Here is a 144,179-nt window from a genome sequence, read left to right as displayed (position 1 = left end):
AAGATGCCCCCCCCACAAACGGGAGATGATGCAATTAAACTACCCCCAATCTTTGGAAGATTTGGAACCTCCTTGAAAATTGGTATTGTTGGGAAATCTACCTTCTTCAATGTCCTAACCAATAGTCAGGCTTCAGCAGAAAACTTCCTTTCCTGCTCTGTTGATCCTGATGAGAGCAGAGTACCTGTGCCAGATGAAAGGCTTGATTTTCTTTGCCAGGACAACAAGCCAGCGTCAAAATTCCTGCCTTTCTAAATGCAGTGGGTATTGCTGGTCATGCAGAAGGAACTCACAATGGACAAGATCTGGGAAATGCCTTCTTATCTCATATTAGTTCCTGTGATGGCATCTTTCAAGTAACACGTGCTTTTGAAGATGATATCAGGCCTGTTGAAGGAAGTGCAAATCCTATTCAAGATATAGAAATAATGCACCAAGAGCTTCAGCTTAAAGATGAGGAGATGATTGGCCCCATCATAGATAAACCAGAAAAAGTGGCTAGGAGGGGAAGAGATAAAAAAACTAAAGCCTATATGTGACATAATGTGCAAAGTCAAATCCTTAGCCCATTTTTAAACAGGTTTTGTTTGTTTTTAGAAAATTGTGCTTTAAATGGAGAAGAACTCTCACCTCCAAAACTTCGGACGAAAGATAACCATGGCTTGAAATTCTAAAGGAAAAGAAAATATTTCATGATCTTTCAAGGTAGGAAAAAGGGAGGTATTTAAAGCATGTTAGGATGTCCTGTACAAATGTGTCTGTAATATGCTAACACTTTCCCCCTTCTCCACCTGAAAGCAAACCAAAAATCAAAAGTAAATTCACCAAGTATATTTTCAGTGGAATTATGAGATAGGTACTATGGACTCCATTTGGATAAAGACTCTCAAATATAACTAAGTAAGAAAAAAAGTAGGACAAGTGAAAGTGATAAAATGCAGCATAAAAGCTACCTTTTAGAAAGTATATGATTTTTATTTTAACTAAAATGATAGAAAAGTTTCCATGTGAATGAGTAGGAAACTGATTTTAGGAAAAATGCAGTGAAAAATGACCACTAAATTATGTGTCCATGGGGGAGTTCTAGGGAATCTGGTGAAAAGACAGAAGCAGAGTGAAGCTACCATGGAAAGACAGAACGGTTGCTAGTGAAATGTAAGACTACTGCAACTCTGACCACGTGTGTTCTCCAACCTGTACACAGCTTAGGAAGCAGAAAGTAGAAACCTTTCAGGTCTGAGGTTTTGAAGAACAGATGTTGGAGATGGCAGAGCAATTCGTAATTTAGGGGGAAACCCCAGGAGCAAGGGAACAACAAAAAGGGCAAGCCCCCAAATCGTGAGTATGAATTGCCCAAGTCCTTGATACTCTAGGGAGCCAGGATATTAAAAAAAAAAAAAAAAAAAAGACAGTAGTATGTAAAGTTGAAATAACTGAGCAGAGATATTAGCTGCTGCATACTGTGGGAGAGCCCGATTCTGCAGTTTGATTCTAAGCATATTATAATTTTTAAAAATTCCTCAAAAACAAAGAGAGTCCAGATTCACTGTAAAGTATTATCTGAAGAGCTTATATATTCAACCAAAAATTATTAGACTGGCAAAGACACAGGAAAATTTGACCCACAGTTAGGAAAAGTTAGCAACCCTAGAAAGGTTCTAGACATTAGATATAGTAAACAAAGCAGCTGTTATCAATGTACTCAAATAATTAAATGAAAATATTATGATTGTTACCATCATAACCAGCTAGTTAACATTAATAATAGTGAGAGAGCAAAGGGGAGGCCAGACATTGTAAGCATGGTGATCTGGGCAGCTTCACCAGGAAGCTACAAGCTTCACACTCCCCGGGGAACCACTGGCCATTTCCCTGAAGATCACTGGGGGGAGGGGTCAAACGGGAAGATGGTGCATGAGCAGTGAAGTCAGGGTGACCTAAGGGAGGTGCTTGCTTATCAGTCTATAGGGTGGTACTACTGTGAGCAAGCCAAATCCTGAGTGCTAAATGGTTAAATTCTCAGTTATAAACCCCAGACTAAAAATTCTCTCTTGCTTGCTTGCTCTTGAGCTCCTGTTTCTCACGTGCTCTGTGACCTGCGTTCGCCCGTGTGCCTCCATAGCCATGTAGCCTTAGCAGCCTCAGGGCCCATGGTCATGCAGGCCCTACACGCAATGGACTGCAACTGGGAACACGTAATTTTAAAAATAAATCAGTAAATTATTAGTAAACTTAGGAATTACTTCATTATTTATTAGTTTTGCCATGCATGCATATGATATACAAATATCAATAACCTTTACTTGTTTATGCTTGTGAAGTTACATTTACAGGGGATAAACTCACCCCAAGATATTACATATGTTTTTTTAAAAAATTTCAAAGAGGAAGGGAGATTAAGAGAGAGATAGAAACATCAACGATGAGAGGGGATCAGTTGCCTCCTGCACAACCCACACTGGGGATCAAGCCCGTAACCCGGGCATGTGCCCAGACTGGGAATCAAACTGTAAACTCCTGGTTTATAGGTCAATGCTCAACCACTGAGCAATACTATCCAGAGTATATCTGTATTTATATTAACTTATCATTCTTATTCTTATAAGTTTCTATGTTAATTGTTGTGTTTTAATTCAGTTATTTTTTAAATATATTGTATTGATATTTTACAGAGAGGAAGGGAGAGAGATAGAGAGTTAGAAACATCGATGAGAGAGAAACATCGATCAGCTGCCTCCTGCACATCCCCCACTGGGGATGCGCCCACAACCCAGGTACATGCCCTTGACCGGAATTGAACCCGGGACCTTTCAGTCCGCAGGCTGACACTCTATCCACCGAGCCAAACCGGTTTTGGCAAATAATTCAGTTATTTTTATGAGAAAGTTGATTTTATCATTTTAGTTGCTTATGACTAAGTACCTTTATGTCAGGGTGTCCTCAGTATTAATATCTTATTTTGAATCACCTCTCAAGTGCCTAGAATATGCCTACATGCATATTTATATCAAGAAGATAGTATAATCTATGGGGCCATTATGTGCATAAGAGAGAATTTTGATTGAAAACTTTTCTTTTATCAAAATAATATCCTCTCAAAATGATGAAGACTTTGTTTCATGAGTTTTTAGTCTTTATTTCTATAGATTATTGCTAGTTTTATTTTGTTCGTTTGTGTGTTTTTTTGTAGAAAACCATTTTAACCTAGCTTGAATATTGTGGGATTGTTAATTCACCTTCAAAATTCTAAAATTTCGCCAAGCTGTCAAGTCTTGGTCTTTTATTCATCTTACTAGAGGCCCGGTGCACAGATTTGTGCACTGGTGGGGTCCCTCAGCCTGGCTTGCAGGAATCGGGTTGAAACTGGCTCTCTGACATCCCCCGACGGGTCCCAGATTGTGACAGAGAGGTTCTCAAATGACACACCCCAGAATTGGGCTCCCTCCTCTCTGGTTCTAGATGTGTCACCCAAGAACTTCAGCTGCCAAGTCACCACAGCTTGGAAGCTTCTGCATTGAGGGTCTGCCCCCTGGTGGTCATTGTGTGTCATAGCTACTGGTCAGATGGTCGCTTAGGCACCTAGGTTCTCCTAATCCCTTAAATCTAAATATTTACGTCTTTCTCCATCTCAGAACAGCCCATCTTCCATTGTGCCCTTGATGAGAGCTCCACGTGGTCCACTCGGTCCTTTGTTTCTGTAGGGCCTATTATATGCATATCTCATCTTCTGGGTCTGTATCATATCCTTTCTCCTATTAGTTTTATCTCTTTATCCTTTTCCTTTGAGCTCTTTGAGAATTTCTCACTCAAGCCTTCTCCTTTTTTCTAATATCCAATATGGTGTCAGTTATCTGCATTGTAATCTGGCTATTCTGCAGTCCATGTCACGCAGCATGTTACTAATAATGTCATATTGTCCTCTCTTGGACTAACTTCTTTTCAAACCGAGATATTTGTTAGAATTCCCCATATGATTCTCCTTTCATAAACAACAGTGTATTTTCCAGGGTCTGGCAATAGTTTTTGCTTTTTCTCAACTGGCATCAAAAGGTTTATGCTTGCTTTGCATTAGGATTTGTGTCTTATGGGAGACTGGGCAGAGCTCCATTTGCATCTTCCAAGTCTACACAAAGAGAAAAAGGAAAGGTCCTTAGCCATTCTGTGAAAGAAGAGAAGTAGCTGCAATCAGAAGCTAAGAATGTTGCCACTGTTTCTTTCGCGAGTGAGGTAAGGAAGCCTAAGATTAATCGGGGAAGGGATTTCAGTGTTTGCCTAGTACACTTGCTCTCATTCACAGCTAGTGTGGCAGTCTGCCCACTTCCACCTGGCATGGCCACCTCCAGCAATTCAAGTCGTACCCTTCTTGTTTCCTAGAAAACCAGAGCCCTGCTAAAAATAGGTGTTTTTAAAGAATCAAACGTTAAGAATATTTAACGTGAGCAGCCCATGGCGCACTCAGAGAAGCATTTAAAGCAGTTGAGTTCTCCTGGGTACTGGGGGAGTTAAACCCTCCCACTTTGTTTCATAAGGACGTGGATTGACTATTTGCAAGTACTAGAACAAAACAGGGCAAAGAGAAATTGGAGCCCAATCAAAAGCCAGTGACCACACTGGCAAATTAGTGTCCCTATAAGCTGAACCAGGATTTAATTGAAGTATACATAAAGCAGGACATGCGTAGACAGTTCATGTGACTTCCCAGCAGTCTTCTGGAAGTTGTCTTTGATGTTTACCAGATACAGCAAGCAGGTCCTTGAATAACGTCATTTTGTTCATTATAACACTGATGAGAAGAAGAACAAATCATTCCTGATCATGGCCACTGTGAGGAGTTTGCACATTCTCCTTCTTATCTGGGTGGCTTTCCTCAGGACTCTGGTTTCCTCCCACATCCAGTGATGCGCATGAGGTGAATTCATATGCCCGTGGCCCCAGTTTGAGTTTGGATGTGAGAATGAGTGGCTCTGTGATGAAAGGCTTCCTGTCCATGGTTGGTTCCTGCCTTGTGCCCTGAGCTGCCAGATCAGCTCAGACCATCTGTGACCCTGAACTGCTATAAGCTGGTTGACAAATAATCTTTCTTATTTTTATTAATATTTCTTAAATATATGTATAGCTCACATTTATATGTGTGTTTAGTATTACAAATGTTTTGGGTTTTTATTTAGAAGTTTGGTGATGTTTTTGTGACCATTAAGATCCCATAAGAACTTAACTCTTATTTGTATCAATTAGTAAAATTGGTTTTGTTATACATCATTTGACTTAAACTCCCAGTTTCCAATAACCTATCATTGACATTAAGTGAAGACTTACCATATTATGTTCCAGAGTCAGATACCTGTCTGCCACACCTCCAGCTGCCTAATGCAGAGGCCATTCTGGAATACTGACATCGATATCTGTAGGGGGGAAATGGTCAATACACAATTAGGAAATAAGTAACTGTTCCAACCATCATGGCGTACATATGTCATTTGATCTAATTTGACTAGATTTACACTTAAATATTTTAATTATATGTACCAAGTTGATGAAATATGCTTTAAATTGTGCTTAATAAAACTTAAGGCACATTTAAAAACCTTAAGAAATATTTGTTATTAAACTGCATGTTGAAAACAGCTGTTTTCATTGAAGCTCAGAACTTTATGACTATTCTTTTTTCTCTCCTTCATCCTTCTCATTCTCTCTCTCTCTCTCTCTCTCTCTCTCTCTCTCTCTCTCTCTCTCTCTCTCTCTTTCTCTCTCTAGCTTAGAAAATCTGAATGGTATACTTGTCACATAATAAGAACACGTTACAGGATTCTGTCTATTATCTTCTATAATTTATAAAGCTTAATTAATTTTATTAAATTTTACACATAAATCATTATTGCAAATAGGTAAAAGATATTTTCTAAGGAAAAGTCAGTAGGTCAACATTATTATTATAAACCAAGTGTAGCAGAAATTATCTTAATAAAACATGAAAAATTGAATCTAGAAATATGAATTAGAAAGATAATCTTGTCCCTGAAATTAATAAGGCTGTACAGAATGTAAGCTGTTTCCCATGTTTGGAAGCTTTCAAAATAATTCTTACAGATTAAATAAGTGAAGATTCAAATGTCATAATTCCAATATCTGACTCTATATATTTCTTAAAAAGTGATAGGACTATCAGATTCTCCTGAATATAAATGTGCTTCTACCTTGCAATTCTGGTTTTGGTTGTGTTGTTGTTGTCCATGTTGTTACTGCTGTTGTTCTAATTTTAGAAAAATCAATTTGTGCCTGTCTTGACCATAAACCAAGTGGTACTTCTGCAAGACCACAGGTAGACATGACAGGGTCCTGTGGCATTTTCTACCAAATAGCTGGGGCAATCATATTATCCTTCACAGAAATGTAAGTTGGGAACCTACGGGGGAAATCAAGCCTATATTAGTGAGAACTAAAGCTAAAATAGTGCCATGAGGTAAATTTTGGGGTCATCAGGGTCACACTGAATTAAGTTTATGAGGAAAAAGAAACTCCAAATAGGAATAAGATACAAGATTGCGAATAAGCAGGAAGTAGGAGGTAGAGCTGTGTTTTCATCATGTCTCTAATCCAGCATACTTGAGTTTTAGGAAAAACTTTAGATATTAAGCCCTAAGTCTCTTTGGGAATGGCTTGTGGGGAAACCTATACATTGAATATTTTTAGGTGGCCTAGATGCTATAACACATTTTACATTGGAGGGCAGGGTGATCCAAACAAAGGAAACAACTAGTACCAAGTCCCTGATGTGAAAATAAATTCAACGCCAAGGAGAAACCAAGGTCCTAGGATTTGAAAATCACACAGGAAAGCTAACTGCAACCCAAAATTTCTTTACTCAGAGTATATTTCTCTTCCTAAAGGTATAAAAAAATCAGATAATATGCATGGATTACATGGTCTATATAAAATCAAATTTGCCTACTCTGATAGCCTCAGTAATTTCTATTGTAGAAAAAAAATCCTACAAAAGATAGGAGCATTAATGAAATGGAATATCATGAAAACCATGTAATGAAGACGCATTTACTAATACAGGAAATGTTAATCATATATCATAAAAAGTAGATTTAGTAAGAGTAATTAGTTTGCCTTTCCCTATAGTACTGCCCTCAAGGTATTAGAGACGTTTGAGGTATGTATGCTTTGGTTTGAGCATATGCTCAGAAGGCAATGGGCCAGTAGAGTATGGGGATCCTTATGGAGTGAGGAGAGCATCTGTGCTGGAAGTTGGTCTAACACTGGATGTGGGAACCCAAGTAAGGTGAGAAAGGCTTTTGTAGAAGAAGGTGGTCCAACTTGGGGTGCAGAGCCCAAGAGGACTTGGGAGGCTTCCAGGTAGGGATCAGCCTGGTGAGGAGTGTCATCCCAAGTGGGGAAAACAGCTCCCTGTACAGGAGACAGTGATGATGGTGGCAGATTAGTGCATACAGAAAAATTGATAAAATCAGTAAGTACATTAAGAATAATGTGAAAAAGGAGAAAACTAGGGAAAATCTTATGGTGTTAGACAGGAACTAGAGATATCAATGTTAACACATGGTTTGGATAGATGATAGACTAGATTAGATAGATAGATAGATAGATAGATAGATAGATAGATAGATAGATGATAGATGATAGGATAGCTATAGATATAAGTGATAGCTATAGATATATAGAGATACACATAGTGTGTGTAGGGGGGTGTGTGTGTGTGTGTGTGTGTGTGTGTGTGTGTGTGTGTGTATTGTGTGTGAGTATACCTAGCACCCAGATCTTGATTTCTAGTACCATTCTCTACTAAAAAGAACCAGGACTCTTCTTTTTTTAAAAAAAATGGCTGGCTACCCTGGCTGGTTTGGCTGTGTGGATAGTGTTGGCCTTCCAACTGGGGGATCCCAGGTTCAATCCTGGTCAGGGCACATGCCTGAGTTGTGGGCTCCGTGCCCAGTGGGAGATGTGCAGGAGGCAGCCAATTGATGATTCTCTCTCATCATTGATGTTTTTTTCTCTGTCTCCTTCTCCCTTCCTATCTGAAATCAATAAAAATCTTAAAAATAAATAAATAAATAAATAAATAAATGGCTGATTTCAAGCTGAAATAAAGTACAAGGGAACCTGGAATATATCACTGTGTCAGAAAGTACCAAAAGCTCAAACAATAATGGGGACATGATAAAAGGGCACAGAACCCACTGACCACCTCTGAGACCAGCTGAGCCTCAAAATAAATAATTATATTAATGTATTATAACCCTTTGAATAAAATAGGAACCCATGGCTCTATGTTAATTAATCATCTTAATTTTAATTTGGATAAGAAAGAGGATATTTATATTATTTATCATAAAAACTTTCTCTATGCTCAGATTTTTTCCTTTCTTGGTTCTCCTCTGCTACTAACCTAACCCCTTTCTCTTGGTATTTCCTGGTCACTGTCCTCAGCCATGAGCACTACTTACACTACATAGTCAATGAACACACTCAACCAACTTTGAAACTTAGAAGCTCTCCTTGACTCTCCCTTTCCCTAAACTCACACATCAAAAAATAATCATGTTTATTAATTTTTTTTACCATTTCTCAAAACTTTACTATATATTCCAGCTGAACAATTTCTGTTAGTACAAGCTTAGGTTACTGCCTCTTTTCCAGCCTCCCTTCCTCTAGTTCATTCATTAACTTATTCTGACATTCATTCATCAAATATATATTTAAATCCTATTATGCATTAGCACCTAACAGATAGCCCTTCCTCTCACATGTTAATGGTGATTAATGAACTAATTTAATAAGTAATTACAAAATTGGCCTTTACAGTAATATTGTGATAACTGATACAAAGGCAAACTAGAGGAGTTATGGGAAAATATACCTAGAAAAATGATCTAATCTGGAAGATTATAAGTGTCATCATCAAGAACGTTGTATTTAAACTGTTAAGAATATGTTAAGAATAATGAGAGCCAGGTCTCTCACTGTCAAGATTATTACGGCAGGAAGAAGCAAGGTAAGTTCTGGACACCAACACAGGCCAGTATGGCTAAGGAATAGTGCCAGAGGGGGAGGTAAGATGTCGATTCGAGAAATACTTAGGGGGAATGTTGACATAAGTATGGATGCCCTGGATTTGGTGCTGTTGGAAGAAAGATATCAAGGATGACCCTGAATTTATGATTTTAGCAACTAGTTAGATGACTATGTTAACTGTTTTGCAAATGAACACCACAGTGATCCCAGGCTTACAATAGGGGAAGAGGGAAAAAAAACATAACTTCATTTTCAGTTTCAGGTATAATGATTTTTCTTGCCTGTAGAAGCTCTGAGTGGTGACATGTGGAGTTCAAAGGAGACCTGCGATGGACATATACATTTGAGGGCAGCTATAGAGAGAAGAATTTTTAGCCACTAAGGATTCAAGCAAGCTTAAGGAAGGAAGACTCCAGATGCAGGAAGTGATTAACAGCCCCAATTTCTGCTCATACATCAGATAAAATAATAACTGACATCCATTCATTGGAATCAAAGATATGAAGGTCATTGGTGCCTATAGAATTAATTACTTCAAACTCTTAAAGCCAGTCAGTTGCTGGGGTGGTGGCCCCTATACCAAGATGTTAAGGGACATTCCTGACTGACTCACTTCCACCCGGGGCACTTAATCACATTATTTCTCACTGCCCTTACCTATCAATTTCCCCTCATTCAAACCCTAGTCCAAATTCTTCCCCTCAATAAACTTTTGCACTTTGTGTTTTATTTACATCAACTAATACTTTTAATGTATAATGTGATTTCTGTACTTACTTTTTCCTCCCTATAATAATATTAGTTCTCTGAGGGTGAGGATCATATTTTGTTCATCTTTACATTCACAATGACTTGCACATGGGAAACAAATATGTATTTCGTTTTATTTACTTAATTTCTTATTACTCATGAGTTGCTTTTCAATGGATTTCTCATTATCCTGTTTCTCTTTTTATGTGCATTTCTTAAAGAGGCTGACAAAATGTTCTTGAGTGAGCTTTGCCAGGTGTTAGAACATTTGTGAAGTCACCATGGATACAGTTCTGCTCCTCAGTTTTTAAGTCAAGAATCTTAATTTCACCAGTTAATCTAGTGGTGGCCAGGTTCTATTCACAGAAACCAAGTTTACCAAAAAGGCACCAAGTGTTAGACCTCTGGGGCCAAACCTGACCTTGGTTCAGCAACTTTTGTTCTTAAGTTCTGGCTAAGAAATAATTCAGAGCCAAGACTCAAACTATAAGAGAGTTTATTTAGAATAGCACAGAGGTAGAAGAAGTGAGTGGTAGATGAAACGGGCTCAGGAAACAAGTTACAGGGACAAAATAAGGGCCTTGGATCTTAGGAGAGAGAGGCAAACACAAGGTACCTAAGGGGAAAAACAACTGGGGAGTGAAGGGGAAAGGAGAGAGCACACTGGGTCCTCCATCCTAAGGGCTTTTAACGGTGGGATTTTAGGAAAGATCCATTGGGAGGATCTCAATAGAATATTCACCAGCTTTCCAGGTGTGGCCTTTCAAGGTTATGGTTTCCACTAATTGACCAGTGTCAGGACAGGGGACCATTAAATCAATGCCATGGCAGGTCCTAATGTCAGCCATGACATCGCTTCTCTGATTTTGCTGCTTTTCTGGGCCTGGAGGTGAAACACAACTGAAGCCTAGATGTTATCTCTAGGGAGGAAAGGCCAGGAGATTCCAAACTGCATGAGGATATGCTAGGGGACGAAAGGTTACTCTAGGGCAGTGATGGCGAACCTATGAACTCATTTTTTTTTTGGGTTGATTTTTCCTTGTTAAATGGCATTTAAATATGTAAAATAAATATCAAAAATATAAGTCTTTGTTTTACTATGGTTGCAAATATCAAAAAATTTCTATATGTGACACGCACCAGAGTTAAGTTAGGGTTTTTCAAAATGCTGACACGCCAAGCTCAAAAGGTTCGCCATCACTGCTCTAGGGCAAGGTCTTTGTTTTCTCAGTTTTGCCTGTTGCTAGGCACCCAGGGTTTTCTGCCCTGGTGACTTTTTATACCCAGTACATTGTCCTTGCTCTGCTCATGTCTGTCTAACTGCCTACCACATATATACATACATACTCTAAAGATGATACACATTTATGTGTTCAATATTCCAAATTGAAGAATAGTTTGCATTATTATGAAACACAAAAAAATATATATATTTTGTGGCTAAAAAATCCTATCTAATAAAAGACAAAGATGCTAATTGACCGTACCTTCGCTACACCCACCAGCCAATCAGAGCGATATGCAAATTAACCTCCAACAAAGATGGCAGCTAATTTGCATACTGCAGGCAGGGCAGGCCAGCGCAAGCCGCCATCCGGGCCCAGTGTGCGGCCCTGGGTGGCAGGGCTTAGGCACTGTGATCGCACAGCCTCAGCCGGTACCCCCGTGTGCCACCTAAGCCCTGCCGCCAGCCAGGACCCCATGGCGATCTGCGAGCAGGAAAGCGCAGCCTGCAGGCAGCACCCGGGAGGGCCTGCTCCTGGGTCATCCTGGCGATCTGCAAGCAGGAAAGTGCTGCCTGCAGGCAGCCCCCAGCAGGCAGTACCCAGCAGGGCTTGCTCCTGGGTCACCATGGCGATCTGAGAGCAGGAAATCACGGCTGCAGGCAGCACCCAACAGGGTCTGCTCCCCGGTCGCCCCAGCGATCTGTGAGCAGGAAGGTTCACCAGCAGGCAGCCCCCAGGAGGGCCTGTTCCTGGGTCATGGTGGTGATCCATGAGCAGGAAAGTGCAGCCTGCAGGCAGCACCCCACCCTGGCCACAGCTCAAGGGAGAGATCAAAATGCAGTGGAGGCCAGGAGCCTGAGAGATCAACACAGAGGGGCGCCTGCTCCAAGCCTCCACGGTGTGGCTGGGGGCAGGCCCCCAGCAGACACACACACACACACACACACACACACACACACGGGGCAACTGCTCCGAGCCTACGTGGTGCGGCTGGGGGCAGGCCCTAGCAGACACATACACACACACACACACACACACACACACACACACACACGGGGCAACTGCTCTGAGCCTCCGATGCGGCTGGGGGCAGGCCCCCAGTGGACACACACACACACACACACACACACACACACACAGCTCCTTCTCCGAGCCTCCAACGTGGCTGGGGGCAGGCCTCCAGTGGGGACACACACACAGGGCAACTGCTCCGAGCCTACGTGGTGTGGCTGGGGGCAGGCCCTAGCAGACACACACACACACACACACACACACACACACACACACACACACACTCTCTCTCTCTCTCTCTCTCTCTCACGGGATGCCTGCTCCGAGCCTCTGCTGCCAGATTGTGGCCGTCAGTAGGACATCCACTGAGGGAAGAAGGAGGCAGGGAGATGGGGAACCTGATCAGCCCTGATCACTGGCCAGGCCTAGGGACCCTACCTGTGCATGAAATTCATGCATCAGGCCTCTAGTATATTAATATTTATTAATATTCAGCTTTTACATGATGTTTATATTTGATGTTTAACAAAGAGAAAAGAAGTGAGAGAGAAAACAGAATCAGTAGATACAGTGAGGCTACATGATGAAGTGGGAAGAACATAGTGTTTTGTTTTGTTTTTTTACATAATGTTTTTGCAATCAAACAGACCAGGGTACCAATGTACCTGTACTTTTTATAAGCTTCTTTATCTATGAACTGGGAATAACAAATACTACCAAAGAGTTATTATGACAATTAAATGAGTCAATTTATTAAAAGTTCCTAGATTACTATATATAATATTATGAGACATAATATAAATATTGACTCTCGTGTCCTTGTTTTAATGGATATCAATACTAGAGGCCCACGGCTGGGTGGGGAGAGAGATTGGGTGGCTCTGTGGTGGGCAGCTCTGTGGCTAGCGCCTTTGAATTGCGCACCGCTGGGGGGAAAAGAAAAGCCTCCCCAGAAAGTTTTTTAAAAGCCTTCAGGGACCAGGAGGTTGGCCGGCTGGGGCCTTCCTTCCCTCAGCTGCCAGCAGCCGGCAGCAGGCCCAGACCCCCAACCGCACCTACCTTGGCCTGGCACCACTCACATCGGCCACCACCCACCCCCGGTTCCCCACTGGCAGGCCTCAATCAGGTGATCAGGAGGGACTGGGAAGTTGGCCAGCAGGCCCCGATCAGGTGATCGGGGTGCTCAGTGCGCATCATAGCAACCGGTCATTCTGGTCGTTTGGTTGTTCCAACTTAAAGGTCGCTTAGGCTTTTATATATAGAGATATTATATGTCCTTTCCCCAATTTTCCATTGATATGAATGAATGTTTATTTCTTATTCTCTTCACATAAATATCTAGCTGAAATATTATTTTATCTATCCACATATTTTCAAATCTTTTAAGTAGCAAATTCCAGAGACTCTGGTGTAACAGAAAAACAAGCATCACCTTCCACATTCAAAATCAAGTGTAAATAAATATACAACCAACTGATCCTACCTGCCTTCAAGCCCAGGTCATAAATATATCTGAAAATATCCAGAAGTTAACTGGATATTCTGTATGCAAGTAAATATTCCCGGCCTTCCCCCTTCCCCCGCCCCCCCCCCCCCCCCCGAGAAGCTGACTTTGCAAGCACATTGTTGTATTGTTGTAGAGGATGTGTTAACACAAAGTCTCTCAAGCTCTGATCCTCACTAACCTACTGTGATGGTTGATTTTATGTGTCAACCTGACAGGGTAACAGGGAGCCTAGACACTTGATTAAACATTACCTTGAGTGCCTCTACGAGGATGAAGTTAACATTTGAACTGGTAAATTGAGTAAAGGAGATTTCTCTCCTTACTGTGGGTCAGCCTCATCTAGTCAGAGACTGAATAAAACAAAAAGGCTAACCCTATCCTGAGCTAAAGGGAACTTCTCTTGCCTGATGGCCATGACCTGGGCATCAACTCTTTCCTGCCTTCAGACTCAAACTGAAGTATCAGCTCTTACTGGTTCTCCAACCTGCCAACTGGAGATTTGGGGACTTATCAGCCTCTATAATGGCATAAGCAAATTCCTTGTAATAAATCCTAGACAGATATGTGGTAGGCAGTTAGACAGATATGAGCAGAGCAAAGACAACGGGGTCAGGTACAGAAAGTCGCCAAGGCAAAACCCCCAGGTGCCTAGCAATCGGCAAAACTGGGAAAACAAGGACCTTGCCCGCAGCGTAATCTTTTCTCCCCTAGCATGTCACTGGTCATGTGGTTTAGATGCCCTGACCTTTCATAGCAATGGTTTCCTTAGACCATATCCTGACATGTCTCTGGTCATGCGGGTTAGACTGCCTTAGAGAGAGAAAGACTAAGGGAGCTGGGATAGTAGCCATTCAGCATTAAGCCCCTAGGACAATGAGGTTCTGATTCACCTGAGCTGCTCCTTCACCTCCTTTCCTCCCCGGAGGTTGCCCACTGACGCTACTGTCCAACCAGAAGGAGGGAAGCCTCAGCTGGTTTCCCAGCCGAGAGTGGTAGCAGGAAAATTCGCTGCCTCCATGGAAATCCATATTAAGCGGATAGGCCAGCCCAGGCACCAGACCTCGGGGCCACAGCCAGTAGGTCCTGCACATCTCATTATTTAGCTAATCGAGTTGAAAAGTTTCTGTAAGGGCCAGATCCATGATCTCTGCAATGGACTAGAAGCCCAGTGGGGAACCAGACCTGAAGTGGGGAACCAATGGGTTAGGGACCTGGTGCATGGATTCATGCACCGGTGGGGTCCCTCAGCCTGGCCTGCAGGGTTGGGCCAAAACTGGCTCTCCAAAATCCCCGGAGGGGTCCCAGATTGCAAAAGAGTAGTTCCCGGGTGATGCACCCTGGCATCAGGCTCCCTCCTCTCTTGTTCCAGGTGTGTCACCTGGGAACCACAGCTGCCAAGTCACCGCAGCTCGGCAGCTCCTGTGTTGAGCATCTGCCCCCTGGTGGTCATTGCATGTCATAGCTATTGGTTGGATGATGGAATGGTCAGACGGTCAGCTGGTCACTTAGTCTTTTATATAGAGAGATTATTTAATTCTCACCCAAGGACATGCTTAGAGAAAGGGAGAGACAGACATTGATGTGGGAGGGAAACATTGATTGTTGCTTTCTGCACTCTCCCATACTAGGGAGTGAACCCACAACTCAGGTATGTGCCCTGTCCAGGAATCCAACTGGCAACCTTTTAGTGCACAGGATGACACTCAACAAACTGAGCCACTCTAGCTAGGCCTAAAAGTATTTATCAAAAACACTGTGGCCCTGGCCAGTGTGGCTCAGTTGGTAGGAGTGTTGTCCTATATTCCAAAAATGTCAAGGTTTCAATTCCTGATCAGAGCATATACCTAGGTTGTGGGTTTGATCCCCTGCTCCAGTGGGAGTGTGTACAGAAGGCAATGGGTTAAAGTTCTCTCTCTCTCTCTCTCTCTCTCTCTCTCTCTCTCTCTCTCTCTCTCTTCCCCTTTTTGTCTCTCTAAAATTCAATGAAGCCCTAGCCGGTTTGGCTCAGTGGATATATTCAGTAGTAGTAGCCTGCAGGACTGAAGGGTCCCAGATTCGATTCTGGTCAAGGATACATGCCCAGGTTGTGGGCTCGGTCCCCAGTAGGGGGCGTGCAGGAGGCAGCCAATCAATGATTCTCTCTCATCATCCATGTTTCTATCACTCTCTCCTTCTCCTTTCCTCTCTGAAATTAATTTAAACAATATTAAAAATAAACAAAATAAATAAATGAAAATGTCCTTGGATGATGATTTAAAAAGAAAAAAAAAGACATTGTGGAAGCATGCTTTTGAAATTCAGTAGTTTTAAAAATGTCTCTTCATGTGTCTTGCTCTCTGAATATATGGCACATAAACCCTTAATCCATATAAATTTTTAGATGAAAAAAGAGCATCATATTTTATTTAGAACTAAAATATACTAATATATTTTCTTAAAAATAGTTTGAATTTTGGTCAACCAACCACTGTCAAAATCTGTACCACACATTTCTTTTCAGGTAGCTTATTTGCCATGGGACATTTTTATGTAGAAAAAAAAAAGAAATATTGCCTATGGTTCATTTTGCACAGTCTTTGGAATTTTAGTAACAGATGAGCCACAGGGTTAAATTTTTACTAAAGAAGGACTCCAGAAGCAACATAAATTTGAGAAAACGAGTCATTATATATATAAACTTCAGTCAACAACATAACCCTTGCTACAGAATAAACTTTTTGATGTGAATCTTCTCCTAATAAACAGGTTCTATAAACGACACTTAAAAACTAACGTTTTCTCTCTCATGTCTAAAGGAAAACAAATTTATTCACTTGTCCTTGTTAATAGATAATTTTCAAAAAAGATAAAATCATGAATCATAAAGATATAAAAATGAACAGATGTTAAGAATGTTATTTAACTCGTAATCAATGAGAGATGTTATAACTCATTCAGATAAGAATCCAAAGCTTAGACACACTTATAGATCAGAAATGTTGACGTATATATGCAGATGGATGCAAAACTGGTTTTTCAAGAAGGAGAGAAAGAGAGAGTGGAGTCAAATGAACTTCTACCCAGACAGGAAAAAAATTGTATGTCTATAGACAAGAATTATTTTGCATTGTTATTATCTCTGCATAGTTTACATAGTTGCAAACTAGCTTCTATAGAGTCAGAATGAGATAAACTACCGAGGATGTATCCTCTAGGATCTAGACAACTGAGTTTTCCACTAAAATATAAATTTTTGTTTACATAGAGAAATGTAAACTTAGCCTGGTACCCACAGCTTGCTGATGAGCAAAAATATTGGCTTTTAAATTTGTTGGGGTTATTTTAGCATATACCAACCAAAAATGTCATAGTGCTTCAAAAGAACCCTTTATCTAAGGTCTTGCTCCTCCATCTCAGCCAGAGGCAGGCAGCAATTCAAGGACTCAGAGTAAGTACGTATTTTTAAAAAGCCCACAATCTTAGCTTGTGAAATTGGACTCAGAAGAGTAGTCAGTGGGTAGCTAATGAGAGCTGGTCCAGAGAAAGAGAGAGAAGGGTGATATTGATGTTTGCTCATTTTCTGCAGCTGCATGAACTAATCCAGTATTTAAAAAAATAAAAATAAATAATAGGCTTCTTATTTAGCACAATCATCTTTATACAGAAATCTATAACTTCCACATTCAGTAATCCATTTTTCAAATTATGGTAATATACATTGAATAAAAATTTCCAATTTCAACTTTTTTTTCTCTTTAAAAATATATATTTTATTTTTTAATTGATTTCAGAGAGGAAGGGAGAAGGAGAGAGAGATAGAAACTGATCAATGATGAGAGAGAATCATTGATCGGCTGCCTCCTGCATGCCCTGCACTGGGGATCAAGCCTGCAACCCAGGCATGTGCCCCAACTGGGAATCAAACTATCACCTCCTGGTTCCTGGGCTGATGCTCAATCATTGAGCCACATCGGCTGGGCCTCTATTTCAACCATTTTTGAGTATATACAGTTCAGTAGCCTTAAGCATAGTAACATTGTCCTGGAATCGTCCCCGTCATCCATTTTTATCCTAGATGTGAACAAAAAGGGGCCATTTACTAAGCCTGACAGGTTCAGGGAAAGCCTGTATGGCAGGCATTACTTACAAACTCAGAGACCAAAGTAACCACACCATGTGGTCTGAAATGAAAACTTTCTAACTCAAGTCAACTCTAAAGCAAGGCAAGGTGGGTAGTCATGTCCTAGGGCAGTATCTTCCTTGACAAAGGTCAATCTTTACCTTAACTGAGCATGTCTGTTGTTTTTTTGCCTCTTATTTATAACATACCTTTGAAATATCAAAATAATCCCCTTTGCCATACCCTTCAGGGCACGATCCCCCACCAGAGCATAAGACCACAGAACCCCTCCTTGTTATCTTGTTTTCCTGCATGTCATCTCTATGTTCTGTAAATGTTCATTGCTGACTATCCTGTACCCACTAAAGAAATGTCTCTATCCATTTCACTTTTTCTCCCATCTCAGAAGATTTCCCCACTTTGTTTTCTCCTGCCTCCCTAATCTATCACTAATGGATTTTATGTAACCACCTACATCTCCCCCTTTCATTCTGATGTATAAAATAAGTGGCAAAACTGCCATTTTCAGGGGCACTTTTTCAATCAGTTGAGATTTTGTTCCTGACAATTTTCATCAGTTTGGCTCAAATAAACTCATAAAAATTGTCTACAGGTTTGGACGAATCTTTTCTCAACAATGTTTATGGGCCATGTCTAAGGGGAAACTAGAATAAGGTGGAAAAAGGAAGGGAGTTATATTTGACATAAAGAAATATTCTCCTTGTCAACATGTGTTTTTAAAAGCACCCATCTTTCACAAATATATTGTGGCAATATAGTAAGAGACTAGACAAAATCCTGGTTGAGAGGATTGGGGAAACTGAGATAAGAACATTTAATAAGACCAAACAGTTTGGCCAGCTTGCAGCCACTAGTGAATTGCCAGACTCTATCTGCCCCAACCAAAGACACTTGAGAGCAAATGGTTTATATCTCTCTTTCCTAACCAAGGAATATATAGCTTAAATCACCCTGGCCTGGGCAAATAGAGAACAAAAACCCAATTAATGCCATTTGTACCAGCTAACCCCAAGGACAGGTGATGTTTCAGGGAAAAATAACAAATCCCCCCCAAAACATTTGGATGGTATCACTTGAGGGGGAATGTGGCAGAATAAATACTTCTAGGGCATGAGGAGGAGAAGGGGATAAAAAAAGGGAGAGTTTATCTCACCCAGTGATCAAAGACGTGAACAGATTTGTGACTTGCCAAGATAAAATAGCCAGATGTTCTCATAAATTCTGGGGAAATCCACAATAATGTAAAAGGGGGGATTTGAAATCTAGTCTATCTTTCAAGGGAACTTTGAAACCTATAAGGGATTATATGGATATAGATATAGATATAGATATAGATATAGATATAGATAGATATATATCCCTTTAACCTCCACCAGGCAGGGCATTCAGTTGAGTTGCCTGCTTGTGCTTTATGTCAAGTGTATCTTAATAAATTCACTTGCTTTGCTTCCTTAAAAATGTGCTTGCTTTGTTTCAATATGGATTTCTGTCACTCATCTGAATTACTTCTTGTGAGTGTGACAAGAGCCAAGGAGGGGAGAGCTTAGTCCACTTGGACTCAGCTGGCTCTCGGTCATAATTGTGTGTCTGGATCAATTCACAATGGTGAGAACACACTTCCCAGGAGGAGGCTCGACCTACAGTCTGGCATCTCAGACAGAGTAGTTGGGCCTAGGTTGTTAAATGTAGGAATGCCTGCTGCTTCCCACTGGTGGAAACTGACCCTCACTGTGTAGGTAGGGACCCTGTGCACAGCTTTTGCCCGAGACTCACCACTTACTGCAGGAGGCTGTACATTCCTGGTGATACACTCAGGTTATTCATAAACCTACTGTGAAACAGTGAAATATCAGAGCCTCATTTCAGTTGTACTATGGTGAATAGGCAACATTGCTACTCCTAGGAAGTTGGAATGGAAATATCTGCAGGGATCACCATCAGATTTTGGTTGTCCCAACAGAGAGATCAAACACTGCTTTTTACATGTTTCTTTCATTTGTGTTTCATGGTAATTATTTATTGCTTTATATTTATGTGTTTAATTTTTTATCATCTTCCTCCCCTGAGCAGACTGTGAGATTGTAAGCTCCTTGAAAGTAGGACTCATTTGAGTCCGGTTTGCCTAGCGTGGTGATCAGTACAGAAGAGAAGCCCCCAAAATTCCGTGAATGAGTGAAGCAGGGTTATTATAGCCCAGGCTGCAGTAAGACGACAGGAAATCAGCTGGAGGAAAAGAAGAAATTTCAGACTGAAATCAAGTTTGCTTCATTTTGGAATTAAAATGGGAAAATGCCAGCAGGGATTTCAAATACCAAAAACAAACAGGAATTAAGTCATAGTTCAGTATAAAGTTGCATCCACGTGCAAGGGAGGACATAGTCCTACTGAATAAATTTAAAGGGGTGGTGGGAGTGCAAATAGTAAAGTTGCTTTGTGATTACACTGCATGAAATGGAGACAATTCACCAGGCTTATGATAAATACGCATATGTTTGAGGCTAAAAATTTCTTGTTCCTCATTTTTTATACTTATTTTTAAATCATGGGCTATGTTAATATTTATAATTAGTAAATGGTATGAGCTAGGTGATTTAAGAGACTACAGTTGACCCTTGAACAACCCAGATTAGTGGCATTAATCCATCTGCCTCAGCCCCCCACCCCCTCTTCCACAGACATTCCCACCATGGCACTTGGTTTTGGAGGGCTGGAAAAGTAAAAAGAACCATGGCAATTTAAAATTGTCACAATATTTTACAACCTAGTGAAGAGCCACATTGATGTTTTAATTAATAATAGTCAATAACAATTTATCATTTGAGGCCAACACAAGGTTACTTCACATGCCAGCAAGTTGTTCACTACAGTAAAACTACAATTATAGCCCTAAGCGGTTTGGCTCAGTGGATAGAGCGTCGGCCTGCGGACTGAAGGGTCCCGGGTTCGATTCCGGTCAAGGGCATGTAACTTGGTTGCGGGCACGTACCTTGGTTGCGGGCACATACCCAGTAGGGAGTATGCAGGAGGCAGCTGATCGATGTTTCTAACTCTCTATCCCTCTCCCTTCCTCTCTGTAAAAAATCAATAATATATATAAAAACAAAACAAAAAAACTACAATTATTAATTCCAATGTGATTATTTAGCCATTACAATTACTGATTAAAATATATATAAACCTATTTTTTAATATATCTAGAATGAAGGTTTTTGCTTTGTTACTTTATTTCTTTCAAAATCCAGCATTCTGAGTATTTGTATTATGGATTTAGTTGTCAGTGAGAAATAGGATAGAGAAAAAAAATCCATTTTAAAGTTACAAAAACATGAATAAAAAGATTAGGTCTTATCCATCCGATCTCCAAGGAATTTCTGAGGGAAAGATAACTGCAAGGGAATTAATACCAAGGACATTTGTTTCCTGAGTAATTCACCTTCATTGTTGGAGGCTGCCTTGTAAGCTAAAAAAAATGCATAGGTTCCTACTTCTTCAAATTCTGACATGCCGAGCTTTTCTGGAAATAATACCTTTATTATCTTCATGTTACCTATCTTTTTTTTCCCCTTTTCCTTGTGTTTGTTTATTCTCTCTCCAGTGATTGATTATACTTTCCATGCTCTATAAACTAAATCAAGAAATGTGATTTGGTAGACTACCCAAATGGATTGTTTTGTGTGAGAGAGAAGCAGACATTTGCCTCCCACCCACCCAATAGATTTCTCCAAAAATTCATCCCCAGAAAAGCATTTCTCTTCCGGGGCTTAATCTTATTAAGTGTACCATCGACATTCTCAGTAATTACCATATTCTAGTTCACTTGTTTGGTTGCCTTTTATACTCTTAGAAAGAACAATACATCCTGTTTTCTCTTAGTGTTTTCCGAGAGCAATTTTGTGTCTTTAGAACAGGATTCCAAATATCTTCTTGAACACAAAGAACTCTATTCTTCCATTCAGTGAGAAGAAATTGTACAAATAACCACCCATACACATCACTGGATTGTGAAGAATAAATAGCACCCTTAAAATGTCAAACACATCATTTAAAATTACTCACATCAGTCATTTAAAATCTATTGTCACACTTCAAACATTTGAATTGGAAAATTTAAGCATTAACATTGTAAGATATTAATGAAATATCCAGTATGAACATTTTCCCACCTTAAAAGTATAATTTTATAAAGTCCACATATTTCCAGAAAGCTTTACATTTTTCTAAAAGTTTTAATTATGGCAGAATTTATACTTAAAATGAAACTTGAAAATAGAAGAGTCAATAGAACCTGATCTCATTTGTCAATTTATAACACTCTTCCAAGAAACAAATGGAGTGGGGTCTGAAGCGATGTCTAGTCGAACATAATTTTATAAATGTATAAACCTCCTTTCTAGGTCAACAGAATATTGATATTATTATAGATTATGCATTTATATTTCATATTTTCTACTCCTGTCCATATGTAATTCAGTATTTATATTTATAAGACAAAAAACATGTTCATAATAGTATTTGTATTTATTTTTTAAAAATATACTTTATTGATTTTTTTACAGAGAGGAAGGGAGAGAGATAGAGAGTTAGAAACATCGATGAGAGAGAAACATCGATCAGCTGCCTCCTGCACACCTCCTACTGGGGATGTGCCCACAACCAAGGTACATGCCCTTGACCGGAATTGAACCTGGGACCTTTCAGTCCAGAGGCCGACGCTCTATCCACTGAGCCAAACCAGTTAGGGCTATTATTTCTATTTAATTGTTCAGTGAGCCTCTTGTGTTTTATTAGTGTTAGTCGAAAGCTTATGTTTGGATAGAAAGCAAGTACTAGACTAAATAATGGTTGTGTTTGATTTTTTAATTATAGAGAGTTATTTATAGTCGTTTAAGGTTGTTGAATTTTTCTTATTTAATTTATAACTGTTAACCTTTTATATTGAAAAACTCATTTTTATCTATGTGTGTGCTGAAAGCCCAACAGAATTTGGCAACTAACCTTCACTTGTTATTTCTTTTGAAAGTAAAAAGGAGGCAGGATGAAAAGCACTTTTACAAATAAGAGATAAACAAGAAAATGGAAAACTATGCATCTTCTGTGGTATCCTCTTCCAGGTTATCAGATTCCAACCCTGTTTATCGTCTTTGAGCTATTTTGCAATTCTGTATATAAATGGTAGGTACTGATAATTGTACATTGTGTCTCCTCCAGAAGTGATTTAATCGATTGCCTCTGCCCCGTGGAAAAGCTAGTTTTGTCTTCATTTGCAATTCATTTGACAAACTTTTATTCCACACTTTAATTTGTACTGTTTTGACTTTTACGTTGAATCAATCATAGCCTCTGCCTCACCATGAGTCAAATACGTTCACTTTTATATCTGTATCAGATATGATTTTACCATTTTGCCTCTACCAACCTGGTGGTTAGCCCTCTAAAGAGTCCTACACTGGCTGGCCACTTACCTCCTCCTGCCTCCGTCACTGGATTCAGGCTGTGCTGAGGGAGGTGTCAACCGAGGGGGCTCTCTGCCACGGGTGCAGACCCTACATGGATCCTTCTTCCTCTTCCACACACACAGACTTGACCAAAAGACACCCATATGCCACCGTCTAACTTCTGATCTGCACTTTTAGGGTGTTTCACGAGGTTGGGTGAGCCTACACAAGAGACACCTGGAAGCTATTTCTACCTGGAACAACTAGGCTAACAATAGCACAACTGCACTTGAAAATGACTGTGAAGCACATAAAATATAGCCTGCTAATTCCAGACTCCATATTCCCTCACCCAGGTCCCAGAACTGCCTGAAGCTTCCCCCAAACCATGGACATTAGAAAAGTGCAAAGGAGAAGTTGGAGTAAAAAGAGATGTGATTTACCCAACTGCAGTTTTTAAAAAACCTTATATTTGCCAATATCACAAAAACATATATATAACCACATGAACATGTGGCAGGGAGGGCCCTCCCTATGGCTTGGTAGGGGCTCATCTTGAAACTTAAACATCTTTCTCCTCACAGCCAATCTGCTTCCAAGTATATGTATGAATGTGGTGTCATAAGGAAGTACAGAAGATAGAGTGACTAATCCTGCCTGAGGGAATAAGAGACAAACTTTACCAAGGAGATATTTGATCTTTCATGCAAAAAGGAGGCAGCAGGTAGAGAGAAAATAATGGTCTTAAAAAGCAACAGGAAACACTTATAATGGGTGTACCTTTAAATATCTGCTGTGGATAAACATTCTGAATTTGAATGTTTATCTCAACTCTAGCTGTTATCTGAAAGTACGAATGTAAATATTCTGAGAATAGATTCTTTCATTAGATTATTACTTCCTCTATGAAATTTTGCCTGAGGAATACTTGCCTTGCTTTACAGTAAGAAAGAACCTACGTATTTAGGCTAGATTTTCTTTTTAAAGAAGACACACGTTATCAATGTCATTTGTTATATGAATCAAATAAATCAGTATATTTTTCATTTACTTCTTGTTTTTCACTGTTCTAGTGTCTTTCCTTCCTGTCCTCCACCTATTTCCTTCCTTTCTCATACACACTCTGTGTTATGGACTGAATGTGTCCACCCCCAAATTCAAATCCTCAGTGTGATGGTCCTCAGAGGTGAGGCTTTTGGGAGGTAACTAGGTCATGAGGGTGGAGCCCTCAGGAGTGAAATTAGTGCCCTTGTAAGAAGAAGCCCTAGAGGTAGCTCTGCATCTTTCCTCCACGTGAGGTCCCAGTGAGAAGTCAGCAGTCTGCAGCCCAAAAGAGAGCTCTCACCAGAACCTGACCGTGCTGGCCCTCTGATCTTGAACTTCCAGCCTCGAGCTAGGAGAAATAAATTTCTGTTATTTATAAGCCACCCAGTCTCTAGCACTCATTACAGCAGCCCCAATGGACTAAGAGATCATTAAATAAGAACGCTGCTATAACTCCTTCCCAACCCTTTCGTATATGCCCTTTGGAAAACCTCCTCCAAAAAAGAAACTTCTTCATATCCCCCTTCTATAGATTTGCCCTGAGATCTGATTCCCTTTTCCTACTGAGGGAGATCATTGTTTTAGCTCTTGAACTTAGGATAACCATACAGTTTTCTGTCCTAACTGGAATACTTCAGGGAGTTTAAAAAGAGGGGCGCAGGCTCTGTTTATTATACCAGCGAAACAGACATAAACTTGAACTTTCAGGGCAAAGAAGTACACATGTTACTCTACCTCAACCCCAAATAACATGGGACTAGAGCAGTGTAAGAACAAAATGTAGTCACTTAAATTTCCATTGTCACTTCCAAAATATCTTTGTCCATTATTACTCAACAATTTACCACCCAGATGACTGCATTGCCAGCCTAGAACTGGGGTTGGCAATGACAGCTATCAGGTGATATCCAGCCCACTGCCTGTTTTGGTAAATAAATTTGTAGCAGAACACAGCCAAGCTCTTCCTTTATATATTGTTTGGCTGATTTCACCTACAATAGCAGAGTAGGGTACTTTAAACAGACACAGACCATAAAATATATACTATCTAACTACTTATGAAAAAAATTTGCTGATCCCTTTACTTTATGAGCTTCATGAGGGCTGGGGATGCTCTGTCCACATATCGCGTCCACCATGAATATTTAAACATTATGACAAGCATAGAATAGATGCTTAATATTTGGTGTATGGATATTAGAGTACAAAATAAAACCACAGTAACTAATAAAGTATGGTATTTCACATGAAAAGACAAGAGCAATCAAATGATTTCTATTTTCAGAATAGAAAATGCAGCTCTGTCCTGGCTGACGTTGCTAAGTGGTTAGAGAATCGGCCCACACACCAAAAGGTTCAATTCCTGGTTAGGGCACATATCTGGGCTGCAGGTTCAATCCCCAGCTCAGTTGTAGCTTGTGCTGGAGGCAACTAATTGATGTGTCTCTCTCACACTGATGCCTCTCTCTCTCGCTCACACACTCTCTTTCACCCCCTGCCCTCTCTCTCCCTCCCTCCCTTCCACCCTTTCTATAAAAGAAAATCATCCCTAACTGGTTTGGCTCAGTGGATAGAGCATTGGCCTGCTGAAGGGTCCCAGGTTCAATTCTGGTCAAGGGCATGTACCTTGGTTGAGAGCACATCCTCACTAGGGAGTGTGCAGGAGGTAGCTGATCGATGTTTCTCTTTCATCAATGTTTCTAACTCTCTATTCCTCTCTGTAAAAAAGCAATAAAATATATATTTAAAAAAAATAAAAGAAATTAATGGAAGAAATATACTCTAATGAGGATTAACGAAAACAAAAAAAGAAAGAAAATTCAAGAACTCTGTAAGATTTGCCAATATTTAGTATATAGAAATATAGTTTCTGTAAAAGGAAAATGATAGCTTATTTAACTGAAAAAAAATAAACTTTAAAAAATTATATATTTATATTAAACCTTTCATGTGCAAAAAAAATTTTTTTCTAGTTAAATAGAAACCCCTACTTGACAAACATCTGCCATTGAAGTAATGTTCCCTTCCCTTAACTGCAGAATGACTCTTGGCTTCTGCTCTGGGTTGGGCTCCTCCATTTCTGTGTACTCAGAGCTTTCACTCCATCTTTTTTTTAAAAAATTTTTTTATTGGTTTTTAGAGAGAGAGGAAGGGAGAAGGATAGATAGAAACAGTATTGATTGGCTGCTTCCTGCCTGCCCCCTATGAGGGATCCAGCCCACAACCTCAGGCATGTTGTGGGAATTAAACTGTGACCTCCTGGTTTATGGGTTGATGCTCAACCACTGGGCAACACCAGCCTGGCGCTCCATCGATTTTTATTTTTCCCTCTAGGACTTTTCTGACTTTTTCTGAAGAGGAAGTGGTTAGTCACAAATGTTCTTGAGTCAAACTTCCTGGGTTTGAATCCTGGCTTGCATTCTAGCTAGTTAATTTAAGCAATGGTCTTAAAATTTCTGTTCTTTACTTAGCTTCTTTTGAAAATAAGAATAGTCATCTTATAGATGTTTCATGTTTGTAAAGTGCTAGCATAATGTCTGATAAATAATCAGAGTGCAAAAGAAAAATTAACTAAAGTACTATTTAAAGGTTTGTTATCTAAAAACATGAAATGTCCCATGACCCTATATTTCCCTCTATATGACTTTCCTTTCACAATCAAGCATTTCCCCCCTCCCACCCCCAGAGTTAATTAATGCTAATTTGGGAGTCTTTATTTTTCATTCTATTAATTTAAATGGGATAATTCTGTGCATGCTGCTTTGTAACCTTTCTACATTTATTAATATTTTATGAACATTTTGAATGCCTGAGTATTTTTAAACATTCTACATAATATATAATATAAAGAACATTTTAATGGCTGAATATTGTTTTATCTCATAGCTATATCATTAATTATTTAAGCAAATTGTTAAACATTAAGGGTTGTTGTTGTTTTTAAGAAAGATTGGTATAATGAGTCACCCATGACCCAAATTTTAACAATTATCATGGTCAGTCTTACTTCATCTCTACCCTTACCCATTCCACACTCTACCTTTGAAAGATAACCACTCTTTAAAATACAACCACAATACCATTATCACACCTCAAAAAATTAAAATAATTATATCTGAACATAAAATACCAAATACCCAAGCCGTACTTAAAAATTTTTAATATTCTCTCTCTTATCTCTCTGTTTTCTTCTGTCTCTCTCCAAATTGTTCAACTCAGCATCCAAATAAGAGCCATACACTGCAAATGGACAAAATGTCTTCTTTACTCAATAGATTCCTCTGCATCTCTCTTTTTATACCCTTGCATTTAATTGTTGGAAAAATAAAATGAAACAAAATAGGTCAGTGAATCTACAGTATTTCTCATGTCCTGCATTTTGCTGATTGTGTCATCATGGTGCCACTTAAGATGTTCCTCTATAAACTGTATTTCCTAGAAATCATTTCTTAGAGCTAGAATTTTGCTCAGATTCAGTTTCCATGCTTTGACAATAATATTTCATAGCTAGGATAGCTGTGCAGTCCTCAGGTGTACGTAATATTGGATTGTCTGTCTTTTTCTGATGCTAGCAGCCATTGCCAATCAATGCCTAGATCCATTAATGTATTAGCACTACAAATCAGCAATCATTTATTAGTATTAATAACCATCGTTATTAACATTAAAAGTCACATTCTAATTATAACAGTTTTGGTAATATAAATAGCATACAATAGCTAAGATCTCATAGCTAAATATTTGTTCACATCTAGATATTTATTCACATCTATGTGTATATTTATATATATTTTTTTAAATTCCTAAAAATTAAATATCTGAATCAATGTAAATTTACATTTGGAAATTTACAATTGGAAATTTGCATATTGCCCAACAGCCCCTCAGGAAAGTTAGACTAGCTTGCATCCCAAAGTTGGGTTATTTTTGTTTGTCAACAAAGGGAAACTCATAGTTTACTTTGCAATATTTTGCTTACCAGTAGGATTAAGCACGATTTCCTTAAATTTAAATTTGTGTTTCTTCTTTTGGCTATTAGAACTGAACCATCATTGATCAATAATCAGGGGATTTATGAACTGGAAACTTAAGTAATTGTAATGCATGTAGTAAGTTGCACAAGCATATTTATACTGTGGCATATGGCTTGGTTCAAAAGTACTTTCTTTTCCACCATGATTGCTTACAGAAAGTTAGGAATGAGATCACATATAAATTAATGTAAGAAAATTTGTTTAAAGCACTCGCTTTAATCTATCAATGGCACTGACCCAAACTTGGATATAAATGGACCAGCATCAAAACTAAAGAGGATGAGATTCACTTCAGAACTTACCAACCCACTGATATCCAGACATGGAAGACCCTTTTCTTATTCTGAGTTCTAAGGGCTATTTGTACCCCAAGGTTCCTAACATAGTATTTCAATACCTATGAAAGTTCAGCGGAAAGCTGTAAACAGATGAGTTTGATATTTTCCAAATAACTCTGAAGTCCAGAGTTAAGAAAATTAATGTAAGAAAATTTGTTTAAAGCACTCACTTTAATCTATCAATGGTATTGACCCAAACTTGGATATAAATGGACCAGCATCAAAACTAAAGAAGATGAGATTCACTTCAGAACTTACCAACCCACTGATACCCAGACATAGAAGACCCTTTTAACATAGTATTCCTTTAAGCAGACTAAGGGTTTTCCATATCTAACAAGGTCATTACAGCACCTAATGTTGACTAATAAGCTATAATTTGTTAAACTACTGTCCAATAAGCTGTCATCTAATTTCTTTTTTAAATATTCAAGATAATGCCATATCACAAGGTACTCTTTATTTATCTATTGCTAACAACGTATTACCACAAAATTTAGCAGGTTAAAAATAACAAATATTTACTATTGTCTTGGTTTCTGAGGAATCCAGCAGCGTAGCTAGTGGTCCTGGCACAGGTTCTCTCACAGGAGCTAGTTAATCTGTCAGCCAGGGCTGCAGTCATCTCTAGACTCAACTGGGAAAGAAGGGTCCATGTCCATGTTCATTTACATGTTGTTTACAAGCTGCAATTTCTTTCTGTCTGTTGGCCAGAGACTTCCGTTTCTCAGGACATAGGCCTCCCCCTAGTACTGCTCATAATATGGTAACTTGCTGCCCTGAGAGTGAGTAATATGAGAGAGATTGGGCACCCAAAGAAGACGTCACGGTCTATTTATAACCAAGTCCCAGAAACAAGATATCATTATTTCTTTCATATTTTAATCACTAGATGTGTGTCATTAAGTCCAGCCCACAATCAAGGGGAGGCGGTTGCACAGTGGCACAAATTCCAGGAGGTAGAGATCACTGGCCGTCACCTTGAAAGCTGCCTATGGCATCAACTGACACCAAAATCTAAGATATCTATCAAGTGTCTCTTAAAGTGACTAATGAAGCTGTCATCTGTTCCAAAACTGATATTGACTATGAAGCTGTCATATGATTATTTGACAATTTAATTTTTAAATATCCTAATAATGTCCTAGCATAAGGGTACTAATTTCATGGAGTCTATAAAAAAGAAACAGTGAGCCAGCCAGCATGGCTCAGTGGTTGAACATGGACCTATGAACCCGGTCGGGGCATATGCACAGGTTACGAGTTTGATCCCCAGTGTAGGGTGTACAGGAGGCAGTCAGTCAATGATTCTCTCTCATCATTGATGTTTCTCTCTCTCTCTCTCTCTCTCTCTCTCTCTCTCTCTCTCTCTCTTCCTCTCCTTCCCTCTCTGAAACCAATAAAATATATATTAAAAAAACAACAGTGAGTTGATTCTGTCATTGTATCTTCATACTACCCACACAGGTTCCATGACTAACAGAAGTAAATAGCTGAATTAGGATATATTAATTTGATGACATTGTTTCCTGAAATCGCTGGTCACTCTTTACCATGACTCTATATTGCATACATTCAAACAATAAAATCTTGGCAAAGTGATGGTCCATTGTAGTGCTATCTAAGTATTTGTATTTTATCTGAATAGCATGAAAATTCCCAATGAGCCCTCTTAAGTTGAGCATTTAACAGCTTTATTTCTTAAACTAGAATGTGAGGGATATCTGGCTGCATTATCTATTTTCCCATAATTAGTTCCACTGATTGGACGGTTGCAGCCTTTGGGTATTGCCTCCTCAAGTTGTGACCTGGATTGAAGGAGATGATATTTCCAGAAAGGGCAAATTAAAACTTTCACATTGCATTTTCTTTATTTCTGGTGATTCATATGAAATAATTTCCCAAGTCCTAATAATCTCTAAGGAAACTGATACAGTTGTGACTTTGTCATATAACAGATACGCAATAACTCTGTGGAATGACTCAACATGCAAACCTGAGGACCAATTTGACCACACATACATTTACCTCCCTTTCTTATACAGGACCTTTAACATTCTTTTGAAAACATTCTCTATGACTTTTGTTTGTTTGATAGTTGCTATAGTTACAAAGTATATCTTCCTGTATAAACATCTGGTTATCCCAGCAGCTCCTCTACCACACAATATGAATATGGATTTTTTATGACCTCACAAAACTAGGGAAAGCTGGAAGGGATAATATTTGACCCTACCTACTGGAGGTTGTAAATGTCTCTGGGTAGTTATACATGTCACAGGAACTAAACTGGGCAAGGGTGAGAAATAATAGCACTGTCCTTGCCTCCTTTGTCTAAACTAGTTACAGCAAATTTGTACCCAAAGTTAGCAAAGTCCAACCAGATTCCGACCAGATGTAATGACACACAAGAAACGCATACAAACAACCATGCAAAGAGGGCTACCATCCTTTTTTGTTGTTGTTGCTGTTGTTAATCCTAACCCTAGGATATTTTTCTGTTGATTTATTAGAGAGAGAGTAGAAGGGAGGGGGAGAGACAGAGGGAGAAACAAATGATGTTAGATACCGCAGGGGATCAAGCTTGCACCCGAGGTATGTGCCCTTGACTGGAATCGAACCCAGGACCCTTCAGTCCTCATGCCCACACTCTATCCACTGAGCCAGACCAGCTAGGGCAGGGCTACCATTCTTTTTGGAAGAAGGTAGAGCCTCTGTGTCTTTTCACAGTCATTTCAAGGACTGGCAGAGGTCCGCCTTCCTTCCCTGGCTCTCCTGAAATGATCTCCCCTTCTTAGGAACAATTAGGAAAAAAATCTTGGTAGTATTCACTACAGGTAAAGATCCTGAAAGGCAAACTTATTTTACTTTGACTGGTAAGCTGACAATATCAGCTTTGAAAAAAAAAAAAAGAACAACACAAGAAGCCACAGAATATAATTATTATTTTTTAAATCACACTTAGCAATATCAAGGATGGTTTTTGAAAACACACCCACAAACAACTTAGTCATTTTATGTCCTTTTAGAATCTGTGAATGTGGCCTGATTTGGAAATAGGGTCTTTGCTGATGTAATCAATTTCAGGTGAGGTCATACTGGATGAGGGTGGGCCCTAAATCTAATATGGCTGGTGTCTTATAAGAAGAGGAAATTTTTTTCTCAGAGTCTCATACCCAGAAAGAAGGGACAGAAATTGGAGCCCTGTGTGTAAGAGCCAGGACTACCAAAGATGGCTGGCAACTACCAGAAGCTAGAAGAGATAGGAAGAATTCTTCCCTGGAGTCTTCCCAGGGACTGTACCCTGCTGAGCCCCTGATTTCAAATAAATACCCTTCAGAACTGTGAAAGAATAAATGTGTTCTTTTAAGTCACACGTTTTGGTACATGGTTACAGCAGCCCTAGGAAATTAATACATCTTTCCCCATTAGGATGAATGTAGAATTTAGCAGAAGCAGAAAGTTTAGTGTTTTAAAGGCTTGTCTCAGATTAGTATCCTTTAAACCTTTTTGAGAAACAGAAAACCCAGACAGTGCAGAATTTATTCCCTGTAGTCACACAATGTTGACTAAGGCATGGTTGTCCCTTCCTACTCAGTGGTTTTTCTGGGCCAGGTCGTTCCATCACCCAATGATAAGTGCAGAGAAAAAAACAGTATCTCCTAAGCTGATAACTGAATATACAATTATAGTTTTATATATTTAGCTAATTAGAACTGTAGAGAATAACTACTTTTCATATATAATTTTGGGGTCTGGGCAATTTGATGCCTTTTTTCTGTACAATCAGATTGGCATTCATTTTCTTTTATATCTAAGAATTTGTTCAACTCTGCATATAACTTTATTTAAATATTTTTGGTTTGCCCTAGCCAGTTTGGCTCAGTGGATAGAGTGTTGGCCTGCGGACTGAAGGGTCCCAGGTTCGATTCCAGCCAAGGGCACATGCTCAGTCCCCGGTAGGGGACGTGCAGGAGGTGGCCAATCAATGATTCTCTCTCATCATTGATATTTCTATCTCTTTCTCCCTTTCCCTTCCTCTCTGAAGTCAATAAAAATATATTAAATATATATATATATATATATATATATATATATATATATATATATATATATATATATATCTGATTTAAGACTAGGGAGAGATAGAAGGAAATGTAGAAACAAAAAAGGTAAATCAAGAAAGAAATGTGTTCAACAAGGGAAGAGTCAACTATATCAAATGCCACAGACTCCGAGTAAAATACTGGCTGGAAACTGTTTTGTGTGGAGGGAGTTCTTAACATCGTTAGTACCTCAAGGAATTCTGTGAGCAGAAAGCAAACTGTGGTAGCTCATGAATGATGAGAGGTGAGGAAATAGAGTGGAGAGTGCTCTGCTCTATCAAGAAGTTTGGTTTTGAAAGTAAGGAAAGAGATGGCAGTTATAGGATGTTATTTTTAGAACAAAAGATTAGAAGTGTTTATATTCAGAAAGAAAAGAGTCTGAAAGGAAAGAGCAGGTAAGAGGGGAAGATAGAGATGAGATAGACATGTATGGAGAGTTACAGATAGGGAAATGATAGATAGATAGTAGATAGATAGTAGATAGATAGATAGATAGATAGATAGATAGATAGATAGATAGGATAGGTAGAAAGAAAGAAGGAAGATAATTAGTGAAGGTACTTTCTTGAGCAGGAGGGGGCACTAATATTCAGACAACAATATATATTAGTGTTAAGTAAGGACATAAACACAGGCCCTGAAACTAGAAAAGAAAAGTAATTGACGTAGATGAAGCTTTGTTTTCAGCAAGTTAAATGGGGAGGCACAGAAAATTGAGAACTCTTCATTTTTATTTTTTTGTGTGTGAAGTTAGAAAGCAAAATCATGTGCTGAGTGTATTTATAGAAAGAAACTAAATTTTATAAGCTAAAATTATGTTACTTCAAAATCAAAACAAGAGGGGGTGGGGGGGGGGGGCACCAAATGAACAAGTGCCCTAAGAGCTCTTTTTGAAACAACCTGGAGAGAAAATCATTGAGTAACATCAAGTGTCCTAAACACATGCTTCTTAGTAGGCCATTAACAGAAATTATGGATTTCACACAGCTCATCAATCTTTTATTTTTAGTTCTTTACAAAACAATAAATGACAGGTACAGACTGTGGTTTCAGATCCTAAGAGACTGGTAGGTTCAATTTTATCTCCGAAGGCTCTAAGTATCCTGTTTCGATTTAAAAAAAAAAAAAAAAAAAAAAAAAAAAAAAAAAGTGCTTCCTCTAAGAGACATCCACTGAGGATGTGGCTTTATGAGGCCACTTTCACTTTCTCTGCCTAAGTGCTTGCTTTTCAGGGCGTGAGGAAAAGCTGCATGGAAATTTTATTGTACTTCATCTGGTAACAGTGCCTTATTTTAGGGGGGGAACCTGATAAGTAGTTAAGTATGTAGCTACTGTACATAAGCTACAAGTTCCTGATACAAATGTCAAAATCGGTAAAATATAGATAAGTGACTTAATGAAGTGACTTATGTCAATCTGTTTATTTGGAAAAGACAGTGCTTTCCTCAGCTCAGCATATAATTTATTCCACCCTCTCAATTAAGTGAACACATTCATAATTGAGCATGACACCAACAATTGCTAGAATGCCAAGAGACACAGAATACGACTCTTGTTTGGGAAAAAAAAAATTACATAGAGACATTTGTGAAGCACATAAATTCAAGAGGGAAATACGAAAATATTGTGTTTTAGTAATGCTGTTAGTATTTGTGACATTTCTCTCTGCTTTTATCATTATGTTTATAGGAGTATTCTAGGCTAAAAGGGAGAGTGATGGTACAGGTGCAACTTCTATAGTCAGCTCAGGTTCAGAGCTGGTTCCATTTCCGGTGAAATCCCACAGTCTTTGGTATGAGCCAATCTGAACCTGAATACAAACAATGTCTATTTATAGCAGATCAATCATTCCTGCCCTTATGATTGGGTTAACAATGAAAGAGCAAAGCTACGTTAAACATGGTGCCTGCCTTTTTGGTCTTCACATTTTCTACCGAGAATTTTTATTTTTGAATGAATTTTCAGTTTACAAATTATAGCACAACATCAGGTTAGATGACTAAGGAAGATAAATAATTATGGAAATGATCCCAGCTACAGTTAAAAATGTTTATTGTGAGCATGTAAATAAGACTGCTTTAACTCAAAACTCTGATAGAAATTGAGGTTTCTGATTACCATAGAAATAGGATAACAGCATTTTTAAAAAATGCCCCTCTTCTTAATACAGCAAGGCACTACCAAGACATTTCAAGGTTTATTGAGAGGTAGAAGCAGTCTGTGGTGTGATAGATCTTACATACTTTACTCAACATAATTAATTGATAATAAAACATGATATTCATGATATTTTATATTTTGTACTTTTACACTCGATTTTTAATTTTTCTTTAAAAACAGGAAACCATTTTAAGCATTTATGATGCACAATAGAAATTTTCTTTTAAAAAATAATCAGTATTATAGTAATGTGTTAAATAGTTTGTAATAGAACAAGAGCACACACATAAGAGTTTAATAATGCTATTGTTATAGAACCTTCACTATTTTTCATGTTCAAGAAAAATTTCCACAAGCATAGTAGGCAAACTGAGTTTTGTGTACGCAGCTAGGAAACCTAGATAAGTTGTAATTGTATCACTTATACTGATTAGCACAGTTGTCCATACTACATTTCTTATAATATATAGCATGATTAACTTACCAGTTTGAGCTACACTCAGTTTTTACACCAAAAAAACAATCTCCATGGTCTGCCTCCCAGGCAATGTTTGGCCCACTGCTTAGATCTTAAGGACACATCAACCTATAGTATCAAGATAATTTATCATAATTTTCATGTTTTTATTTGTAAGAATTCTCTTTATAAAACATTACAGGTTATTAGTATCTTGGGCTGATGTATAGGGTCTTGTTACTCAAACGTAGCCCCTGTATCAGCAGCGTTCACATCACCAGGAAGTTTGTCAGAAATGGAGAATCTCAACCACCACCTCAGACTTGCTGAATCATGATTTCATTTAACAAGATCCTCATGTGATTGGTATCCATATTAGAATTTGAGCAAAAATACTCAGTTTTTAATCTCAGTATGCTGGAAGCTTTAAAAGTCCTAGGTAGTGTGGAAAGAAAAATAAATTCCAAAAAAATATAGATTATATTCAACTTTACTTTTTCATATCTTGAGTTTTCTTTTAGAATCAATATGTTAAAATTGGCTATTGAGTGAGCCATTTGGTTTTTTTAAATATATTTTTATTTATTTCAGAGAGGAAGGAAGAGGGAGAGAGAGATAGAAACATCAATGATGAGAGAGAATCATTGATTGGCTGCTTCTTGCACACCCCACACTGGGGATTGAGCCCACACCCTGTCATGTGCCCTGACTGGGAATCAAACAGTGACCTCCTGTTCATAGGTTGACCCTCAACCACTGAATCATGCCAGACAGGCGGGGTGAATCATTTTAAACAAATATGCATAGTCCAGAGTTAGGTGGAAATAAGAAATTGTATTTGCATAATACTCTGAAAATATAAAAGAAAATACAAAAATCTATCAAGTGACTATTAGTGATATATTTTTCTGGTTAATTTCTTTATCATTTAAAATCATAATTTCAATAATATTCAATATGTCACTGAACAACATGTACAAATCTTTAAGTATTAGGGTGGTTGAGCATGCTATTCACTTTCTTTGCATGACCTGAAATGATTTCAAAATAAAAAAAACCCTATAATAGTGTAAAACGTACACAGGACCTGGTTCTATTTTGACAAATGACCAATTGTATTGCTAGGTTTCCTCCCTTTGTGTATTGAGTCCACTACAAAGATTTGTTGAATGAAATGAATTGAGGCTAAAGTAGAAACAAAGACTGTTCTCTCTAGAATAGACTGTGACAGAAAAATACAGGATGTCCCAAAAAGTGAATACACACTTTAACAGCTGATTCTATTACATCTTGGATATGAAATGTATTTTAATAAACACAGCCTTTATAATTATTCAAAGTGTGCATACATTTTTTTCAGGGGGAAACACCCTGTATATAGAGCAATATACAAAAGGAAGATATAACATGTTTTTGTTTGACTGTATATGGAACAAGAAAGGCAATTTTTATTTTAAAATAAAAATTATATTATCAAAAAGAAAGGATACTCCTTTTTGCTGATGAGCACATTCTCTTCCTGGGGCAAATATTTGTGGGAAGCAATATTATAATCAGAAAGCTATTGTGAGCTACAGACATTAGATGGATGACTCTAATGGCTGCTGCTATCAAGCCTAAAAAACTAATACATAGCTTTTTACCATAAAAATATACTAAACCCACAGAATAGCTATGTGATTTTCTGGGTTCAGAGCAAATTAAAAAAATAACAATTTATTGATTTTTAGAGACAGAGGAAGGAAGAGAGAGAGAAAAAAAAAGAAATGAGAGAGATTTGCTGTTGCACTTATTTATGCATTCATTGGTTGACTCTGTATGCACCCTGACTGGGGATCGAACCCACAACCTTGGTGTAGAGGGAGTACACTTCAACTAACTGAGCTACCCGGCCAGGGCCAGAGCAAATTTTTATCTGATCAGTACAAGAGGCATATTATTGCTATTTGCCGTTCTGACTCTTCCTTTTCTTCTTTTCTTTCTTTTGGAGAAATGCTTGAAATGAAAGGAAGGACTGATTGAGGGAGGGTCAACTCAATTAGGAGCCAACTGCTCTAAAGTGTTTGTGTGCCTTTTCACAGCCACTTCAAGGACTGGCAGATCACTAAAAATTTAACAGAAAATAAATGAAAACAAAATGAGTTAGATTATAACCATTATTAGAAAGCTAATTCTAAAATTTACATGGGGCCTCATTTTCATGAACCTTTAAAAATGTCAGTCTTTTTACTTGAAGCACTTATTTTCATGTGTTCAAAAGTAGCCCATTTGGTACAACATTAAAAGACGATGAAAACAATCCCATTCTGTTTCTGTTTAGAAGGTTCACTTCCCCATTCCAGCCACGTTAACTGGGGCCCACCTTGTTCTTTTGCTTTATACTTGTCTCCGTCTCCCCCAGTGTTCAATGCTCAGCCTACACACATCCTAGCTCATTGTTCACAGAGAAAAGTGACTACAGCAGAATTCCCTCACACTCCCAGCACAAATCTATTTATTTTCTCTGCAGTCCTACTTGTTCAAAGGAGTTAACTGTCCTATCAAATCTATTCTTACAGGCACTGGATTGCATCCCCTCTTGCCTTTTCAAGGACTTTATTTCCTCAGTCATGACTCCTCTCTCCTACTTCCTCAATGTCCTCATCTCTTCATCATCAGTCTCTTCCTCTCTACTGAATAATTCTATGAGCATACAGATATTCTTTACTATAGTATTTCCATTTTTAAATCCTTTCCATAGTTACTATCCTATTTTTCTGCTCCTCTTCCTAGCAAATGTTCTTTATTTACTTGCTTTATTTACTCTTTCCAATTTCATTTCTCCAATTCATCCATCAAATGACACCTATTGACTTCATTTTCTTTTCCACTGACTGTCCTTTCCAAGATTACCAACTACCTCAGAGTTGCCAATTCCAATAGGAATTTTCTGTTTAATCAACTTGGCCTCTTGACAGTGTTCAACACACTGACGATGCTGATCTTCTGGAAATCTTCCCACCTGGATTCCTTGACCTAATAGTTTTGGGTTTTTCCTCCTACTTCGCTATCTCCTCAAACTCATCTTTGATTTAGTTCATTCTGCTACTTCTGTCCCAAGGTTTGTTTGTCTCCTCCTCTTTATTATCCACAACTTCCTAAGTTATCTTTTCTTTTTAAAAAAATATATTTTATTGAGTTTTTTACAGAGAGGATGGGAGAGGGATAGAGAGTTAGAAACATCCATGAGAGAGAAACATCGATCAGCTGCACATCCTCCTGGGAATGTGCCTGCAGCCAAGGTATATGCCCTTGACCGGAATCGAACCTGGGACCTTTCAGTCTGCAGGCCGACACTCTATCCACTGAGCCAAACCAGTTAGGGCCTAGGTTATCTTTTCTTTCTGATAGCTTTAGGTACCATTCCTGTGCTCTCACATCCCAAATCTGTTTCTCTATGTCAGACCTATTTCCTGTCTAAATTCTAACTCTCGAATTCTCTGAATTCTAACTCTCGAATTTAAACTCATATTCATTCACCTGCCTATCTGAGTGGAAATGTCCAAAAGATAGCTGATGATTCTTTCCACTAACCCACTTCTCTCCCTGTTTTCCTATCTCATGCAATGGCTCTACCTGTTACTCAAAAAAGCAAAACAAACAAATGGAAAAAAAAATACAAACAAACTAAAAAACAACCAAAAACCATACTCAATTTTTTAGGGATGATGGTTCCACTCCATAATCCCTAACATCCAACTGATTACCAAGTCTTGTGGTCTAGTTTTAAAATATTTCTTGAATTTATCTAAAAGATGATCAGTATTTCACTGTGAGGAATATTACATATATTCTTTATTACTGAACATGTAGATGGTTTCTAAAGTTTCTCTTTTACATGAAATGCTAGGGGAAACACAGTAAGGGATATTTTTATTCACAAAGGATAGGTATAAAGGCAATTCTAGGCTGAATTTTAAAAGAATTAGAGAAGGTTTAAGGAAATTTTTAGAAAATAATTAAAGTAATAAGAATAATGGAAAGCAAAAGCAATAGTGGATTATTGTGTGTAAAGTAATTGGATAGAGAGTCAGTCACAGTAGTGGAAAGTTGAGTTTTCAGTGACAATGGGAGCAGTGATGAACATAAGTGGCTAAAAATCAGGGACATCGCCATGTCTAAAGACATTTGGTCCAAATAATCTGATCCAACTTCCACACATAATGTTGTAAAGGAACAATGTTTACAGGAAAATAAACAAGAGATATGATGTTACCTACTTCCTGTTAATTAAGAGAGAAAGTAAATAACATTAGATTATAAAGATTATATCATCAACTAAATTTTTAAAAAAAATGATATTTAGGGCAGTTCTAATTTTCTGAAAAACAACATGTTATATGATGATTTCACTTCTCTGAGAACACTTTATAATTTTATAAATGAAATTCTGCTATTTAAAAAAGAATACAAGGTCGAGGGTATATGGACTTAAAGCTCTGGCCTATATCTGTCATTTTTGCCTGTCTCTGAGAAGATGCCCTGAGTACACCGTCAGAAGACTAAGAGCCTATATGGACAGGTAACCAGGCCCAGCCCTCCTGCGGAAATGTGTGTCATCTCTGTTCCGATATTTATCCATCTAGGCCAGCCCCAGGCATTTGCAAAGGAATGTGAGATGAAATTGTTCCTGGAACAGTTCAAGAAGGCCTTTACCCTCTGTGCTACAACCTGTTAGATCTGCTCCAGGTGACCAGGATCTATAACAATGTTGTCTCCAGAAAATTCACAATACACCCAAGATTAGGTGAAATGAACAGAGTAAGACTACCTGGCTTTTCCAAGTGTTTTGGGTACATGATATGCTCAGTGTTTCAGTATTGGGTGAATTCCACATTCCAGTGTTCTCAGGCCACTGTTAAGTTTCTAGACAGCCGACGAATCAAGTTTAATATGGAGGAAATTACAAATACAGAAGAGGAAACATTTTATGGTATCATATAAAAATAAAACATAAATACCATATATAGTATTGCTAGGAAAAAAGCCTTTTAAAATTTGAATCAGTTGTGCTACTTTACAAATAAAATTGTATGACTTTCTTAGTTAAGAGCAATCCAGTCTTTTCCCTTTGCTTGTTCATTTCATCACCACGGGTTTTGCCTCCTTTGTTCCACATTAAAGTTTTATTGCAATTTCAAACAATTTAAGTGGATAATCAGTAGATCTAAGCATTGTTAAATTTCTAACAGTTACACCATTTATACATGTATGTTGGAAATTCAGTTAGAAGCCACTCCTCCCTACATCATTTCTGCAGAAGCATATAAGCAGCTCTAGAAGCTCTGTGTCTCTGTCTGGCTCTGCCAGTTCCTGGGCATTTTACTGAGGGTATGTCAATTAATCTCTCTGAAAGTCAATTTCCTCATATGTGGTATGGGAACAATAAATCTTATACTACCTACGTCACAGGGTTGTCGTGAGAATCACATTAACTAAACCATAAATACATTTTGAAAACAAGAAGATATTTCTGAAAACTTAGAAAAATTTTAATGGTAAAACCAATAACAAGCCCTCATTATGTAATTTTTTTTTTTTATTAACAGTAGAAATCAACTCAAAGTAGTTTGGTGTGGGGGGTGGGGGAGGTGAAGACAGGATTGCATTATAAGAATATAAACCAGAAGCCTATCAAGGTGTCAGAAAAGGCTACAACCAGTAATTCTCGTCTATTTCTTCCATTTGTTCTCTTTCTGAAGCATTTAAAAAAATATCTAGAGATCAATTTCTTCTGCTTCTTAAATGAAAATGTGGCTACCCCATGGATCTAGAGCATATATTTTACAGATCCAGCCACCTAAAAACACTGATCTCTCTTTCATTTCCAACTACTAATCCATAGGGAATCTGGTTATGTTGAATTATGTGCCTCCCCATAGTCCTGTATTGTGATGAATGATCAAGGATAAGAGCAACAAAAAGGCTGTTTGGTGAATACTGCTATTCTCAATAGATTAAAAAGTGATACCATTTTTTTCTTCCCAAGAAAAGGGATTGTTGAATATAAAATCCCTTATGTATCCATTATTCTCCTTAACTTTCCAAAGCACTTTCACACATGAATATAATTTAAAAAATAAAGTATTATCTTAACAGGTAGAAACAGAATGTCTCTGAGGGATGGAACTGTTGTAAGTGAGGGGAGAAAACACCTTGACAAGCTGTTCGAAAGAGAAGTGAGATCTTGAGACTGTGGGGGCCACAAACAAGAGAGTGCTTCAGGGTGCTCTGATTCGGGACATGAAAGGCATTGGGTTTTGCTCCTAAGAGGACTGGAGAGGAAAAAGAAATCAAGGAGACTGGAAGGCAGAGACCAAGAAATGCTGTGCATCATAGCGGCATGGAGCAAAGAACTTGTAAAAATCTCCCTGGTGGTAGGATACCCCCCGGAGCCTTCTCCCACTCAGAGAAACACAAAAAACTTTAAGAAGAAAAATAAAATAACCAGTGTGTGATTTTTAGTTGTTTCTGAGTAATTTGGGTTATAAGTCCACTCTGTGGACAGAGAGAGACAGAGGGAGGGAGGGAAGGAGGGAGGGGGAGGGGGAGAGAGAGAGAGAGAGAGAGAATTGAGTATGTCTGGACTGATTTAGTACAGAACAAAGGAATTGTGTATGAAAGCAGTAGCAGAGGCAGAGCATACACCACCCAGGATAGCAAGAGCAGGGAGGCAGCAGCTGACTCAGTTATAAATGCATTATTTCCTGTGAGCCGCCCAACAGCTTGTCATGTAATTAAAACAGATATCATTACCGTTTGACAGATGAGGAAAGTGAAGACAATCATCTACCCAAGGTCTTACGGCAAATTAGTCTCAGAGCAGAATGAAAGCCTGTATGTCTCCTCCCTCCTGGGCTCATGTTCCTGCATTGAATTTACATTATTTCCTTCAACTGTTAATAACAGAACAGTGGTAGCATAGCTTGTGGCAAGAACCAAAACATTTCTGTTAATAAAATGCCTTTACTGAAATCATTAAGATTACCTTTTATTCATGTATCCATTCATTTGATATAGACAGGGGTGGGCAAAAGTACGCTTACAGTTGTTCATGTGGAAAAATAATAAATAAATAATAATACAAGAATAAACTCTGGCCCTAACCGGTTTGGCTTGGTGGATAGAGCGTTGGCCTGCGGACTGAAGGGTCCCAGGTTCGATTCCAGTCAAGGGCATGTACCTTGGTTGTGGGCACATCCCCAGTAGGAGGTGTGCAGGAGGCAGCTGATAGATGTTTCTCTCTCATCAATGTTTCTCTCTATCCCTCTCCCTTCCTCTCTGTAAAAAAAATCAATAAAATATATTTTTTTAAAAAAGAATAAACTCTGTGTTTTGCATATTCACAACTCTAAACCCACTTTTGCCCACCGTTGTAGTAGTTGAGTTCCTACATTCTGACTGACGGTATGATAGGTAACAGCCCTTTGCTCATGAGTAAGAATCATTTCATCAAAGTAAGTCTTAAAATTGTGAGAGGAAAAGACTAAATTGTAATGGAGAACCATGCAGTTCACAGTGTTCTTGATTTTTTTTTCCCTGTACCCTTTGAAATTGCAATGTCACACAAGCCTGATCTGGTTTCAGCAGTGGAACTGAGTAGTTAAGTATCTAGAACTAACCCCATCAACCCTCAGACACTGGTGGGAATGTAATGCGGCGGCAGCCTCTTTTGCAAACAGCTTGGTGGTTCCTCAAAAAAGTTACACATAGCCATAACGGTTTGGCTCAGTGGATAGAGCGTCAGCTTGCGGACTCAAGGGTCCCAGGTTCGATTCCGGTCAAGGGCATGTACCTTGGTTGAGGGCACATCCCCAGTAGCGGGTGTGCAGGAAGCAGCTGATCAATGTTTCTCTCTCATCGATGTTTCTAACTCTCTATCCCTCTCCCTTCCTCTCTGTAAAAAATAAATAAAATACATTTTTTTAAAAAGTTACACATAGAGTTACCATTGGACCCAGCAATTATATTCCTAGGTGTATGCCCCACCCAAGATAAATAAAAACAGCTATTTATACAAATGCTTGCATATGAATGTTCATATCAGCACTATTCACCTAGTCCCAAAGTGGAAACAATCCAAATGTCCACCAACTGATGAATGGAAAGACACGGTTTGGCATACACATACAATGGGATAATGTTATTCGGCAATTTAAAAAGTACTGATGCAGGCTACAATATGGATGAAACGTGAAAACATAAGGTTAAATTAAAGAAGGCAGACACAAAAGGCCATACATTGTGTTTTCCCATTTATACGAAATGTCTAGAAAAGGCAAGTCCATAAAGACAGAAAGTAGATTAGAAGTCACCAAAGGCTGGGGTGAGTGGGGAAATGGGAAAGACTGCTCAAGGGAATGAGGTTTCTTTTTTAGAGTGATAAAAATGTCCAGGAATTGGTGGTAATGGTTGTACAATCTTGCAATTGTATTAAAAAGCATTGAGTTGTACACTTTAAAATGGTGAATTTTACGCATGAATTATATCCCCATTTTTAAAAAAAACCTACCCACATTACACTTATACTTGTGTATAAATTCAGGACAATGAAATCACCATCAAAATGAACACTGACCACATTGCAACCACAGTTCTTCCATTGCTGCATTTTCCCTTTCAGTGTTTTCCTGGGCGATCCAAATGTCCTTGAGTCAGCCACTTTATGACACAAAGGAGTCTCAATAATCTCGTTGAAGCTGGACTGTTCAGCTACTTTTCTCAGGATAAACTTTCTGTCATTGCTGAAAAAGCAATTGTTAACGGCTCCACTTGGTCGTATAGATCAATTGCCCATCTCTGCTTTGAGAAATGTTAGAAGATAAGGGCAAAGCTTTGATAATTATTTTAAATTTTACTTTCCAGGACCAAGAAATGCTCGGAAAGTGTCCTGCCAATGGAAGCACTCTTTCTCATCCAGGAGTTCCCACAGACCTGTTTAGAAAGAGACAGGAGTGCTTTGTGAATCAAAGCGCCCTTCTGCCAGTAGCTATGCATCCCCACATCCCAGTCGACCATGATAAAAGGATGAGAATGAACTTGTGGCTGAAGTGTGAGGGTTAAGCAACACCTCTCAGTGAGCACATATTAAAAACTGGTGGGCCAACATGCTCAGACTTGCTGGCGAAAACAGTGTGCCTGCCTTAGGCGGCCTGCAGCCCATTTACCCACCCCGGTGCAGCAAATGGTAGAGAGAAACTAGAGGCCCTGCCTGCAGCTGCCTATCCCACCGAGATTGGAAGCAGGATATGTAAGGAGATCATGGACTCGGGAGCCTGCCTTGAAGGGGAAATCGATGCTCTGGAACCCATTTCGTGTCTGGGTCTCTGGCATATGAATTATTTAATGTATCTCTGTGTCTTAGGGGGAGAGTACCACTAAGCTTGGAATAAGGGGGCAGGGACAGGCCAGGCACGAGGGAAGGTGACCAGAGATTTTCTGCCAGTGCATACATTTTGTCCCCATCACTTTCCTCACAGGTCATTAAGGATCTGATCTGCAGCACTTGACTCTCCATTTTGTGTGCTGCTGTGGTTGGGTATATGGAATATCCAGGTCATTTCATGTCTTAAAGCTCCTCATATGTGACGTTTTTCCCATTTGCTAACCTTGAACTCTTACAAAGAGTTCTTAAGAACTTCATATAAAGCATATGATGCCCCTTTTAGCCCCTAATCCATACATAGCCTGATAAAGTCTTGATAGTCAACACATGCTTGCTAAACTCATTACTATCATGATTTCGAATACTATTGCCGATAACTGTAATTAACACAGGAAAGCACTCGGTGCTTCTCCGAGTCCCTCTGGCCTGGCTGCCACCCCAGTCCTGGATCAATCAATCCTGCTGTTGCAGAGCCTGCTGAGCTGAACAAGAGACACAAATGTCAGTTTCACAGCTTAAACAGAGAGCTACAGTGAAAGACAACCAGCTGAGCCAGCAGGAAGCACTCAGGGGGAGGTGCCAATAGAGCTATTTTTTAATCCAGTGTAGTAAAAGGAAAAAAACAACAACCACACATGGACACTAAATAACGCCAGGTAGTTCCTTCCTGGAGAAGCTAGCCTACACTTGAGGCTAGGCCCCGGGCCTGCTTGATCATGTATTCCAACAGCAGTTTTGGAATTTGGGTCGTCAAACAAAAACGGGAGGGGAAACGAAAAGCATGACCTCCTTCTTCGGCTTATTCTCCAAAAGAAAAGTAGGAAGTTTGAGAACCATGACAAGACAAGGCAGATAGAAGTCACAAAAATATATTATGAGCACACAAGATGCCAGGCACTGGGTTATGCATAATGTTATTTAATTATCACAACCCTTCTACTGATATATCTGGTTTTCAGGAAGAAACGGAAGCTTGCACATTCCAATTTAGAATAAGTTTTGATTACCATCGCATGACCTGCAGGCTCTATGGGATCTAGCTCCTGACTACTTGCAGCCCTCCTCTCTCTCGTCTCCTGCTGTGACTGGAGAAAATGCAGAGTCCTCTTCCCCACTGGGTACTTCCAGGAGTGGAGTTCTTACGAAATCCTGAAAAAAAAATTTCTGAGACTCGCATGGGAGAACCAGTGATTTTTATTTGTATGGAATTAAATCCCTGTGTTTGTAAAGACTCATTTCCCTTAGGCCAGTCACAGATGTGTAACTGGGGTTTCCGTAAAGTTAGAAGCAAAGCAGTATCCAGAAATTCCTTTCCATGCAGGAGACAGGTCCAGTACAGCATCAGGGGAGTTGCAGTCCATTAGTCCAAGGACCCTTGAGAGCAAATGGTTTATATGTCTGCCCCCCTAACCAGAGATTACTTGGCTTAAATCACCCTGGTCAGGGAGATAGAGAACACAGACCCAGTGAATGCTCTTTGTGCCAGCTCAGCCCAAGGGTGAATGAAGTCAGGGGAATAACAAAAACCTGATTAGAGCCAGACAGACCCAAGATAAAGTGACAGTAACACAGACCAAAGCATAATCCCAAACTCCCTTATGCACTCAGTATGATTCATTAGCATATTAAAAACATACTTGGAAAGCTAATAAATATTCTGCTGGACCCCCCCCCCCCCCTTAAGAGTCTTACCTGCAGAAGAGAAATAAAACCCTCAAGACAAAGACTTGGTATGGGCTTCATCTAGAGTACATCCATGCCTCTTCTCAGGCCTGAACTTTCTACTTCCTTTCTCCCAAACTCTAAGGGTCCCAGGAGATTTGCAACGAGGGGAGCACACTGTTATATTCCTCAATGCTCTCTGGCCTCATCCACAATGACTTTAAGAACTACCTGCTTCGCCCTAGCTGGTTTGGCTCAGAGGATAGAGCGTCGGCCTGTGGACTAGAGTCCCAGGTTCAGTTCCAGGCAAGGGCACGTGCCGGGGGTTGCGGGCTTGGTCCCCTGTGTGTGTGTGTGTGTGGGGGGGGGGGGGTGCAGGAGGCAGCTGATCAATGATTCTCATCATTGATGTTTTTATCTCTTTATTCTTCTCTCTTCTTCTCTGAAATAAATAAAAATATATATTAAAAACAAAACAAACAAAAAGCGTTCTCCAAATGCTTCTGAGAGTCCATCAACATGCCATCACATTCACAGGTGCTCACAAACCAGTCCGTTGGTTGAAGTCACTGCCTAATATCCTCTATGTTTTTCTTCTTTTTTTCCAGTTCCCTGTTGTAATGGACACAGTCTATGAAGCTACTTGAAGGAGCCTATTGCCAATGGTTCAATGCCCATCAGGAAGATTCAGATGTCCATTCCCAAAGTTCTGTCTCTGGATGCGTTCAGTCCATCAGTGCTTTGGTGCCTGAGTGGTGGTACGTTCCATGCAGCGAAGATGGCCTCTACATTATCTCTGTCCCACTCAAAGAGTGCTGCTTGTCTTATAAAGTCTCTCAGTAATAAGTCAATGTATTTGAGGTTTTCAATATTTTTCCAGAATCTCACAAAATGGTTCTGGTTTGGGCCCTTATATCTGTAAATATAGAATGGTACAGATGCCATGTGAGGCCCTCTAGTCTCCTAATTATTCGTAGCCTCTCTCCAAACCAAACCCTCTCCTTCTTATTTAGAAAGCAAAAACCTCATTGTAGACCATGGAGAGGTGTCCATATTCCTGCCGCATCTGCCTCTAACTTATCCAGTCCAATATATACCCTATCCTTCTGATATTGTGTGTGTGTGTGTGTGTGTGTGTGTGTTTATCCTGATTTTATCTTCTTCCGTGGTTCCTCCTGATTGCCACATTAATCCATCACACACTAAGCCAACACACCTCAGATACACTCTCCTTTCCCACTTGTGCTTATTTGCTTTGTTTGTCTGATGAAGGATGAGTAGGGATACATTTGAAGGCCAGATGAATTTCTGAATTTTAATCTCAGTTCTGACACTAATCCCATTGACTTCCAAATGATATAGAATCTCAAGGTTGAAAGAGATTCTAAAAGTTCATCTATCTCTGCATTTTCCCCCAATCTGTGATCATCCAGTCTAGATTTTTATATCTGAGCCAAGAACAAATGCATTTCTGAGATTCCCCATTCTCTTTGGGGGGAGTTGCACATCATTTTCCCTCACAGAGGTAAAATTTGTTTGCACTAGGTTTCTTCCAATATTTCTGACTCTACCACCTTGAATCCAGACGGGAACTGTATATTCCCTCTGATTTATGATTTATCTTCAGTCACTTGGAAATAGCTGTCATGTCACTCTGTATCTTCTCTTATTCCTCTATTAAATAACCCCATATGTTCAGTTATTCCTTATGACACTGGAGTTACTTTAAGACTTAGATACTCTCAGCTGAATGTGTCCCAATTTATCTTTTAACATAGGTCCCTAACTCTCTGACTTATTGTTACCGGACAGGGGCTGGGTCCAGGTGATTTTAAGAGTACATTTATTAACGCTGGGGACAGGGAGACAAAAGAAGGACTTTTGGGGTAGAAGAAGCAACAAGAGAGAGCCTGGGTGATGCTCCCTAGAAACATTATAGGAAAAAAGTGAGCCAAGGTGGGGCTGTTGTCAGCTCACTGGAAAGTAACAGTCACAGTGAAAGAAGGGAGCTAAGGTGGGACTGCTGTCATCTCGCTGGAAAGTCAGAGATAAAAGAGGCCTTGGAGACAGGACCAGAGGGTAAGAACGGGAGGAGCTGTTGCTGCCCGCTGCTCCCCTGGTTGTAAGTCTCCTGGGGACTCTTAGAGTTTAGGAAGAAGTAAAAAGTTCACATCTGAGAAGGGGTATGGGTACGCTCTAAAGCAAATCCACAGTGATATCCTTTGTCATGAGGGTTTTATCTCTCTTCTAGGGGTGAAAATCTTAGGAAAGGTTTTCAGCAGAATATTCATCAGCTTTTATAGGCATACATTTTAAATATGCTGATGCATCAAAATGAGCACATAGGAGAGTTTGGGATTACTGTGTTACTGTTTTACTTTTATCTTGGGGCTGTCTGGCTCTAATCAGGTTTTTGTTATTTGTTTCCCTGACAAAGGATGAATGTCCCTAACCGGTTTGGCTCAGTGGATAGAGCATTGGCCTGCAGACTTAAGGGTCCAAGGTTGCCGGGGTCCAGCCCCAGCGGGTCCAGGGGTCCCCAAAGGTGTGGACGGAGTCGGCGAAGAAGGAATGACACAGGGACTTCTCCAGCCAGGTTTGGTCACCAGGTTCTAGTCAGGCTCTCCTGCCAATCTCTGCAGTCAGGTTCAGTCCAGGATCCCCTGCCATGCTCTCTCACCAGGCTCCGCCTCCAGGCTCCGAGGCCAGTCCCTGTCCAGGATCCTCCAGCATGCTCTCTCCAGCGAAGTTCTTCTGTCTCTAGAGAACGTTCTGTGTAGGTTCTGTGCCTAGGCTCTGTCTCTCTTGGTCCTGTCTTCCAAGCACTGTGTTCTCAGTTCTGTGTTCTGAGTTCTGTGTCTGTCTCTAGATTCTGAGTTCTGTCTTGTTACAACTGTATTTATACCAGTTGATTCAATCCTATCAATCTCTATTACAAAGGTTAGGGCGTTTCTTATCTCCATTCCAGGGGGAAAAGATTATGTAGTTTAAGCATGATTGTTCATAGTTAAAGGGATTAATTACCCGCCTGGCACTTAGTTGAGGGGTTTTATTCCCTCCCTAACTTCAGGGGAAAATCCCTACCTGGGGATTCAACCTTTCTCGGAGAGGTGACCTTGGTTAAAACACAGCGCCAAGAAGGTGAGCAAACATATTAAGAACCGTATGCCATATATGCCAGGTCCCTTGAAACAGCAAGGATGGACCGGCTCCCGGCACAAGGTTCTATTCCGGTTAAGGGCATGTACCTTGGTTGCGGGCACATCCCCAATAGGGGGTGTGCAGGAGGCAGCTGATCGATGTTTCTCTCTCATTGATGTTTCTAACTCTATCCCTCTCCCTTCCTCTCTGTAAAAAAATCAATAAAATATATATTTTTTTTAAAAAAGGATGAGTGACTGCACTCATCCTTGGGTTTAGCTGAAACAAATGGTATTAATTTGGTCTCTGTTCTCTATCTCTCCTACCAACCTGATTTAAGCTATATCTTCTCTGGTTAGGGGTAGGGGTATAAACCATTTGCTCTCAAGTGTCCTTTGTTAGGGAAGATAAGGTCTGGTGATTCAGTAGCTGTCTGTAAGTTGTTCAAATTGTTTGGCCTTGTTTAATTATCTTGTCTCAGTTTCCCCATCCCACTTGCCTGGGAATTCTCCTAGCTTCTTACTATCCTGCCTCATCATGATGCTCAGTATTATTGAGCAATAAAAGGAAATTAAATACTGATACGTGTGCACATGAATGAACCTTGAAAACACATGCTAAGTGAAAGAAGTCAGTCACAAAAGACCACATACTATAGAATGTCTAGAATGAGTATATCCACACAGACGAAAAGTGGATTAGTGGTTGCCTAGAACTCAAGGGGTGAGGGGGTGGAAAGATTGAGGGATAATGGCTATGAGGCTTTCTTTTGGGGATGATGAAAATGTTCTAGAATTGATTGTCATGATGGTTGCACAACTCTGTAAATATACTAAAAGCGATTGAATTGTACACTTTAAAGAAATAAATTATATGGTATGTGAATTTCATCTCAATATAGTTGTTTAAAAAATATGATGTCCAGAAGGAAATCAAACAATAATCTGAAGTAGATGTTCTTAACCTCTGTATTTCAATTTCACTCTCTACAAAATAGATGAGTGAATAATATCTGTTCCACCTTCTTGACAGGGTTGTTGAATCACATTTTACAACATCATAATTATGTAAATTATTAATTCAAGTGACTCTTACTACCTCATATCTGGGCTGCTAACATAATCCACTAGCAACTCATTTGTTTTGTTGGGTAAGAGATTTGCCTTTTTAAATCCTACTCAGGAGAATGCAAGGAACATTTAGTACACATTGTATAAAGTCCAACTCTCCCCCTTAATGTTTAAAGCTGTCTTCCAACTTTGTCCTACACTTTCTGTCATTCTTCACAGACAAACTAGGTTTGTTTCAGTTATATAAAAAAATTGCTTTCTCCATTATGTACTGTGAATATTAACTCTTGTAGCTGGTTTTTCCTCTTAAACAAATAAAATATACCCTGCTATGGACTGAATGTTGGTGTTTCCAACCAAAACCACATGTCCAAGCCCAAGGTGATTGCATACTATTTAAGGCGTGCTCTTTTCTGTTGTTATAATACAAAATTGCACAGAAAAAGTTGTGGTAAGTCTTGAAATTGCATCTCTCGAGCCCAGCAGGTTCGGCTAATGTAGGAGAACAGGAAAGGAAATAGCCAGTAAGGAGGAAAGTTACAATCTCTGCTAGCCCACAGGCCTGGTTTACACGACCCATTCTAACGCTACTCTGCCTGCAGCACCAGCTCAGCCTTATTTACCTTCACGGAAAACTCAAGCACAGTTTTTATAGATTTTAGAAAATAAGATGTGTAAACCAAAGAGCAATTTGCTAATTTTTAATAAATCAAAGAAAATGTGTTTCTTTACTACCAGCCCCATCTTCAACAGTCATTTCCTGCGATGACTCCAAGGAGAAGGCGTGAGCACCTGACAGGCAGAGACTAGACCTTAAACTTGTGCTTACTCAGTTGCCCTTGGGTGAAGTAGTCTGCAGCCCAGGAGCTTATCTCCCCCAGATCAGTTACAGCTAGAAGGATGGAGGATAGTGTGGATCACCTCCATCTCATTTTATGGGCACGGAAGCTAAGGCCTGCAAAAAGGCATGTCATGCTCAGTGGCTTATGATTTACTAACATGGTCATAAATATTGGTTCAAAACTGGGCTTGGAAGCTTACAGAGGAGGGAGGTTATGGCGTGGAGTAGATTTGTTTGTGTGGGTGTGTTTTATTCCTCTTGTCATTTTAAAATATCTCTTTGATTCTTTGTCTCACATTTTCTTGGGCTATGAGGAAATCCCTCCAAATGTTCTCTGCTTGTGAAAAGAAATGCGAAGATGGAAGAAGGGCAGGATGGATGGAAGGAAGGAAGGAAGGGGGGAAGGAAGGAAGGAAGGAAGGAAGGAAGGAAGGAAGGAAGGAAGGAAGGAAGGAAGGAAGGAAGGAAGGAAGGAAAAAAGGAAGGAAGGAAGTTGACTTCCTATACCCCCTCCAGACTTTTCTGTTCCCCACAAATCCTCTCTTTGCTTTGACAAGGCTCCATTTCTTTCCCAGCTCCATTTCCTGCAGTCCTAAAGGCCAGCGGACAGGGGTTTTACATTTCCCAAACCTCTGGGAGGCTCCCGGAAACGGGCAAGTTGAAACGCCCAGAACTGGCTCTTTAGGCTTCCAACTTTGGCTACTCTCCCACCCGCACCCGGCGGGCAGGTCCGCACACATCCCTGGGTGCGATTAACCGCGGGGACATCACCCCACTCCCACCGAGGGAGCAAGGGAGGGGAGATCGCAGGGCAGTTCGGGGTTCCGGGGGCGCTGCAGAGAAGGGGGGGCCCTCGCCGGAGGCTCGGCTCCGGGGTCCGCGGCAGCGCGGGGCACGCGCGCGCCCGAGGGGAGCTGTCCGAGGGCACGTGCGCGGGCGCGCGCCTGGGCGTGGTCCCGCGGCGGGCGGGGCGGGCGGGGCGGGCAGAGGCGGGGCCGCGGCGGCGCGGACGCCGGGCTTCTCGAGGCTGCGGCGCGGCCCCGGGCGGGAGGGCGGCAGTCGCCGAATCGGAGCCTCGAAACCCAGGACTTGCGGGCGCGCGGGAGCGGAGCGCGGCCGTGGGGAAGAGCCGCGCGCGGCTGCTGGCTTCTTCGCCTCCCTCTTGCGGTGCCGGAGGCGCGTGGGGGTGGCGTGGGTCTTGGTTGTGGTTACTCTGCCTGCCACAGCGGGTTCACCTGTGTGTCGAGCCAGCGCGTGGGACTTGGAGGGAGCGGCGAGCTCTCGCGCCGGGCACAATGGGCTGTACGCTGAGCGCCGAGGACAAGGCGGCGGTGGAGCGGAGTAAGATGATCGACCGGAACCTCCGCGAGGATGGCGAGAAGGCGGCGCGCGAGGTCAAGCTGCTGCTGCTCGGTGAGGGGCCGGGCGCGGGCGCGGGCGGGGCCCCCCGGGAGCCGGGGGTCGGGCCGCTGTCCTGGGCGCGGTGGCCGCGCGGGGCCCCGAAGGGGACGGGCCGAGCGGCGGAGGGCGCGTCCGGTCGCGCCCGGGAGGGTTCCCGAGCCGGTCGGGTGCCTCGCGGAGCCTGGGCGGGTGCCCCGCTCGCGGTCCTCGCCCTCCCTCATCCTGCGGGTGACCACTCGCCGGCGGGGGGGGCGCGAGCTCCACTCCCCTCGCGTGCCTCGGTGTGGACCCCGCGGGGAGCAGCCCCCTTTCTTTGAAGTTAGCTCAGCTTCATCCAGATGAAAGGGAATTCATGGGCGACAAGAACATGAAAGCCCTGACACCCTCCACCCCGAAACCCTTCTTCCAAGGTGTCGGTGTCGCGGCTGTGATTTTCCCACGTCCAGGGCGCCACGTTTTGTGAACTGGGGGCACCATTTGGGGGGCCTCCGTGGGATTGAAATGTACCTTTCCTTTGAACTTCCCCTGGCGCCCCAGTAAGTGTTAAAGGAGCACTGATGATATTTACCTGATCGTATTTGCGTAAGGAAGTGTGGGCAGCGCTGGATGCTCCATTTTTATGACTTGGGGGGGCGGGGGGGAGACATGGAAACCACCAAAGTTGGGTAACATTGGCTCCAATAAGATACTCGAGCGATGAAAACCGATGTGAAGGTACCAGAGGGTCTCGCTGGACACCTGGGTTCTCTCCGCTGCCAGGGTTTCGGATGAATGAGATTTGCCAGGTACAACGCCAAGGCTTGTATTTGCTCTCAGTGTTGTTCTCCTGGGGAAACGCCATGTGGAGGTCTTTTCTGGTTGTTTCAAGGGAGATCACATGAAAAGAGTCAGCGAGGGTTTTGACTGAGGGCTACATTAGGAACATATTCACAGCATAAGATGTGTAGGTGTCTGTGTGTTCGGGTTTTCTTGCTGGCCCCCCATAGCCAATAGTTTTTAGGTGGCTGCTAGATTTCTCAGAACCATTTGTACTCCCAGAGATGGCTTTTATTTTTTTGTTACAATATATATAAAAAAGAAATACTGCACAAGCCTGTTTTCAGTAAGCTTCTATTTCATTGGTTTAATGACTGCAGGAAAAAATGGTGGTTTTTTTTTTTTTCTCTCTCCATTACTTGTAGTCTTAGAAGCAGTAAACTTGGCATGACTAAAAGTAATAACGATCTGAGTCATTTTGCAAGCAAACTGTGAAATAACTTTGCATTTTATAAAGACCTGGGTGTCTTTCTTGACACTCGCCCCCAACATAAATCTCATTAATACTGTTTACCAAAGTTTTTACATTTATGAGAAATACTGAAATTTGCCAACGTCAGCGATTTTTTAGTGAATTGAACGAGAAACACCTTGATATGGAAACGTGTAGGTTCTTCTTTTATGAATTAAATGCGCTTGACTGAAAAGTGAAACAAAAGGATTTTAAAAAGTTCTTTCCCTGCATGTCTGCACTCCTGCTCCGATCACGTTGTTTCCGTACATTGTAGTGTGACTCTTAGTTGGAGCCAGCCATCCACCATGTTTAAGGCAATTGAAAAATGAGGCCCCTGGTGTTGCTTCATGCTTTAATTCGATGTCTGTTAGAGAAAGATGCCTAGGTTAAAGGTCCAGGGAGTTGGTTTTTGCTTGCGTTCGGAAGAGGTCAGTGATTCTCCACGTTAGCACGATTGGCGTTTTGTGCGGGGTAGTTGTTTTGCAAGCTGTCTTGTGAATTGTAGTTTGTTTAGCAGCATCTTTGGCCTCTGCCCCATTAGATGCCAGCGTTAGCCCCCTCAACCTGTGACCCTCGCCAGTGTCTCCAGATATCTCCAGATGTCCCCTCTGGGCAAAAATTAACCTCTGGCAGAGATCTGCTGCTGTTCTAGATTAACAATGAAATATAGTTGAATGTGTAATGTGGAACCAAAAGTTGCATCTCTACAGCCAACTACAGTGAGAATTATGAGTGAGGTGTAGCCGAGTCGCAACTTTCAGAGGAAATCATGGAATTTATTTTCTTCATACCAGTAATGTTAGAAAGATTTCCAAATGATTTTTCAAAATCTTTAGTAACTGAATTCCTTTAGCTGTCTTTTCTAGCTTTGATCTCTTGCTTTTCCCTACATCTCTTGGTAGAAATTGTCTTGTTGGCCCAGTGCTCCTCCTTCCTTCCTTATCTTACTCCCACTCTACCATTTTTTTTTTTTGCCCAGAATTCCAGCACCCTGGTTCCTGTAAACAGAATGCTGGCTTACTTATTTCATAAATATTAATTCTTGGAAATCTTTGAAACGATTTTTCCCCCTAATTTGACTTTAACAGTGAAGTGTTGACCTTTGGTTCTGGGATGTTTAAAGCGTGTGAGCAGCTCAGTGAAATCACTCCCTGTAAAGCACAGCAACTGAATCAACTAAAAATATAAAATGGTTCCTAGGGAACCTATAACCAATGTCAGTTCCACTTACAGTAGGTCTTCTTCCTCTTCAATTATTTTGTTTTTCTCATCAAATGATTTTTTTAATTTAAAGCAGAAAGCCTCCAAAGTACATTTAAAGCAGTGTATTAAAAAATAATAAGTGTATTACATAGTTCATTATATTGCATTTTTTTTAAGACATGCATTATGTTTTCAGACATCTGGGTTGAGAGTTTCAGGTATGAGATGCACAATATTAGTAAAAAGATTTTGGTACTGAGTGTGTACTATATATATATATTTAAATCAGAGGTATTTCACTCTCCTTGTTAGGAGCAATGAATGAGGCATTTAAAACGAGAGGACTAGTCTAACCAATTGACCTAAAGGAAATTAAGTCAGGGTTTGGTGTTTCCCGTCTCTAGGTTTAGTTTTCAAATTTTAGTATTAGAATAGCACTACTAAATAGATAAATTTATTTAAAATAAGGAGAGTTTTCCTTCCATTATATGTGGCTCATTGTCTCAGGGAAAACTTTGTTTTTATTATCATATCTTTGAGGATAACTTGTTTTGCACCCAAGGGCAGTATCACTAGTCCAAGACTGTTGTTTCAGTGAAGCTGTATTGTCCATATCGATACTTACTGAATATTAGTTTATAGTTTTTAAAGCTATAAGGAATTAGATTATATAAGAGTAAAGTGTACATGAGTTAATTCTTCATAAGTTATTTCACTTTAAAGCTCTGAGTTTTCATTCAAAAAACCAAATAAAAATCCACACCCTTACCTCCTTTTCTTTTGGCTTGGTTTAAATATTATAGGCGGAGTAAAAAACGAGAGGAGGGGTTAGATTCCTTCTGCTTGGTGAATGTTTTTCCATTGCTACCATCAACCAGCTGTTTGAAAAGCTACATCATTAATCCTTTCTGCTCCCTTTAAACTTGCCCTATGGCTTCCTTAGTTGAGAAATTCTGGTATTGCAGAACTTTTGGATTTTTCATTGCTTTAGCTATTTCCTTAGAATTGGCTCAGGATCTTAGATGTCAGAAAGCATATCCTTGAATAAATGGGCCTGGTGTTTCAACATGGGTTATGTGCTTCTTGCTCACTCACCTGCCTTGTGTTAGCAATGAGCAATTACTTCGACAGGAGCTACAGGTGGTATTAAAGTGTGTTTTAAAAGGGTTGATTTTTCTGTATCTTCTGTTTTTCATTCTCACATTTTTAATTCAAGTTCTCCTCTGCCTCTGGCAGCCTCATTAATTCCAAGTTGGCTTCCCTGCTTCTAGTCCTTGCTTCTAGCTCTTCTTCCGACTGTAGTTACCATGCAGACTCGCTGCTCAGAAATCTTTGTTGCCTGCAGAATGAAAACCTTCTTCTACACCTGGCTTCTTTCTGTCCTTATACTCTTTTCTTCAGAGCACTCTCCCCCTCCAATCAGAGACAGTTGGCATATGGTAAAGCATTTTGGCACTCTGGTTTCTAGTGTTGGTTAGCCTTATGCCCTGCCTGTTTCTCTCACTACTGTGAGCACTTTAGGAGCAGAATCTTAGTAAGTCATCCTGTGCATAATTATTTTTTAATTGTCTTAAGTTGATATCTTGTGTGGGATTAGGATTTACCTAGATTATCAACTTTATACTTTTCCATTTTCAGTGTCCATGGGAATAAATAACTACCCAGACAAACAATGTAAACAAACAAGGAGTAGTAATAGTATTCGAAGAACAAAATAATGCATGTTATCTAAAAGCAAATTGTTTGGTTTAAGAATTTTTACCCATATTTATAAGACCTTTAACAGTCATGACATTATTTGATAAATTAAAGAAAACAACAATGGATATTCCTTGGTGGAAGGTCTACTTTGTTGCACTTGGAGTGTTAGTCTTTACAAACATTTTTTTTGTTATGATAAATATCATCTTCTAATCTCTATGTTTTGGCTTCTTTTAAACATAATAAAGAGCATGAGTCTTGCAAAATTTATCAATGATGGGAAATATAATGCCTATGTCAGAGGTTTTAGTGGAAGATATTAGGATTAATATCTTAGGATATTAGGATATAATGCTGGTCATAGGATTTAGTGGGAGATATCATTTAAACCTGAAAAAGATTGCTATAAATTTTTAAAAGAAAATTGAATTTTCAATCACAGTCTTAATTTTTACTTTATTATACATATCTCTGTGTTGGAAAATTCAAGATACCACAGATTCACATGGGGGGGGGGGGCCTGAATGAATCTGTTACATTTCCAGGTCACATATTTCTTGGTCACATGTTCTGGAATGCAGTTACCCAATGTGTGACTTCCCAGAGTGTGATGTTGGTGAAGCTCAGATCCCAGATGGCATTTGAGCCATATGAAATAACGTCAGTTGTACCTAATTTTGTAGCGGTTAGGCTGCTTTCTGTCATAACTTATTAAATACTAATTAAGAACCTTAACAGAAATAGGGCAAAAGTAATTTTAAAATGAATGTTCATTACCATAGACTTTGTGGCTTAAAATAATGCCACATGTATTAATTTTACATTTCTGGGGGCCAGAAGTCCAAAATAGGTTTCACAGGGTCAAAATCAGGATGTCAGCAGGGTTTCTTTCATCTGGCGTTCCCAGAGGAGAATCCATTCTTTTGCCTTTTCCAGCCTTTGAGGCTACCAGGTTTCATTGGCTCATGGCACCTTTCTCCATGTCAAAGCCAACAATGGCTGGTGGAGTCTTCCTCATTCACTTAGAAGGACCCTGAGACAACATTGGGGCCACCCAGATAATCCCAGATCATGGTCTCATCTCAGGATCCTTGTGTCTGATCACATCTGCAAAGTTCCCTTTGCCATTAGCATTAGGGTGACAGGTTCCAGGGGTTGGCACCTGGGCATCTTTGAGGGCTGTTACTCTGCCTACCACAGCCTGCCCTTCTGGTTCCCCAAGATTCATGTCTATCCTGCATGCAAAATTATTTACCTTGTCTCAACCTCTCCGTAAATCTCAACCCACTACAGCATCCTGTCAACGTCCAATATCTCATCCAGATCTCATGATTGCACTCAGGTATGAGTGAGATTCTGGGTATAATCCACACTGGGACAAAGTTCCTTTTCATCCGTGACCCTCTGAAACTAGAAAACGCAATATCTGCTTCTCGAATGTAATGGTGGGACAGGAAGAGGACACCCGTAGTAGGCATTCCTGTTCAAAAGAGGAGAAAGTGGGAATTAAAAAAGGAGTCATCAGTCCCACGCACTTTCCAAAGTACCTTAGGTTTCAAGGCCTCGGGATAATCCTCGGCGACTCTTCTCAGCTTTCTGGGCCCTGGACTCCGCCCTGGGAGTCATTCTTTCTTTTTAAAGAAAGTTAGCACATGTTTGCAGCTGAGTCATTTTGTCGGCCTGTTTCTTGCCCATAGAATTATGGTGATCTGACAGCATTTTTTTGTTTTGTTCTCTCTTAATTGATCTTTTTCCTTCCTATTCTATAACCAGCAAGAGAAAAACAACAACAGGTTGCACCTTCTACAAGGTTCCTGGAAATCTCATTTAAATATCCAAGTCCATAGCATAGAAGTTGTGCTCCACAAAACTGCAGGACATAATTCACTTAAGATTGCTGCTACTGAATACAAGGACACTCTTTCCTCTAGTCCAGTGATGGTGAACCTTTTGAGCTCGGCGTGTCAGCTTTTTGAAAAACCCTAACTTAACCTTGGTGCTGTGTCACATATAGAAATTTTTTGATATTTGCAACCATAGTAAAATAAAGACATATTTTTGATATTTACTTTATATATTTAAATGCCATTTAACAAAGAAAAATCAGCCAAAAAAAATGAGTTCGCGTGTCACCTCTGACACGCGTGTCATAGGTTCGCCATCACTGCTCTAGTCTCTAATCACATGTTCCTCCTTTCCATCCAAGTTCTCACTAGTAGCACATTTACAGTTTATGAATCTATCCACAGTGGGTCTGTTCATGACAACTTGGGTGTTTTCTAGGAGCAAATATGTTTTCTCTCCCATGGTCCTCACTTCCTTCCGAGCCCTCACTGGGAGTGATGCGGATGTCTGTGTCTCTGAGTGTGGCGAGTCACGCCAGGCTTTTCCTATTGTGCTCCTCAGCGGCCTCTGTCTACTGCCTCATTCCAAAGCCATTTTCACATTTTTCTATTTGTTGCAGAAGCACTGCGCTTCCAGATATCCTTACTGATGTCTCATGTGTAACTTCAGGGAATGCATAATGACTGTAATTTTAGACTCTTCATTCCTTTGTAATGTGTGTGACAGTCACAGTAAGAGCAGAACTACCAGTTTCTGGTGCTTCAAATGCTATTCCACTTGAGACATAGTGTGAAAGAATAAGACTTTTCTTTATTTGCTTCCTCTTCAATGAAGTTTTTCCTGACCGTCCAGTCTAAATCAGTCTTCCTACCTCTCCCTTCATAATTACACCATTTTGAAATCCCCTTGTGCACTTACATCTTTATTGTCTGTGATGTCTGTGGGGTTGGCACCGTCAGAGCGTGAATCGGACCAGCTTGTTTATCACCTAATGGAGTGGAACATAGTCCTTTCATAGATGTTGACTGAGTGAGTGACTATTTCAGGGATGGAATATTAATTTTGACTAGTAGTTCTTTAGTGAATTTTGACCCAGTTTATCCACAGTATCTCTTTTATATTTTGCTGGCTGGTGGAATGAAAGCTTACAGCATCATTCCTAACACAGTTCTAAGAAATGAAATTAATTGGGAGGACCAAATTCTTATTGCATAATCAGAAAAATATTGTGATTCTTAAAAGGTAAAGTGAAATGTGATTTTATATTGGAATATTCGGGACATTTTGTTTTCAACAAGATTGTTGCATTGCTACTTCACATGTTATTTGATTGCTTTCTTTTTTTAAATTGTAAATATTTTTAATTGATGAGAGAGAGAAGCATGGATGTGAAAGGGAAACATAGAAGATCAGTTGCCTGTAACCTGGGTATGTTCCCTGATTGGGATTGAACCTGCCACCTTTTGGTATACGGGACAGTGTTCCAACACCAGCCAGAGCTCCACTGCTTTCTTAAAATGCATGCAATGAGGCATTAAATATATTCTCACAGTCATTTCTGTCACATGGGATGATGTGGTGCTCACAAGCTTACCACAGTCTATTCTTTATGTCTTGCTTGTCCTTAGGTGGTAAGAGTTACCATTGGAGGCATTTGTAAAGGTTGTTCTGTGTCCTTGGTGTCAAGTTATGTCTTAGTTTACCACATCCTTAAGAGAATTTATAATCTACTTAGGGAAATAAAATCTATATATATAAAAGCCAAGCGATCGGAATGATGGAATGACTGGGACGACTGGTCCCTATGACACGCATTGCTGCAGCCAACCTGCCCGATCAGGGCTCTGATCAGTCCCTCCTCACCCCACTCAGGGGCAGGGCTGGCCGGCCAACCGCCCACGGCCCCTCCCCCTGGCTGGCCCCGCCCATGATCACCCCCACAATTGGGGACAGCGCCCTTTCCCCCAGCTGGCCCCAGCCCCAATCGCTCCCCCCATCGGGGGCAGGGCCAACTGACCTGCGTTCCCCCACCCCGCAGCCCAGCCCCGATAGGAACCCCCACCCCAATTGGGGGTGGGGCTGGACGGCCAACCTCCTGCATCCCCTCCCCTCTGCGGGCCGGGCCCCAATGGCCCCCATCGGGGAGGGCTGGCCAGACCCCACCCATGCACAAATTCATGCACCGGGCCTCTAGTATATACATAAAAACAGTTCCTCAAAATGGCAAATAGGAAAGGAATGGTATTACAACAGAGACTAGAGAAGTGAGCTTTAATATTGAGGTCCTAGTTGATCTTGTGGAATGAAGATATAGGTAGCATGCCTTTCAGAAATTACTACGGTTATAAATCTGTCCATTTCCTTCATGTATTTCTGAGCTTATTTTTTTATCCTGATTGGCCTTAGGCTCTGAATTGTGTGGTCATTTACAGTTTAGGAGTTATACATGTCATCTTTGAATCTAGCTTTCTTACACTCTCTATGTATAAGGAATTTTATCCTTCCAAAATTTACTTAGCTCTGTAAGGAGACTCTCTAGATAGGGAAAGGCGGTTGACCCAGAACTCTGGCAGTAAAATGTTTTCCTTGAGACTTTGGGCAAGTTACCGCAGTTCTTTAAGCCTCAGTTTTCTTTTCTATAAATGTCAGGCAGTGTGCCTATCTCATAGTGCTGGGGGGCAAGTAAGCTAATCCTTCTAATGTACTTAGAAACAGGAAGGGCATGGCATGTAAGTTCTTATAAATACCAGCTGTTTTAAATACTTCAGAGACTCTTTGGGGTCAGCCCTCCTTTTCTGCCTCCTTGCAGTTTGATCCATTTATGGTCATAGACATTCTTTTGTTGGCTCTTAGCAAAGAGTGTGTGACATTGCAGAGGTTTCAATAAATATAAAATCGGTCTTAACCCCTAGTTTCTGATCCCACCAAAACTTCCTCAGGGGACTTGGATTTCTGTTAGCAGAATGCCCACTGGGAATAGACCAGGTGAATATCTGTGCTTTGTCAAGAATTCTATAGGGAGTGAATCTTAAGTAACTGCACATTTAAAAGTAGCTTTCTCTATGTTTTATGACCAGTTTTAAAACAAATGCAATAATTTTCTACAGACTTTTTTTCCCCTTGAAAATAAAACAAAGCTGTTGGTGTAAATTATGAAACATTATTTGAGTTGATTGAAATGAATGTGAATTTTCTCAGGGGAGTTTATGATTACTTTCTACAAATTTTAAAACCTTTTTGAAATTCCCTGTACTGATGACTCACAGAGATTCCTAATAAAACTCCAGAATTACCATGAATTTATTTTTACAAGAGAAACAATATCTCTTGAAAAGTGGCAGTAACCTTGATATACAAACAAGGAAAGGCTGAATCTGTGATAGTATTTATGACTTTTAATGACTTTTCAAAGGAGTCCCTAAGACTTAGCCTTGAATTACCTAGAATTCCTTCTGTGTACCTTGCCTTTCTAAGGAAACAGTTCAGATTTTACTTATCTAAGGTACATATTTTTTCTTGGTTGGGTACATGCCTTTTATTTGACAGCCTTTCTTGGTATTTAAGAGCCACAAAACCTGTACGTAAACTGCTCTTAAGATCAATATACTGTAACAGGAGTTAGAAGAAAACTGCCTTCTTACTGGTATTTCTAAGGTGATCTAATTTCAATAATTACATTTATTTATATTCAATTTAAAATTGATCTGAGTTTTCACACACTGAGCACATCAGTGCCACCAGCAGCCAGATCAGGAAATGCGTGTAAGAGATTTGTTGTGTTTGTAAAAAGTCCTAATGCTGGTCAGTCAAGTTGTCAGCACTGATGAAGTGGTGCTCCCCTACCTCAAGGCCTGCACCCTGCACTTGCTCACTCATTCATCTCTCTTGCCTCCGGGCCCTTCCCATCTATCCCGATTCTCTCTGCCGTCTTCGCCCTTCTTTAAAGACTCCTGTGTCCTGCTTCATAAACATTCTCACCTCATGCCCAGCATTAAAACTAATAAAACCCAGTACACGCTCTATAGTTCCATTTACAGGAGGGCCTAGGACGGGCTAGAGAAATCAGAGCAGTGGTGGCCTTCCAGGTGCTCATGGACTGAGCGAGGGCACAGGGGACCCTTCTATGACACAGCCAGTGTTATAGGTCTTGCTATGGGGGATGCTTACCCAGATGTAAACATGTGGAAAAATTACTTAACCTGTACACTTAAGATGTGTGCCTTTTGCTCTCTGTAGATGATCTTCCAGTTAAAAATGTAAGAAATTCACTTTCCACTGTAACCACTTACATAAGAATGCAGGTATGCCTGGATATCTGAACCCTCACCGCAACTAGTCCCAATAATGACTTGCTCTTTCTTTTAATCCCAAACTTGCTATTTAAATGAAAAAACCTGCTGTGCAGTGAAATAAACAAACAAACAAATCTAATAAAACCCAAGCAAAACTGCTCATACCCTCCTTAAATATGGTCTCTGTTAGGATGAGAGGTGAGTGAGAGGTGTGTGAAGGGGGTGTGGGGGGAGGGTCTCCCAGTACTGCCATTGTGCCCTTGTCCCTGGTAGCCAGCTTGTCTCTTGTCTGCTGGCACCTACCACTTAAGTGTGAATATCCTTCTTGGTCCATTGTATCTCATTTTAGTCACCCGTCAGAGTCATCTCTCTTTTACTATCTCGACTCCCTTGTCTCTCATGGATGCTGTGCACCTCCCAATCTCTTTCTTTCCTGGGCAACCCTTTGCTACAGAACCAGTACGTGTAGCTAAGCTCTTAGCTATCTTGAGTGTTCTGCCTTTTCCTGTCGCCTCAAGCATGAGGAAAATTATATGTTGCCTCTATTCTGCAGTGGTGCCAGGTGCAGGGGAGAGAGGGGCTCAGTGTTCCCTCCGCTTCCCCACACTTCTCTACCAGGCCTCTCTGCTTTTAGCCATCTCTTCATCTTCTCGGACGTACCATTCACCTCTGAAACGTTGGCACAAAGAGGAGAGGATAGTGGTGACTCCCTGCCCCTTATCCTCATCTCTTTCTGCAGTTTCTAGTAGGTAACCGATTACCCTGTGGCTGCCAGGTTTATGGTCTCTACCTTGGGATACCTGGTGGGAAGTAAGCCACTTGTACTTACCCATTTCTATCTGGACGGCACTAATTCACCCTGTCTGCCTCTTCTCCCGTTTTTCATGTTTATGTAAAAGATAAAAAGCACATTAATAATTTTCAAAGTATTCCTTGCATTACATTCTCTGTTGTCTACATTCTTGCTCTGAAGTTAGGTTTTTGTCACAATTATCCTTTCTGTATATTCTTGATGCTTCACGTGTGCTCATCTTACTTTCATAAAGCAGCTCTTCTGCATAGACATAACTCAGAGTCTTATAAAATACAGGTTCTCATTCAGGAGGTCTGGGGCGGGGCCCGAGGTTCTGCATTTCTCACAAGCTCTCAGGGAAGGCCTTTGCTGATGACCCACAGTCCAGTCCATACTTCGAGACGCCAAGCCCTGGGGTCCTAGAGATCTTTCTGGATCTTTTCCATGTATCCCTCTCAGGAGCATTTTTCAAGACTTATCCCTTCTTTGCTACATCATGAAGCCTCCCCTGAGCTTATCAATCAACTGTTTAAAACGGTGCCTTGCACAAAGTAAGCACTCATTATGTTTCATGCATTCACATTTATGTACACACACACATATAATGCCTGTTAAACTTGTTATAGAGTTAAACTTCCAATGTTAATCGGGAGCCTTGTTTTAGAGTGCGTTTTGAGAAAAACTATTTGATATTATCTTGCATGGAAACATGTGCTTCCTGGAGAGTGATCAAAAACTGTAATTAGTGATAATGAATCTTCTGTGTATTTAAGCAAGAATTTTTAAAGTGAATTTCTTCTTTTGATGACATGATTATTCAGGTTAGGTTGAATGTGACCTTATAATAATGACTTTATGAACATTTTCATCTGATAATGTTCATGATGAAATTCCTTTGTGAGAAGTAAATAAAAAAGTGACTTCAAATTCTGAGAAAGTTTATAGTCATTGGACTTGAAATAATTGATCATGCTATTTCTGTATCATTTCAGTTCTCCTAGTCTGTATGCACATACAACAGACTTTCCATTGCCTTTAAAGGGAATTTTCATCTTAGAAAGCTGTCCTTCACAATAATATTTACTGGCAAGTACCCACAAAATACAAAATATTTTGTGATTAAATATAGCATAAATGTTCTGTAACTTTTGCTTTTATTGTAGTATCATTTGCTGCTTGGGTTTACTTTAAGGTAGTTATAACATCTGGTTCTTATGAAACATGCGTAAATTCATTCAACAAATATTTGTAGAATGCCATTCCTATGGTCTGCATTATCTAGGTGTCTGGGAATGGAATAACCTTTGGGAAGCTGATGTTAATTAAAGTAGAAAAAATGTTCTTTAAGAATATAAGCATTAGATAAAAACAATATGGTTATTTTGGCTTGTTTAGTTGTAAGTTTAAGTATAAAAATAATGGGTTCTGGGTTTCTCCTCTCTCCCATTTGTCTTAGTATGCCTTTGTAGTATATCATTTTAACTTTGTTTTGGATGATTGCATTTTGTACATCAGGTTGAATTTTATTGCTTTTTGCCAAAAGCTATTCAAAAACTTTCAGAGCAAAGAATAAGTAATGAGCTGCAGAGTAATTTATACTGTGCACATGGTGATGTGATGCCTAATAGTTCAGAACTAATATCCTGAAAACTTAACCAAAAAATGTGGTCCATTGTAGTTTTAGCAGTCACATCTGAAATAACTTAAGCTGTAATATAACAGTAACTAGTATAAAAACAGTGATTCTGAAAAATATAAAACTTTTAGCGGACTCTTAATAGTGACCACCTTTGGAGACTCAGCAAGACTGATGCTTTTATAATTCATAGAATTGTGTAGATTTTGAATTATATATTTGTGTGTCTGGATGTTTTTGTTCATCAGTGAGCAAATGTTATTTAAAAAAATGTTAGAAAATTCAAGCATTAGAATGGGTCAGATAAGCAACTTATATTTTGTAATAAAGGTAGGAAATGCCCTAAGGAACTTCTACAAAGGATCCAATGGGGGAATAAGTTTAGAGTTGAACTTCAATATTTTTAGAATTATGTAATAGTATAGAATTTATTTGTCATAATGGTGTGTCCAGATTTCTGGAAGTTAACATTAACTATTTAGATTTATGATAGGTTTAATCAATAAATATTATGTGGGCAAGTATGCAGCCAAGATCATCATCTTATTTGATAGAACATTTTAAGTAAAAATATAGAGGTGTAACTTACTTGTCATTTTCCCCATATAATAATCTGTGATTGAGGAAAGGTTAGTTTTTTTTTAATGTATTTTTATTGATTTCAGAGAGGAAGGGAAAGGGAGAGAGAGATAGAAGCATCAATGATGAGAGAGAATCATTGATCGGCTGCCTCCTACATGCCCTGCACTGGGGATCGAGCCCACAACTTGGGCATGTGCCCTAACTGGGAATCAAACCATGACCTCTTGGGTCATAGGTCGATGCTCAATCACTGAGCCAAGCTGGCCAGGCAAGAAAAGGGTAGTTTTTACTAATGTTATATATCATTTACATTTGTTGCATTTTCAAGGTTTAGTTACTATAATTAAGTTTCCAAAACTTGATATGTATGTGCCCTAAGTTGAAGCATTCAGTCAGAGCATTTCGGTTTTTATAGTAATCTTCCGAATACATTCCTTCTAATAATGGATTATGTAATAGAGAGCCAGGATTGTTTCAACATCTAAATCAGTCTACTGTTACAACTTCACAATGGAAACTTTATAAATAACACGTTTTTTTTGCAACTTTCTTGGGCATAAAATACAAACTATTTTTTCTTCCATTCTAGGTATCTGTTTCTCTACTTTCACATTTAATTTTTTATATATCATTCTCTTATAAAAAATAAATTGTCATCTGAGCTGATAGATACGTAAATAATGTTCAGTGTGTGAAGAACACTTCTGTTTTTAGGGAGGGTTCTTTCCCTACGAGGAAGAGATACTCCTCAAGCTAGTTATCCAAGGGCAGTGTTACCGAGAAGGTTCGGAGGAAACCTGAGGCGGACACTCTCCGTGAAGCAGTGGTCCAGAACCCCGTGTGCTGTCTGGCTCCAGGGCTGCAGCGATTTCCTTCTGGCTTCCTGGTGTCCTCGCTTCATGAGATTTAAGCTCAGGTCACACCTCTCACTGCCTCAAATACTTATTTTGCAGAATTAGATAAATCTGATCTTCCCATCTCACGCTGTGGAGGCCTGGGCCTTTGGCAAATGAAGGGTTGGGCTACCTTTTGATCAAGTACTCCTCTCTGATTCAGTGTCACTGAACTTTGCTCCTCAGAAAAGCCGGGAAAAGGCTGTGAGACAGTTAAGAAAAAAAGAAAAGAAAAAATATATAATGCTACTTCCAAATCCTTTATATATACAGTATCAGAAAATAGTTTTATTGACTTTTAAACAACAAAGAAGTAGCGTTTTATGAAACTATTCCATCAGTGATGACATATACATATATGTACATTGTCTCATATATTTTGTGTTGTTCAGTCTCAAGTCTGACACGATATTATTAATGTCTCAGTGTGACTTGAAAAATCCTCAGTTATATGCAGCATTATTTTGTTATAGGAATAAAGTATAGGCATTGCTCTATTTGTTCTAGTATTTCATTATTTTTGAATGTTAATTCTCTAGTTATAAAGTATAGGTGTACACTTTGCACATTTGGAAGAATAAATCTTTGAGTAAGTTTCTTTTTTCTGCATTTTGAATAATTAACATGATACTGTCTATGCCTGTAACTGCACCCTTTTTGGCTTAAATGTTTACCTATTATTAAACATTTTCAGTAAATTTTGTTTAGTGGCTACATAATAATCCATTTTATAGATCTGTCGCAATTTATTTAATCACGCTGATGTTGAAAATTGAGCCCTAGCCGGTTTTGCTCAGTGGATAGAGCATCGGCCTGCTGACGGAAGGGTCCCTGGTTCTATTCCAGTCAAGGGCACATGCCCAGATTGCAGACTCGATCCCCAGTAGGGCGCGTGCAGGAGGCAGCCAATCAATGATTCTCTCTCATCGTTGAGGTTTCTCTATCTCCCTCTCTTTCCTCTCTGAAATGAATAAAAATATTTTTAAAAAAGAAAGAAAATTGAGATCTTCCAGTTTTATAATCTGAAATAATGCTGTGATGGTCATATTTTATGCATTTATCACTGCCTGTGTTCCATTATTTCCTGAAATTACTGGGTTAGAAGGTGTGAGATGTTTTAAGGCTTATGACATGTGCAGGTAGATCGCTTTCCCCAAATGCACGTTTTCCTCTGAGACAGGTGGTATGTGAGGCTGCTGTTTCACCTCACCCTCATTAGCTTTAAGAGTTTTTGTAATTATATGTACTAAATTTATGGGTGAAAATGACTTCACATTGTTACTCTAATCTGCCATCTTGGATTTAAGGGGTAATATAAAGACTCTTCTAAAAATAGTTAGTCTGGTCCATTATGGAACCTGTTCTGTAATACTTTGCGTACATGTATGTATTTTCTCCACTGTGTGTTTCTTGGTCTTACTACTTTTTGACAAAGATCACTTGCTTTACTTCAAGTTAAATAAGAATATTTAGAATTGTTTAAATTGTTAGCCTTATAACTATGCTTTCAGTGATTTTAACAAATGATGATTTTATATTGACCTACTTTATTTGCCTTAAGGATATACAACCTAAGAACTTTTTCATCAGAAATTGACACTTTCTTAAACCAGAAACAAACAAACAACAAAAAATGCAAACTATAATAGACAAGATTAATTTATTCATGTTAACATTGCCTCTGCACCACATACCACCTATTATCATGGAAGTGCAAATTAAAATGAGTTATAATTTCTCACATATCAGAATTAGACAGTTGAAATTTTGACTTGGACAACTTTAATACAACACTGGTGGGAGTTGGTGGAACCATTTTGGATAGCATTTTGTCCATATCTAGTAAAGATACACGTCCCTTGGACCCCATAATCCCACTCATCGGTGCCAACTCCAGAGAAAGTGTTGCACTCATACCAAGAAAAATGTTTCCTGCAATATTGCTAAATAGCAAAATTTGGAAATACCTAAATCATTAATCATCAGTAGTTAATAAATAAGTGAACAGAAACGAATAAATAAATGAGATTACATATTAAAAATGAAATGCTATATACAACTCTACAAGTGAAATATTGTATAGCGAAGATGAATGCATGCTAAATCTCACTAACAATGTTAAATTTTCATTCTGCAGAATGATATGCTCTATGACACAGCCATATAAAATTACAAAATCTTCAAAACTATACCAGATGTTTATAGGTACACACATACATAGCAAAATAGAAAGAAATGCATGAAGAGGATAAACATCAAGGTTAAAGTGCTGGTTATTTCTGAGAAGGGGGAGAGAAGTGGATGAGGGGGAGGGGTACCAGGGTGCTTAATTTTTTCATTCTTAACCAGGGTGCTAGACAAACATGTTTATTCTCTTATTTTCCGGATATTTTTTTATGACTGTTACTGTAGGCTAATTCATGTCAATTTGGGATTTTCTTTTGCTGTGCTTTCACATCCGGTTATTTCCAAGCCTTGTTTACTCTCATTTCCCTCGCCTTGTCCATCATCCTCTTTCTTCAGTTTTCACATAGTCAATCTGTTATGTAATGCCCTCCTCCCTAGTCTTCCCACCCACAGGCTTGGTGCTCTTCATTCTCAATTAATCCTTTGAATGACAGCTTTGATCTTATCAATAACAGCTCAGAGATCTTTGTAGTTCCCATTATTTACAGAGTGTCACACTGTTGGTTAGCATGGTATTCAAGAGCCTCTGTGGCTTGGCTTTCGCCCTTCCTTCCCTCGTTTTCTTGGCTGACCCTTGTGCCTCTGAGTACTTCCCTGCTTTTACATCTTGATACCCTTGCTGTTGTTTCTCTCTGCAGGGAATACCCTTCCCTTCTCATTTATTTCCAGTTCTGCCCATGGGAGAATTTTTACCAAGATTGAGTAATGTATGGATCCTTAATAAAGTGGAAACATGTTTTAGAGGTTCCTGCTATTGATTTAAATATATTACAATATCACTTAAGTGTATACAATTAGGCAAACAGTTAATTAGGTATAGAAATCACATTTCTTACTCCTAAGCAACCACAAAGCCCAAAATATTACAAACTATGCAGTTCTCATTAACATTACTTGTTCTGTGCTGATTATAATATGAATCAGATATAGACTGCTTCTGCATTTGGCATGCCTGTACTACCAAATGCCATAGATGTCTCAATTCTCTCCTCCCTTTTCTCTATTTGAATTATTGCAAAACCCTCATTCCTGTGATGTTCCCACCTTCATTGGAGTAAATGTGTCATTGAGGCATCATCTGTGATATCATGAATCATAAGGCTCAATAATTTTCCACCAAGTAGCCTGATTTTATATGTGGGAAAAATATTTGTGGACCTAAATGCAGATATCATTCAGTGCCCATTAAATTAGCTACTATCTGCTATGGGCTGTGTCAAGTGTGTGGATCCAACATGCATCACCATGGATCCTGCCCTCAGGAAGTTTAGTGACAAAATAACGCAAAAGGAAACGTCTTTTACGGAAAGGATAAATGCTGGAGGTGGAATTTGAATTTACACAGGGAGGCCATTTCCAATTCAGAGCTGTTAACTGTTCAGCCCTGTGGCCTACACATGAGCACAAGCAAGAATATTATTAGATCGATCTGTTTGAGTTGATTTCTCTACTTTTTCATTTATGATGTCCTTTCTCCTTTCATTACCTTTCCCATTTCTTTTTTCAGGGGCCCTATTTCCATAAATTTCCTAGAACTAAGATAGATAATATTAATCTTATGTTACAAACTAGGAAATACTAAGTAATTTGCCCAAGGATATGCAACTAGTAAGTGGCCAGGCTAGATTTTTTATATCTCCTCTCCTAATTCCAGGTTGGTAACCCCTGCGGTATACTGCCTGCCAGTACTTTCTTATGCTTGGATCTAAAATCTATCCTTGTGTTATTTCATGTGGCTTTTGCATTTGTGAAATTAAAGGGTATGTTCCCCTATTAAGGTGACAGGGCCAGATAAGCAGTGGACATTCAGTAAGTATTAGTTGACTAAATTAATAAATATGTCTTACGTTGAAAGAATTCATAACTATAACTTAAAACACCAATGTTACCTGATATACATAATCAAGTATTTTAACTAGATTTTTTTAAACGGAGACAAAATCATACATATACATTAAAATAGTGTTTTGTTTTTAAAAAATGAGTAGGAGAAACCAACTTCAGGATATATATATATATATAATGTGGGCTTAGTATTACTATATTCATTCTCATGTCAGATCTTTGATATCTGGGGATGAAGTATATCAAATGAAAAATGGAATTCATGATTTAAATAAAAAACTGATGTAATTAAATGCCCTGAATCTTTGAAGAAAGACTTCATTATACTTGCTAGACTATATTTACCAAAGAAAAAAAATGTAGACTGTTATATTTTAGAGAGACTTTAGTCTGCATCGATGACTTTCTCATTAGCCAAGGTAATTAAAATAATACATTTTTAAGAATATGCCACCATGTAAAAATGTCCCTGTCACTGACAAGCTGGCCCTGCATGATGATAGCCAGCTGGCCTGACACGATAGCGAGGGCAGATTAGTCAAGCCTGTCATGTCCAATGTGTTCTTCAAGAAAAATAACAGTTTTCATTTTAATGTAGAATTTACTTTTCATATGGGTAGAAAGCAAGGTTTTACAACTATGGATTAAAGTTTTGGTTATAAAATGTATATCTTAAAAATTGGTAAGCTGTAGTTAATGCTTCTATTTTTAAATAACTTTATATACATATATTTGAACACTGATGTCTAGTTATTGAATTGGAATTGAAACCATTTCCATTTCTACAGGATAATTAGAAATATTTTGGGGGTCATTTTGCCCTGAGACTGTACGAGAAAAACAGCGAGATGGTTTATAAACAAGTCAGAGGTGCCTAGGTGCCTGCGATAGGGTGCTTGCTTGTTCCATCTAAGATGCTGAAATACTGAGACTATCCAAAGAAATGTTTCTGGTCATGTTTTTTGAGGGTTCATATTAGTAAATGCTCTTAACATTCTGAAATAGGGCCCTAGGTATTTTACTCAGGAGCATCTAAAAAAGATACATCCTTTATGCCATGACCAAGAAGGAGAGGGAAAAAAGAATTAGTGAACTGAAAGTAATATATTTCTTTCTTGCATTTAGAAGATTGTATAGCTTTCTTAATCTTTTGTGACTTCTATTTTGTTTTATTTCCTTTAGTATAATTTCTAGAAATGTTTCAGGTAAGCAACTTATGCAAGTCTTTATAGAAATCATTTTTCTATACTCACTAGACGGATGTGTGTTTTTTTTGGAAAAAAAGTAGAGGTCACACCTTTATTTTGTTATCTTTATAACTATAATGTCTTGTGTTTGGGTTCTGGGTTGTTAATGTTTTGTTAAGGGTGTGTTTTTAATCCTCTGTGCAAATATAGTGAGTTTTGTATTTGGTACAGTTATGACAAGCTAGGATTGAACTCGGTGTCCAGGGACTTTGAAATACAGTCCGAATCTTCCCCAAACCTTTGGGCGTTGGCCCTGGGAAGAATGGCAGGGATAGGATGACAGAACTCGATGCTGTGAACTCTTGTGTATACATTCATTCCAGACTGGAATTATGTTGGGCTTTTGTTTTTTATTTGGATAATTAGATAGACAAGCTTTTACTGTAATTTATGTTCTTTACTGGAGTAACTTTATTTAGGTTCATGGTTGACATGTCACACAGCTCAATTATTAGATCACTTTTAGGTTTGCTTTCTTTATTTATAGTTCAAGCAAATGATGGTCATATTTACATTAAGAGAAAAGTATAAATATCTCTTGAAAATGGTATTTTCTCCAAGTTGCAAGGACTGAGAAAGATTTTGATGATTGTAACTAGAGCTTTTGGCCTCAGGAATAGCTTTCTGGGCTGTGCTCCATAATTATATGTGGGGTCTAATTATGACAGAGTTGCATTTGCAGTTTACTAGGTTACAGATAAAATTTTTAAGTAGGTTATTTTTTATAAAATAGAGTTTTGTCTTTAATGAGAACTATCACTGCAGCAAAAATTCCTTTTGCATGTTATGGAAAAATGAAATAATACATTAGTTATTCTTCCATTTTTGCCTTGAATTCATTTTTAAGAGGATTGTCTATAAAGGTTGTATTTCAACTAAAGTGCAGAGAATTTTCAAAATTATTGACTCTCTAAGTAGGATTATGCAACTCTTAAAATTATTGAGCTGTTCTTGGTAAAAGGAAAAGTTTAATGATTTTATTAATAGTCTCCTTACATGAATAAGGACAAACCATTTAGAGTTGATATTAACCAAACACATGAATTATTTTGGGGTTTTTTGGGATATTTTAACTATGATTGTTTTTTAAAAGGAAACAGAATTTTATTTGATAGTATTATCCATCTCAGAGCATTTCTAATTCTGTATTTCTATCAGACAATACATGTATAAAACATAGAAATGATTTTTTGGGATGTGTGCCCGGTCTGTAAGCCTTTAGTGATTTCAGAATTTGGTTCTAGGGGTGTTTATTTTATTCTGAAATCAAACAATTTCATCATGCTTAAACAAAAAACGCCTATGTGCTTACCTTCTTTATGTTTTATGTAGTCTAGTTTTAAAGACTTTGCTCTCTTAGTCATTAAGGTGTCAAAGTCAGTGAGTAGGCTGATCAGTGATTATAATTAAGGTTTTGAAATTTTCAGTAGCGATGGCATTCCGTAAAGAATGATAACAGAGCTATGCAGGTAGATGTTTAAGGAAAAAAGTCTGTCACTGATCAGACTATTAGAAAGCTAATGTACATACGAGCAGGCAAGTATGCCTGTCTTCCTGGTGACATAAAAAGGAAAGAGCTGTTGGAGCAGGCATTTGTGGCGGAGGATGTCATGTTCATTTGCATAATTCTCCCAAACACTTTCCCCTGTCTTAAATAAATGTATTGTATTCAGTAAGCACTTACTGTGTGCTTATCATGTACCATGCATCTTGTAAGATACATGTTGGAAGAAGTGAAAGAAAACAAGGAAAGGGAGGTTCTTGTACCCCAGACCTAGTGGTGACAGATGTAAGATATCCTTCTGTAAGGGGAAACAAACCCCCAAAATATATAAGTGCACTTACTTTGAAGGAGGGCTTTTGAAATACTGAAGTGAAATCATATTTTTTCTGTTTCTAAAATTTTTAGTGAAGTGTTTGTATCCTAAATCAGTATGCTCACATTTAAGACTGTTTCTAGATAATTGCATTTTTTCTTTACCAAAGAATGTGACCTTTACATGAAGTCACATGGCAAATGGTGAAAGCATATTTTCTCAGTGTGTGCATCAACCTACTCTTGCCAGCCTCAGGAAACCCATCTCTTTCCATTTTTTTCCCCCCAGTCCATCCTGGGATTTGTCAGGAAGAACCTCTTAGCTGTCTTTGCTCTTGGCTTCCACATGGGCTCCATCATTACCCTCCACTCTTGCTGTGGCTCACAGGGGTGGTGTCGTCCAGAGCCGTTGAAGTCAGGTGGCTTAGCTTCTGCCACTTTTCACTGAGCACCGCGGATACGCTGGGACTGCCAGTGCACATATCTGCATTTGTTGCATTCTGTCTCATGGCCTCACCAAGTCTCCTGTGCCTTGTGCTCTCACAGTCCACAGAGACTTTTGAGAAACAGTTCTTTTTAGGTTTTATTTGCTTGCTTATTGCAGTGCCCTTGTGCCCTATTTCGGCACAAGTCCAGATGGGCTTGCCTGAGTGACACCATGCTAAGAACCATAGCTCTGTGGCTGGTCCTTTGTTTTTGAGCCAGGCTATGTGGATTGACTCCTCCTCATCCCCCTGTTTCTTTTGAAATGTTGTCTTCTAATGTCTAGAAAAACCTAAGTTCTGCCCTAACCGGTTTGGCTCGGTAGATAGAGCATCGGCCTGCGGACTGAAAGGTCCCAGGTTTGATTCCGGTCAAGGGCGTGTACCTTGGTTGTGGGCACATCCCCAGTAGGGGGTGTGCAGGAGGCAGCTGATCATTGTTTCTCTCTCATCAATATTTCTAACTCTCTATCCGTCTCCCTTCCTCTCTGTAAAAAGTCAATAAAATATATTTAAAAAAGAAAAAAAGAAAAACCTAAGTTCTAGGTGACCACAGCTCAAGTTCAAGCAGTAACACTCAGTGTATGGTCCATAGCAGACACTTGAGACATTGCTACTTACTGTCTTCTTTTTCAGTTAACTGCTAACATTTTGAAATATGCTTGGTTGCCTATTTGGATGGCCAGGGATCTTTAGTTGCGGTTGCCTCGGGGTAGATTTTTCTCTGGTTCACTTCTCTATGCTGAAAGACTTTGGTCTTCCAGCAGGCAGAATTCAGTTTGAATCTCACATCAACACTTTAACTGGTGGGATGACCATGGCACATTTCTGAATTTCTGGGGAGCCGAAACTCCTCATCTGTGAAATTGGCAGACAACCTCTGTCTCATAGGGATTGTTGTGAGGTTAGATATGTGTCAAGTGCTGGGCACATGCTAGATGCTCTTTATGTGATAGCTGATGTTGACCTCCCTGAGTTGGTTGGATCACTCATTAACCCTGAGTAAATAAATGAGTCCCTTCATGGATCTGTGCTTAGAGGCAGAGTCATTTCCCTGTAGCTTCTCTGGGAGATGATTGCTTCTCTGTTAAATGATTCCACCAACACCTCACAAGTGACTTTTACAAATAATAGGTAGCCCCTCTTTTAGATTAGCTGACTGTGGGGGGTCGGGGGGCAGAGCTGTTGGCACATGATGTACTCATGTGACAGTCATCAGGGTGTAGATTAAAACACAACAGTGCACAGAGCCCAACCTCTCTGTAGTCCTCTGGACCTCAGTTTGATTTTTAAGAAAAATGAGAGGAATGAACTAGATGATCTTTTAAGAACTTTTCAGGTTAAAAAACGTCTTATTCTATAAGACAAGATCTACTGTGCTCAACTTAGTATTTTAGACAGGTGGTTTGCATATAAGTAGGATTTATTCTGGTATCCCCATCATGGAATAAGTATGTGTCCAGGAGAAACTCAGTACAAGTCAGAGTTTGGAAATTGATCAGACAACTCCCAGCTCCTTTTGGTTGTGGCCTTCAAAGATTTTTCATTCATATGTAGTGCATTGCAGTTTACAAAGTACTGTTGCATTATTACTTTATTTGATTCTCACCACCTAGTTAGGCATTGTTTTATTTGTCAGATACAAGAGTGTTGGGAGACACTGGCTATATTATGAAGGCGCATGTTTATTACCTAGTTGGAGATTAGTTTATGTTGAGAAGGAAATTAGATCTTAAACCAGCGACAGTATGTTTTGAGAAGTATTTGAGAAGTTAATTGAGTACAGCGCTGGTGATAAAAGAGAAATCTGTTAGAAGACATTGATTTAGAGAATGAGAGTATAAGAATGTCAACTATTTACCACTGGGCATGCTAGTGAAATTTTCTGCTCCTTAATTACGTTTGTGCCAACGAGAATGAATTTCTTTAAAATGTCATATGTTTTTAGAAGTACATTATGGCTCTGCAATATAAACGAATGTGCCAGGTAGTTTGGCTCACTCCGTAAAGTATTTTATTAAATCCTACAGCAACTTGCTGAGGAAGTTTCTGTATTATTATACTCGTTTTATACATGAGGAAACAAATGCTTTTCTTACAGGACTCAAACCGAGCGTACACACCTGAATGCTCAGGTTAATGCAGTATAACAGCAGGAAAAGAATGAGGTGATATCTTCCAGAGTTGGCGATGCAAAATCAGCAGAATTCTCTTCAATTTCATGTTTTCAAAGAGGTGTTCCTCTTGGAGCTAGCAGTGGGGAATCTCTCCGCCTAGAAAGAAACCCTTCTTGGGTTGAAGGCATACTTGAACAGCTCCCAGAGGTTGTGGGAGGAATGTTTAAGATACCTGGGAGAAGTAATAAATGGCCCTCATTCAGCTACATCCTAGGGTTTAGTGTGGCTGAGCATGGCTGGTGGTTTTTGAGACCCCATGTGGGAGGAGAATGGAAGAGAGTTGGGATGGCATTCAGGGAGAGAAGAATGGATGTGTGGGTAATCTTGTTGGTTTCTAGTCTGCATAGTGTGATGTAAAACTTACTCCTTGTCTTCCCACAAAATATTAAACCGTAAAAAGATAACTTGTGAAGCTGGATTTATTTTAGAGATCATGACAGAGTACTGACTTGGCTTCAAGGGAGACTCAGAGCTGACTTGCTGGGACCACCCAAGGGAGGCTGACACTTGGTTGTGTTTGTCTCTGTGCTCCCTATAGTCATTTCCCTCCAGGCTGTGTATGTATCAGTTCTCTTTTAGAGAGCATCTGAAAGGGTTTTAGATATTTAAAGTAAAGAATAGTCACTATCCTAGAATCTCTCACTCTTATTTAAGCTGAATAATTTTAGTTCTGTAATCAACTTTATCACATTACCCCCATACAACTTCGTGTCCTAGTAGCCCTTCTGTGGGTGGGCCAATACCTATTTCCAAAACCCAGATATATTTTCAGAGTAGCCAGTACTTAGACCTTGACTGAACTCTACATGAGCCAGTTCTTAGGCCTTGATTGAATTCTACATGTCCTCCAGTATTAGGTCTCTTTAAGGTAGATTCTCCATCACTCAGTTTCGTGTTTAGCAAACGCTTCACTGTTGGCACTTTAATTCTGTTTCACTGGAATTCGTTGTATAACTACTTAGTGCAAACCAATACATATGTATCTCAAAGATGTGTTACTTTTTTTATATCCATTTTAACTTATGTAAAGATAATTTATTCTTGCCCATTATTACTGAATTTTGAGCTATTTAGAGGTAGTTGTTTTGCCCACTTCATGATTAAAATATGTATTTGGTAGCATAGTACTCACACATTGATCGTAATTCATTTATCAACATTCTTTAAATAGATTCCAAATACATACCCATCTAAATGAACTAGAGTCTAGCATTGTATTCTCATATTGAGAATGGAATATATTGGACATATTTTTAAAGGCTTGCTGAAATTAAGCTACTTTAGGTCTCAGATATAGCCATGCCTTTTTCTCTAATAGTGTTTTCAAAACCAGGCTGACCTTTTTTAGTGAACCTATGCTACTTCCTCATGCCAGTGATTTCTTTTCTGAATGCTCACAATTTACCTTTTAATGAGCTGTATTCAGAATTGTCAGAAGGTGATTTTATGCGTATCTAATTTTCCCCCTCTTCCTTGGCCATCTCTCCTTCTAACCTTCTCCATGATTTCTCAGCTTTCATTGGATGGCTTTACAAAGATACCAGCACTTGGAGAAGCAAGAATAAAAACAGTGCTAGCTGATTGACAGTTCAGAGAATGAGAATACCACCCACTTCTTCCCTTGGCCTTATAACAGTAATAGAGGTGCATCAGATAAAAGGATTTATAATGGGTAGAAAATAAAGCCTATGAGAAAAGCTAAAGGTGGCATATTTGTCACCCCAAAAGATAAAGCTGAAGACTTTATATGTGAGGCTGTATTGTAGTGGTCAGCTGTTTTGCACATTCCACAAAGACCAAACAAGAGGAAGCAGATTTAAGCTGGACTATTTGAGGGTTTGTATTGAGTATAAATAGGAATTTTATGATTCTAAATATTGTTTGTCTCTGAAATGACTTTTTAAAGGAAGTTGGATTTTTTTTCCTCCCCTCTAAAATCTAAAAATAACAGATTTTCATCTGTCAGCAATGATGTGTGTAGTTTTAGTGCTCCCATAGGCTAACAGAGGTGCTAGATGACTTTTAGAAGTCCTTTCTTGCTGAGTGCTTCGGTCTTTTCACAAATCTCACCTCACATCCACAGATCTGTTGCATTAGAGCCACTCTTATTATTTCTCTCTTCTTCATTTAGAGTGCTGTTAACATCATGAATCTGCTAATGGAAAAGTGACTTTGCAATTTAGTGTGCTAGTCTGTATAAAAATAAAACTGTCTATTTAAAACATAAATTCTTCATATAATATTTCAGTAATTTTAATGGCAGGAGATAATTGATAAATTATTCTTAATGACAGTCATTTTTTAGTTTACTTTGTTTTGACAGAGTTTTTTTTTACTGTTTATTGTGAAATTGATAATGCCATGTATTTATTTTTACTTTCTCTTTCAAATATTTCATTACTAGTTAGTTCTTTTAGCTAAATGATTCTATAACTGCAGGTATTTTTCACGATAGTACTTTTTGAAACATAGAGTACTGTTAAGCAGGTCATATTTTCTATCCCGAAAGAACAAATGCTATTTGAGAATTTCATACCTATTTATTTTTCTGATTTGGAAATAAAATAAATCGTTGGTATAATCAAACTATTAAATTAAATATGTAAAATATTTCCATAACAGTTTCTTTACCATTTGAACAGTGTCATTCCCTTTGACTGGTGGTAAAATATACATAACATAGAATTCACCATTTTAACCAATTTTAAGTATATGATTCAGTGGCATTAAGTACATTCACATTGTTGTTCTACCATCACCACTATCTATCATTGGTACTTTCATATCTTCCCAAACTGTAACTCTGTACCATTAAACAATAACTCCTTATTTCCAGCCCCTGCAACCACCATTCTACTTTCTGTCTGTATGCACTTGACTATTCTGTATACCCCATATAAGTGGAATGATACAGTATTTGTCCTTTGGGTCTGGCTTATTTTGCTTAGCATGCTTCTGGTTCCATTTTGTTCATTAGTTCGTCTTCAAGATTCATTCATATTATTGCATGTATCAGAATTTCCTTGCTTTTTAAAGCTAACTAATACTCCATTGTATGTATATACCACAGTTTGTTTATCCATTCATCCATTGATACACCTTTCAGTTGTTTCCCTCTTTTGGCTACTGTTAATAATGCTGCTTTGAACATGGGTGTATAAATATCTCTTTGAGACTTTGCTTTCAGTTCCTTTGGTCAGCTGTTTGCACGTTCCACAAAATATATTTTTGAAATGAACCCTTTGGGTATATACCCAGAAGTGGAATTGCTGGATCATATAGTAATTCTATTTTTTAATTTAGTTTTTTAGAATAAAAAATTCTATTTTTTAACATTTTAAACTGCTGTACTGTTTTCCATAGAGGTTGTACCATTTCACATTCCTATAACAGTGCACAGGGTATCAATTTTTCCACACCTTTCCCAACAATTGTTATTGTGTGTGTGTGTCTGTGTGTGTGTCTGTGTGTCTGTGTGTGTGTCTGTCTGTGTGTGTGTGTTCATAGTAGCCATCTTAAAGGGTGAGAGGTGGTAACTCATGGAAGTTTTGATTTGCATTTCACTAATAATTACTGATGTTCAACATGTTTTCAGGTGCTTTATTGGTCATTTGTATATATTCTTTTGAGAAATGTCTATTCAAGTCCTTTGTCCAATTTTAATTGGGTTATTTGTCTGTTATTATAGGGATTCTACATACAGTCTGGATATTAATGTCTTATCAGGTACATAATTGTAAAATATTTCTCCATTCTATGGGTTGTCTTTCATTTCCTTTTTCATGTCTTTTGATACACAAATTTTAAATTTTGATGAAGTCCAATGAAGCTTTTTTGTTGTTGCTTCTGCTTTTAGTGTCATATACAAGAAATCATTGCCAAGTCCAATGCCACAAAGCTTTTCTCTTTTTAATTAATTTTTTTTAATGTTGACAGTATTGCAGGTGTCCCCTATTTCCTCCCCCTGTGCCGACCTCCACCCACCCCTACTCACCCCTCCCTTGTCCTTCACCACACTATGGTCTGTGTCCATGGGATATGCATATATGCACTTCACCTATTCCCTTCACCTTCTTTATCTAGTCACCCCCACCCTGCTCCCTTCCAGCACCCATCAGTCTGTGCCTTGGTTCTATGCTTCTGGTTCCATTTTGTTGGTCAGTTTATTTTGTTCATTAGATTCCACATATTAGGGAGATCATATGGTATTTGTCTTTGTCTGACTGGCGTATTTCACTTGGCATAAAAATCTCCAGGTCCATCCAGGATGGTGCAGAGGGTAAGAGCTCCTTTTTTCCAGCCATGTAGTATTCCCTGCTGTAACTGTACCACAGCTTTGTTATCCACTCATCTGCTGATGGGCACTTGGGCTGCCTCCAGATCTTGGATATTGTAAATAACTGCTATGAATATAGGGGTGCATATATTCTTTCTGATTGGTGTTTCAGGATTCTTGGGATATAGTCTCAGAAGTGATATCGCTGGGTCAAAAGGCAGGTCCATTTTTAATTTTTGAGGAAACTCCATACTATTTCCACAGTGGTAGCTGCACCAGTCTGCATTCCCACCAGCAGTGCATGAAGGTTTCCTTTTCTTCACATCCTCACTAGCACTTGTTTGTTTGTTTTTTAATAGTAGCCATTCTGACAGGTATAAAGTGATACCTCAAAATAGTTTTAATTTGTGTTTCTCTGATTAGTGACCTTGAGTATTTTTTCATGTCTATTGGCCATCTGTATGTCCTCTTTGAAGAAGTGTCTATTCAAGTCCTTTGCCCATTTTTAATAGGATTGTTTGTCTTCCTGAGATTGAGTTGTATAAGTCCTTTATATAATTTTGAAATTAACTCCTTATTGGATATATCATTGGCAAGTATCTTCTCCCGTACAGTGGGTTCTCTTTTCATTTTGAGCATAGTTTCTTTTGCTGTGCTGCAGCTTTATAGCTTGCTGTAGTCCCATTTGTTTATCTTTTCCTGAGTTTCCCTTGCTCTTAGAGACATATAGACAAAAATATTTCTGCGAGAGATGTCGGAGATTTTCCTGCTTATGTTTTCTTGCAGAATTTTTATGATTTCATGACTTACATTTAAATCTTCTATCCATTTTGAGTTTATTCTTATGTATGGTGTACATTGATGGTCTAGTTTCATTTTCTTTTTGCATGTACATCTGTTCAATTTTCCCAGCACCATTTATTGAAGGGACTATCTGTACTGCATTATATGCTCTTGCCTCCTTTGTCAAATACTGATGGTCCATAAAAGCGTGGGTTGTATTCTGGGCTCTCTGTTCTGTTCCATTGGTCTATATGCCTGTTCTTATGCAATATCAGGCTGTTTTGATTATAATGGCCTTGAAATATAATTTGATATTTCGGTATTGTGATCCCTTCAACTTTGTTCTTTTTTTCTCAAGATTGTTGAGGCTATTTGGGGTGTTTGTTTGGTTCCATATAAAGTTTTGGAGTATTTGTTCTAGATCTGTGAAATATACCATTGGTATTTTAATAGGCATTTTGTTGAATCTATAGATTGCTTTTGGTAATATGGACATTTTAATAATGTTAATTCTTCCCTATCAGTGAACACAGTATATGCTCCTTCATTTCTTTTTTCAATGTCCTATCGTTTTCTGAGTCCAGGTCTTTTATCTCCTTAGTTAAATTGATTCCTAGGTACCTCATTTTGTTTTTGTTGCAGTGGTAAATGGGGTTGTTTTCTTAGTTTCTCTTTCTGATAGTTCATTATTGGTATAGAAAATGCCATTGATTTCTGGATATTGATTTTGTATCCTGCAGCTTTGTGGAATTCATTTATTAGATCTAGTAAAATTTTTGGTGGAGTCTTATAGGGTTCTCTCTATAAAGTATCATGTCATTTACAAATAATGACAGTTTTACTTCTTTCCAATTTGGATGCCTTTTATTTCTTCTTTTTGTCTGATTGCTGTGGCTAGGACTCTAGTACTAGGTTGACTAAGAGTGCTGAAAGCGGGACATCCCTGTCTTGTGCCTGATCTTAAGGGAAACACCATTAGGCATGATGTTGTCTGCAGGTTTTTCATATATGGCCTTTATTATGTTGAGGTATGATCCTTTTATTCCCTCTTCGCTGAGAGTTTTTATCATCAATGGGTGCTAGATTGAATGCTTTCTTCATCTATCCATATGATCATGTGATTTTTCTTTTGTTTATGTGATGGTTCACATCTATTGATTTACAAATATTTTACCAACCTTGCATTCCCGGGATAAATCCCACTTGATCATTGTGTATCATTTAAAAAATATTTTGCTGGCTCCTGTTTGCTAATATCTTCTTTAGGATTTTAACATCTATGTTCATCAGGGGGAATGGCCTATAACTTTCTTTATTGTGTCTTTATCTGGTTTTGGTATTAGGATAATGCTGGTCTTGTAAAAAGAGCTTGGAATCTTCCTTGAATGTTTGGTAAAATTCTCCTGTGAAGCCATTGGTCGATGACTCTTGTTTGCTGGATGTGTTTTTTATTACTGCTGCTATTTCATTCATTTTTCTTGGTCTATTAAGGTGTTTTGCTTCTTCCTGATTCACTTTTGGAAGATTATATATTTCTAGGAATTTGTCTATTTTTACCAGGTTGTTCAATTTGTTGGCATATAGTTGTTCATAGTATTTTCTTATCCTTTGCATTTCTGTGATATCAGTTGTTACTTTGCCTCTTTCATTTCTGATTTTATTTATATTGGTCCTTTCTCTTTGTTTCTTGGTGAGTGTAGCTGAAGGTTCATCAAACCTTTTCATCTTTTCAAAGAACCAACTCTTGGTCTCATTGATCTTTTGTATTGTTTTTTTAGCCTCTATGTCATTTATTTCCACTCTGATATTTATTATTTTCTTCCTTCTGTTTACTCTGGACTTTTCTTGTACTCTTTCTAATTCTTGTGGTTGTAGGGTTAGATTGTTTACTAGAGATTATTCTTGCTTCTTTTAAAAAGAATATATTTTATTGATTTTTTTACAGAGAGGAAGGGGAAGGGATAGAGAGTTAGAAACATCGATGAGAGAGAAACATCGATCAGCTGCCTCCTGCACACCCCCTATTGGGGATGTGCCCCCACCCAAGGTACATGCCCTTGACCGGAATCAATCCTGGGACCCTTGAGCCCGCAGGACGACGCTCTATCCACTGAGCCAAACCGGTTAGGGCTATTCTTGCTTCTTGAGATAGGTCTGTAATGCTATTAGGAACTTCCCTCTCAGAACTGCTTCCCCTGTGTCACATAGATTTTGGGTTGTGTATTTTCATTTGTTTCTGGGTAACTTTTGATTTCTTCCTTGATGTCCTTGGTAACCAATTTATTGTTTAATAACATGCTTTTTAGCTTCCATGTGCTTGAATATTTTTGAGCTTTTTTGTCATGTTTGATTTTTAGTTTCATGTCATTGTGATCTGAAAAGATGTGTGATATTATTTCAATCATCTTGAATTTGTTAAGGCTTATTTTGTATCCTAACATGTGGTCTGTCTTTGAGAATGTTCCATGTGCACTTGAGAAGAATGTATATTCTGCTGCTTTGGGGTGAAATCTTCTGTAAATACCAGTTAAATCCATCTGGTCTAGTGTGTCATTTAAGGTTGCTATTTCCTTGTTAATTTTTTTGTCTGGAAGATCTATCCATTGATGATAGTGGGATGTTAAAGTCCCCTACTGTGACTGTATTGCTGTCAATATCTCCCTTAAAGTCCACCACAAGTTTTTAAATGTATTTGGTTGCTCCCATGTTGGGTGCATATGTCCTCTTGTTGGATCAATTCCTCTGTAGTGACCTTCTTTGCCTGTTATGGCCTTTATTTTGAAGTCTTTTTGTCAGATATAAGTATTGCTATCCCAGCTTGTTTTTAGTTTCCATTTGCATGGAAGATTTTCTTTCCATTCCTTCACTTTCAGCCTGTGTGTATATTTTGTTCTGAGGTGCATCTCTGGTAGACAGCATATATATAGGTCGTATTTTCTTATCCATTTGGCTAGCCTATGACTTTTGATTGGAGCATTTAATCCATTTACATTTAAGATGATTATTGATAGGTACTTATTTATTGCCTTTTTTCTTTATGCTTATATTCCCCTCTCTCTCCCTTTTTCTTCTTAAAGCAATCCCTTTAGCATTTCTGGAATGCTGGTTTGATGGTAATGAACTCCTTTAGTCTTCTTTTGTCTGGGAAGCTCTTTATTTTGCCTTTGCTATGACATGAAACCGTTGCACAATAGAGCAGTTTTGTATGCAGGTTCTTGCTTTTCTGTACTTTGAATACTTCATGCCAATCCTTTCGGGCATCAAGTCTTTCTGTTGAGAAATCATCTGACAGCCTATGGGAACTCCCTTGCAGATAACTATTTCTCTCTTGCTGCCTTTAAGATTCTCTCTTTGTCTTTAATATTGGCCATTTTAATTATGATGTGTCTTTGTGTGGAACTTTCTGTGCTTCCTGACCTCATGTGACATTTTCCTTTCACCAGGCTAGGGAAGTTTTCTGTCATTATTTCTTGAAACAGGTTCTCTATCCCTTGCTCACTTTCTTCTCTTTTTGGAACCCCTATGATGCCAATGTTGTTATGATTTATGTTGTCCCAGCGTCCCCTTAAACAGTCCTCCTGCTTTTTAGTTATTATTTTCTTTTTGCTGCTCTGAGTGATTTTTTTTTCTATCTTGTCTTCCAATTTACTGATTCAATCCTTTGCTTTGTCAGGCCTATGGGCTGTTCCTTCCAGTGTACTCTGCTCTTCAGATATAGCATTCTTCATTTCGGACTGATTATTTTTCATGGTTTCTATAACCTTCTTCATGCTGTTGCTCTTCTCACTAAGTTCCTTGAGCATCCTTATAACCATTACTTTGAACTCTATCTGATAAATTGCCTTTCTCCATTTCATTTAGCTGTTTTTATGGAGATTCCTCCTGTTCTTTCACTGGGGGCCTGTTTCTTTGTCTCCCCTTTTGGGGGCTTGCTGCAGGTTCAGGTTGGGTGCAGCCCGCAGTCTCCTCTGCTGGAGCAGGTTCAGTCGCCCTGGGCTCAGGAGGATAGAGCAGAAGTCTCCAGTTGAGGATGTTGTTTGCAGCAGGTGGCTAAGTACTTCTTCCCAGTCCCAGACAATAGCCTCTGAGGGCCTCACACTTTGAATGTCCCGCTCTGAGCTGCTTTATCATCCTCCACAGAACTGCACCCAGCAGGGTAATCTGGGACTTTACAAGAATGATCCAAACAGACTCTTGTTAGGGGAGTGGGGTGCCTGCAGCCTTCAGAAGTGGGGAAGGGGCTCTACTCCTCCTGCCTGGGGCTGCCTGGTGAAATTCGCAGGAAGCTCAGATTAGCCTCCCACAGTGCAGTCACAGAGCTCAGCACTCGCCTGCTTGTTTCCCCAACAGAGGCCTCCTTGGGGATTCTGTTAAAAATGCCAGCTGTGCATGGCATCAGGGGTAGAAAGTCAGCCCTGCTCAGGACTCTGATCTCTCCATGCAGGGGGTCTCGGCAAAGTGGGGGCCAAAATTCCCAGCTCCACTGGAGCTCCGAACTCTGCATTGGGAGCCAGAAATCCCAGACCTGCGCCACTCCCCCATGCTGCCAACCCTGCAGGAAGAGGCAGGCCAGGCGGCTCCACAGGTGGGAGAGGAGTTCCGACACTGCACTCAGTGTAGGTGCAGCCTTTCCTCTTTCCTCAAGCCAAACAGTTTAGTCGCTGACTGGGGCTCTGCACAGTATCTTTCAAGAAAATAGAGGGTCCCTCAAAGTCACTGCTGGGTGCAGCCCGCAGACTCCTCTGCTGGACCCAAACACAGCAGCACAGCTTCTCCAGCAGTTGGAGACCAAAATGAACTTCCCAGGCAGACAGAATCCCACTGGTTCTCTCTAACCAATGCCACCTGGGCTCTTCTTCCTGTCTCTGCTGCTCTGGGTTTGGGATCCCTGCGTGCGGTTGAGGACCCACACTCCCCGAGGGGGAGAGCTTTGGACTGTGATATCCCTCAGGCCTCTATGTGGCCTTACCTGCTCCAGGGGCGTTCTCCCTTTCCTCTACTCTGCTCCACTCACCAGCCTCCCGGGGATTCTTCCGTGCTCCCCAGATACAACATTTCCAATCAGATACACTTCACTTGGTTTTCCAAGTTGATTGCACTATAGTTCAGCTGTTAATCCGTTCCCTGGCTAGGAGCAAGGACACGTAGCCTCCAGCTAGGCTGCAGCCTGCCACTAAGTGCTTCCCCCCTGTGTTTTCTTCTAAGGGTTTCATAGCTTTATCCCTTATGTTTAGGCCGTTGATGCATTTTGAGTTAATTTCTATATATGGTATAAGGAAAGAGTCCAACGTCTTTCTTTTGCATGTGGATATCTAATTTGCTAGTATTTTCTTTTAAAAATATTTATTTTCTAATTTGTCTTTTACAGCATTCTTAAATATGTGTACATTTTATTTTTTTAATGATTTTTTTGCAATTATTTTAGCCTTTTCCTCTTTTAAATCTTTCTTATTTTTTAATCATCATATAGCTGATCTCTTTTTGCACTTGCCCCTTGACATTTTATTTACTTGGTTTCCATTGTAAGATTATTTTTATTATACAATATTTGATTATTATAAAAATAAATACAAGAGAAAGATGCAAATTGACTGTACCTTCGTGATGCCCACCAGCCAATCAGGAGTGAGCATGCAAATTAACCCAACAAAGATGGTGTGTTAATTTGCATACACAGGTGTTGGGGGTGGCAGGACGCAGGCATTAGCACCGCCTCAGCTGCTCAGGGACTCTGGGCAGCATGAGAAGGCAGAAAGGAGGCTCCAAGCCAGAGCGAAGGCAGAAAGGAGGCTCTGGCTAGAGCGAAGGTGGTGCTAGAAGCCAGGGGAAGGAAGGCCCATTCTTGCATGAATCTTCGTGCATCGGGCCTCTAGTTATAAAAATAATTTACCAAAAACATATATAATTTGAAAATTAAAAACACTCATAATCCAAACTTCACAGAATAGTAACAATTTGGTGTATATCCTTCCAGATACTGGTTGATTGTATATGTGTATATTCATACGTAATCTGTCCATACGCTTTTCTAGCCTGCTTTTTTTTTTTTCACATAATGTATGCTGTGCATGTTCTATGTCTATTCATGCAGAACCATCATAGTTTTAATGTTCATTTAAAGTATATTCATATGGCCATATCATAATTTGTTTTTGTATTGTTAAATGCATAAATGTTTCAGGACAGATATCTTTAAAAATCATAGCTTTTGGATTTAAAGTATTGTTCAAGCCTTTTGAAGTATATTTTCTGTTGCCCTCTGAGAGGCTGGAACAGTTCTACTCTCAGTAGCAGTATGCCAGTGCACTCACACCCCCACACCATTCTTACAATTTACCATACTGGTTTGGCTGAAACAATTTTATTACTTTTTTAAAAAAATAGTGAGATTTACTATTTTATTTTTATGTTTACAGGGTTGTGTAGCTCCTCTATTGCCAGTTCTTGTGCTCTATTTTTGTTTCTTTATTCTTGCTGTTCTATCTCATCAGTAGTTTGTTGGTTTCATCTTACCTATTTTAAATATTTTAAATAATAGTTTTCTCATTATCTTCTTTTCATAGTTCTTTGCCTGATTTTTAAAATTTTTATTTTCACTATTTGTCAGAATTTAAAAATAACATTTTTTTCTCTTGAAAAATATCCTGGATTTAAAATAGGGAGCAAGAATCATGACTTGAGAGATGACAGTGTTAGGAAGATACCACGTCCTGTATCTGGCACTTGGGATGGCTTTTTCCATCCACCTGCCATAGCAGTCACTCTCTTTGCTCTTTTATGAAGTCTAAAATGGCTAAGGAGCTTTTAACTTTTGTAAGTCTAAAGACCTACAGGCTATCAGTTTCTTCTGAGGGAATATTTTGCTGGTACTAGAATCCCACTATAGGTGAAATATATTACTGTCTCATAACACCACCTATCCGGTAGGTATAAACTCATTGGACTTCTGTATTAGATAAAGCTGCCCCATTATTTATCATTTTTGGACTCACTCTTCTTTGATGAACAGAGCTGATGAAAAAAACAGTGAAGGCCTGTCATGCATTGATCTCCATGGGACTTTGACCCTGTGCAGAAACTGCCTATGGGCAGAATAGAATGTATGAATTCAATGTAGTTGGTTTTTTTTTTTATAATTGTTTAACACAACTGCATGCATCAGGATAGTACAGATAAGTTAATGATTTTTAGTAGCATAATCCAGAGTTCTGTAATTGCTCCATTTCCTTTCTCCCTTCCTTTTTCCCCTCCCTTCCTCCAACCCCCCCCCCCCCCCGCCATTTATTATTTGTCAGAACACCTGAGACCTAATCTTAACAAAATGTTAATTGTATGTAAAATATTGTTAACTATGGGAAATGGGGATTTGCCCCATTTCTTTTTAACTAATATATGTCGTAAAATGACATCTAGCGAAACTATATGCCTGCTACAATTGAGGACTGGGGAAATAACATCCTATTGACAGATGATAATGTTTTATAGATGTTGGCATCATATTATTAACCGATTTTTCCTCTTATTGAGCCACATTTGCTTCTGTGTAATTGTTATTGATCTTAATTCAACCTTGAGTGTCACACAGGGTAACCTTTCTTCCCATGTGAGGGCTCTTCAGCTACTTATTAGGCATCCTTTTTCCTCTTAGTCTTTTCTTTCACTAACATTCCTCCCTTCCTCAGCCTTTCTTCAAATGAAGTATGGTAGTTAATAGTCCTCGATGCCACCTTTCTGGACATAATCCCATTGATCGGTGTCCTTCCTAGAAGAGTGATTCAAGAGGGATTTCAGATGTTAGTTTAGTGGACCAATTGAAAGTATAACAGGGCTGTAGTTCTTGAACATTTTTTAAGATACAGTAGTAGCAGGTGTTGCTATTTTAAGTAGCAGATGTTGCATGTATTCATTACTTTCTTACCACCCAATCTGAAGTGTTTCCTGCCACCTATTCCTCCCCCAGGAAGCACAGCTCTTACTCCCATTCACTCATCCTCAATGTGTAAGTGTTGTGCTTTCCATACAGTGGCTACTTCATACATATTTTTTTTTGTATGCAAGAAAAAAAACGCTGTGATTGTTCATTTCCTTGACTGTCTCCTCATATTTTTGGCTACTGCTTCCCAGAATCAGGACCCATGCCGCACTTAACTTTGACCTGATTGCCTAACATAATTGTTGACACAAAAATGCTAGAATTCCGGCTGTGTGGGTTTGATAGATAGTTTTGAAGACTTATGTGGCTAGAGAGTGGTTGCAGGTATGTAAAAGGGTTGAGATAAAAGGCATTTGGGTCCAAATCCTAGAATCCTTGGAATGCCATGCTAAAAAGTTTGCAATAAAGAGTTGACACATTTAAGCATTTTGGAAAATAGTTTTGGAAGGAGTATAAAAATTGGGAGATTGAATATGTTTTGAAGATGCTCATGTGGAGGGGGAAGTTTCCTCTCTACTGATGGGATCAGAATTTACCTGTCATATATAAGTATACTTTTATTCAGCATTCTTTTGGTACAGGATTATGGCCTCTTATTTTTTTTAGTTTGATTCACTAGTTCATAGTTGCCTTTTTTTGCATGTTCAAAATGGGCCCTTTGTTTCCAGTTTCTCTTTTTTTCAAGAGAAAATTTAAAGAAACCTATAAATGAATTATGAATGAAGGATTCTTCCAAATGTTAAAAATTTCCCCCTCTCTAAACAATGTCTCACACCTAATTCCATAGCTTTTTTTTTTTTTTTAGCAGATTGCTTTATTGAGTTTCTCCAAGGCATCCAACATAGTTTTGGGGAGAAAGAAAGAAAGAAAATAAGTAAATAACAAAACATAAAGCCAACTCTTATTTTGTCTCTGTTGACTGGCATAATATTTTATTTTAAAAAATTTAAAGGTGGAATTGACAGCAAGGGAAAGAAAAGAATAGGCAGAGGCTTCTGGTTATACCCCAGTGCCCAGTGTCTCTTGACATCTGTTTTCTGGACACATAGCCACACAGCTGGTGACCGTATTTCTGAGCTTTACTGGTAGCCAAGTGAGGCCAGGCGGCTAGATTCTGGTCATGGGGATATGCGTGGAGATGATGGTTACAACTTTTGGGGTGTAGCCTTGAAGGGACGGCACATTCCTCCACTTCCCGACTTACTCCTTTTCCCACTGACGGCAAGGTTCACGTACAGGTGGGATCATGAATAGGTATCTACACCGGAGTTGGAAGCCTTGTCATGAAGATGGCAGAGCAACAAGATAAAAGGGGCTTGGAAAAAGGGTCTGTTGTTATCACGCTGACCCTGAGCCCTGAACTGCTCACACTTGGACTGCTGTGTGAGAGAGATGGCATTTATTCTCTCTTGTTTAAATCACTTCTGTTGCCTGAACCAGAATCCTAACTTTAAGGTACGTGTGTGCATGCCAAAAGTAAGGCATCACACAGAATTGATTTAATACGAATTGGTGAAAGTAGACAAAGGAGGTGGTAGTACAGCAGGTCCTCGAATAGCGTCATTCCCTTCAGAGTCATTTGTTATGACATTGATGAGATGCCAGAGGAACTTAACTCTTGTTTATGTATATATCGATCAGCCAGTGGCCAAATTGGTTCATTATACATCCTTTCATTTAAAGTCACAGAACCAGTTGTTGATGTTAAAGTGAGATTTCCTGTATGTGCATTGGATTACTTACTGAAGGGAAATATTGAAAGTGGTGAGAGAGTAACATTAGCTGACATCGCATCTGAAACACATAGTCATCCAAGTCTGGTTTAATAATTTCTCAGAGCAGGCGATGGAAATAGTAAGTAAAATTTGGGATGCCTGAGAGGGAAAGTATAATATCCATGTCTCTTTCAAGATATGCTGATAAACCATTGCTTATGTATTAACCATGAGGATTACGAGTTACTTCACACTATTTTTATTTTAGCTTAGCCTAAAATTAACCTACCTCCCGCTGAGCCCCTACCTGCTGAGTAGGGAAAATTACAAAATGTTCTAAATTAAAAAAATATTGCTAAAACCTTCGTCCAGCATCACCATGTAAACAGTCCATTTATGTAGTATTCAGAGAAATATGTTTCATTTGCCATCCTTTCCTACTGCTGTTTTCCCTAATTGGTGCAGTAGACAGGGGGATAGTAGAAGGGAGGGGAGAATGACTTAACTTGAACTCATTGTAGCCATGACAAAGTCTAGAGCAGGGGTCCTCAAACTTTTTAAACAGGAGGCCAGTTCACTGTCCTTCAGACCGTTGGAGGGCCGGACTATAGTTTAAAAAAAAAACTATGAACAAATTCCTATGCACACTGCACATATCTTATTTTGAAGTAAAAAAACAAAACGGGAACAAATACAATATTTGTATTTGCATGTGGCCCGCGGGCCATAGTTTGAGGACCCCTGGTCTAGAGCCTTAGATTTGATGTGCCCTGCCTTCTCAGGTCCGGAGGTGATGGCTCTCACCGGGGTGCTCCTGGCATCACAGTTGATGTCTGTGCTTCTACAACTCATGACTTGCTTAGAGCTAGCCTGCTTGAGCTGCTTCTAAGTGCAGATCTCGGAATCTCTTACTACCCAGGTCTCTGTAAGCTTATGGCTTTGGTGGTTGTCCCACTTGCTATATTGGGCCAAGTAGCAGACCCAGTGTTTGCCAAATCAGTTTCTATACTGAAAACTGGAGGTGCCTTGGTTAGGAAAGCTGAACCCCACAAGCTCTCCTGCCTAAACATGCCATGATCCTTTTTAGTGCCCATGTTGATAACGGGCTCCACTTGGGAGAAACTAAGGAGAAGGAATTAGGCAAGAATGATCATGAGATTTTGGGAAGTAAAAGAAATTAGCTGTGAGTAGAATATGACATTTATGTGCATGAGTAATGAGATGGGAACATGTGTTGAAGCAAACAAGAGTAAAGAAGATGATTTTATTTAACTTTAATCATGGGAGAGATCTGACCAAAGGTTTCTAAATAAATTGTATAATTTTGAATAAAACTTATGTAGAATTTTAAAAGTTGGAAATTACAGAACTGTTTGTGAAAAATGGCATTACTCACATATAAACACTTTTTTCCCCAATATATTTCATATTTCCTTTTTTTGCATATATGTATATAGTCCTTAATATCTGCAGGTTTCACATTCATGAATTCAGCCAACTGTGGATCATATATTTGAAAATTTAAAAAATTCCAGAAAGTTCTAGAGAGCAACACTTGGATTTGCCATGTATGCCCTGAGCAATGTGCTGAATCCATGTGAGTGAAGGGATGTGTAGGCACCGCCTGCTGCAGCTGTGTGCAAATATAGGCCAGATGGAAATACTGTGCCATTTTATATAGGAGGCTTGAGCATCCTCGGATTTTGGTGTCTGAGGTGGGGTCCTGGAACCAATCCTTCGTGGATACGGAGCAACAACTGTATTTACATACGCAGTTTAAAAATACTACATATGTTTACTTTTTCGCTATAAATTACCTTTGTGTCTTGCCATTTAGAATATTAGTATTTTTCTTGTCAATTAATGTTAATTCATGATGAGTTAAGGAAATCTACACTTTGATACTCATTAATTACTAATATTTTTCCCTCTTTTGTAGTTTGCCTTTCCACTTTATTTATGGTGATTTTAAAAAACATATGTAGGTTTTGGCGGTTTTTGTTTGTTTTCTTTATATATCTAATTTATATATTTGTATATTTAAACCTAGACGACATTTAAAAATGTCAGCATAAAGCCAAGCTCTGTGTCAAAGAAATCGAAGCTGACCGTGGCCTAAAGAAGACAGCTGCTTATTTCTCCCATGTAACACATCTCCGGCGAAACAGTGCTGGGTGCTGTGCCTCGCGGGGGCATTCTGCCTTCTCAGTGTCCCCCGCCCCCGGGTGCTGTTGGAACGGGACCTCAGGCACACCTGTTTTCCAGTTCATACGAAGATCAGGAGAGAGAGAATCCAAGGCTGCTTTTCCTTTTTACACACACGCGGCTTGATGAGAAATGTGGTGATGTGCCTTACACTTAGCAGCAAGGGAGGATAAGAAATATAGTCACTAGTTACCATGTTCCCAGGCGCTGCTCGTATTACAATAGAAGGAGAGAACCAGTTTTATGGGCAGTCACAAGATTTCACCACACTTTTTCTTATTTCTCATGGTCTTCTAACAGTTCATATAAATATTCACTTACATTTTCTTTTACTTTCTTCATGACCCTCTGTTCCTCCCTTCCTCCCTTTCTGTCTTCCAGCCAGTGAATAAATGTTTATTGCTCGCTCTCCTGCTAGGTGCCAGGAGTAAGCTTTGGGGAAATCATGGTGATAAAAATCAAGAGCTCTCTTCTCTCATAGCTTGTAGTCCAGTGGGTGAGGAAGATGTGACATCAGTTGTTCTGGGTGTGACCCATAGACCCTGGAGGCCCTGAGACCATGTTCATAATAGAAAGATGTTTGGCTTTTCTATCCTGTTGCTATTCCCTCTAATGGTACCAAAGTACTACTGGGTCAAGTCAATAGCACCCAATTGTTCTAGTACTCATGGTATTCTTTGCTACTATGCACTTGTGATTTTAAAAAAAATGATGAATTTCTAAAAGTCATTATTTTCATTAAATCTGGATCATTAGGTACACAACTCTTTAATATTCCGTGTGACCAAATGAGAAGCACATCCGAAGTACCTCTGTATGTTGAAGTATGCTGCTTAATCTGAGACAAAGCTATGTGTGATTGCGTTGTGAATTGAACTGGTTGCCCTTTTCTTGGAATACCATATTTACTTGAAAGAATGACTGATAGATACATTATGGTTAGTTGAACTTGTGAATTTGGCAGAGTTAGTCTGTCATGTCAAGGAAAACAGCTAACAGTATTTGTTGCCAATAATAAAATGTGAGCTTTTGCACACAAAAATTGAATAAATAAAGTTTAAAAAACTTGTCCCTACCACTGGGAGCTTGACATCTCCCAAGACCTAAGGCCTTTCCTGGTGAAATTATGGGTAATATTAAAAGGTAGGGTTTTTTTTGTGTTTTTTGCTTGTTTGTTTGTTTGTTTTGGTATATTGAAATTACATTAACATTCAATTCTGCATGACTCAGTAAACTAATTTCCATATCATACATGGTTCCAAGATCCATTCCAAGTACAGAATAGATCAATGGATTTTAAAGTGTCAAAGTATGAAAACTTCATAGAAATGCATTATAACCAAACTTTAAACTCTCCTATTCAAATTTTGGTGTAAGCTATCCACACTTATCTGTAAATGCTAATGATATGGTTCTTCTTATCCTAACTACATAATTATATGAAAATGGATTTTCTTTATATACTTCAGCCAAAGTAATATATTGCACCATATTAAATGGGGAAGTAGATATGAGAATCCAGCTGCCTTTTAATAAACTATTTGTAGTAATGGAAAACAATGTTACCTGTCTCACTTTTTTTGAGAGAAGAGGAAATTTATTTTATAAAAGTAATATATTGTTTTTATAGCTAATCAACAGCTAAGTGACTATGATTATTTGAGTTTTCTTCTACCTCAGTGGTTCTCATTCTCTGGCTTGCATCAGAATCACCTGGAGGGATTGTTAAAGCGCAGATTGCTGGGCCCACTCCCAGTGTTTCTTACTCAGTGAACTCTGAGCGGGGCCTGATAATGTACATTTCTTAAGTGTTGCTGATACAGTTGGTCCTTAGATCATACTTTGAGAACCACTGTTCTTTTTCTTTGGATTTATTGGACAAACCTATTTGAGTTGACATTTGTGGGAAGAAATAAAAAGATTGGGTATAGCACTGGTGGTTTTACTTAGTGATTAGACTCAGTGTCAACTGGTAGACCGAAGGATTGCAGGTTTGATTCCAGGTCAAGGGTATGTACCTGGGTTGCAGGTTTGATTCCAGGTCAAGGGTGTGTATCTGGGTTGCAGGTTTGATTCCCGCCCCCCGGTCGGGCACATGCAAGGGGCAACCAATTGATGTGTCTCTCTCTTATCAATGTCTCTCTCCCTCTCCCTCTCCCTCTCCCTCTCCCTCTCCCTCTCCCTCTCCCTCTCCCTCTCCCTCTCCCTCTCCCTCTCCCTCTCCCTCTCCCTCTCCCTCTCCCTCTCCCTCTCCCTCTTCTTTTCCTCCTTCTCGTCCTCTACCCTTTCCTCCTTCACCCTCCTTTCCACTCTTCTCTAAAAATCAATGGAAAAAATATCCTCGGGTGAGGATTAACAACAACAAAAAGATTGGGTACAGGTATAGAGACAATGGCTGGAAGTGCCCTTAGTCACCAGAAGTTTGGGAATTAAGTATAAATTGAGCAGAACAGCATGTTCAGTGTCTGAGGCTTTACCCTACTTACAAGCTAACAAGTTAGCCTATAACACTTTCATGGTTGCTAGCAGAGGACAAGAGACTTCTTTCTGGGTCAGAGACAAAAGGGATTTTATTACAACAATTGCAGTTGCTAGAAAATCAGCATTTATTATGGTGATTTCCCCAAGCCCAATTCCCGAAGGACAAGAGAAAGAGAGCCAGGTGATGGCTATACAAGCAGCGGGTAATGTTGCAGTAGAGGAACCCTGAACTGAGGGATCCCCAATGTATTTTTTCATAATGTGCAGTAAGCCCGCCTGACCTTTGTCCCAGAGGACACATTATCTTTATATACTGGACAGTAAACAGACCTGCCCTGTGCTCCAGAGCGAGGGGAGACATTGTCTTCCAGGACTGTTTGTTCTCTATTGAAACATCCTTGAAAAGATGATGGGAACAAAAGGCAGTGCCTCTGCCCACACATGTTCAGAAGCGTGAGAGAGACCCAGGGAAAATGGCAAGTTGACATAGGAAAAGTTGAAAAAGTTTGCATATAAATTAATGACTTACTTGGTCATAAATTTTAAATAACTGAACAAAAGGCATGAGAATAAACTTGAGTCTTAGACAAAGCAATATGTGGTTCCCTAGTGAAGGAGAACATTCTCTGCCTGTGTGGCTCCAATTATTTTCATAAACGCATGTAACTGTCGCTGGGAGAAAAATTTCTCATGTTTATAGGATCTGTGTAAACTATAAAACAAAACAAGTTTATGAGTTTACAGGGTGGGGCAAAAGTAGATTTACACTTGTGAGTATGGGAAACAGTTTATTCTTGTATTGTTATTCATTAATGTATTCCTTGATTATTGTATTATTTTCCATAGAAACAACTGTAAATCTACTTTTGCCCCACCATGTATATGTAAATATATACAAATATATACAAATATATATATATATATATATATAAATTTAAAAGTAAAATTAATATAATATGATAGTGATACATTAACTACAATAAATTATATTTGCAATATGATTTTTTGGATTTAGCATATCTCTTTCACAGTGTAATGAATAATTTTCCACATTTTTTCTCTATCTACACTTCTATAACTTTCTTTTGTAAAGCCTACAGTGATTATCATTTGACCATCACTTGGCTCAAATGCATCATTAACTTTTGTTTTTCCCTCATTAGCTCAAGATAATTAAAGTAATATTACTTGGCACAAGGTTAGTCCAAACTTTTTGGATCTGTGTCACAGAAAGCAAACTTTAACTGGCTCTCCTAGCTTGGAAATCAGGGTGACATTGTCTTCAGTTATGAAGAGTGAGACATATTTCCTGCTTTGCCCAAGTCAGTCCTGGTGTATGCTTGTGCCCCCTCCAATGCTCCAGAGTGTTCCATTCTGGGTGGAAAGCTGTAATGCTTTCCCTAAGTATGACTTCCTCTAAAGGTTCAGGTGTGTGGTCAGGCTGCTCTCATCCTAGGGTCCTCTCATTCTCAGTGCTGCTTCCCTGTTTGGGCTCCTTCCTTAAACAGTATATTCTGTGATGTGATCATGGGAAATGGCTTCTACAGCCCACATTATACATCATCCTTTTAGTGCTGAGATTTTTCTCGATACCTTTCACACAAAAGGCCAGGAAAGGTACCTGATTGGTGCCTAGATCTCATTTTTTGGGTGAGGTAGGTGGGGGTGGGAAATCACTATATCCAAAGTGATTATTTTGTAAGTTTTATATATTTTTATACATATACTAGAGGCCTGGTGCACAAAATTCGTGCAGGGACGTGGGGAGGTGTTCCTCAGCCCAGCCTGTGCCCTCTTGGAATCCGGGACCCTCGGGGTAGGGTACCTAGGCCTGGCTGGTGATCAGGGCCTATCGGGCTTTCCTTCCCCCGGCTGCCGGCAGCTGGCCCTGTCCTGCCGCTGCCACTGCTTGCAATCTGTGCGGCGCTGCCCCCCCTACCCCACCACCAGTTGCCTCCCTCTGTGGGTGACAGGTGTGGGGTGTGATCGCTTGGCTGGCCTGTGCCGCCCTCTGTGGGGTGATCGTTGGTTGGCCCCACACACCTGCCGCAAAGCCATCAGCCGGGTGGCCTGGGCTTCCCTCTTTGGGACAATTGTGGAGCCCTCCCCATCCCCGATCGATTGCCCCGCCGGCCGGTGACCTGGGACTCCCTCTGCGGGGCAATCGATCAAGGAGCCCCCCAATTCCCCTCGACCACCCTGTAGAGGATGGCCTGGGCCTCCCTCTGTGGGGCGATCATGGGGCAATGGCAGGGCCCCCTGACCAATTGGATCGCACCCAACTTGGCTGGCCTGGCGCCAGTGTGTGTCATAGCGTGGTTATCCAAAAGGTCGTTCCGTTGTTCGGTCATTTGGTCAGTTTGCATATTACACTTTTATTATTATAGATATATAAATATGAAAAATGTTGCTTTATATAACATCTATAAGCATGAAGAATCTTAGTCTCTATGACATAGAAACTCTGATTGGCCAGCTAGAAACAAACAGATGGCCCCTTCCTTGGTGGTTAGGGGTTTAGTGATTGACACCCAAACCAGATAGAGTGGTGGATGGATGGGGCCCTAAGCAAGGTACAATATCTAGTACTTTGTGTCTTAGGCACCTATAAATACAAATTCAAATATAGAGCCTGAAATTGTATGGCTCTGTTCAGTTTCAGACCCTGAAATTATATGGCTCTGTTCAGCCATATAGATTCATTTAAGTGACTCAGAATTTCATAAATTATTTATAATTATACAAATTAAAACAATGAATAATTCTTACAGAAAACTTGTAGATCTCCAATAATACGCTTGTGGCATTCAGTCCTTCATCCTTCCTCGCTCTCACCTTGTGAATCTGCAGACTTGACTTGTAGACACACTGATTTCTCAGTTCAGTTAGCTGATGTGCGTGGTCTCTTTGGGCTGCCAGGAAAGGGCCCACAGTTCATTGTTTTGTCCTGTCTTTTTAGAGTAGCCTTGAGGGTGCATCTATTTTTGCTCTGTCTGATAGCATGATACCTATCGCAGGCATAAATGACTCAGGCGGTAGCTGTTTTATGAGAAATTAAGATTGGAGAGAGTGGGGAATTTGGACGATACGGATTCTGATATTTACAGTCATCAGCTTATTGTTACATTCCAGAATGTCAGAAATGTCTTAAAAATATGTACATGTCAATTTAGAAAAATGTTTTGTTGTATAGTTTACGTAGATCTTATAAACATGAGGAATTTTGCTCCCAATGATAGTTACATGAATCTATGAAAATAATTTCAGGCGGAGAATGTTCTCCTTCCTTAAGGAACCATACATTACTTTGTCTAAAACTCAAGTTTATTTGTTCTCATGTCTTTTCTATGATTTTTGACTAGTAAATAATTAATAGAGGATGGGGCAAAAGTAGGTTTGCAGTTGCTTATCTGGAAAATACAATAATAAATAATACCAGAATGAGCTCGGTTTCACCTACTCACAACTATAAACCTGTTTTTGCCCCACCCTGTATATTCATTTAACTATAAGTTCAGAGCTTTTCATACTTAAATTTAATCATTTAGATTCTTACCCCTGTTAGGGAATTAGAACTAGAAGCAAAATCTCCCAACCCAAGAATTCTTTTCACAAAAGTAGTAGAGAAAGAAAACACTTTTATCATTGAATAAGCATTGACCCCGAGTGTGGTGTGCATCTCAGGTAGTCACTAAAGATTTCTGGGACAAAAGAATCTCATCCCCTTATATAGCCAAGGTGATGCAACCGATTGCATACATGTTTTCCAAATAAAGGGTAACAGGTCCTTAAATAAGAGGCTGGACAACACCTTTTGCCACACCTTATAGTTCCTCCTAACTTGACCTGTTAATTGGGGAGACCATCTGTGTCAGATAATTGGCCTTATCTAGAGGAGAAACAAACTTCTCATAACTTTATGACAGTTTTGCAGCTTGGAGGAGGTACCTACCCAAATTAGGATCCTACCTTCCCACATAAACGGGAAGGTGGGGCACCATCTCCTCTCTTAATGTTTACATTTCAAAGAAATGGCTCTCGGGTCCTAGAGAAAGACATTCTGGATCGTAAATCTGATTTTAAGAAAGGCCTACTTAGTTTTCAAAAGTATCCGTACATATATGGGCATATATGTATGTGTATATATATTCACACACACACATACATACATTTGAAAGAGGAGAAAGTACTTATAATGTTTCTAAAATAAATGCTCTAAGAAAAAGGAGGGGAGGGAAATCTTTTTCTTTAAATAGGGATAATTAAGCCTCTTGTTTTTAATTTATATTTGCCCTTACTCTCACTTTCTTTGCTTCTATCTTAAATATTAGGACCTTGATTTTATTAATCCTATAGTAGCACTATGATAAATAGAAGTGACTTCAAATGCATTTGTAATTTGGATGTAATTGCAATTTAGTTTAAATTGAATGTAAAAAATTTTAATTTGTTCCTTCTACATCAAAAAGTACGATTTCTTAAAAAGTAGATTAGCATTTTAATAGCTGCCTCACACCCCCCTAACTGCAGAGGAGTTCCGTCTGTGTTACTGAGGCATGCTCCTTTGTCCTTTCACCATCGCTGTGGTGCCTTAGCATCAATGCTGAGCTCCACTTTGTGCACCTGCTGTGCTCAATATTTGCTCTCAGAGGTGCAGTTTTCCATCAGTCACTTCCTCCTTAGAGAGAAGCCTGAGGGACCACTTAATGATCTCACCTTTGTCTTCTTTTTTTTTTTTTTCCACCTTTGTCTTTATAGTTACTGGCCAAACATGACCAACCACACTGCATACATTCTTGGCTCCTTGGGAGTTACAGTCTCCCTTCCTACTCTTCTAAAGTCTCTCTCAGTTCAGTGACCAACCACCTTGTTGACAGTTACTTTACAGGCCACATGGTTACCTTGACCAGCCTGACCTAGTGACTGCAGCGGTCACACACTTCGATCTTTCCTGACCAATACATGTTATATAGCCCTTGTTTCTTCTTAAAAGAAGGGTGCTCCCAACCTTTTAAACCCACCTGGATTTAGGTGAAAAGCAATAGCCGCCTAGCTGAGTATTGTTAGGAAAATTTACCCTTTTCTTTCTTGCCCCTCCACTAACTTTGAGGGGTTATTTTTGTTTTTACAGATTGCTTTCTGCCAGTTTCTCAAACATGACTGTGTGGACTTGAGAACAACCTTTAACTAACTGTCCCTCTATGCTAGGTTGAAAGAATGCCAGTATTTAGAATGTTGGAACCATAACTGTGCAGCATTTGTAATTTTCCTACTAGGGCTCTGCATAGAAGTGAGAATTGAAATCTAGTTACATAAATTGCTAAGCTTTGAAAGATATTTTTTTTTTTTGGCACTTCTGCCTGTAGGACACGTATTCCACAAAGAGTACTTGCTACTAGCAAGAAATTAAGTAGAAATTCAATTAACAAGAAAGCCATCCCCCTACTTTAATGTTAAACAGGTATCAGGATTTTTTTTGAGCCGCAAGCCTTTGACTAGAAGATGCTCTTGCAAAGTAAACTGTCTCATGCCACCAGTTATTTTCAGAGATGTGCAGTGAATTAGAATTTAAGATAATGTCTAACACCAGGAAAAATTTTTTTTCTCATGAAGATTTAAAAATTTTTACCTGTGTTATATGTAGTTTGACTGGTAATGATTATGTTCTTTACTATTTCTGATGTTTCTCCTTGAGTGGTTCTCAGACCCTACTAGCCTATCTCAGGTAGTAAGCCCTTCTCTGGCCATTTGAATTGTTGCGTTGTTTCACTGACAGAATGGGTGGCTGGTTGTTCAGTGAAGCTCACTGTGCCTGTGCCTATGGAATCCCCTTTGTGTATGGATACTGGGATCTAGATGGTTCCATTATAGCATGGCTCCTGCTGACTCAGTTTACAGAGCCCTAGGAACCCACAAGTCCTTCTTGAAGATAGCCCTGCTGGGAACTGCCTGGGTGCGATACTTGGGTGGACCTCTCGAATTAGAGAAATGTGTGAGCCATATGCTTACAATTGTGCTTTTTCACAGAACCAAGTACACTGTTGTTAATTAATAAATAATGGGTTGTTTATCTTGGAATTATTTTTATTGGCAGACTCCCAGAAAGGTTCAAAGCTATCTGGAAATGAAGAATGCCCTCATTCTTTATTCAGCTCCTGCTTTTCTACTCAATGTACTGATATCTTGGGAAAATAATTTGAATATCAAATCACAAGTAAAATTTAAGCAATATTTCCTCCAAAGAATTTCAAATAGGACATTTAACTATGGCCTGTTCTCAAATTCCTCTGATAATTCAGTGTGTGTGTGTGTGTGTAGCTGGAGGGGGAGAGGGGTACAGAGAAGGAAGCCCAGAAGTGTGCCATCTAATTGTATCAGACATAAATAGCTTAAATAAGTTCAACTACATTTCTGGTCGATTGTGTGTCTAACACAAGATAGCTGCTGAGAATTCAAATAGAAATAAGTGCAAAGTCAGAGGCAACAGGGATCACATGGGGAGCGGGTCAGGAAAGGTTGATGGAGATAAGTGTGATGGTTGATAGAGGATCACCAGGGTGGCAAGAGGAAGTAGAGCAAATCACATTTTGTTAAGGGAAACTGTTTGAAGATGTGTGGCATGATCAGCAGTAGGTGTTCTTGGGACTATAAGTTGTATTCAGTAATGCTGGGAGCATAAAGCACTGGAGGAATGGCTAGGAGAAATGGGAATAGAGCCCAGATAATGAAAATCCTGAGCCCTGTCTCTCAAATGGCAATAAATATGTTCATGATATGTAGCTGTGGCCAAAGATAATGTGCAGCTAAACCAGCGATTTTCAACCCTTTTCATCTCATGGTACATAAACTAATTTCTAAAATCCTGCGGCACAACAAAAAATACATATTTTTGCCAATCTGACAAAAAATGGGTATAATTTTGATTCATTCACACTGGACAGCTGTTGTTGTGTTAGCTATTGTCATTTTTTTTTTTTGACAGTTTAAGGAGAAAGAGATCCGGGCCCCTGACTAAATAGTCAGGTATTGCATGTTTTAAAAATTCTTGCAGCTCACCAGTGTGCTGGGGCACACCAGTTTAAAATCACAGAGCTAAACAATAGAATTGTAATATCTTATTTATGTTCTATACACAGATGTTCTCAGTATCTACCAATCAGGATAAGCCTGACAAATAATTGATCTAATTTATGTAAAGATATGGCTACTGTTAAGTGTGAAGGATAAGAGAGCACTACTTTATAAAGGCATTTCATTAGTAACATTTTTATATTACGATGGCATACTGGCAGGGACTCACATTGTGTGGAGACCCTACATTAGTAGAGAGTGAAGGAGAGGTTTGGAATGGGCTAAGGGGCCCTTGTCACTTGGATGACAAGGAAGATAGAAAAACAGGGGGAGACCTTTTTGCCTTGCATAAGCCATTGCCTCCTGGTGCAGCAAATCATGTTGGTGATAATAATGGTGGTAGAACATACACTGCATGAGACGTGGCTATTTTAATATATAATATTTTAAAATTACTTTTATGTGACTTCTTGGCATCACTGCCGTCTACACCCCAAAAGTCAAAGGTTAAATTATGATTATTGGCCAGGCAGTTAAAACATGTTTTAATGGGAAGCTGAAAATCTTGAATAAAACTTATTTATAGTGCTTTAATTTATAGATTGAAATTTTTAATTCTTTGAAGAATATATGTGGATAACAATAAAAGGATTTTTTTCAGTTGCGTTTTATTTATTTAAGTATTATGAAGTAATAAACAGATGGGACTTATTTTTGGGAACTTGTCTATGTGTTTGGAAAACAACAAAGATAGTTTTGATATAAAATAAAATTCCACCTTAAGAGACAGACAGAGAAAGAAAAACAAAGTTGGATATACATCTGATGAAGTTAGAAATGCCTTATTCTATACAATTTTACCTTTTTTAGGTGCTGGTGAATCTGGGAAAAGTACAATTGTGAAGCAAATGAAGTAAGTAGATTTAAAACATTGAATTTGTATTTTTATGTTAAAGTGTACCCTTCCATCAAAGGAAGTAAGTGTTTTCTTTTTCCCTTTGTCTCATTAGAATTATCCATGAGGCTGGCTATTCGGAAGAAGAATGTAAACAGTACAAAGCAGTGGTCTACAGTAACACCATTCAGTCAATTATTGCTATCATTAGAGCCATGGGGAGGTTGAAGATAGACTTCGGTGACTCAGCTCGGGCGGTAAGTTATTAAATTCTTCGGAGCAGGCCTGATGAGTATAAAGAATAATAACTGGCACAATACCATACCACAAAACAGATTTATCAGGTATCTCAGTACCATTTTATAAAAGGAATCAAAGGATGGTGAGTGAAGTCAGAAGCTTTAGAAGTGAATGAAATAAGAATATACGGAGTGTGTAATCTCCCCTTTATAGCTAGAATATTCTCCTTATCCATCAGAAGATTTGGACAATTTAATAACTGCTGCCATGTTTTCTATATATCATGTGATATTGGGTTCCTCCCTATCTCCATAACAAATTTTAGTCATTACTGCTGAGTTTAGTAAACTGCGTACACTGGCATTCTTCTAAATTTGTTTTTATAATTTGGAATGCTGAAATGATCTAATTATTTGTATTCGTGCCCAGACTAAAAAGCAATCTAATCTCTTATAATGAAAACAGAATAAAAGCTTGCATGTCTTTAGAATAGGAAAATAACTGGCTATCAGGAAACACATACCAGAATGTCAGAGCTAAAGACAAGGACCTTAGGAGACAAGTTTCATTTTTTGTGTATAGTTTTTTCTTCACTGATATATTTTTTTTAATAACTGGTATAAAACTGGACCTTCCTAGAAAATGTTAACTGAATCTTCAGCTTAATTTTTAATTTTTTTGTATAAAGTAGATGTATTATTATTGCTATGACTACATTTTTATAATTCCTTTGTATTTTTATGTATTCAAACGTGTGTATGCCACCTCCCTACTAATAGTATGAAGATTTTTTTGTATAGAGGCTATTTATACTTAATAGGGGAAAAAAATGAATGAAGGCAACCTTAGAAAATACACATTAGATCAGTGATGGTGAACCTTTTGAGCTTGGCGTGCCAGCATTTTGAAAAACCCTAATTTAATTCTGGTGCCATGCCACCTATAGAAATTTTTTTATATTTGCAACCATAGTAAAACAAAGACTTATATTTTTGATATTTGTTTTATATATTTAAATGCCATTTAACAAAGAAAAATCAACCAAAAAAAATGAGTTTGCATGTCACCTCTGACACGCGTGTCATAGGTTCGCCATCACTGCATTAGATAAATCCATGAAATCTGTGTGTTTTTTTGTTACCCTAGCATTTCTTTATAGGTTAGTAGGCCATATTAATTTTCTAACTATCTCTTTTTAAACAAAGATTTAAAAGCTTAGTGTAATGAATTAATATTTTCAAGTAGATTTTAAGATTGTTTTCAATAATAATTCATAACTTTCTTCTAAATTGTCATTTCTGAAACAAGATTTGATCATATCCAGACATTTTTTGCTTTATCTACTATCCGTTCAGTCTGTAACTTTTATCAAATGCTTTTTGAGCTCTTAGTCTTACACAGAAGGGAACCACCCTTAGATAATAGTCAAGAATTTATATAAATTGTACTTTACACTAATTCTGATTATGGTAATTTGAACCTTTTATCAAATTCTCATATACAGTATTCTGCATTCATATCTTACATGTGATTAGAGAGCAAGCTTTTGTGGCCTCCAAGAAGTAATGAAGGGTCAATGCAAGCAGTTGTTTATGAAGTCTTTTTATTTCTTATTTTTCTCTCAAAGAATGTTGCCATTTTCTGCCTTTTTAGAAGAAAAAACAATTTAACTTGGACTTTGTTTCAAGACTGAGAGTAACTGCTCTCACCACTCCTTTTGGACTCTAGTTGTACCCTAGCCACTGTTCACCCTCAGCCCGTTCTGTTTTATGATAGCTATTGTTAACCACTTCAGGCAAATGTGTTCATGCTTCCACTTTGTTTTGATCAGTTCACTCTGTCTTCTGTTGACTTGCTTCTACATAAGCTTACACATAACTTCAAGGCTCTTGGAAGTGTGCAAAGAAATAGGGATGAATTAAACATGGCCTGGGCATGAGGAAGGGACCTTGAAGCTTGGTAATGAAACGTGTGAAAATTTCCTAGACAAAAATAGGGAAAGTGCATTCTATAAAATAAGAAACAATATATTCAAAGGGTGAATATATTTCTATTTCTAAATAATTAATTCCTGGAAGTATTATCGTTGAGTTGAAGGATAACTAGATTTTTAATTTTGATAAGTACCTCAGATTTGCTTTTAGAAGAAAAGCAACGTGAATAGTCTTTTCTAGAAATTGTGCATCAGTGTCTACCACACTCTGGCCAATTTAGATATTATCAGCATTTTAATTTTTAATATCTCATGAGTGAAAAGTATTTCTCTTTTTCTTTTTTAGTTTTTGTTTTCCCGATTTTTAGTGAGGTGAGAAATCTTTTTTTCTTTCATGCACTCCTCTTAATGTTCTTCACTCAATTCTGTTAAATTACTTGTCCTCCTCACATTGTGTCTCTTGAAATATCAAGGATATTAACCCTTTTTATACTTTGCAATTTTTTCTCAATATATTTCTTTCCCTTTTTTTAATAGTATTTTTCTTATTACAGAACTCTTAATTTTGCTTTTGCAATTGATTCTGACTTCTATGTTGTGTCTTGTTAGATATTCAACTTAAAATTACTTGAAAACTACTCTTATTTTTCTAGAATGTTCAGTTTTATTTCTTTAAATTTATATCTTCACCCACCTGGAAATGTGAGATTGTATAATCTAAATGTATGTTATAATCTGATCATCTCTTGCCTTACAACCATTTATTAAATACTCCATTTCTCAGTGACTTGAAAATGTGACCATTAGCATTAAATTGTCTGTGTTTCTGGGCTGCATTCTTTTTCCCCACTGATATATTGTTTTCTTTCCTAGGTCAGTCACTTATTAAATCTTTAACCTCTATAAGATTATCCTATATAATAAAGAGCTAATATGCTAATTAGACCGGATGGCAGAATGACCTTCCTGGACAACCTTCGACCAGTGGGTGGGGGGTGGGGCCACAAGGCAGCTGGGGCTGCTGCGAGGGCCTAGGCGGCAGCTGGGGCTACAAGGGCTGATCCCCTTGCACGAATTTCTGTGCATCAGGCTTCTAGTTTCATTATAATAAGATGGAAATAATAATAACATCTACTTTGGAAGGTAGTGAACAGTAATGACATAATGAACATCAAGTGTTTACCACATGCTTTGGTCATAATAGATGCTCAATAGATGTTTGCTGCTGCTATTGTGATTATTTGTAATTATTTTACCACTATTATTATTCTTGTCAAAATCACATTATTTTAGTCTCTGTTGCTTCATAGGATTTGGTATTTGGTAGGGTAAGAGGTGCATCTTACTGTTCTTCTCTTACCAAAATACCAAGGTTATTATGTGTCTCTGAACTTGAGAATCAGTTTCCTCACATCCCTGTTGAGACAAAACAAACAAAAAGCCTGTTGGTATCTTGTTTAGAATTACATCTTAATATGTAGGTTAATTGGGTGACAATTGCCTAAAAAGAATGAACATTTTAAGAGATGCTGACTTATTTGCTGTGGTTTGCTTCATATTTGGCAACTACTAGATTTGCAAAGCATATTACACATTAGTTATTTAAAATGAGAGGAAACAAAATTGTTTTTAAGGATGACTTAGAGCATTGAAATTTTGTACCTAATATCCTTTCAAAACTCCCTCAGAATTCGTGTATTCAGTCTCTGGATGATGACGTATTGATAAATTAGATTCTCCTAGTAGTGTGAAGCTAGGGAAGCATTATGTATGGGCATATTAGCATGTCCAAGACACTGCATTGCTTAAAACAGTGTGGCTCTAAGTGGCCCATGGACCAATTTCTGTCCATAAGCACAGGATGAGTACAGAATTAAGAGTCAGCATTCCAGTGGTTCTCAACCTTCCTAATGCCGCGACCCTTTAATACGCCGGGTACTCGTATGTAGGGGTATCTGCATGTAGGCGGACCCGCCTGGAGATGGATAGAGGAGCGGTGTCTCGGTTCCTAAGACCATCGGAAAACATGTGTTTTCCGATGGTCTTAGGCGACCCCTGTGAAAGGGTTGTTCGACCCCCAAAGGGGTTGTGACCCACAGGTTGAGAACCGCTGATTCAGATAGATTTCTAAGCATTGGTAGAGTAACTAATTTATATATTAACTCTGATAGTTTAAGAAAATGGGTTTATATAGTACTTTGTCATTTAAATTTTATTTTTCTAATAGTGTTCTGAAATAGTTTGGAAACAAAAAGAAATCAAAACACAGACCGGCCTTCATCACAGATAGTTTGACAAGTACTTAACTTGGAATAACTTTGGGCTATAAGGAGCAGAAAACCTTGCCCTGAGTTGACTTAAACAAGCTCTCATTCTCCCTAATGCCTCAGCTGGCTCCTACACAATGGCTACTTCTCTGTTCCTCTAATTTGTAATTAATTTCTTTAGTTAGTTTATGTCTGTCTGCCAGGTTTTGCAGATTGCTTTTAAGAAAGGTTGTACCAATTTGCCTTCCTAGCAGTAGCTTAGGACAAGACCTTTTCTTAGCACTCTAAGTAGCAAAATTTATGAGTGTTACATTGAAAAACTACTGAGTAATTTATTAAATTGTCTTTCAATTTCATTTACATTTTCAATTTTTAGTACAATTTTATAGTTTTGTTATCTTTAATGACTATTTTTTAAGGGCTTAAAGCATTTAATTTTTTAAAAATCCTTATTGTTGAAAGTATTACCGATTTGTTTCTCCGTTAGTGGTCTGTTTTATCCCTTATTCACTTACCTATTGGGAGTCTTGGTGTTTCAGTTATCTATTTGCTTGTTTGTATGTATATATGTATTAATGCTTTGCCCACTAATATATATCAGTGGTTCTCAACCTTCTGGCCTTTAAAATACAGTTCCTCATATTGTGATCCAACCATAAAATTATTTTCGTTGCTACTTCATAACTGTAATTTTGCTACTGTTATGAATCGTAATGTAAATATCTGATATGCAGGATGGTCTTAGGCGACCCCTGTGAAAGGGTCATTCGACTGCCAAAGGGGTCGCAACCCACAGGTTAAGAACCACTGATATATATGTTCTCTCGCATTTTGCTTGCCTTAATCTATGGTTTTCATTTATTTAAATCTTCCCTTATTATTTCTTCCATTATTTTTAAATTTAGAAACATCTTTAAACCAAAGATTTACCAAATATTCATGCTATTTCAAAAGTATTTTAGGGGAGTAAAATTTAGCTTTGCTTCTTGTGTTTGTTCTTTAATGCCTCAAAATCATTTTGTTATATGTATGGAGCAGGGGTCCTCAAACTACGGCCTGCGGGCCACATGCAAATACAAATATTGTATTTGTTCCCGTTTTGGTTTTTTACTTCAAAATAAGATATGTGCAGTGTGCATAGGAATTTGTTCATAGTTTTTTTTTTAAAACTATAGTCCGGCCCTCCAACGGTCTGAGGGACAGTGAACTGGCCCCCTGTTTAAAAAGTTTGAGGACCCCTGGTATGGAGTAAGGATCGACATTACTACTTTCTTCAGATGGCTATCTTAATTATTAATTTTTTTTGAACAGTCATATTCTTTCCTACTAATTTACCTTGCCAACTATCATGTAAGTTCAGATTTAGGATTCTTTTTCCTGTTGATCTACATTAACACCATTGTTATATACATTGCAGGCTTTTCATATCTGATCATTTTAGCCCACTCTCCCCAGTATTTTTCAAAATGTTCCTAGTTATTTCTACTTGTTATTTTTCCAAGGGAGTGTTTGGTTTTGTATTCTGGCTTATGTTTGAGAACTAAAATTACATAGGATTATATTGTTTTCGATTCTGAGAAATATTGATTGATGTGTATAGCAAAGGGATATTAACCTTCATTGGAAATGTAGTATGTGCCTCCAGCACACTATTTTTCTATTTCCCCCAATTCTTGGATCGATTATCATATTTCTGTATCTCTTTTAGCAAAAGGTTCTATTGTCCATATAAAGAACCCTTCAACATTTTTTATTTTATTAACTTGAAAATAAGAATATACATTTATAAGATGCATAAAGGTTGTATTTGAGTAACACATTTATTGTGTAATCTCCCTTTCTGACATAATGAAGCTCATGCTCACTGCAGTTGAGTAAGAATTTTTGCCATTGCTGTTTAGTTAAAATTAACTTAGATTCTTTTAATTTTAGTCTTTTCACCCCTTTTAGGCAGTGCTCTAGGAAAAAAAGAAAAATAATTTCCTTGCCTGTCATTTTCACTTTGGTTACACTTGCATTTTTAGAGAAAAATGTTTTACATTTATGTATTTCTTATTCAAAGCAAATCCTTAAAGTCTGGGATTGCTACCACGAGCTGGTGACTCCATTCAGGTTCTCAGGATTTCCTTCGGGCACATGAACGCTGAGGGAAGCAGCATAGCCGTCTTCAAATTGCAGGAGCTGTTATGTGTTATAGAGTTGTGGTGGCTTAAACATATGAGTAGTTCTCATATGTGCTGCCCAGAATTGTTGGCAAAGTTATTAATGAAATGATTGAGCTCAACCATTAAAACTAAAGATTTCCATAGATACATCAGTCATGACATCAGTATATTATAAGACTATCATATTTTTTTTAGTTCGTATTGTAGAAGTGCTTTCTGGTATTTTCTACGTATACTCTAATCTCATTAATAAATCTGTCCGCTCCATCACAGTAAAGAATCATTTAGCCCGTGCTTAAAAATTGCAGTCTCATTCCTCTCCTTTGTTTTAGATAGCTTTGATTATAAAAAGCATTTCTTATAGAATTGAAATTGATATCTTCTACCCTAAGAATTCTCCTTTTCCTGCACGGTTTCCAAATACAAAATTGGCTCTTTCTTACCTTTAATGACCCTTACTTAATATGTCAGAGGACAGCCACCATGATCCCTCAAAATCTCTCGTCCCCATCCTGGACAGACTCTTCTGAGTTCTCACAGAGTGGCTGACAGCTTCAAATAAAATGCGCTGTCGCTCAATAAATGCAGCATGTCAAGTGTTCCCTGACCACCAGTGGGAAATGGGGCCATATTATGTCGCTTGACACACTAGTATTTTAGTTATTTTGCTGAGTTATCAAAGCATGCAGTTATATGAACTGGAACTTACAGCTCCTAAACCATCTTATTTTCATTTAGTTCTGAAAACAATAACTTGGCTACGTCCAAACAGTTTTCTTGCTACTTACAGTTGCCTGGCAAATAACACTTCTTTTTAACATCACAAATGAGTTCTGTAAAAAGCTCTACCAACCTGTAGTCCTGACTAAATTCCAGTCTTTACTTCAGTAGTCCCAATCCTTTTCCGCTCTATGTCACACTGTTTGGATACACACTACTCTTGTTTATAAATATTTCTGAGTAACATTAATTTACCCGAATCTTGAGAAACCTCATTAAATGGCAACATAGGATCATTGTCATTATTTTGCTATTTTTAATTTATCCTGTCTTAGGCCATGGTTATTTACTCACTGTTGACTGACTAATATGTGTGATTGGGTGACTAATTATTTGTGGAACTTTAATAAGTTGTTTAACCTCTCTATGTCTTGAGTTCTTTTTATACAAAACCAAAAAATATGTAGACTAATTTCTAAAGTACCTTCCTGCTTAAATTTATTACCTCATCTCCAGATAGCTGAATGCCCTGCTAATGACATGGAAATGAATATTCCAATTATTTTTTCAAGAGAAAGAGCCTATTTTACATTTGATGAGGAGGAGACATTTTTCAATGTCACAGAGGGTACAGTTCATAAATATAGCTTCCAAGTTTCTCATGTCTTTTCTTCAGGTTTCTTCCTAGAAAGTGTGAAGAGAATGTGATTTTATAACCCATATTAGAGGATATTAGTCTTTTCTCTCAAGACATTTTATTGCAATTGAATAAATATGTCATAATGAAAACTCATTTAAAAAACTCACTAAGTAAAAAGCACTTTTTCTAAAATGGATGAAGGGCATTGTTTGATGTTTAATAAAAGTGACCAAATTTAGGAATTTCTCATACATATATATACATATATATGTGTATATGTATGTATATAGGTACATATATATGTATATATATGTAATTATTAGGAAAAGTGAATAATTGTTTACTGGAGTTAGTGCTAAGAATGACTTGAAACCATGTTATGTTGGGGTGTATTAAGGATATTGTACATGTGTTACTTGCTTGCATGCATTTCTCTTGTGATTTACTAAAAAGGGAAACATATGCTAATATGTTCCCATGCTGAGAGACTTAATTATTTTTCATGATGGCTCCATCTGAAAATGCTTCACAAATTGGCAGCAGAATGAATTTATATTGATAGCTAGTACTCTCTGCTAGTCTGTGTCACCAAACGCTTCTCTTCTGTACACCTTGTCATAATGTGTACCATCGCTTTATAAACATCTACTACGTACAGTACTTTGAAAACATGCCCGTTGAGAAAAGTAGGGTTTACCCCCCTCCCCCCCAGCTAACATCAAGCTACAAGTCTCAGGCTAAGGAGAATCTCTGTGGAGATAGCAGCTTCCCATCTCCCTCACTTTTGATGAACTATGTGAAAACCTGAAGACTAGTGTTGTGTTATCCAGCACTGTAACTGCTACCCACACGTGGCTATTGAGTATCTGGAAAGTGTCTAGTCTGAATTGAGATGCGCTGTCTGTATAAAGTAAACACCAGATTTTGAAGACTACACATATATTAAAAAAAGACTCTGAAATGTCTTGACAGCATGTTGAAGTGATATTTTATATATAGGTTAAATAAAATATATTGTCAAGTAATTTCACCTTTTATCACATTTTGAAATCTGTTAGAAAACTTAGAATTTTATGAGCAGCTCAAGTTAAATTTTTTGTGTGTTTTTTTTTTTTTTATCGCACTGGCCTACAGGGCTTGATTACCTGTGGATAAAGAACAACTGTACACATTTATAATCTCAGGACCTAAGGAAATTTAATTAATTTTATAGATAATATTCCTTTATTCAAATTTTTTGCATGTTGTCTTCTATATGCATCATGATTTTTTCTATTCCAAAGCTGTTCTTACTTTGTTTCCTATATCTGCATTAGCAAACACCTGCCCCTACCTCCTGACCCATTGATTTTAATGTGCACTAGTCTCCCCTAATCTGTGGGGTTATGTTCCAAGACCCCCAGTGGATACCTGAAATCAGGAATAGTATTGAATCATTTAAATGTATTTATATATTTACATACTATGTTTTTCCTGTACACATACCTGAGATGAAGTTTAACATAATTTAGGCACAGTAAGTGATTGACACAATAATTAATAAAACAGAACAATTATAACAATATACTATAATAAAAATTATGTGAATGTGGTGTCTCTCTCTACCTCTCAAACATCTTATGGTACTGTACTCAGCCTTGTTGTGATGGTGTGAGTTGATAAAATGCCTACGTGCTGAGATGCTGGGAGGTGAATCACGTAGGCACCGTGATCTAGCGCTAGGCTACTCCTGACCTTCTGGTGATATTTCAGAATGAGGATCATCTGCTTCAGGTGATCCTGGGTCATGGAGTAATGACCATGTCAGTGTATGGAGAAGTTGACCATGGGTAGATGAAACTGCAGAGAAAACACTGCAGATAAGGGGACTACTGTATACACCTTCAAAATCTTCTGAAAACCTCAGATCATTCTGTGAAATTAGTCTTGCTTATGTCCACATTGATTTCTCTCTTCTTTGTACTTAATTTGCTTCTATAAAGAACATCAGAAAGCTAACATGTAATTAAATTCTATTTTAAAATAATCTCTACCAGTGTTCATGTGTTTCTTAGATTAGACACATTTTGGGGAAGGAGTGGCAAGGCATACATTCTTTTGTTTTCTCAAAAGGGATAATCTTCAGTGTACAACAGACTGTCAGTGGAAGGTTGATTACTATGTCCCCTCAGGAGCTGTAAGTGTAGTCTTTCTTCCAGCTCCCTCGTGCCTTGATAGCTATCACACAAAAACCCACAAAACATAGACACATGAGTCAAGATTATGCTCTTTTGGGTGAACCAACTTTTTGAAGTGGCGCTTTAGAGAAGTAAAAGTTATGATACCTACAAAAAAAAAAACAGAAAAGGAAATTCACTGTTGCACTTTTAGTCATCTATGATGCTCCCTTTGTACTTTTTATCTGTAAAGTGTTCTTTTTACTTTTTTAAAAAAATATGGTCTTTGAATGTTCAGGATGATGCACGCCAACTCTTTGTGCTTGCTGGAGCCGCTGAAGAAGGTTTCATGACTGCAGAACTTGCCGGAGTTATAAAGAGATTGTGGAAAGATGGTGGTGTGCAAGCCTGTTTCAACAGATCCCGAGAGTACCAACTTAATGACTCTGCAGCATAGTAAGTCATCCTAACGTCAGAAGGAAACGGTCATGAGTAATGACTCGCAAATTAAGTCTACCTCCAAATCAGTTTTACTGCAGAACTGGCTAACACATTCATGTAAAACTTAGGATTCTCAGAATGACAATGTTTGAAAACTTTCTGTCTTTTGTGTGTGTTTGTAGATAGCAATGTTGTTAGTTCCTTTGTGTTTAAAAGTGTCTCAAGAGACTCATGCTTATGTAACTCAAACTGAAAATGTAGAATGGGACGGTGTCCAGTATATTTCCAAGAAAGTAATTGGAACTTCCAGAAGCTTACTCTCAATGTGGGTGTACCTCTAGTTTGCCTGAGTCTAGCCAAAGGGAAGGGTAACTTGTTTGGGTTCTTTCCGTTATACTCATAGTGCCTGAGAACAGTGACTTGTCCAGTGTCAGGCAGCTGGATGACATGCACCCCTTTGAAGGGGCGCATGGTGATTCCAAGATAGGTTCTCACTGAGTAAAATAGCGCTAAGCTTGAACATTGTCCTTGTATGTGCCCTGTTGCGTTAGACATTGTTTACAGATATCTAAGTTAGTTTTTTGAAGAAAAGCCTGCCCTGATTTTCCAGATGGTGGCCCAGAAAGTTTGTAAAGTAAGTTGTAATAGGAACTAATCGGAGAGCATTCTGCTTGGTGATCTACAGAGAATTAAAAGTCAAGTATTGGTTTCCATAATTAGCACACATACTCAGCAATGTCAGATATGACACGAGTAGCATTCATTGGCCTTAAAGCTGTGCTGTGCACTTGCTTTACTTTCCAAGTTTGCTCCATTTTCTTGACAGAGCTATGGGATCAGAGGGACACAAGTGAGGTTAGATTGAAGGTGACTGGCAATCTAACCAGAGTCTAGATCAGCGGTCGCCAACCTTTTGGACCTCACAGACCACCTGTGGTCCGCAGACCACCGGTTGCCAACTGCTGGTCTAAATAAATACATTTTGCCACAGTGAAAAGCATGGCTAGGCTTATTGTATAGCATGTCATTTATGGCACTTCAGAGTATTCAGTGTGTGTTACATGAATGATTTGGTGTGAATGAATAAATGATATATGTTACTGTGTAACCCTTAGCATTTTTATAACACTATATTTTAAATATTTTACAAGTATGTAAACCATATATATTATCACATATGTAGCATATATATGTATATATATGTATACACACACACACACATATGACATTTCTTACTGAATAGGTATCCCATCTCTCCCACTGGTGTCACTTCTACTAGGAAATAAATATTCCTTGACTCACTGAGTAGGTGCTTGCCTCCCTGTTTTATGTACTCATATTATGATATATTTTCTTTCCTAGCACTCACAGATTTACATTTATTTTGAATTCACTTAATTTCTACTTGTATTGAGAGTATTTGATTATTGTCTCTCTCTGCCACTACACTGGCAGTGCAGCAAAGTCTGTCTTCATTATCTTGTTGAAATATAAATGTGCATTATTTTTAGACTATTAGAATTATAGCAGTTTTAAGCAAAGAAATGTATTTATGAGTAATCAGAGCACATTTTAAATAAAAGTAGCTTTGTATTTTATAGGGACAGTTAGTAAAATCTTGCCATGGCCTGTTTGGTTTGTTTATTAAATTATTATTTACAGTAATAAGGTATAACATTATGTATGTGGAATTAAAAACAGATAAAGTACAGGGGGATTATTACCAATACAATAAAAGATAATAAGATTCTTTTAAATTAAGTAAGTACAATACAGATAACTCAAGCTATTGTATCTCTGTGTATTTTTGTATGGCAACACCAGATACATGTACCTAAATGTCTAAAACATTTGGGGTCACTAATTAGGTGTTTGGATAGCTGTCCAGCTTCTTCTGCAACGAGTCCAGTATTTATTGAGTTCTTTTGTTTGCAAGACCCAGTCTCAGTAGCTAAGGAACAGTTTCAGAAGATAACATCAATTAAAGTTGAAATAGTTGGTGCCTCCTGTACCTGAACTTATTTTCTAAATTGTCTTTTACATTCTGCCCTAATTATTGCCAAGCACTGCAGGGACACTCTTCACATTCAGCTGACCGTAGGATTGATTCCAGATTCTCAATTTAGGTTGTGCGTGGCCTGTTAGCAACCTTACTGTCTGAGAAACCAGATCCTGCCTCCATATTGTTATACTGCTTGTCCTGATGGGAACGACATTTCCTTTTTTCTGTCCCATCATCCAGATGTCTAGCTACACACCTCACTAACCTCGAATCCTTCTTTAACTACTCAGGTTCACATTAATCTCTGCACACATGGACTTTCTGTAACATCATGGACTATACCATGTAATTTGACACAAATTATACAAAGTAATTGCATTGTGTGACACCACCACATTTTGATATCACAATGTATTTGGCATTATTGACCCAGAGTGTTGAATGAATGGTTAAAATCAGCAAGAAATAAAATTTGAAAGTTGATTTAGAAAGCCAGTAAAATTCAGAGTAAAGTGTCACGTGTAGTGTTTTCCTGTGTGTAATTGAAGGCAGACTGAAAAGGAACAACATTGAATTCAGCTTTTGGCCAAAGGGTTTCCTCACTGTCTTCTCAAAAACTAACTTTCTAAATCTCAACAAAAGGATAATTAATGTCTGGAACATAAACAGTGCTGCCTCAAAAAAAAAAAAAAGTGAAATAAAGAATTTTAAGAAACAAACACACTGTGTGCAGTTATTCTGGGTGATTTTTAAGAAGTTAAAATTAGTCTGTTTCTTTCTCAACAAGAATTACTAAATATTGTCCTTCAGAAACAAAGTATATAACATTTAAAAAACGGTAGAAGAGTTTTGTGGCTGGAAAATATAAACACTTTGATTTTAGTGGGAGTTGTGTGAGATAGAAACTTAAACATCTTTATTGGCCATATTAACTATTCGCATGTTGTTTTATTGTTTGTTTTCAGCTACTTGAACGACTTGGACAGAATAGCACAGCCAAATTACATTCCAACTCAACAAGATGTCCTCAGAACTCGAGTGAAAACTACAGGAATTGTTGAAACCCATTTTACTTTCAAAGATCTTCACTTTAAGTGAGTAGCTTCAAAGCATCTGCTTTATAAATTAAGAGATAAAACCCATTGTTTTATAAAAGTTTTTAAAAATTTAGAGTCGGAAATTATAAAAAATTTTCTCAGGTAATGGACAAAAGAACATTTGGGTGAAAGAGGGCAAGAAACATTCTTAGGAATATTTATATGTTTGAGAACAAATAGCTGTCCTTTTGCCTATATTTTCCACAGGGATTTAAATAAAAATAGTTTTTGGTGCTTATTTCTGAATAGAAGATACTCTCTAACACTGTATATTTTGAGAAAGTTCTGCCATCCAGTTTTAGGTAGTAAGAGGCAGAGTTTTATTGGTAGGATATATGTTTGTTTGTGGAAATACTACAAAAGAAGAGTACCTTTTTACAATTTTCCATGAACATTTTTATTCATGCAAACTGAAATGATGAAAAATGTTTTTAATTTAGAGGGTCCTGATGATTAACTTACTGAGGTCTGAGCAGGGAAGCACTGAATTGCAGTGGCTTTTAGAAATGGAGGGATCTTGGAATTCGTTTTGTCCAGTTTTCTCATTTTGTAATGAAACAGGCTCGGGGAAGTTCAGGTAAACATTGAATTCAGATTTACAGAATTATGTTTTTCTTTTCCCAGTAACAGTTTTCAAAATATGCCCAAAACTGCTGCACTTTGCCTCAGGTGACTGTAATAATCTGAAACAGTAATGACGATAAAGCAGAATTTCTGAAAGCATCTTATTAAAGGGTTCCAAGTCAAAGATAAATAAACAGACAAACATCAGCTCACCTCCAGAAGAAGCTGACAGTTGGCAGCTGTGGAAGCAGTTAAATATGTGCAGCTGTACCTTTGAGTCCCTCCTTCAGTGTTTTAATACATTTGTTATTGTCATTTGTCACTGATTTATCCCACATTCAGTGGTTCACATAACTGAGTTTTCCAGAAAACTGAAATTTAATTTCAACTCTCCATAGCAGCTTCCCTCCAAAAAAACAAACATTGCCCTGCTTCCTAAACAGAGATACAGATCCTAATTAGTTTATCTGATCATGTCACTTGGTGCTTTAACACATGGTACGGTTGACATCTGCTTTTAACTTCTTTTTTCTGTTTCCCTATTTTTAAGCTGTCAGTGGAGATTGTTGCTCTCATTATCTTTTATTGAAATCATTTGCCTTCTTTTGGTCTTCTTACTACTTCTAGAATATTAAATGACCAAACTCAGGAATATTAAAATATTATTTTAAATAATCTAATATATCTGAGAACTATTATCATAGTTACCTTAAAATTGTGAAGTACTTTTAACTATAAGGAAGCTCACTGTTAGAATGAGGCTTTAAGGTTTGTTTTTATAAAATCTAGGGCATCTGCCCTGGCCAGTTTGGCTCAGTGAATAGAGCGTCGGCCTACAGATTGAAGGGTCCCAGGTTTCATTCCAGTCAACCGCACATACCTCGGTTGCAGGCTCGATACCTGGCCCTGGGTGTGTGTGGGGAACTCTTGAGTGTGTTTGTGTTGTAATCCATTGTCTGATTTTAACTGCTGTTGTAAAATTTAAATTTCACTTATTTTGTGGTACGATTGGAATTAAATTCAAAATGAAGCAATAAGACATTATTCTTTAAGAATTTATCTTACCACACCTCTGTGATTAGGCAGGCGCACATGGATTGTTTGCTTTAAAGAATCAACAGGTTTATTTTACTATATTTTTGCCAAATATATAATTAAAGCATCCCTTCTATTATAAAATGATCATCATAATATGACAGATTTCTATTTATTTTTTATAGTAATACGAATGCGTAATAGGTTTTGGAGTGCAGTCATATTTATAGGGTTGCTATCCATGTATGGTCCACTAGCTCTGCACCATCAGTCTCGGCCATAATGCTATCAGATGAGTCTGAGGGGAGGCCAGCGGGCACATCTCAGGATCTCCAGGATCCTTCCCTCTCCCCCGTCTCCTAAAATCACCCCGAAGAAAACTCAGATTCCATCCCTATTTGATGCTTGTCAGAGGCCTCATCTTTTCACATGAAGACCATATTATACATCTTTATACATTTTTTAAAAATAGAAGTTTAGAATTTGAAGGTAATTCTAATGTATGTGTGAAACAATGACTAATGCTCCCTGCACAATCCTATTGTTTACAGTATCAGTTCTTAGTCATTTTTCTCCTTGGCTTGAGAATTAGGCAAGTGGCTTTCAAAGCAGGGTCCTGGGGTCAGCAGCAGTGACTTCATCCACCTGGCGATTCTGGGCACTCAAGTTTGCGAAGCACTGGCTTAGAGTAAAGGATCTTTGTTTATGACCAGCATCTGAGTGACCCTCATTCACTTCGACTTTAAAAAAACTGAAGATATTTCTTGTCAGATGTCCTAATGATCAGGTTACAGCTTTTTTTATTGAACATCTCCACAGCATAAATGGAGGATCTGGATCTTTAACATGGTAAAGCTAGTCTATTATTATTTTGAAAGTATTTAAAAATATTCTGTAGACACAGTTCACTTATTTATTCAACAAATAAGTACTTGTCTGTGTTCAGTGTAGGAGATATATAAAGTGATTAAAAGAAACAATTACATTGTTAGGGGAGGTGACATAAATATTTAATATTCAGGGGATGATAATTACTATAGTGAAAATGTACCATTTTGCATAGTGTTTCCATTACATAAGTGGTTGTTATTATGTACTGAGTGGTCAGGAAATATGTGACATTTGATCAGAGAAGTTTTTAAAAATTTATTAACTTTTTGGTAAAGTCCTTTTCAGATTGTGTTTCTTGGCAATTTAACAAATGTATAATCATTTTAATTAATTTTATTTTGTTCTTGTTTGATCTTTATTACCAGCTGTCCTTTTTGTATCTTACTCATTTTCATTTATCATAGAATAATTTTTATATAGTATTCTTGAACTCAACAATTTATTAGCTAAACCAATAGCTAATGATGATAAAAGAAACAAGACTGGTTAAATGATGATAAAAGAAACAAGACTGGTTGATGTACTCAGATTTGGTTTATAGGCCAATACTGCTCTGCAGGGAAAATCCTTTTTGCTGCCTGAGATTTAAATAGGGACCATTTTAATTAGTTCACCATCTAGATAAATGGAGACTTTAGAAATGTACCATTTTGCATAGTGTTTCCATTATATAAGTGGTCATTGCTATGTTGCATAACATACCCTATGTGCATTTCAACTTTTGCTTAATAAACTCTTACAAGGAAAAGAGGAAAGAATCATTGTCTTTATACTATTTAATTATGTTGCTACCCTGTACTGTCATATAATATGTAAAAATTGTGTGTTTTTTTTTTACTCTAAGTTTTAGGACTATGCATTAGGGCCACCATTTATCGCAGATTGCATCTCACCTTTTCCTTTATCCCCTGTTTTTTACTTTTTAATTGAGGCAACCTGTTGGCCCCGCTCTAAGTATGACTTGCTTGCTCAGCTTTTTCTTACCTGGAATGGCTTCTCCTTCACGTCAAAGTTCTGCTTATTGCCTCTGAGAGAAAACAGCATTTTGTGGTGGGAGGAGGGGACGGTGTCCCCTGCCTCTAACCTTTTGTGACTTTGGCAAATTGAATATATTCTGTTCTCTCTGCATTTCCTCGTTGCTTCATGTGAATGTTTAGTGTTTACAAATAGTGCAGCCCATTCATATGCATTTGTTTTAATGTTCTGTCCTAAGTGTTCTTGTATGTTAATGTGTTGTTTTTGAAGTTATTTTGAGTTGTTTTGTTTCTCTTTACTCAAAATTTTTTAAAAATCAGCCTTTTTCTCATTTCTGACATTTTTTTCCTCCCATAAAGTCCTTTCCTCCTTTCTTCCAATCCCACGTTCTCCCTGCAGCTTTTGTTGATACTGTAGAACTTGGGAGCTTTTGGACACTTAATGTGATGTCTCACTTATTGCTTTCCTCTTCCAGAATGTTTGATGTGGGAGGACAGAGGTCTGAGCGGAAGAAATGGATTCACTGCTTTGAAGGAGTGACTGCCATCATTTTCTGTGTGGCGCTGAGTGACTACGACCTGGTTCTAGCTGAAGACGAAGAAATGGCAAGTACAACCACTGTTAAAGATGGAGCATGAAACAGGAAAAGCTGAAGATGTTGGCAGGAATTTTTCTAAGAAAAATTCTTGTGAATGTCTGAATTATTTGAGAGTTTGGGTTCTTTTCTCTAACTCTTCTGTTTCCATCCTAAATGAGAACTGTATAAAGAAGCACAGATGTGCCATGAGAAAAAGGAAAAGACAGAGTTCATCTTGCCTGAACCCTCCGTGCTTAACTGCATTTCCTCTCTCTGGCAGTATTTACACACTGAATGAAAATAAACTTTGTTTCATAATAGTCAAGGCTTATTTTCCTTAACTTATTACTTCTGCCAGTTCTAGCTCAGTCATCTTTGATCCATGTTATATTTTGCACTGCCATGTAATTTTCAGGTGGATTTCAGTATATTGTTAATCTGGGGAAAATATTTTTAAGTATCAACTCAAGTAGAAACTTAATTTTAAATGAAAGAGTTTTAAGTTTAGTACAAACTGGAAAAAAGAAGATAGAAATATCAGGTTTCTATTTTTTAAAATCAGGTGTATGCAGTTATAGTGCATAGGTGCGCTGCACCTCATACGTGCACTCCCTCTTTTCGGCGGCACTGTAAAACACATCCGTGCCCTTTTTGAAACTGCAGGAATGAGGTTTCCTTTCCCTGGCATACCTTATAGTCAGGGTGTTGGGCTAATTGTGGTTCAGCTTATTTAGTTTAATTTACTAATCTTTAAAAGACTTTACTTATCTCTTAATGGAAACTTCAGTTAACTGTGTAATTATGAGATCTTTTCAAATGTTTGCACTTGCCATCCCTAGATAGCAAGGTCCCGCGGCAGGGCGTTCCCAGGCACAGATAGTAGGTATGCAGCGAGTATTGTTGAATGCAGAAGTAATTAATGACTGATGTAGATACTCATCTCGCCCCACATCAAAGGGTGCTGGTCCTTAAATGCCAGAAATATATTTTTGGAGTATGTTATCTATTTTACAGCTAAGTTCTATTTTGTTACAATATCTGTTATTTTTTAAAAGTAGTATTTCTCAGAATTCTTGCCATTATGACAAACTGATTGCATCCTTTTACTATAGAATCGAATGCATGAAAGCATGAAGTTGTTCGATTCCATATGTAACAACAAATGGTTTACAGAAACATCCATCATACTTTTTCTAAACAAGAAGGATCTCTTTGAAGAAAAAATCAAAAAGAGCCCTCTCACCATATGCTACCCAGAATATGCAGGTATTTTACTTTCTGTGAATAACTTGTCAAGTCATATATATCCAAGTGAAAGTTCCCCTACGACAAGATTTCAGTTGTTGATTTAATCCCTTGGCTTAGTAATGCTTGCCTTTAAAAGAAATTACTTATCATACTACATTCAAGCACAAGTAGTTATTTGGGATGTGGATTAGATTATTGAAACTAACATATTAATTTTATGGAAAAGCTGTTAAATAATTTTTGTGATGACTTCAATTCTTCATAAATTTATAGTATGATTTCTTCATCTAGTTGACATGTCTTGCTTCCTGTTTCATCTCAAAGACAGATGTATGATAGACAAACAATAGTAGTGCAGCATGCTACCACGAACATTAACAAAAAATGTGAGGGGTAAAAATGAAGGAGGGATTTGTGAGTTAACAACACAAGAGTCAGGGAAGGTTTCATATGCAGTCCCAAACTTTGGTAATGAGGTAATTAATGGCATTTTACTTTTACTACTAAAGAAAATGATCTGCAGTGAGAAAAGGCGACTGAGAGACAGTCCTGGCTTTTCCTTAATTAGCTCTTTGATCTTGAACAAAGCAGTTAACGTAGCTGGGTCTCAGTCCCCGTCTTTACAGTCAGAAGTGGGCTAAAGCATTGGTTATGGTTTAGTTTGATTTTTGGAACTGGATTCCTGCTATTGAAAGTGGGTGCAAGGAAGGGAAATACAATACAGATCCCCCCCACACACACTATTTCTCATTAAAGCAGAATAACTTAGCTTTCATCTGAATAATATTTTATTTTAATGAAGAGAATTCTGTGCCTTAAAAACAGTTTGACTATCACTGGTTTATAGGATCTCTAAATCTAAATTTTCTGAAGAGTTTGGTTAAGTTAGCTAATTTATACGTTACCTTCACATTATTCTTTCTGTTTAAAAATAAGGCTCAAGAATTTGTTTGATTATAAACAAAACTTTAGTTGGTCTTGTAGTGACGAAATTGTATGGTAAGTACTCACTGCCTTTTCACAGGTGATGTTAAAACAACCCTGTGGTATCAGTACTCTTACTTCCCAGGACTTAAATAAAGTAACCGAGTCCAAATCTAAACCTAAGTCTATAGCATCATTAACCACCAGACTAACATTAATTAAATTCTCATTGCAACCAGGGATCGGGGACAGGGGGTGTTTCAATACATATAAGCACACTAATTATTATAGCTCGTTTTTGTATACTGCAAAGTTATACTTCAAAATAATTTCACACATTTCATTATTTTAAAACTTTCATTTTCTTTTTGAAAGTCATAGTATCCTAAGTCACCTTATAACAAAAACACTTTTAGTGTTTATTAGGAATAAAATTATTTATAGTACTAATTCTAAGATTGAAGTTATCCAGAATCAAGGTGGCTTAGTTTTGCCCTTACTTTCATCTGTTTTTTAGATTATTTTTGTCATTTTCTATTGTGAAGTAGCCATGTTTTACTATTATTACCAGAGTAGCCAAATGCATAGATAGAAATCACATGCCTACAGGGATTTCAGAGAAACAAGAAATACGCTTGTTAGCTCTTTCTTTGCCAGGTATACAGTATGTACAAGAATTTCCCTTAGGTTGTCAAATTAATGAGAATCCCTAATCTCAGAATTTCTGAACATTCCTAGGGTTAATATAATTTAGTCTTCACAGCATGCCCTAATTATTGACTCGGGTGCCTCATGCTTCAACCTCAACTCTTACTTCCTATGGCTATTGCTTTTTATAGAAGAACCCTATGTAGCCTCCAACTGTTCAGTTCATGTCTATCTCCATCTGCTTCTATCTTCCCCTCTGCTTTTTATCTATATGTTGGCAATTCATCACATTCTAGCTACCATCCTATAATCCTTTAGTACTCCATCCTTTCATGGTCATATTTATTCTCAGGTGAAATTCTGTTGTCAACTGTAATTTCTCTTTAGAGCCTTGGGCTTCCATTTCCAACTACTTGTTGAGCATGTTCTTGTTTTTTCGCACCTGAAACTCAAACTTAACTCGGTGTATTTTGTTTTTCTCAAATTTCTATCTCCCTTTGAATTATAAACTTCCCAATTCTTCATTCTTTTTTTTTTTTTTTAATCCTCACCTGAGGATATTTTCTTCCATTGATTTTAAGAGAGAGGGAAAGACTATCGATGTGAGAGGAGCATCAATTGGTTGCCTCCTGCACTCATCCCAACCAGGACCCAGGCTGGGGAGGAGCCTGCAACTGAGGTACATGCCTGTGACTGGAATTGAACCTGGAACCCTTCCATCTGCAGGCCAACACTCTATCCACTGCGCCAAACCAGCTAGGGCCTAATTCTCCATTCTTGAACCAGGTTATCATCTATACTTAGCTTCGTTTAGGACACTTCTATCACATGTTAGAAAATAACTAACACATTCTCCCCTACCCCCATACTTGCATTCTTTTCTTAAGACCTAAAATCAGATTGAGTAATATAACTAGCTACCCAGAATATATACAGGAAATTGAGCTAGGCACTCAGTGAAAGCTGCAGTAACACAGATGGTGTTTGTATATCGCGTTCTCATGCCATGAAGTGAACCTCAAATGTGGGAGAGGGCAGGCTGGGTAACTAAGGACCTTGAAAGCCAGGCAGATAATGTTATTACTGCAAGAGAGAGAATTTAATAATTATTTTCAAATGAGTATTTGATTGAAGTATTAACTACGTACATGTAAAAACATATACATACACAAATACTCAACACTTAATGTGAAGTGCATGGTATTTTTTTTAAAATAAACCTTTATTCAGATTATTACAGATGTTACTCTTTTTTTCCCCCATAGCCCCCCTCCACTCGGTTCCCACCCCACCCCATGCCTTTATCCCTTCCCTCATTGTCATCGTCCATAGGTGTTCGATTTTTGTCCAGTCTCTTCCCGCACCCCCCACACCCCTTCCCCCCGAGAATTGTCAGTCCACTCCCTTTCTGTGCCCTTGATTCTATTATATTCATCAGTTTATTCTGTTCATCAGATTTTTTATTGACTTGATTTTTAGATTCACTTGTTGATTGATATATATTTGTTGTCACTTTGTTGTTCATAATTTTTATTTTTACCTTTTTCTTCTTCTTCCTCTTCTTAAAGAATACCCTTAAGTATTTCATGTAATACTGGTTTGGTGGTGATGAACTCCTTTAGCTTTTTCTTGTCTGTGAAGCTCTTTATCTGACCTTCAATTCTAAATGATAGCTTTGCTGGGTAGAGTAATCTTGGTTGTAGGTTCTTGCTAGTCATCACTTTGAATATTTCTTGCCACTCCCTTCTGGCCTGCATAGTTTCTGTTGAGAAATCAGCTGACAGTCATATGGGTACTCCCTTGTAGGTAACTGACTGTCTTTGTCTTGCTGCTTTTAAGATTCTCTCTTTGTCTTTTGCTCTTGGCATTTTAATTATGATGTGTCTTGGTGTGGTCCTCTTTGGATTCCTCTTGTTTGGGGTTCTCTGTGCTTTCTGGACTTGTAAGTCTATTTCTTTCACCAGGTAGGGGAAGTTTTCTGTCATTATTTATTCAAATAGGTTTTCAATATCTTGCTCTCTCTCCTGGCACCCCCATAATTTGGATGTTGGTGCATTTGAAGTTGTCCCAGAAGCTCCTTACACTATCTTCATATTTTTGGATTCTTTTTTCTTTTTGCTTTTCCGGTTGGGTGTTTTTTGCTTCCTTGTATTTCAAATCTTTGATTTGATTCTTGGGATCCTCTAGTGTACTGTTGAATTTCTGTATATTATTCTTTATTTCAGACAGTGTATGCTTAATTTCTGACTGGTCCTTTTCCATTATTTTGGCATTCTCATCAAGATCCTTGAAGGTCTCACTAAGTTCCTCGGAGGTCTCACTAAGTTCCTCAGAGGTTTCTAGAAGATTCTTGAGTAACATTATAACTGTGGTTTTGAACTCTATATCCAGTAGTTTACTTTCCTCCATTTCTGTCATTTGTGACCTGTTTCTTTGTCTCCGCATTTTGGCTGCTTCCCTGTGTTGATAGATTGGCCTTGTGTGTTAGGTGTCCTTTAGGGCCCAGTGGCTCAGCCTCCCCAGTCACCTCAGGTGGACACTCTTGGTGCACCCCTTTGTGGGCTTTGTGCACAGTCTTGTAGTTAAGCCTTGATTGTTGTTGGTATCACTGGGAGGAGTTGACCTCCAGGCCAATTGGCTGTGAGGGCCCACTGTGTCTATAATGGAAGAACTGCTCTGCTGGAGACCTCTTATGGGGCAGGATTTGCTTCAGTGGGGCTTTGGTGCTCACTGAGTCTGCCTCTTGAGCGTGTCACTTATGGATGTGAGGAATTGAAATCTGATATCGTCTCACACTGACCACTGGGTACACTGGCTCCTGGATCTCCAAGGAGGTGCAAAGTCAGCCACTGCCTGAGGCCACCCAGAAGGAGGTACAGTGAGATCAGCAGATTTCTCCTCTTTGTTTGGGGTTTGGAAGTTTTGGAGCTCTCTGACCCAGCTGCAGTTTGTTAGGTTAGGCTGCAAAAGAACAGGCCATTCATATGCAAAAGCTGCTGTGCACAGCTTGGGTGGGGTTGTAAATTGGGTGGGGCGGGGTCCCAGGGAATCACCAGGGCATAGCAAACAGCCATTGCTGCCAGTCAGCTGTCTCCAAGTCCCGCACCCGCACACAATAACAATGATCCCTGCGAGCACCTCTTTGAGAAAGCCACCCTTGCTTTCCAACCCAATGCCAGACAGTCCAGTTTCTCCCTGGAGGAGTCTGGGTCCCCAGAGTCTTGTCAGAAACCAGAATTCAGAGCAGTCAGGAGCTTGTATCTCCCTTCTCATTGAAAAAAAAACAAAACAGCACACCCAGTTGCCAGCCCGTTTCGTGTGCCTCTGTACCTCCACTCTTCCGTGCCTCCACACCTCCTATCCAGTCTCAATGCCCTTTTTTTTTTTCCTTCTAGTTGTAGAACTTCCACTCAGCCAGCTTTCTCGTGATTCTGGATGATAGCCATTTTGTCTTTTAGTTGTAGTTTTGATGTGGTTGTGAGAGGTAGCACCTAAGGTGTTTACCTTATGCCGCCATCTTGGGTCCTCTATGCATTGAATTTTTAAAAGTGGAAATACTGATGTTTTACCACCCAGGTCAAGGGGTAGAATATTTCCAGGTCCCAGAAGCCCCATCATGCTCCTCCCAACCCCCCCTCATCCCCAACACACACAGAGTAACCATTATTATGACTTATCCTCATTGATTAATTTTGATAGGTATCAACCTTCTTTGACTGTTTTCTAAACATCAGTTGAATCATATAGTATATAGTCTTTTTGTATCTGGCTTACTTGATCAATAGTATGTTTATGAAATGCATCCATGTTATTGTGGGTAGCAATAGTACTTTCATTCTCATTTCTCATTACTGTATGGCAACTTGTTTTATGAATATACCAGAATTAGCTGGGTTGTTTCTTAAACTAGAAGTTCTTCTATTAAGAGTCTTTATATGTTTTCTTGTGAACATATGTATATAATTATGTCAAGGGCACATCTAGAAACTGAATTATTGGGTCACAATAAAGTATGCATGTGACTATCTTTAGATACTGCCAAACAATTTCTGGCGTGTTTGTACTCACAAGCCTTTAGTCAGTCAGTTACCTGAAAGGTGGAGTGTGTCATTCCCTTTTTTTAACCTGATAGTTGTAAACCACATTGTAGACCCTTGTACAATTTTTTAATAAGGAGAGGGAATAAAAATATTGATCAGCGTTCAGCCAGCATTTCTTAATCAGCCACTAGGCTTTAACTGACATACATGCCACCATCATGAAACTAAGTGGTTCTGTGTTGGGATTTATAGAGTATAAGAAAAAGGAGGGATCTGGTATTTGGAGATTGACAGAGGAACGAGAATCATGTGGAATGCTTTTTGTTTCGGGGTTTTTCTTAAAGGGTAACATAGTCATTAAAAGGTAGTTAACATGGGGTATTTTTCATTTAGAAGAAATAGTTTCTCTTATTCTATAAGGGAAAAATACAATTATGGAGTCGAACTGTTTTAAATGTATGAAACTGATTTCAATATTTAAGGTCCATTTTTCTTAGCTGTATACACATTTTAACTTTTCTCCTATGTTTTTTCCTTTCCCATCTCAGGCTCGAACACATACGAAGAGGCAGCTGCATACATTCAATGTCAGTTTGAAGACCTCAATAAGAGAAAGGACACAAAGGAAATATACACCCACTTCACATGTGCCACAGATACTAAGAATGTGCAGTTTGTTTTTGATGCCGTAACAGATGTCATCATAAAAAATAATTTAAAAGATTGTGGTCTCTTCTAAGTTTTGCCGTGAATGGTTAAAATGCATTCTCAAACCAAATGAGTACTTATATGTGGATCTCTCTAGACTAGAGTCTTGCAGCAACACAGAATGTAGTATACGGCAAACACATCTGGACCTGACCAAAGTTGCTCTGTTTTGTTTTTTAACCTAAGTAAAAATGTGAAAGGTGGGCCTGCATTGTGAACCTAAGGGCAGTGTTAAAGCTGGGCTCTAGTGTAGTGATGATTTCTGTGTAAGTGTAAATATGCAAATGTATGTATACATGTATTTATAATTTCAGTTTTCCACATTACTTTTAGGTTTAAGAGTCGCCACTTACAATTCTAGTGTGATTGCTTTGGAACTAACAGAAATATTAAGTACTTTGTACTCAGTGCCAGACTATTGCTACATTCACCAGTTTTAAACAGCTTTATTTATGTTCATGCCCTGTAAATTTTAAGTATATCAATTAATATTAGGAAACATTGCAGCCCTTATCTTCATTATCTTGTAATCCTAAAAATGCTATTTGTATAAACATTGCACAAACTATTTTAATAACATGATTTGTTCTTTAAATTTAATGCTTTATTGAAATGTTCTTAAAGAGGATGAATATACCTTCCTTTGGATTAATTATTTAAACATTGTACGCATTTTATTTTTTTCTTTTAAGATTGCATGCTGGTCTTATTCTACATTAGATTTGGTTTGAAGAACTAAAATTGCATATTTTACTATCTTAGACTTATAAGTACTTGATTTTTATTCAGTTGGTTTTCACTTTGAATTTTAATATTTGGATGACATTCAGGCATTGCCTTAAAGATGATGCCAAATTAATTTTTATACACTTTAAATAATTACCTTTTTATTTATAACTAAGTTTAGGTGGATGGTGAGAGCATTTTTGGGTTAAAAATATATCAGCATAATGAATTTTGTGACATTCATTTGTGTACTAGTATTTCCTTTGGGAAATCCCTTGTACCTAGCATATATTGATATCTCCTTGTTTGGAAGATAACAAGAAAGATCTTTATTCTGCTGCTGGTATAATGCAAGCTTTTAACTCATATATGTAACTAGTTTCAAGTTTAATTATCAAAATTTACTAAAATTACTTTTTTCCCTTAGATTATTCAAATTTCCTCTACTTGCTTGAGTCTATATTATTTTTTAAATTGTACTATTATTTCTGAGAATGAAACAGGCAATTACACTTAGAAAATGAGTAATAGTATTTAATAAAGTCAGTGATTGTATGTCTGTTCAGATAAGTGTTACATATCAGCTAGATGTTGAATGTCAATAGTCGTTTTTCTTTTGATAACTCATGATGTATCTTGTGACCTTGCTTCATCAAAATGAACAGCATTCCCCACCCTAGTTGTCTTTTTCACTCATCTTGAAAGAGTTACCCTTTCAGTAAGCTTTGTGGGTAAGTAGTTTCTACGTTTAGTTATGTGCTGTCATTTTGTTGAAGTATATTTGTTGAAATATGTGTGTGTGAGGGTGGGTAACCACAAATTGCATTTATATCTGTTTCATCTTGGGGATTTGTTTTTCTTCTTTGTAACGTAAAGAAATTCAAAATTATCAAAATTCCTTAAGTGTGTTAGTTTAGATTCTTTATGTGCCTTTCATGAAAGATATGTTTTCATTTATTTTACTGATGGGAGACCTGTAGTATCCATATTGTGAAGCTCTGTATGAATCTCAACTATAATGAATAAATTTGAATCATGACAAATAGTTTAAAAAGCTACAAAGAAGCACATATTGGTGATCATAGTTGATGAATTTCTGTATTTTATTCTGTGTAACTGTTATTAATAAATCCTAATAAATTTAAATTTTTAAAATTTTATAAATCTGTTGACCAAACACATGTTTTTGCATTAGGATTTAAGTATCAGTCGATAGTATGTTCATTTCTTCTTCATCTTTGCCAGCTTTTTATCATCTCATCTATCCCAGAAGATTGACTTTTCCCTGCCCCAAGTTTTCTCATAAGACATGGTATCACATTTGGAATTGACTACCTGATACCTCCTTCTGGGAATTTATTGCCTACTCCAACTCAGTATGCACAAAATCAAATTCTCCCTTTAAACCAGTTCTCACCCCCTTACTTTGCCATTGTAACTACTCGGTACCATCATTCATTTTAGCTTTAGGAACTCTTATTAGCTCTCAAATCCACATCTATTCAGCCATCACTTCTTACAGTTCTTTTCCACTGCCTCACAAGTGGGTTTTTTGTTTGTTTTGTTTTTTCTTTCCATCCACATGACCACCTACTGAGTTCAGATCCATGCTTAGCTTTCACTTGAAATGGCTTCTTAATGGAATTCCTCATCTCTCATTTCTCCCTTCTCTAATCCAAGTTATCCTATTACGGAACTGTGGCTGTGTATCTTCTGTGTATCTTCTGCACTGGCTCTAACTTGTCAAAATCAAATCTAACTTAGCCTCCATTCAAGGCTCTTCATCATCTGAGCCTACATCCCCACCCCTCTCCCACACTATATCCTAGTAGTGCTTTGTGCATAGCCTGGGCTTTTCTTCAAACACACTACATAGTACTACCTGAGATAGGCTTAACACAATGCCCAGAACATGGGGAAGTGTCCATTCATGGCTATTAATGTTATTGTTTGTGTTTATTAGCACTTTTGCTTGTGATACCTTCTTTAGATTCCACTGGTATCTGTCCTTCCATCTGCCCTTTGGGGAACTGCATGGTTTTGGTAAGGTTGCCAATCACAATTCTCATCTTCCTAGCCATTGGCTCAGGCCTGACCAGTTCTATAATCATTGCCAATGGGCAAATGACTCACACAGAACCAATACTAGTCCACATTCCCATTCCTAAGGCTCCTAAAGCTATTCTGGCTTCTAAAAATTGCCTTAATTTCAGTACAGGTCTATAAAACTCCTTTCATGCTTGATGTCATTATTTAGGCCCAATCTCTTGCTGAAAAGTCCTGACTAAAATGCATATGTTCTCCCTGAAAACCAACAGTAACTGTGAGATAGATCAAAAAAGGTTCAGAGGGGATAATTAACTGGAGCAGGATCAGATCGTCTCAAACCTATGACTTGTGACTTCACATCTGTCAGAGAACTCCAAAGAATGCTACCTTAATCCCAGAAAATATAAGTTTATCCCCATTCCCACCTTCTCAATTTATCTGAACCATACTACTTTTTCAGATTACAGTTAACCTTTAAGCAATGGGTTTGAGCTACATGTGTCTATTAAATACATGGATTTTTTGTTCAATAAATACTGTAAGTGTATTTTCTCTCCTTTGTAATTTCCTTAATAACATTTTATTCACTTTCTTGTAAGAATATAGTAAAATACATATAACCTACAAAATATGGGTTGCCTGTTTATGTTACCAGAAAGACTTCTGGCCATCAGTAGGATTTTAGTAAAGTTTTTTGGAGATCAAAATGTATATGTGGACATTTGACTGAAGAGACTGTGGGGGGATCAATACCCCTACCCCCACATTTTGTTATTTAGTGTCAACTGTAAAAATAAGATAGAATGAGGCTGGAGGCATCAAACTCCCTAATTTCAAACTATACTGCAAGGCTATAGTAATCAAAACAGTCTGATAGTGGCATAAAATCAGCCATATATATCAATGGGACAGAATAGATAACCCAGAAATAAACCAACACATATATGGTCAATTAATTTATGACAAAGGAGCCAACAATATAAAATAGGGAAAGGAATTCCTCTTCAATAAATGTTGGAAAAACTGGACCACTATCTTACGTCATACACAAAAATTAACTCAAAGGATTTAAAATTTACTTAGATGAATTAAAGATTTAAACGAGACCTGAAACCATAAAACTAGAAGAAAACAGGTGATAAGCTCCTTGACATCAGTCTTGGTGGTGATTTTTTAGAATGACACCAAAAGGCAACAAAAGCAGAAATAAACAGTAGGACTACATCAAAGATTGCTGCACAGAAAAAACAATCTTCAACTAAAAGAAAAGGCAAAGTACAGAATGGAAAAAAATATTTGCAAACCATATATCTGCTAAGAGGTTAACATCCAAGATATGTAAAGAACTCATAAAACTTAATAGCAATAGATTTTTAAAATGGTTAGAGGATCTGAATAGACCTTTTTTCAAAGTCATACTAAAGGCCAACAGGTTCATGAGAAGGTACTCAACACTCAACATCACTAATCATCAGGAGAATGTAAATGGAAACCACAATGAACTATCACCTCGTACTTGTTAGAATGACTATTATAAAAACGAAAAGAAATAAGTGTTGAGGATATGGATAAAGAACCTGAGAATGGGAGGTTTGTGTCATTTTCAAGTTAGTTTTGGAAGTTCTCTGGTAGTTTCTTTTTAAAACCCTATCTTCCTAGTTAAAAATGCCTTTATATGAAGAGTTTTATATTTCACAACTCCATTGGCCTATTTCCCAGGGATTTTCTCTTAACCCATAACCCCTTGCTTTGGTGTCTGTTGTTATTTCTATTATTTACTTCAATTTTTTAGTTACTTTAACAGTTATGAAACACATTTCAACAAGTCCAGAAACATCCAAATATGCACAAGTATGAATGTGCTGCAGTCATGCAGACGAGGGCTGAGGAGGTCTGACTTGGGAAAGTCCTACCATCTGATAAACCTTCTCAAGCAACATAAATAGTTCAAATGTCTCCAGCTTCTTTGTTTCCTGGCCGTCTTCCTGGGTCTCCATACCAACAAAGTGAACTGGACACTGCCATTGCAAAGTAGTTCTTTAAACAAATAGTGCATTATAATAGTTATAAAAATATGATGGGCAAAGCATGCATAGAAGGTCAAAGCAGGTTTTCACTACTATTTTAGCAGGTGATAGAGTGCCACTTTTAGTAAAAGAAGGTGCTGTTTCCTCCTGAATTGCAGAGTGCTTCTTCTAAAGGAAGTACTTGAAGCAGGACTCTTGAGAACCTTAAGAATCAAGACCAAAGAAATTCCTTTGCACTGCAGCATTCATGAAAGGATTCTTAAAATTCTTTTTATTCCTGCACAAACACTGTATATATGTATTCTCTACCTTACCAGGATTTTAAAAACTAATTTAGATCTACAATTTTGCAGTTTATTGTTACTAAATTGACAGATGTTTTTACAACGTCAGTGTAAAGCTAGTCTTGAAACATAAGCCATTGTGAAGATTGGCTATTACCTGGAATTTTCTGTTATGCATACTTGAATTTTGATTATTTTCTGTGAAAACTTTACAGTAATGAAACCAAAGGTCCTTATGCTTTCAATGAAATTTGGCTTTAAATCCTACCTCTAGAGATCATCTCTCTCTCTCTGTCTGAACCCCTCAGAGACCTAGTCTTTCTCACTGATAATCCATTAGAAAGCCTCGAGCCAACAGAAGACAGTAGCCCAGACCTGACTAAGGATCACAAGGTCTGGACTTCCAGCAGGCTAAACATAACATCTTCACCTAAGTTATGTTCAAGCTCCTGAGTTCTATGATAAATGATCCCCTGGCTACTTTCCCATGAAACGACAGAGCCACCTGGAACCCACATCTGCACTGTCCTCAAGATCTGACCTCACCTCAGACCAATCAGCTCCCAGCACAACCCCAAGCCCCCTAACCCAGTGCCCTGTGATTCTGGCCGGTAGAATCTGAAACCTACCCACCATGGGGGAGTTCAGGCTTTTGAGCATTCGCTCCCCATTCTCCTGAACAGTGCCATTCATAGGAAAATAGCCAATATTTCCCCACTGCCATTCCTGTGTTTAGTGTTTGACTCCACGAGTGCCAGGGAAATAAATTGTTTCTGTTCTCTAACAGTAATTTCAGCTTTGACCCTGTTATTACTTTTGAAGATAAAAAACGAGTGAAGTCAAAGTTACTTCCACAACACTGGCTTTATTTTTGTAAATAGTGCTGGGTTCCAGTTCAAGATGGCAATGTAGGAAGATCCTGACCTCACCTCCTCCCATGCACCCCATGTACAAGTGCATATGGAACAATTTCTTCTGTAAAAGCTCCCAAAACTAGCTTAGTGCCTTCTATGCATCAAGTGAATGAGGAAAAAAACAACAGCACCCACATAGACATGGGTAGGAGAAACTGAGACACAATCTTACCGTAACACACCCCCAGCCCAGGGACCTACAATCCCAAGAGAACTCATACCCTGAGCATCTGCTGAGGAACAAAAGATTTGAGCCCCACATCAGACACCCCAACTTTTAAGACCTACATCTGAGACACATCGATCAGTTAACCTCCTGCATGAGTCCCAACTAGGGCTGGGGATCTAGCCTGCAACCCAGTTACGTGCTCTTGAATCATTTTAGAAATATGACCTTTGAAAAATTCTACTAAAATTTTTCATTCAAAACCATAAACTCACATATATTTTCAAATATATTACAGATAATGTCCCTTCTAATATCATAAATATGTAGAGAAAATGCCTGTGTAATACACTTATTAAGTGCCTACTGTGCGCAGGCTCCTCATGGTGTTTTACTAATGCTCTCATTTAGACATCAGTAGAAGTTTTATTTTTCAGAGGAGGTGACAAATTAAGAAACTAAATATCTAGAATAATGTTTACTACCAACTAGTGGCAGAGATGGGAGGGAAATCGAGGGCTGTAAGTCATTTGTTAGCTCTGTCTTCACAATCCAGTGGCTACACAAGTTTTGCCCAAGTGCCACATGGTGTATGTAGCTCAGCAGGTCCCGAATGGCATTGCCTAAGCCCATGTTGATAAGTGTGCCTGGTGTATAGTGGCATGTCAATGGCTATGAAAAGCCCTATAGTCAAGAAGCCTGTATGTGTTCATCTGCAGCCTCACACAAACTAGAACTGCTCTAACACAGCAGCCACTGCCTACATGTGACTATGGAGCTCTTGAAATGTAGTCAGTCCAAATAGAGATTAACTGCTAGTGTAAAATGCACACAGGATTTCAAAGACATACAAACAAAGAAGGTACATAAACTACCATTTTGAATATATTGGGTTAAACTAAATATAACTTTAAAATTCTACCTGTGTCACCCTGGCCGGGCTGCTCAGTAGGTTGGAGCTTTGTCTGGTACAACAAAAGGTTGTGGGTTCAATTCTAGTCAGGGCACATACCTAGGTTGCAGGTTCCATCCTCAGTTACTTTCCCATGAAACAACAAAGGGTGCATATGGGATGCAACTGATTGTGTTTCTCACATCAATGTTTCTCTCTCTCTCTCTCTCTCTCTCTCTCTCTCTCTCTCTCTCTCTCTCTCTCTTTCTCTCTCTCTCTTTCTCTCTCTCTCTCCCCCCCCACCCCCTCTCTTCCCTCTTCTCTCTAAAATCAATAAACATAACCTCGGGTGAGGAGATAGAAAAATAATAGAATAAATTAAATTCCACCTGTGTCTTCTTACATTTTGGATACTAGAATATATAAAACACTCAAATGACTTGCATGATATTTTCAATTTGAAAATCAAATACCTTTTTTGTCTTCCATAACTCTATTTGTATTTAATGGAAAAGTTCCCAAGTTTTAGAGAAGGCGATACCATGGATAAAAAGTTAATATTTGAAAACTACCCAGTTCTAAAATGCTGTACTGTGATTTGATATAATATAGTCTTTACTGTGGGGATAAGGAGTTTCATTCACACTTCAAATATGTCAGCTATAATGAAAGAGACCCATATATTTTTTAAAATGCATACTCTAAAACTGAGGTTTAAATGAGTTATATCATTATTTTTAGTTCCAATGCATAGAGTAAGAGTAGATCTATGAGGGTACTACAAAATTACTAACCCATCACGTTAGTGTTCTTTAGCCAAAGTACAAGATTAGTTGTTGTTGTTTGTCTGTTTTATGTTGTTATTGTGTTGTGTTGTGTTTTTAATATGTTATAATTCCCCCAGCCAGATTCCTTTCTTCCTCCATACCTCCCACAGGACTGGCTGAGCACAGTCAGGCATTGAAAAGCTTCCAAAGTTTTTCAGGAAGAGCAGCTCCCTGGAACTGTGGAGGAGGACAGGAATTTCACATTCTGTGGGGCTGAATTCAGCACAGGGTATCAAATATTCCAAAGCCTCGGATTCATGTTCTGGTTTTCGATAAAGAAAGCAGTAATATAATCACATCTGTTCTTTAAGGTTCAATAAAATCACATCTGTTTATCTGTATAATTTAAGCTTTCTAGATTCTCAAACTTCCCTTAGGATTTGAGTTCATTTGTTTAACATTATCAATCTGAGAAAGGGATTATATATGTACATATTTTAGCTATACTTCTCCTAAGAGTATACATATATTTTTTTCCATGAGAAATATGACAATTTTCTACTTTGCACAATATGCACCAAATAAAAGTTTACTATATTGAAATGTTTATAATTTCATTTACAATTAGTTGAAATCATCAAGACACATTTTAGAAATATGTCTAATTTATTTTTTTTTTAAGTTTGGAAGAGCCTAAATTATTAGTTGCTCTGACAATTATGAAGAAGAAAAGACTAGGTTTTATACCAACTTAATTATCACTTGATTTAATGACTATGTGTCCAATAAAGGCATTAAGATTGACATGTTTATATCCATATTTTTTATATCACCTAATCTAATGTTTGAAGGGATCGATTTTTTAAAAATGAAATCATCATGCTTATAGTAATACAAGTCCCATCTTCACTCTGGTGATTCTACCTGTTTGAAACCATCATGTCACTAGATCAGTAGAATGCACTTACCTTTACGGAACTACATCATGGGTCATGCTGGAGCAGTAATTTTCCATAAAGAAGCAGCAGTCTTGCTACCTAATTTCTTAAACTCCAACTTTATCTCTTAGGCCTGTGGTTTTTCTTGGCATAAGTGTGCCAATAATCAAAATCAATAGTTATTCTGTTTACTAAGCAGCAGAAGACTTTAGACACTTGGCTGGCAGCCCGAACCCGGGGCTATTTCTCAATAAGACTTATCTCAAATTTGGCAAAAGAGTTTATCGTATAAGCCACATGAATGTTCCATATTTTTCTAATTAAATGTTATCCCTCTTTTCCTTTAGCCTATGACAAAAATGCCCTTTCTGTTTAGTTATTATAAAAGACAATAAAGTTATTATAAAAGGCAAGCACTTGACCTCTTAAGGAAAATAGAGCTGCCAAACCCACTTATAGACAAAGGTCTAAGTAGAATGCAAATTACTATGTTGAGATTATTGTTTGTTTCCTAAAGGCTTTTTTTCCCCATTAGTATTTAGAATTAGGGGTATAAGTGTGTGGACCTAGGTGTCCTTAACTTTTCCAATGACCAATTACACCTTCTCTGTGCAAAGTCCTATTTGGGGAGGCAACAGTGACAATGAAGCAGGACTGACTAAAGCTGCATTCTGGTCCTGCCAACTCCCATTGTGTGGACCAGAGCAGGTTATTTAGCCTCCATGCTTCAATGATTTCTCTATAAAATGATAACATTAGTGCTATTTCTCTCTAGGTGTTGCAAGGATTAAATCAGTTATTACGCATAATGTGCACGACGTACTCAATACATAGGAAGATGGAAGTTTTAACTATTGTAACAATCATGAGACTGATGGTAATGATGATGAATATATTATGGAGAATAGAGACAAAGAGAAAAATTTCTCTTACCTCTGGCAGAAGGAGGAAGAGTTTATGGGAGACAAAGAAGAAGAATTATAATTCAAAAGAAAAATAAAATTAGTACTGCAGAGGGAACATAAGTAGGGTGGCCACCTATCCTAGCACAGATGCTGTTTACCTGTTTTCCTAGCCTAGTTATTAACATCATCCCATTGCATCTTCAGAACTGACCTATGGTCCCTGTAAATAAGAGCAACCTCATCTGAGATCTACTCACTAGACTTGCTCTTATATAACTACAGAGCCCACTTAAAGATTCTTTAATAATTTAATCATGAAAATATATGTGTGTGAGAATGTAGATGGGTATGCACAAAACATGTCTGGTTTAAAGAATAAAACAAACACGTTTCTCTATAATATATGTCTTTGATATACTAGAGGCCCAGTGCACAGATTTGTGCACCGATGGGGTCCTTCGGCCTGGCTTGCACCCTTTCGCAATCTGGTACCCCTCGGGTTTTGGCCCGATACGCGCAGGCCAGGTCAAGGGACCCCCATTGGTGCATGAGTGTGTGCACCAGGCCTCTAGTATGTATATAAGATCTTTGGTTAATCTCCTCCCACCCTCCCCACTTCCCTCTGAGATTCATCAGTCTGCTCCATGTTTCTATGCCTCTGCATTGAACATCTGCCCTCTGGTGGTCAGTGCGTTACCAGGCGAACGGGTGAACAGTCACTTAGGCTTTTATATATATAGATATTTGGCATCCCCCTCCCCCCATCTGACTGTCTCTGATCACATAGCTCTCCTCCCCTCCAGAGCTAACCAGGATCCTTCGTTAATTTACATAGGAGGATGTGAGTAACACTGGCAAGATTTATTGGAGCAAAAACAAAAGACTGCCCCCACATGCTGATGTCTCATCCACAAGCAGGTGGCTCAGCTCCATCTTGCTGCAACTGGGGCCTTAGGCCCACACCTGTGCCTGTCAGGTCCAGGAGGGCCAACGCCCAGAGATACAGAACTTCTCTGTATCTCAATTCCCCATCTGTATGTCTGCTGAAGGCCCAATGGTGCTTGGGCCTGCATGGCTGATATGGAGAGTAAGCATGTAAACAAACAAGCCCCAGGCCTTTAAGATTTTTATTTTATCTCCTTAGGTTTGGGAAGGGCTAAACTTTCTTAAACTAACCAATCTTCTAATTCTTCAAGGGCTTGTGCTGGGCCCTCCCCCAAACCAATCCATTTCCTAGATCTTCTGGGGTTTTGTGCCTTATCCTATCTGATTCTTTCCCACATTTTCCCAGGCTAGACTCCTCCCCTTTATGTTGCCATTTTGGCTCCTACTGCTTATGCCTAAAAGTAGAAGGACCACCCCCTGCACCATCTTGACTTCTACTGTGCTTGTGCCTAGCAAAGGAATTTCCCCTTTATTGGTTCCCCCTCCCCCTGGTAATCTGTGGGAAGGAGCCAGTTGTTTCCTGGGGAGATTGGAAAACCAGTCCTTGCTTTCTGCTCTGGGGAGGGAGGGATGTTAATCCCCTCAGCAGGGCAATGGGGCTATCCCCTGGAGGATCTGGAAGCTTCCCAACTTAATCAGGCTTAATATCTCGTTCCACTTGTTCCCTTTCTTTGTTAATATCTACCTACCGTCACAGCTTCAACTGTGTTTATCTATGACTTTCCTTTGTTGTTATTCAGTATTATGAGATTTATTCATGTTGACATGTGTAGTTCTTGTTCATTTATTTTCACTGATGAATTTTAATCCATTGTATGACATAATTTATGTAATCTTTCTCTATTGATGAGCATGTCAATCATTTCCCTTTCTTTTGCCATTGCTGCCATGCATACTCTCATCTTGAGCATATACTTAGGGAGTAGAAGCACTGAGTACAAGCATATTCACATCTTGATGTGAAATAGTTTCTCAGGCTAGGTGTAACTGTTTGTACTCCTCCAGCATTTTATAAAGCTTGCAGTTTATTCACTTCCTCAAGAACACTTGGTTTTGTTAACCTTGTAGGCAATTTGCAGCAGGGCAGCAAAGTTTACTCCATGGTCAGCTGCTGGGAGGCAGAGCGTGTGGAATTTTGAGTTTACCCTCTAAGAACTTCTCTGTGTTCTTGCTTCCTTGTGAGTCAGCATGAGTTCAGACCCAGCCACTGTGGTAGAATGTTCTATTTCAGGACATAATGTCTTAGAAAATAAATATTTACCTAAGATCTCATACTTACCACTCCATCCTAGTCCTGCAGGAGGGACAGGCATCCTCTGACTGTGTGAGATGCCCTGACCAAACCAGTGGAGGACGTGGGTTAATCTGACTTTACAATCCTCTCTTTCTGCCTGGTGTTTGGAGGCAGAGCTAACGTCCTTGTACTCCTTGAGTAAGCCCCTTGGTTCTGGGACAATTCAGTGTGGCATTGGGGCAAGAGGATAGCAGCATATCTTAAAAAGGAAATTGAGGGCCTTATGCACTGTAAGAAAACTTGAAAACTCAAACAAGTAACTGAAAATAAGAACTGTGATAGTATTTATATTAGAAGTTAAACAGGTGATGCCAAATTCATGTTATTTGGTGACATAAAAGCCCTCTTCCTGATTCCTATTTCATATTAAACCTAACTTAAACTTCTCTGACAATCTGCATCCTAACCCAGGTTTGTTGTAACTAGCCAATCTTATTTTTTTTTATAATCTCCAAAATTTTATCCTATCTTGTTAGTCTGGTGTTCTCAAAGCCTTATGAATATGAGAGTGCTTCATTGTAATTATTTCCCTTTCTCCGGAATGACCTCTCTTCACTTCTTTCTCAATATATGCAATCTGAGATTACACTTAAAACTGCACTTTAAATCACATTAGCTACAACCTATACCAACCTTGCAAGAAGGAATTCCAGGTTTTGTAAGGACTTCCCTTTTCTAGAAATTTCCAACATTTGTTTGTAGAGAATTATAAAATATTTGTCAGACTCCAAGGAAGCAATACCTTAGATAATGCTCGTACAAGTCAAACTCCATTTCCAAACCCCTTTCTTCCATCGGCTGACCATGTTCCATGTGGCATTGCCAGTGATTTATTGCTGTTCTTCCCAGTGGTGCAACTGGACATAAAATGTCACTAACTCTGCTGGAAGCACTAACACCTCTTCAAGTGTATGGCTCGCCTCAACATCCATCACCTCTTCCTGAATCCCCAGGGCCCTGTTCCTCAAGATCCTAATGAAAACTTCTGACAGCGGCCTCATCCATTCCTGTCTTCTTCTGTGAAACAAGGATTGTCTATTCATTAGTAAAGGCTCTCTCTAAAAGAAGTCAAAGACAAATTGAGGCTGGCTTAAGTAATTAAGCAAATAAGTAAATCAATATTGACTCATACCAACTGTGAAGTCTAAGTAAGACGAAGACTTTGAGCAAATGTTGATCCATGGGTCTCTAACAAAGTTGTCAGGATCAGTTTCCCTACCTCTGGGCTCTGCTTCCCTCTATGTGATGGCTTCATTCTCATGCAAGTTTTTCCAAATGGTAGAAAAGGTGACTGCTGTCAACCTCAGGTCAATCTCTCCATAATTTATAAACCCATCAGATGGGCTTTTATGGCTTTAAGTCGCAGTGATTAAGGTGTTGGTTCCTTTTCTCTTAGGAGGTTCCTAATGCAAATGTGTACATGGAGCAGAGGTGCCCACTAACCCCACTGCTGACACCCAAAGTCTAACTTTGGAAATGGTGCCTCATTCAATGTATTCTGAACCCCAAGTTCTAAGATTCCAAAAAGGTCCCATATCATTTTACCACAGGACCCATTCAGGTCCCTCCTGTATTTTATCTTTTCTTTGTCCCATGTCAGCCAACATTGATACACTCTTTCTCTGAACTGTTATTCATTTGTGGTCTACAATTCAGAATATCTATGCAATGCAGTTCAACAGGAGTATGTGGTTAAGAACAATCAACATCTTGTACTTACATGTTGCATATTATATGCATTTAATGCAGCATTTTAGTAATTAGTTTATGTGTGCCTTTAGATGAAAAAGGTTGAAAATCACTGGCATAGAAGGAGTTTGGGGAGATAAAAAGTGGATAGATGAAGCGGGAGGTATTAGGAGCCTTGCAAGCCATTTTTAAGAGTTTGGATATGATCAGGTATGCACTTTAGAAAGATAACGCTGACTACAATGTAGAGAATGGGTTAAAAGGGGATAAGACAGAGCAAGGAGATCAGTAGTGGAATCTGTGTAATAACCCAAGGGATGTTTTTAAAAATTAAATGTAAAAGTTTCCCAAATTAGAGCAACTCATATAAGATACTCTGGCAGCTGATCCGTGCTCTCTTTGGCTCTCTGCAGCTTCAGCTAATGGGGTCACCAGGAAAAGCAGAAGGCAGGACCAAAGACAACAGAAGATGGAGCAAGTGGTTGACTAATAGAACAACTAGTCATAACATGATGGGTTACAACTTGACCCATCTACCTTAGTTTGGTTAATTTATGTTCCATAGTCTAAGATAGTTCTCAAACTTTACTAGGCATTAGAATTGCATGGGGAGCTAGTCAAACTCGGATTGATGGGCACCACTCCCAGAGTTTCTGATTCAGTGGGTCTGAGTGAAACCTGAGAATTTTCATTTATAACAAGTACCAAGGCGATGCTGCTGCTGGTCCAGAGACCAGACTTTAAGAATCAATGTCTAAGGCAGTCATTTTGGAAATGAGAATAAAAACATCTTTTTTCTGGAGGAACTAACTTCTCTGATTTTATTCTTTTATTAATTTAGCTATATGAAGTCCTTTTAGTTTTACATCTTGTGTACTGAAAAACCACCAAAATGAAAACAATGACTAAGAAACTACAGTATGCTTTAAAATTATAGATGTGAGAAGTAAATACAGATTTGAAGAATATTCTCAAAATGCTTTCTATGCTGATTCTTCTGCTTTTTAGAAATGTTATTCTGATTCAAATAAGAAAGGACACCCATGTTTTTAGAACAAGGGATATACAATGGGAGAGTATATAATAACCTGAAGGTTTACTACTGTTCAAGATTTAGACAATGTTGTCCACCATAACCATTACAGTGGTATGTCCAACCCATGTGTCTGTCTGAAATAAGTCCACAACCATGACAAACCCCAGTACCTGGCTGCCTGGCTG

The 144,179-nt window shown here is 38.5% G+C and overlaps 1 protein-coding gene across 1 annotated transcript; it reads left to right on the top strand.

Moving 5' to 3' along the window:
* Window positions 1-52,377: 52,377 nt before the first annotated feature.
* GNAI1 (G protein subunit alpha i1) lies at window positions 52,378-131,252 on the top strand. Its single transcript, XM_059712710.1, has 8 exons — window positions 52,378-52,775; window positions 104,067-104,109; window positions 104,207-104,348; window positions 114,511-114,668; window positions 117,621-117,749; window positions 121,693-121,822; window positions 122,907-123,060; window positions 129,203-131,252. The coding sequence occupies exons 1-8, from the start codon at window positions 52,658-52,660 to the stop codon at window positions 129,391-129,393; spliced, it is 1,065 nt and encodes a 354-aa protein (XP_059568693.1). The 5' UTR covers window positions 52,378-52,657; the 3' UTR covers window positions 129,394-131,252.
* The last annotated feature ends 12,927 nt before the right edge of the window (window positions 131,253-144,179 follow it).

The sequence above is a fragment of the Myotis daubentonii genome, chromosome 10 (assembly GCF_963259705.1).
Source record: "Myotis daubentonii chromosome 10, mMyoDau2.1, whole genome shotgun sequence".
Classification (NCBI taxonomy): domain Eukaryota; kingdom Metazoa; phylum Chordata; class Mammalia; order Chiroptera; family Vespertilionidae; genus Myotis; species Myotis daubentonii.
This window is presented reverse-complemented; position numbering and strand designations above follow the sequence as displayed.

Coding starts and splice junctions, on each gene's coding strand:
- GNAI1 (XM_059712710.1), top strand. CDS start 52,658: ATGGGCTGTACGCTGAGCGCCGAGGACAAGGCGGCGGTGGAGCGGAGT. Junction 104,110..104,206: donor ACAATTGTGAAGCAAATGAA/GTAAGTAGATTT, acceptor TTGTCTCATTAG/AATTATCCATGAGGCTGGCT. Junction 121,823..122,906: donor TAGCTGAAGACGAAGAAATG/GCAAGTACAACC, acceptor CTTTTACTATAG/AATCGAATGCATGAAAGCAT.